A 144,179-nucleotide genomic window follows, 5' to 3' on the forward strand; every position below is an offset into this window, starting at 1 on the left:
TTTCCTCTCCGCACTTACACGGATCTGGTAATAGTGGACAACGAAAGACCGTACTTGTCATCCAACAATATTTCTGGTGGCCTACCCTTAAACAAGATGCAATATACTACATGAGTACCTGTACCACTTGTGCCAGAACAAAAGCACGAACTATGGCAGCACGGCAGCAGGTCTATTACAACCTCTACCAATCCCTTCCAGACCCTGAAGTCATAATGCCGTCGACTTCATCGTTGATCTTCCCAAATCCCATGGATATAACACCATAATGGTTATTGTCGATAGTCTGACAAGATGGGCCATTCATCCCAGTAAAGGGATTTCTCCACTGCCAAAAAGACAACTACTTTTTTTCATGACCATGTCTTCAGGTTGCATGGAATCCCTGACTCTATCTTCTCCAACAGGTGAACCCAATTCACATCCCACTTCTGGAAAGCCTTCTGTCAATCCCTCAATATGTCAGTGGACCTTTCCACTGCCTTACCCCCACATACAAATGGGCAAAGCGAACTAACAAATCAAACCTTGGAGACGTATATTCAGTGTTCCATAACACATCTGCAAATGGATTGGAAAGAACTCCTTACTACTGCGGAATTTGCCTATGATAAGCATATCCACGACTGTACGCATGCCTCTCCCTTCATGCTCAATTACGGATTCCAACCCTCATCCCTACCAGGATTGTCTATTTATTCCACTGTTCCAGATGCCTCCACTTACGTTAACCAACTAAAACAAGGATTTCTTCGTACTCAAAAGACACAAGAGAGTCAAAGCCCCTATAAATCATATGCAGACCATGACAGAAGAACATCTCCTTCATACCAAGTTGATCAACTCGTCTGGTTTTCCACCAGATATCTAAATCTATCCTGTCCTTCCAAGAAGTTGAGGCCTAAATACATCGGTCCATTCTGTATTAAGAAGATCAACTCTCCTGTCATAGTTCAATTGGATTTGCCTCCTCACTACCGTTTCCATTCATCCTTCCATGTATCACTCCTCAAACCTTTTAAGGAAAGGTTCCCAGATCAGGTCATCCCTCTTCCAGCTCCCGTGATTGTCGCTGGGGAACCTGAATTTGAAGTACAGGACATCCTTGACTCCCACATTCGAAGGGGGAAATCTTGAATATCTGATACATGAGAGGATATGATCCATGGGAACCTGTAAATAACATCAATGCTTATCGTCTACTCCAAAGGTTCCATCTCCAACATCTTTCTCGTCCAGTCTCTGGAGGCAACTGCTTAGACAGGGGGTACTATCAGGTCCTTGTCCCATCACTCACCTACCTCGAGCTCCCACGCCATGTATCTCACTCACTCCACGAGGACGCTGTGTCGGAGGGCGACCCCCCAGGCAACATGGTCGTTTCAATCACCCACACCGACCCCTCATGTTCTTGCGAACAGCACCTGTTTGCACGAACGCCACTTACCAGATATAGAAGGAAGAACTCCATGCGTACAAACACCACCTCTGCTCATGCGAACGTTACTCACCTATACTGCAGAGAGAACTCCATTCTTACGGACGCCAGCTCCTGAATACAGCAAGAACAAAAGTCTGTTTGTGAGAACGCTGCTGCTTTCAAGTGCGACCACACAGAAGGAAGAATTTAAGGAGAATGAAAAGGCGCGCACGCGCCGACACAGAACCTTTTAAATGTACAGGAGATGGAGACCAGGGTGAAACCTCAATTAACAAGACCACCCACTTTCCCTATTTAAGTTGCAAACACCCTTCACTCTTCGCTTAGTTGGACTGTGTTCCTGATTGTGTAAAGACCTACAGAGACTATGCTGTTCCTGATTTTGACCCTTGCCTTTATCATCGCTTTGAACCTGTGCTGCCTGTCCTGACCTTTGGCTTCCCCGACTACTCTCTGCATCTAATCCTTTGGTACTGCGAACTTGGCTCTTGGCTCCGTCCACTAAACTGTGTTCCCGACAGATGGGTTTGCGGAGTCCTTTTTTTGTATTGTTTTGTTGTTTTTGGGGAACCATATCCCATCCTGGGTTTTATTTGCCTTATCCTTTTTCTGATTGGTTGTTTTTTTCCCCCCTAATTTTGTTAACTGTTTATTTGCTGCTGGAGGTGTCAATAATTAGTGCAAATATTTGCCTACATTTTAGATTATTTCTTCACCAAGACTAGAATAATCCACAATTATCAAGTTTATGAGGTGGATGAACAAAGGGTTGTTTACCTGTCCCAAAGTTGCAAATGATCTGTTAAGTCCCTGGAGTAAGAAGCTGCCCTATTATTGTCCAATCCTTACGCCCAAAAGACATATTGACAATTTGCAGTAGAATGTCCTGATCACTAGATGTTTTCCCAATTGCTTGAATTAAGTGTGATGTCATGTCACCATGGAGACACTGAGCAGAGACAGCAAATCTATGTAGATCTCATCAGAATAGTCTTATGACTTAAAGGGACACTCCAGGTACCCAGACCACTTCTGCTCATTGGAGTGGTCTGGGTGCCAACTCCCACTACTCCTAACCCTGCAAGTGTAATTATTGCAGTTTTTTTATAAACTGCAATAATTACTTTGCAGGGTTAACTCCATCTCTAGTGGCTGTCTATCAGACAGCCACTAGAGGGAACTTCCTGCTCTATAGCACAGGAAACCTGTGCTAGAGCGTCGCTGGACGTCCTCACGCTGTGTGAGGACCTCCAGCGTCACTCAAATCCCCATAGGAAAGCATTGAAACTCGTTTTCAATGCTTTCCTATGGGGAGCGCTAATACGCATGCGCGGCAATGCATTAGGTCTCCTCGGCCGGTGGGCAGGATCAGTCTCGCCCACCGGCCGACGGAAGCACAGGGAGGAGCGGCGCAGAGGAGGAGGCAGCGATGAGGGACATCGCCGCTGCCTCAGGTAAGTGACTGAAGGGGTTTTCACCCCTTCAGTAACTGGGGATTGGTGGGTGGGAGGGAGAGGGACCTTCCAGTGCCAGGAAAACGGATTGTTTTCCTGGCACTGGAGTTTCCCTTTAAGCCCACGTGAACAGGACCTCTCTAGCAATAAATCGAGGGACCCGCCTCCCCATGGCACAGGTGTGCTCCATGACAAACCAATAAGTAATTTATGATCTTTGGTTATATACAGCACTGCACACCTTGGATACATGACTTTATAAAAGGTCACAATGTGTGGTGGAAACATTGTCACTGTACTTGGTTATTCATATTAAAAACTGCACATTTCAAGTAAACTACTAAGTGACAATAGAAAAGTGAATTTCAACCATAAGTCGAAAAGTGCTCAACTTAAAAGACTGTCCAACTTTTTTATTTTGGATAATCTGTACTAAAAATGTTAATTCCCCAAAAGTCACATTTTAATGAATAACCACGTATCTATTTGGTGCTAAATTTGTTTTCTAAAATGAATGATATCTTCAAAAAGAAAAACAGACATAGTTATCATTAATACATTATGGAAGTTATTTAATACAATTAGGTTTGAAGTCACAGTTAAAAAAAGAAAACCCACAACATTTCTTTAGCATTAACATTTGGCTAAAGTATGTGTCTTCTGAAACTTCCAAGAAAGCTCTATCTTTAGCATCTATTGATAAAAGGACAGGATGGAGAAAAAAAAAACATGCAAGAGAAGTAATTATCATATATCTTGTCATGTGTGGAATTTCCAATAGAATTGTGTTTGGCCATTTATTGTAGGTTTGGAGCTAGTCTGTGTATATAGTGCACCCTCATGGCCACTGTACACTGCATCTGTTCTGAAAAGCAGCATCCTAAACCAGTTCCTGGTTACAGCCTAAAACCTAGGTTTCAATCAAACAATAAATACAATGCATTCATAACATATCAGGAGCTTGCTCTGTTAAAAACTAACACGGTCTGTTTTTTTCCCCCCCACTGGATAGAGACTTGATCATAACAGCTAACATGACACATTTCAGCTTGTAGATGTGTTTGCTTGAAGACGTTCAATGAGCTGATCTGCCTGCAGAAACAAATAGAAACACAATTAGACTTGCAGTTGCAAAGCCATATTAATGTTGAAATGGGTAACTTGTTAAATCATATATGAACCTTTGTAACTTTTTTTAAAAACAAAGTTTAATCATTAATCACTTAAAGGAACACTATAGTGCCAGGAATACAATCTTATTCCTGGCATTATAGTGCTGAAGTGACTGTTTAGGTGAATCGATGCATCTCTACAGGGAATGTTCAGTGTCTCGGAGCGGAAGCACCTCTAGTGGCATCTAAATGACTGCTACTAGAGGTGTTACAAGGCCGCAATATAAAACAGTCTTTTCTCTGATCATAGGTAGGATTAGGGATAAAGGTCATCATTGTACCCAAGTAGCAGAATACAAATATGTTTTTTTTGCAGTAGTGGGACATGCATGGTCCCCAAAATAAAAACATGTGACAGGGAAACACACACACATCAAACTAATTTGACACTTTTAATTTAACAATTTTATCACAAACTCAAAGTGCTCTTCATTACATAGCCTGGGGGGTGTACTTTTGTGTAATCTGCAATCTCGTATGCCAAATGTCACAGTTTCAGCTTTCAAACCATAATTCACTCCTTGCAGTATTTGTTTTATGACTTATTAAAAATGTATTGAAATCCTATACATATTGTGCATTTTAACAATCAGGACTAATTAGTGAGTTAGTTTTCTTTAGTTGCATTTGATGTATAGAAATGGAAAAATAAATAAATACATTTTCTTTCTAATGGTACATAACAAAATTAACCATTAAAATGTACCTGAAAAGTTATTAGTCTTAAAATGAAATCTTCATCTGTTGCAAAACAGCAAGAAGGAGTCTAAATATTAAAAAAAAAAATTTTATTTAATCTTATTGGCTAGTGATTTAAATGGACTGAATTTAAATCAAATCTCTCCTGAAGCCAATTAAACCGTTGCTATTATTAGTGGTTAGGCTTCAGTTGCCATCTTTTCAAACAGCAGATTCCTGGCTGGATCAACTCTAATTCATTTTTCTCAGTTTAAAGGAACACTATAGGGTCAGGAACCACACATAAATCATGCTTTCCCTACCCTTCAGACTTTCTCCCCAGCTACTGAACAAGAGGTGGCTGCACTTCTCCGTTCCTCTCGCCCCACCACTTGCCCACTTGATCCTGTCCCATCTCACCTTATCAGATCTCTCTCCCCTTGTCTTGTGCCTATCCTAACACACATCTTTAACTGCTCTCTCTCTTCTGGCACTGTTCCTGCTGACCTTAAACATGCCACTGTAATACCTATCCTGAAAAAAACATCTCTTGACCCGTCCTCCCCCTCTAACTATCGTCCCATATCCCTGCTCCCTTACTCATCAAAGCTTTTGGAAAGACTTGTCTTTACCCGTGTGTCTCACTTCCTTAATTCCAACTCTCTCCTTGACCCTCTTCAGTCTGGCTTCCGCCCACTCCACTCTACTGAGACCGCTCTTATCAAAGTGACTAATGACCTAATCTCTGCTAAATCCAAAGGTCACTACTCCATATTAATTCTCCTTGACCTCTCTGCTGCCTTTGACACAGTTGATCATGCTCTCCTCCTTCAAACTCTTCAATCACTCGGTCTCTGTGACTCTGTCCTCTCTTGGTTTTCCTCCTATCTCTCCCAACGCTCATTTAGTGTCTCCTTTTCCAAGGATACCTCCTCCCCTCGCCCTGTCTCGGTTGGAGTTCCCCAAGGCTCTGTCCTTGGTCCCCTTCTATTTTCTCTTTATACTGCCTCTCTTGGAAAACGTATTGCCTCTTTTGGATTCAACTACCACCTGTACGCTGATGACACCCAGATATACCTCTCCTCACCGGACCTCTCCCCGGCCGTCCTGCAACGTGTCACTGCTTGCCTCTCTTCCATCTCTGACTGGATGTCGTCACGCTTTCTCAAACTTAACCTCTCTAAAACTGAACTCCTTGTCTTTCATCCTCCTAATACTGATCCTCCTCTCTCACTCTCCCTTCAAGTCAGTGATATCCACATAAGTCCATCCCTACAAGCGCGCTGTCTTGGCGTCATACTTGACTCTGGTCTCACCTTTGAGTCTCACATCCAGTTTGTTGCCAAGTCCTGTAGGTTCCAACTCAAAAACATAGCCCGCATCCGCCCCTTTCTTACGCAAGATGCTACCAAGGAGTTTGTCCATGCTCTAGTAATTTCCCGCATGGATTACTGTAACTCTCTCCTGACTGGTCTCCCCAAAAGCCGTACTGCCCCGCTACAGTCTGTAATGAATGCTGCAGCTAGACTGATTTTCCTATCCAGTCGGTCCTCTCACACCTCGCCCCTCTGCCAGTCCTTACATTGGCTCCCTGTATCCTATCGGAGTCAATTCAAAGTGCTAACCCATACATTTAAAGCACTGAACAATTCCAGCCCCTCTTATATCTCTTCACTGATCCAGAGGTATGCCCCTCCTCGTACCCTCCGCTCTGCCCGCGACCACCTCCTGACCGCTGCTCGCACCCGTACGGCCAACTCGCGCTTGCAGGACCTCTCACGGGCGGCTCCTCTCCTTTGGAATAACTTGCCTACTGCCATCAGACTCTCCCCTAGTCTTCAATCATTTAAGAAGGGCCTTAAAACCCATCTCTTCAGGAAAGCGTATGGCCTCCCAGAGTAATCTCTCCCTTACATACCTGTCTCTTGCTCTCTCCTATGGGATAGTGCTTTGCTCTCTTCTCCAGCTCTGCTTCACTCCTACCTGATATTTCTTATCCTAATGTTTCTAATACCCCACCTCCTATAGACTGTAAGCTCATTTGAGCAGGGTTCTCTTCAACCTATTGTTCCTGTAAGTTTTCTTGTAATTGTCTTATTTATTGTTACATCCCCCCTCTCAAAATATTGTAAAGCGCTACGGAATCTGTTGGCGCTATATAAATGGCAATAATAATAATAATAATAATAATAATAATAGGAACACAAACATGTATTCCAGACCCTATAGTGCTAAAAAACAAAACAAAAATAAAAAACACAATTTAACCTCCCTGGCGACCCTAAATATAGATACATTTTACCTTTATTCAAGTAGTCTGCTGCTGCTGGATCAGCCTGCTTGATTGACATCATCAGAAGTGGCGATCTGAGCCAATCACAATGCTTTCCCATAGGAAAGCATTGTATTGGCTGAGCTGGTCAAAGAGGCAGATCAGGGGCAGAGCCAGCACAAGCCAAACACAGCCCTGGCCAATCAGCTTCTCCTTAGAGAGATGCATTGAATCAATGCATCTCTATAAGAAAAGTTCAGTGTCTCCATGCAGTGGGTTTGGCACTGCCTCTAGTGGCTTTCTGAGGAGTGGCCAGTGGAGGTATCCCCAGGGCGTAATGTAAATATTGCCTTTTCTCAGAAAAAAAAAAAAGTGTAAACTGTAAATATCCTGAAGGGACTGTTTAGACTCACTAAAACAAATACAATAAGCTGTTATTGTTCTGGTGACTATAGTGTCCCTTTAATTGAATAACAGTACTTTTTAAACTGCAGTCTTTTTTTCTGATTACTTACAGCAATGCAATAATTCTGCCACACAGATAAGGCAAGTACACAATAATTAAAAAATACAGTATTTCACAGAAATTAGAATGTTGCCTACATGGAAACAATAATCACAATTGAAAGCAATTTATACATTGGTACTTACTGTAATAAACCAGTAGGAATTTACTCTATAGATCATACGAGAGAGAAATCCTAGTTGGCTGGCTGGTGCCAGTACATGAAGATGCAAGTGGGCTATTGAGCAGAAAGGAGGCCAGTGGAATCCCAACCTATGTTAAAATAGTAAATGAACATTTGTGATTAGGTTTATAACAGCAAGGATTAAACCGCTAAATATGTTTACAGCTACTACTAACTATTTTAATCTAATTCCCTGGTACCCAAAGGACAAGTAGTAATGTGTAAAACTCAAACTTCAATTTACAGAGAAGGTTCCATCTTGTCTGCAATGACCACTTGCCACTTAATAATGTAAAGCCCACTAACATTTTAAAATGTACCATCTAGCAAAAATTACTGTTCATTTACAATTTCTTGTAACCAACACTTTTATTCTAAAAAAAAAAAAAAAAAAAAAAAAAAAAAAAAAAAGGAGTTTGAATAAATAGTGGCTACTGTGTCAGGAGATGGTACGTAGTCATTAAATTTGAGATTCGGTTCTGCCTGAACTGAAATTCTGCATATTTCAAATTAGTGTATTTTTGAATATCAAATCGAGGTATTGCAAATTTTGAAAATCTGTATGAATAAAAAAAATCTCTAATAATTTTGTACTGCACAAGTCTAGTAGCCACTTGGCACCAACTTTGCATCACAAATTGATAGTTTTTTTGTTAAAAAGGGACACTACAGGCATCATTCTCTCTGGTAATTTTTGAATTGATCCAAAATTTTTCAAAATGACCTGTAATATCGAATCAAAAAATGTAGTACTAAAATTCTTCAAAGCCAAATAATTTAGAAAAATCGGAATGCTGTGCACACATCAAGTGTCCATATAGTTTTGAATGGTTTAATATCTAGCAGAAACCATGGAAGCCTACAGTCTGGCCCCCTCTTCAGATACTGCTAAATGTGTAAGTTCCCATCCGTATTAGATCAATTTTGCCCCTATTTGAACAGGACTTATTGGCTGAAAGCATCAGCTGATGCTCTCCGCCAATAAATACCATCCCAAATCAAGTGGAACTGTTGTCAATATTGTGCAAGAGGGAATTCCTGCTTTAGTGACATGAGAGGTGAGGCTTGACCACAGACAGTGGTGGAGGTTAACGAAGTGTGAAACTGTGTAAAAAAACAAAACAAAACCAAAAAAAACACAAACAAACAATGCACTATATACATAATTCATAGAGTGCCCCTTTAAGCTACAGGAACATCAACTGTGAAAATTCTATGCAACACTACATTATACATTTTAAAAAAATTAAAAAGAAAATGAGCTTATTTTAAGCCATTACCGAATATCTTCCAAATCAGATACATTGTTTTTCTGCAGGACACTCTTTCCAACAGACACCATATTCTTTACTGACAGAAAAACAAATAAAATAAATACCACAGGGAAGGCAAAAATCATTAACAGCAAAATATGCAAAACACAATAAAACCATTATTAAAATAGTGGGGCCCCACTTGGGCTGCAAAATCAGAGTGTAAATATCCAGGATGTGCTCTCACAAAATGATGCAAAGCCGGGTATTACAGTTTTAAAAAGGCAGCATAAATAAAGCTTTAAAAATATGTTTTTAATGGATTTGGACTAATGCATTCAAGTGTTTATCTGTTTGGGAGCGGTTATATCTTTAGATGAACAAGGCATTACAGAAATATAGACAATTCATGTTCTGCTTGCTGTTCCATTACAGGTTATTTTCCCTCTTCCACTTTTACTCGTTCACTTGCCTCTCTGATGTTACATTTATCATCTTGCTCACATTACCTAAAGAAATCAATTGGACCTGCTGGCAGGGTAAATGCAATAATTGGATTTCATCACTTTATATAAATAATCATAATATTTTACTGGAATGGTTCCCATACAATTCAATAGGGAAAGGCATTTTTAACATTATTGTCAAGGGGAGTAAATATATAAATGTCGCATAACTTAAAGCGGCATGCCGAACTTACCTTGTTCCTGCGAAGCCTCATTTCACTTTTCAAGAACGTCCTGACACTTAGACATTACGCCGGTGAAACTACCAAAGATGCAGGCACGAATAGGATCAGAGTTTCATTCATTCGATGTAATTCCGATCCGAACAAAGTCCCGAATTGCATCCTAACACGAATGGAGAAACTGTTCTCATTCTGTTGGGACGAAATTCGGTAGTTTCGCCAGTGTTCTGTTTAAGTGACAGGACATTCGGGAAAAGTGAAAGGAGGCTTTGCAGGAACACAGAGGAGAGGTGAGAATTGTGGGAAAATTGCTCTGACCACCAGAAATGAAGCACACTTTGCTCCTCCGCTGGTCAAGCGTAGGAAACCTCCATGAGACAAAGTAGTCCCTACTTTGTCTTATGTTTTAAAGGTAACTAGAGCAGACAGGAAGAAATGAAAAACAGATCCTGACAGAGAGAGGAGGAATCGATTAAAGAAAGGCAAGTTTGGCATGACAGTGCCGCTTTAAGGGGTTATTCCCTACCTGTCAAAACAACAACACACCCTTTTACAAATTTCTCATTTCATGTATCCTGCACCTTGCAATGATTCAAGTACTTAAGATTCCCAGAATGCTTGTTAGATGGGAATCCAAATTTTAAATGCAAAAAAAAAAAAAAAAAAAAAAAAAAACATACAAAACAAAGTTTAAGGTGGGTTTAAGGGATTCTCTAGTGCCAGGAAAACAAACCCGTTTTCCTGGCATTGTAGAATCCTGGAGTGACCCCCTCCCTCCCGCGTCGCTGAAGGGGTTAAAACCCATTCAGTCACTTACCTGAATCCAGCGTCGCGCACAGCAGTGATGCTGGAGCCGGAATATGACGTCACTCAGGCATCACTAAGACATCTTAGTGATGCCGGAGTGGCGTCATATTCCGGCTCCAGCATCACTGCTCCCTCACTGCCCCACAGGGACTCCATGCCAGCACTCCTAAAGGTAGGAGGGCTGGGTGGATTGAAAAAAAAAAATGAAAAAAAATTGTATGTGTGTCTGTTAGGTAGTTTGTATGTGTTTGTCAGTGGGAGTGAATGTGGTCTTGTCAGTGAGTGTATGTGTTCTTGTCAGTGAGAGTGTATATGTGTTTGTATGGGAGTCTGTGTGTATCTGTGTGTAAAGGTTTGTGTATGTGTCACTGTGTGTATCCAAGTGTGTGTTTATCAGCATGCGTGTGTGTTGTGTATTTGTGAGTCAAGATGTGTGAGTCAGTGTGTATATCGGTGTGTGTCTGTGTCATACAAACACAGATACACACAAATACACACTGTGTGTTAAGGTCTGTGTATCTGTGTGCTATAAACACAGATACACACTGTGTGTCAAGGTGTATACATAAACACACAAGCACAGATACACACCTTGACGTACAAAAAACTGCGCAATTTATTATTTCTTTAATTGGGAAACCCTGATCTACAGAATACCTCATGCTTGTTGTGAAACATTAACAGACAGATCTTAACTTTTCATAGCATGCTCAATATGTATAAATAAGATGCTAGATAAATAGACTGAGAGTTATTCTCTAAACCAGGATCTTTTCAAATACTTTAATTTTACCCTCACATTTGTAAATCCCTTTTCATTTTCTAAAGTACACAAAATAGTGAATAAACTCCATTACATTATACATCATTTGTCTTTATGTAAATTCAACACATTAGACATAGTCTTACATAATTGTACGTGATCTTTTGAAAGAGTCTTGCAGTTACCCACATGCGTTTTGGGCACTACCAGATAATGATGTGGTGCTCCAGGCCTTATGTCTCTAAAGCAGACCAAGTCATCCTATGAAAAAACATATAAAAGTCAATTACATGATCAAACATTTTTCCTATTATCGAATTTAAGGCCAAAATCATGTCCCCTAAAACTATACAGAAATAGCAAAGCACTAAACTAGACGGCATGAAAAGGAACACACTAGTGCACCGGAGTCACAGTGAAAAGAGACAGTTCAATAATAAAAATGGAGAGAAGAAACACAGAAACAAAAGAGAGAGGTGTGACAGACAGTCAAAGCAGGACAAAAGACAATGAGAAACCAGAAAGTTGGAGAGCTTTCATAGTATCTCTGAATATAAAAATGGTGATTGGCTGACAAAGGAGAAAGTACTTTTTTAAATGTGTGTCCCATTGGTATACTAGTACTAAGTTCCTCCACACCACACAGAATACATAAGCAAATACTAGTATAAATTTCGAGTGGCCATCTTTTTCATGGCCACAGAGAGATACATGTATGTCACATTCACCATTAAATTGTAGAGAATTATATGTAGCTAACTGTCATTCACATGCTTTATGGAATAAATTGTATTTTTGGTCCAGGTGGTACAGATCGACATGTACTTTTAACCCCATAGTGACCAGACCGTTTTTCAATTTTCTTACCGTTAAGAACCAGGGCTGTTTTTACATTTCTGCGGTGTTTGTGTTTAGCTGTAATTTTCCTCTTGCTCATTTACTGTACCCACTTATTACTTGGTCTTTCTAAAGATACAATTATTTTCATCACATCATATAATTTACTATAGAAAAAAAAAAAAATATGATAAAATATGATTTAAAAAAAAAAAAAAAAAAAAGAAGAAAAAAACAAACAAACAAACAAACAACCACACACACGTTTTCGAACTTTGACACCCAAAACCTGTTACGCATCTACAACCGCCAAAAAACACCCATGGCTAAATAGTTTCTAAATTTTGTCCTGAGTTTAGAAATACTTGGAAAGTTATAGGGCTATAAGTACAAGTAGCCATTTCCAAACCATTTTTTTCAAAATTAACACAAGTTACATTGTAACACTGGTATCTGTCAGGAATCTCTGAATAACCCTTCGCCTGTATATATATATTTAATATAGGTATTAAACTTGGGGTATTTTGACTCTTTTTCATGCAACCATTTTATCACCAATCTATGCCAATTTAAAAATAAAAATAATTGATTATTTTGACACACACATAGCAATTTAAGAATACATGTACTTAGACCTTTAAGGGTTAGTGCCAAAGAACACCCCAATATGTGTTCAGCAACATCTCCTGAGTACAGTGATACCCCCCATGTATAGGTGTGTCGGGTTCTCTGGGGGCTAAAATACCTTATTTGGAGGGTGCGCATTCCAGTTTTCAACTTGGGATGTTCACAGCTGGTCATAATGCACCCGTGTCCTATTTGGGACATTTTTGAAGTTGGCCAACGTAATGTACCCCCATCAAACCATATATTTCTGAAAAGTAGACACCCTAGGGTATTTCAAATGGTGGTATTTTAACACTTGCCATGCACTAATTCTTCCACATGTCTTTGTCAAACTTTTGGGAAATCATATTTTTTTTGTTATTTCTCTCTCACATTGTACTTTAGGCATGGATTCTGAGTTCCTGTTATGTGTTACTGACAAAGAACAACATCTCCCGAGTACAACAGTGCCCCCAATGTACAGGTTTTATGTGTTTTTACAAACTTACAGGGGTCAAATGTAGGGCTTTCCCCTTTTCCATGTTTGCAATTTGCCAGATTGGTTTGCTGGGCCCATGTTGCCTTTGAGACCGTATAGCAGCCCAAGAATTAAAAATAACCCCATCATGGCATATAATTTGTAAAAGTACTGTATATACTCGAGTATAAGTCAAGACCCCTAATTTTACCCCCCAAAACTGGGAAAACTTAATGACTCGAGTATAAGACTAGGGTGGGAAATGCAGCAGCTACTGGTAAATTTCTAAATAAAATTATATCCCCCAAAAATATGAATTGAAAATTTATTTACAGTGTGTGTATATAATGAATGCAATGTGTGTGTGTGTATATATAATGAAGTGTGTTTGTATGAATGCGATGTGTGTATATGAGTGCAGTGTGTGTGTATGATGCAGAGCCTTGGTGGGGAATGGGCATTTTTATTATTTTTTTTTTAAATATATATATATATATATATATATATATATATATTTATTTATTTTTTAATATTATTAAAGGACCACTATAGTGCCAGGAAAACACTCGTTTTCCTGGCACTATAGTGCCCTGAGGGTGCCCCCACCCTCAGGGTCCCCCTCCCGCCCGGCTCTGGAAAGGGGAAAAGGGGTAAAACTTACCTTTTTCCAGCGCTGGGCGGGGAGCTCTCTGCCTCCGATCCTCCTCCGTTCCGCCCCGTCGGCTGAATGCGCACGCGCGGCAAGAGCTGTGCGCGCATTCAGCCGGTCGCATAGGAAAGCATTTACAATGCTTTCCTATGGACGCTTGCGTGCTCTCACTGCGATTTTCACAGTGAGAATCACGCAAGCGCCTCTAGCGGCTGTCAGTGAGACAGCCACTAGAGGATTTGAGGGCCGGATTAACCCATTTTTAAACATAGCAGTTTCTCTGAAACTGCTATGTTTATATAAAAAAGGGTTAAACCTAGCTGGACCTGGCACCCAGACCACTTCATTAAGCTGAAGTGGTCTGGGTGCCTAGAGTGGTCCTTTAACCCCTTAAGGACACATGACATGTGTGACATGTCATGATTCCATTTTATTCCAGAAGTTTGGTCCTTAAGGGGTTAATATATTATTTTTATTTTATTATTTCCATTTTTATTTATATTTTTTCGTCCCCTCAAATCCTCTAGTGGCTGTCTCACTGACAGCCGCTAGAGGCGCTTGCGTGATTCTCACTGTGAAAAATCACAGTGAGAGCACGCAAGCATCCATAGGAAAGCATTGACAATGCTTTCCCATGAGACCGGCTGAATGCGCGCGAAGCTCTTGCCGCGCGTGTGCATTCAGCCGAATGGGAGGAGAGGAGAAGGAGAGCTCCCCGCCCGGCGCTGGAGAAAGGTAAGTTTTAACCCCTTTCCTCTCCCCAGAGCCCAGCGGGAGGGGGTCCCTGAGGGTGGGGGTACCATAGTGCCAGGAAAACAAGTATGTTTTCCTGGCACTATAGTGGTCCTTTAATACTTGTGTAAGGGGCAAATAGCCGTATATGGAGTAAGGATCCAACATAAGCATACACATACACATATACACACACACACACACACGTGTATATATGTATAATATGATATATTAGAATTAAAGTATTTTATAATATATTATACATATATATGATTTCATTATATATGTGTATATATCTCAAAGTACACTTAGAATGAATTCATATATATGTATAATGGATTATAAAATGGTTTCAATATTTTATAATATATTATACACACAGGGCCGGAGCTGCTGCAGGGGGACTGCTGGGGTCTCTGGTCCAGGTAAGGCTCCTATTTGCAGTGGTTGTACTAGGCACGTCCGGGGTCCTTAAAGGGACACTATAGTCACCTGAACAACTTCAGCTTAATGAGGTTGTTCAGGTGAGTGCTACAGCTACCCGGAGCCTTTTTCTTGTAAGCACTGTATTTTCTGAGAAAATGCAGTGTTTACATTGGAAGCTTGGAACACCTCTTGTTGCAGTCAATCAGACGGCCACCAGAGGGACTTCCGAGTTCAGAGGCCCTAAAAAGGCCTCTCGTCCGATGCATTCTGGGTGAATGCATCAGACGCGCTATCAGCACACAAAGCACTGTGAACGCGCTTTGTGTGCTGATAGCCTGTCAGCACTGCTGTGGGCGTGGCTTCAGCTGACAGCTTCAGCTGACAGCTGAAGCCCGAACCCACAGGGACGCTTACGGTCCACAATAGTGGTTGAAGGGGGGGGGGGAGAGACCTACTCTCCTCCCCCCCCCCCGGACCCCACCGCTGTGCGGCGGGTGGGGGCCCTAAAATTATCAATAAGGGGGGGACCTATTGTCCCCCTCCGGCCCCCACCCCTGAGCGGTGGGTGGGGGCCCTAAAATTATCGATAAGGGGGGGGACCTACTGTCCCCCCCCGGCCCCCACCCCTGTGCGGCGGGTGGGGGCCCTAAAATTATCAATAAGGGGGGGGACCTACTGTCCCCCCCCCGGCCCCCACCCCTGTGCGGCGGGTGGGGGCCCTAAAATTATCAATGAGGGGGGGGGACTTACTGCCCCCCCCGGCCCCCACCCCTGAGCGGCGGGTGGGGGCCCTAAAATTATCAATAAGGGGGGGGACCTACTGTCCCCCCCCCCGGCCCCCACCCCTGTGCGGCGGGTGGGGGCCCTAAAATTATCAATAAGGGGGGGACCTATTGTCCCCCCCCGGCCCCCACCCCTGAGCGGTGGGTGGGGGCCCTAAAATTATCGATAAGGGGGGGGACCTACTGTCCCCCCCCCGGCCCCCACCCCTGAGCGGTGGGTGGGGGCCCTAAAATTATCGATAAGGGGGGGGACCTACTGTCCCCCCCCCGGCCCCCACCCCTGAGCGGTGGGTGGGGGCCCTAAAATTATCGATAAGGGGGGGGACCTACTGTCCCCCCCCTGAGCGGTGGGTGGGGGCCCTAAAATTATCGATAAGGGGGGGGACCTACTGTCCCCCCCCCGGCCCCCACCCCTGTGCGGCGGGTGGGGGCCCTAAAATTATCAATGAGGGGGGGGACTTACTGTCCCCCCCCCCGGCCCCCACCCCTGAGCGGCGGGTGGGGGCCCTAAATACAAAGGGGGGGGGACCCTAGTTAACCCTCCCCCCCCCCCAAAAAAAAATTTATCTCCCTACCTACCCCCCTCACCCTAACAATAATGAGGGGGGGAACATTAACTAAAAACCTGTAAAAAAGAAAAAATGAGATAAAATCAACTTACCATTCGATGTTTTCTTTCTTCTAAAATCTTCTTTCTTCAGCCCAAAAAAGGCCAAATAAAAATCCATAATAACCGACGCAATTAAAAAAAAAAAAAAAAAAAAACGAGCGCAAAAAAAATAATCCGTCTTCACCCATGGAGGGCTCCGCGCAGACTGAGCTCCGCAGGGTGGGGAAGGCTTATAAAGCCTTGCCCCGCCCTGCAATTAGGCTAAGAACACTCTGATTGGTGGGTTTAAACCAATCAGAGTGCTCTGTCATTTTACAAGCGTGGGAAAGTTCTTTGGAATTTTCCCACGCTTGTAAAATGACACAGAGCACTGTGATTGGATGGATTTCAAGCCATCTAATCACAGTGCTCTGTGTCATTTTACAAGCGTGGGAAAATTCCAAAGAACTTTCCCACGCTTGTAAAATGACAAAGAGCACTGTGATTGGATGGCTTGAAATCCATCCAATCACAGTGCTCTGTGTCATTTTACAAGCGTGGGAAAATTCCAAAGAACTTTCCCACGCTTGTAAAATGACACAGAGCACTGTGATTGGATGGCTTGAAATCCATCCAATCACAGTGCTCTGTGTCATTTTACAAGCGTGGGAAAGTTCTTTGGAATTTTCCCACGCTTGTAAAATGACACAGAGCACTGTGATTGGATGGATTTCAAGCCATCCAATCACAGTGCTCTGTGTCATTTTACAAGCGTGGGAAAATTCCAAAGAACTTTCCCACGCTTGTAAAATGACAAAGAGCACTGTGATTGGATGGCTTGAAATCCATCCAATCACAGTGCTCTGTGTCATTTTACAAGCGTGGGAAAATTCCAAAGAACTTTCCCACGCTTGTAAAATGACACAGAGCACTGTGATTGGATGGCTTGAAATCCATCCAATCACAGTGCTCTGTGTCATTTTACAAGCGTGGGAAAATTCCAAAGAACTTTCCCACGCTTGTAAAATGACACAGAGCACTGTGATTGGATGGATTTCAAGCCATCCAATCACAGTGCTCTGTGTCATTTTACAAGCGTGGGAAAATTCCAAAGAACTTTCCCACGCTTGTAAAATGACAAAGAGCACTCTGATTGGCTTAAACCCACCAATCAGAGTGTTCTTAGCATAATTGCAGGGCGGGGCAAGGCTTTATAAGCCTTCCCCCGCCCTGCGGAGCTCAGTCTGCGCGGAGCCCTCCATGGGTGAAGATGGATTATTTTTTTTTGCGCTCGTTTTTTTTTTTTTTTTTTTTTTTTAATTGCGTCGGTTATTATGGATTTTTATTTGGCCTTTTTTGGGGCTGAAGAAAGAAGATTTTAGAAGAAAGAAAACATCGAATGGTAAGTTGATTTTATCTCATTTTTTCTTTTTTACAGGTTTTTAGTTAATGGTCCCCCCTCATTATTTTTAGGGTGAGGGGGGTAGGCAGGGAGATATTTTTTTTTTGGGGGGGGGGGGGGAGGGTTAACTAGGGTCCCCCCCCTTTGTATTTAGGGCCCCCACCCACCACTCAGGGGTGGGGGCCGGGGGGGACAGTAGGTCCCCCCCTTATTGATAATTGTAGGGCCCCCACCCGCCGCTCAGGGGTGGGGGCCGGGGGGGGACAGTAGGTCCCCCCCTTATTGATAATTGTAGGGCCCCCACCCGCCGCTCAGGGGTGGGGGCCGGGGGGGGACAGTAGGTCCCCCCCCTCATTCATCATTTTAGGGCCCCCACCCGCCGCTCAGGGGTGGGGGCCGGGGGGGGCAGTAAGTCCCCCCCCTCATTGATAATTTTAGGGCCCCCACCCGCCGCACAGGGGTGGGGGCCGGGGGGGACAGTAGGTCCCCCCTTATTGATAATTGTAGGGCCCCCACCCGCCGCTCAGGGGTGGGGGCCGGGGGGGACAGTAGGTCCCCCCCTCATTGATAATTTTAGGGCCCCCACCCGCCGCACAGGGGTGGGGGCCGGGGGGGGGGACAGTAGGTCCCCCCTTATTGATAATTTTAGGGCCCCCACCCGCCGCACAGGGGTGGGGGCCGGGGGGGACAGTAGGTCCCCCCCCTATTGATAATTTTAGAAAGCGAGCTGAGCTGTCAGTCAGACAGCTCAGCTCGCGAACGCGCATTCCGCGCACATGCACGGTAAAGCGCTCAGGTTCTTCATAGGGCGGCATTCAATGCCGCTCTATGAAGAACGCGATTGGTGGAACGGAGGTAAGTTTTTAATATAAAAACACCTCGAAATTTATTTTTAATAAATGAAAGTACATATAAAAGCAAGAAGGAAGGCTGGGGACCTGTCTTTCTTGCTTTTATATGGTGACTATAGAGTCCCTTTAACTACCGTTTTTTTTGTCCATGGTCTTTAAGGGTATATATCTCAAAATACAGTTAGAATAAAATTACATATATATTTTGTATCTATATCACACACACGTGTAATTTTACATTAATATTTGTATATATATTAATAAAAATACACTTAGTATATACAAGAGATTATATATATATATATATATATATATATAAATAAATTGTTTATTTCTTTCAAGTTTTTCAACTTTATTTTAACTTGTTTTCACCAGCAAGGGGAATGTCTGTCAGTACAGGCAGAACTGAGTGGTCACATGGCCCTTGGGGTGTCCTAAATTGCACAGGGGGGGGACGACTATCTGGGCTCAGTCCAGAGATTCCCCCAAAGAGAAGACCGATTGCCGGCGGGGGAACGGCAGCAATCGTCAAGTGCATGGGGAGAGAGAGTAGAGGGTTAATTTAAAAAAAAAAATCATGAGTGCCTTGACCCCTCGGTAGAGACAGAGCATCAAAAGCCTGCCTGAAGGCTTCCGATGCTCTGTCTTACAGCCGGAAGATATTCCTCCGGGGGGAGCGATCACCCAGTGGCCCCCGGCAGTGAGGGGGGTATTACAGCGATGCCTCAACATTGAGGTATTGCTGTAATACCATTAGAGCTGCTGGAAGCGATCATGGTCGCTTCCAGAGCTCTAATTACCCCAGGACGTATCAGGTACGTCCGCGGTCCTTAAGGACCATTTTTTTGTCGGACGTACAGATACGTCAGCGGTCCCTAAGGGGTTAAGGAGCTTAAAATTGACACTCCAAGCACCACAACAACTTTGCAATCAAGTTGTTATAGTGCGAGGAGATCCTGAGCGCTAACTTACCTGAAGGTGTTAAATCGTTAACAAATGGTTTAACCCAGTGGCTCCTAAATCAGTCCTCAAGGCATCCCTACCAGTCCAGGATATAGGGATCACCCAGTTGTGTCCAAGGTGTCTTTAGAAAACTAAGTATCTTGAGGACTGGTTTGGGAATCACTGGTTTAACCCTAAAGTCTTCAAACTGGCCCCCAATTGCTCTGTCCCTGCACTGCTCAATTTCTGAGGAGGATGCTGCTGATATGCTGAGACAATGAGATAACTTGCTTGTCCTTTCAATAGCTCTTAATTGAGAAAAAAGAGAGTGAAAAGCATGCATATCTTTTTCACTCACAATTCTCAATGAGGAGAAACTCATCTCAGGCTATCAACACCAGCTGTTTCAAGGCTTTCTTACTGAAACCTCAGATATTGGGCAGAGGTGTAGAGCAGAGCAGAGTAGTGAAGTGCTAGCTTGAAGACTTTTGGGTTAAACCATTCATTAACAGTTTAATCCCATCAGCTAATCAGACCCCTGGAAACTGAAATTCTTATGGTGCCTTTAAAGGAACACTCCAGTGTTATAAATAAATACATTGATTTAATCTATAGTGTTTGGTTAGGCTCAAGTGCATCTTTTCTAAAAAAAAAAAATAAAAAAAAAAAAATTCATATTAAAGGATAAACTTACCTCTAATTCAGAGGCCAATGGGTCTCCTCCCAGCACCTCAGATTGAAGCATTGGCAAGCAGGGTGCATGTGCAGCAATTTCTGTGCTGAGCCAGCAATGCTTCACTTGAAAAAGCATTAAATCCATTTCTCTAAATTACAAATTAAATCGGCAGTATTATTATTAGTGAGAGGACTTTCTGATAACATCTAAATCACTTTAACAAGCTGAAGTGCTTTATGGGTCGGGGTGTTTCATTAAAGCAGAGAGAAGAAGAATATACTTTATCTTTCTTCATCTTCCGGGTTAGCTACATGTACTCTTGTCCATGCACGTCAGTATGGAATGGGATTCCTTCACTGGTCCTCCAAGGGTCTATGGAGGATGCCCATTTTGTGCTCTTGTGCTTTTCCCCATTGGCCTCCATAAATCGTTTTGCGCTTTCCAATGAGATGCATGGGGTGATGCCAGAAATTAAAGTCCTAGCAGAATGCATCAAGATAACTGTGAGGCAAGGTATTTTTCGTTAAACCTGTGAAAGAAGCATTATAACAACTTCCTGGTGCCATTACAGCCCACTGAAGTAGTTATGGCGCCAGGGTACTCCTAGCACCATATCCCATATATCTGTAAATCACTGCAACGGTTTGCCATTCTACATGGTCCTGTCGGGTGCTAGAATTCCTATATGGCTGGTTGTGATGCGTATTTGGATTCTGGTTGTCGATCATGCTGATCATTGGCTGAGAGCTTCAGCTAACTGCTCTCAGGAAATGGTTGCAAATCTGTACATAGAAATATGGACAAGAATGACAGTCAACCTCGAACTTTAGGTGGCTGATTATGACCTAGTGGTGCTGCTGGAGGCGTAGTGACACCTCCGGCAGCTGACGGGTTAATCTTACTCAAATGTGCAGCATTTGACAGAGAAAAGTTGCACATACAGACTCCATGACCACTTCAAACCACTGAAGTTCATTTGGAGAAACCCTTAAAGGGGCACTATAGGCCCCCAGACCACTTTAGCTCATTGAAGTGGTCTGGGTGCAGTATCTTTATTGCACTTGGTGCTGCAATGTTAAACATTGCAGTTCCAGAGAAACTGGAACTGCAATGTTTACATAGTAGCACTAAGTCTGCCTCCATTGGCTGTCTCCCAGAAAGCCACTGGGGGCGCTTCCTGGAACCTAACTGACCCTTGGTCTGGTAACTGATATGCTGGACACCTTCACGCTCTGCATGAGGACATCCAGCATCACATTTTTTTTTCCCCATAGGAAAGCATTGATTCAATGCTTTCCAATGAAGAGGTCTAATGCACGCATGTTACGTGGGATGGAGGACGAGGCAGACCCGTGACCCAGCATCTAGGGACATCAGCGCTGAGATAGATAAGTAAATAAATAAAAGGCTTTTTAACCCTTTATTGACCGCGGTGAAGGGAGCTGTGGTGCCAGGAATACAGCTTTGTATTCCTGGCACTTATAGTATACCTTAAAATATTAATATGCTAAAATCTGCTTCTGCTCTTATCAAAAGCTTATGCTTTAAGAAAGTGAGGCTGTAGAGTAGATGTGGTTTTCTGTAAAAGGTTTAATAATAGCTTGTTACCATCACTGACCCATTATTTAATGAGAGCTTTAAATATGTTGGTGCCAGATGTGTACATTTCAAAGCCTTAGCCATCTGCTATTGCCTTATGGAATCAATAATCTAGAATATCTTAAGTGCATACAAATTGCTTGTTTCCTAGATATTTAAAGAGACACTCTCAACCCCTAGAGCACTTCAGCACTGAATGTGAAAGAGCAGGGAGGCAGATCAGAAGCCCCCGCAGCACATGTGCTAGCTCTGACAGCTATCACAGCTGCAGGGACATCGCGAATACCGCGGCAGACCGGAGGAGCGTTAACCCCGCAATCGCGGCGATCTGGGGTTAGTTTTAGCGCATGACGGAGCCAGTCCGTCATGCGTCGTTAAGTGCTTAAAGTGGCCCAGTATTCTAAAAGAATCCAGTTCTGTCTTGGCACATCCAGCGCACACACTGCAAAGATAGGTAGAATACAGAAACATTGGAGAAGATTGATCAGAGTAATTCTGTTGTAAAAAGTGGTGCAATATGTAAACTGGTAGATGTTACCAATGAAATGCGTCAGACGGCTCAATTAGTAAGTTTAGTACTTTTCATTTTTTTTTTTTTAGAACTGAACTTTTTGATAAATCTCCTCCATTGTTTTTGCCTCAACTAAGTTCAATAGTGTGAAAAGGGAAGCAGTTCTAATAAGGATTAAACCAAAACTGTTAGTATTACAAACATGTATTTCTTAAATTCAGGGTTACCCCCAGAAATAATAAATACATTTTACTCACCTTCTACACCTGGCGAACCTGTGTCCATGTGCTCAGTACTTCCTTGACTAAGACCATCATTAGTGGTGATCTCTAATCCAAAGCTTCTATGTGGTGGCGGCGGTAAATATATCGCACATGCGTGGCAATCACTGAGCTGCCAACCAGCATATTCTCATATAAATGCATTGACTTGCCCAAATGAAAACATACATGCTTTTATTATTCATTTTTTATTTGCAGGATATCTAAAGACAGCTTACAAAACCTGCAGTTCTCTTGTCTGCTGCCTTTGCAAGCCCTCCCCTTCTAACTTAGACTAGACTTTCTGTAGATGTCCAATCACAGACTTCCCAATGCAACTAAATGAGAAGTCTTTGCAAGGCAGATGCTGCCTGTTTAGCTCAGCTGAGCTAACCAAACCAGGAAGTAACAGGACCTCTTGTCTGATTAACCGCCAGGAGAGTGTACCAAGGTTAAGTTACAAAATGTAAATTTGTATTGAAATATTTACTTTTTGTAAAATGAAGAGGACACACTCTTCCCATATAAAGCATTTCAGGAAGCTAAAGTGCTTTAGGGGTCTTGAGTATCCCTTTAAAAGGAACACAGTATCAGAAATACAAACATCTATTCCTGACACTGCAGTATTTAACTATTTAGGTGACCAGTACCTTTAAGATCACATGTTAAAGGTGAGTTTACTAACCTTTTTCCCATGCCTTGCCACAGATGGCCCTGCACTTATGGCTGAGATCATCAATCTCGACATCTCAGCCAATTCAATGCTTTTTCATCTGAAAGCATTAGGAGGCTATTGCGCATGCACAGCTAAACACCACACCGCGCCAATCAGCATCTTCTCATCATAGAGATGCATTGAATCCGATGCATCTCTATGGGGAGTGTATAGTGCTTCCATGCAGAGCATGGAGACGCTGAATGTAGGGGCTGTCTGAGTGACGGTCAGTAGAAGGATTACAAGTTATTCTGGGCTAAAAGCAGAAGGTAGTTTCTATGAAAAGGCAGTGTTTACATTAAAAAGCCTGCATGAACATGCTATAGACACCAGACATTAACCCCTTAAGTCCGGAGGGCGTACTATTACGTCCTTTTAAAAGCGGCTCTAAACGCCGCCGGACGTAATAGTACGCCCTCCGGTTTTTAGTAACTTACCCGGTCGCCGGCGGTCCCACGCCGGCGATCGCGGTTGGGGGGACTCCCAGGGAGCCCCCCCGCGGCACATCTTCCTCCTCCGGTGCCTCCCGGTCATGTGAGAGTGAGGTCCTTGCGAGGACCTCACAATCACATGGCCGGTATAGCTGGCTCAGGCATTGCCAGCAGGGGGACCAACTGTAATGACAGTTGGTCCCCCTGCTGGCTGAAAATAAAATAAAAATAATGTTAAAAGTGTAAAAAAAAAAAATTATACTTAGATCATATATATATTATATATATATGATCTAAGTATATATATACACACATATACATACACCGTCTAGGTGTATTTTAATATTAATATATATATAATTATATATTAATATCAAATTACACGTAGACTGATACTGATTAAATATATATATAATTATTGTTATATATATATTTAGAAATAATCTAAAAAAAAAAAATATGTAAATGCGTAAAAAAATAAAATAATAAATAATTAAAAATAAAATATTAAAAAATATATAGATGTGTTTTATTTCGTTCTAACTGTATTGTGATATTAATATATATATATATTTATATCAAAATACACGTAGAACGAAATAATATATATATCTATATACATAAATATATACGTATATATCACTATATATATATATATATACCTATATATAAATAAAAATATTAAAAAAAATATATATATATATATATATATATACACATATGTATATATATATATATATACACACATATATTAATTCTACACATATATTTATGTAATAATTTTACATAATTAGGTATCCTAATTAATTACAATTAGCGGGACCTGCCTGACCACCCATGCCGAAAGTATAGGGAATTTAATTTGCTAGCACTATATTTAACCCTATAACTTTCCAAGACACCATAAAACCTGTACATGGGGGGTACTGTTTTACTCGGGAGACTACGCTGAACACAAATATTAGTGTTTCAAAACAGTAAAATGTATTACAACCATGATATCGCCAGTAAAAGTGAAGTTTTTTGCATTTTTCACGCACAAACAGCACTTACAGGGACGATATTATTGCTGCAATACTTTTTACTGTTTTGAAACACAAATATTTGTGTTCAGCGAAGTCTCCTGAGTACAACAGTACCCCTCATGTACAGGTTTTATGGTGTTTTCAAAAATTACAGCGTCAAATATAAGGCTTGTGTTTAATTTTTTTCACATTAAAATTCGCCAGATTGCTTACGTTGCCTTTATGACCCTATGGTAGCCCAAGAATGAAAATTACCCCTATGATGGCATACCATTTGCAATAGTAGACAACCAAAGGTATTGCAAATGGGGTATGTCCAGTCTTTTTAGTAGCCACTTAGTCACAAACACTGGCCAAAATTGGCGCTATTTGCATTTTTCACACACAAACAAATACGAACGCTAACTTTGGCCAGTGTTTGTGACCAAATGGCTACTAAAAAAGACTGGACATCGCTTATTTGCAATACCTTGGGTCGTCTACTATTGCAAATGGTATGCCATTATGGGTGTAAATTTATTTCCTGGGCTACTATACAGGCTCAAAGGCAACGTAACCAATCTGGCGAATTTCAATTTCAAATGTAACACGCTATATTTGACCCTGTAACTTCCCAAAACACCATAAAACCTGTACATAGGGGGTACTGTTTTACACGTGAGACTTTGCTGAATACAAATATGTGTATTTTATTGCAGTAAAAGCAAACAGTATTATGACATTGACAGTTAAAATGTCATGTAGAACGAAAAAAATCAAAAAAAATCTTATTTTGTCCCATTTTTTTCATATTAAATTATGTTTCATAGCTAAATATTTGATATTAAATGAAAGCCCTGTTTCCCCTGAATAAAATGATATATAATAAGGGGGGGTGCATTTAATATGAAAGAGGTGAATTACGGTTGGACAGACATATAGCGCAAATGCCAGGTTTTGTTTCGTTCACAACTTGTACATTTGGCTGCGGTGTTAAGGGGTTAAGCTGTTGTAGTTTTGGTGACTATCGTGTCCCTTTAAGTAAATATTAAAAATCCTGGTGACCGTGACAGCCCCAGTTTAAGGAGCATTATTAAACCATATTCGTTTGATCCAGTGCCATCAGTGCTGTTAGTGTTGGACCGTCACTGTATTGCTCCCCCTCTTCCCATCACCCTGCCATCACTGCCACCCATGCCATGACTGGTGGGGGACTCACATCGGCATGGAGCATCTCGGCCCCGCTCTCCTCGCTGCTGGCGATCCTGCAGAAGATGCACTTGCTGTCAAAGGCCGAGTCCTGGTGCTCGCTGTCGGCAGCCATGGCTGTGTCTCTGCCCGGCTCCCCACCTGCTGGCACTCTGGCTCCGCTCTCCAGCTTTGTCTGTCCGCCAGCTCCACCCAACACACAGCGAGCCGCACTCCCGACACTTCCTGCCCCGCCCCCTGCTGACGTCACCGGGGAAGATGGCGCTGTCCTGCAGGAGCGGTGCTGCCATGAGAAAGTACCTTCTGCTGCTAGCCCAGGATAACTGCGAGTTCCGCCTGCCGGTAAGCAGGGTGGGCTCCGGGCGACCCTGTGTTTGTGGGAGGCTGTCACTGGGAGGAGAGTTTGTACCAGCCCTTCTCTGCTCTGCTGTTGGTGTGTTTCAGGCATGGCTGGCTGAGCTTCATTGGACTTCCAGTCTACAATACCCGGGGTGTTAAGGATCAGGCTACTCATCAGGGTATTATTCAGTCACTGCAGACAATGAATCACACTGCTGCTATCATACATCAGTCTGTATTGTACCTGATGTAATAATGCAGTATAATGTGAATATGTTTTGTTATGGCAAGCTCTATGATGGGGAACAGACATGGACAGGGGACGCCTTGTGCCTATTCAATGAGCATAAGCTGTTATAACTTAAAGGGACACTCTAGGCACCCAGACCACTTCTGCTCATTGGAGTGGTCTGGGTGCCAACTCCCACTACTCTTAACCCTGCAATGTAATTATTGCAGTTTTTTATAAACTGCAATAATTACATTGCAGGGTTAACTCCACCTCTAGTGGCTGTCTATTAGACAGCCACTAGAGGTCACTTCCTGGGTTCTAGCACAGGAAACCTGTGCTAGAGCATCGCTGGACGTCCTCACGCTGTGTGAGGACCTCCAGCGTCGCTCAAAACCCCATAGGAAAGCATTGAAATGATTTTTCAATGCTTTCCTTGGGGAGACGTAATGCGCAATGTGGGCGAGATGAAGAGGAGGAGCGTCGTGGAGGCGGAGACAGCGGCGAGGGATATCGCCGCTGCCTCAGGTAAGTCACTGAAGGGGTTTTCACCCCTTCAGTAACCGGGGATTGGGGGGTGGGAGGGAGAGGGACCCTCCAGTGCCAGGAAAACGGATCGTTTTCCTGGCACTGGAGTTTCCCTTTAATACAGGGATCTCAAAATATGACCCCCTCCCAAATGGCCTAGAGCCCCCTTAAAGGGACACTATAGTCACCTGAACAACTACAGCTTAATGTAGTTGTTCAGGTATGATCTATAGCTCCCTGCAGGCAATCTAATGTAAACACTGTATTTTCAGAGAAAATACAGTGTTTACATTGATTGGTAGGAATACCTCCAGTGGCCGTCACTCAGACGGCCATCAGAGGGACGTCCTATCATGCAGGGCCCTAAAAAGGCCCTGTACACGTCAGACGTATTAAAATACGTCTGACGTGTGCAGGAGAGAGAAGGCACTGTGTGCGCGCCTTCTCTCTCCAGCCTGTCAGCAGAGGAGGGGGGCGGGCAAAGACCGCAAGCTGAGCTGTCAGTCAGCTCAGCTCGTGGCCGCGCACACCGCGCGCATGCGCGGTAGTGCACTCAGCACTTCAGAGGGCGGCATGAATGCCGCCCTCTGAAGTATGTGCGCATGTGTGGCGAAGCCGAGCATGCGCACAAGGGAGCAATGACGCTTTCAAATGGAAGTGTCTGATTGCTCCCTGCTCGCGCCCGCCTATTTTGTCATTTTGACGAAATAGGGGGCGTGGCTTCACGAGGCTCCCGGTGCTAGAACGAGGTGAGTAAAAGACTCTGCCTGGCGAGTCCCTTTAATTCTTTGAATGCAGTGGATAGCCAGATAATTATGGGAGTTGTAGTTCAGCAACATCTAGTGGCCGAGAGTTTTAGATGCCACAGTACATGCACGGGGGTAGAGTTACCATAATGCTTAAAAAGCCAAACAACCAACCCCATATACCGGTATTTACATTATATAGATAACAGAGAGAAACATTACAATCTTGGTGTTTTAGTAAAAACCAATGTATGTTACTCCGATACCCATTTCTTTCCCTGTCTGTAAAGAAAATAATTTTAAGTTAAGTAAAAAATTTAATTTTCATTGACAATTCAACAGGAAATCAAGTCATTACTAACCCTTTTTGGTGGCCATTTCAACAATATTCAAGATGCACAAGCAAAGGTAAGTGGAAAACCATACGCAATATGCTATAGTAGATATTTGTCATTCTTTTTTTTTTTTTTTTTTTTTTTTGTGAAACGTTACAGCTTGCCCAGGAGACAAAATGGCCTCTTCTAAGGAGGTCATACCTAAGACAAATAACACCTTATGATTGAACTAATATACCAAAGGCATTCCAACATAGTCTTTGAGCTTTTTGTAAACATTCTGTGTTTATGAAACACTCAAATGACAGTGCCATTTTAACCCCTTAAGGACCAAACTTCTGGAATAAAAGGGAATCATGACATGTCCCACATGTCATGTGTCCTTAAGGGGTTAATTAAATAATTGCGTAAAGACAAAGATACCAAGAGAAAGGCAGTGTTTACTGTACAGCCTTGGGATACCTCCACTAGCCAATCTTTAGATGCTTCCTGGGGCAGTCACTGCCATTCAGTGTCTCCACCTTCTGCATGGAGACACTGAACTTCCTCATAGAGATGTATTGATTCAATGTATCTCTATGAAGACATGCTGATTGACCAGGCCTGTGTTTGGCCTGTGCTGGTTCTGCCCCTGATCCCCCTCCTTGAAAAGCTCAGCCAATCCAATGCTTTCCTATGAGAAAGCATTATGATTGGCTTTGAATTACACTTCTGATTATGCCAGCCAAGCAGGCAGATCAAGGGCAGAGCTAGCAGCAGCAGACTGGAATAAGAAATTAGAATTTACTATATTGTTGGGGGGGCGGAAAACAGTATAGATTCTTCTGCTACTTTAGACTTTGAGTCAACAATTACAACATAGGGATGAGAAATACAATTTGACTTCTAGGTGGTGAATCAAAAGTAACAGAGATTCTAGACCCACTATTTAAGTCTTATTACTGCTACTTATAGTCTTTGTATTCAAAATTAAAATCCAAAATAGCTAAATTGAGAAATAATTTCTGTCATTTATGTTTCCAGTTACGCTACTTTGGCCTAAAATTTGAAGATCACTATAGTGAATAGTCTGTTTCATTTAAATGGGATTATGACTCTACATCTTCCTTTTGATAAAAGTTTTAACATTTAACCCCTTAATGACATTAGGGTGTACCATGCCGACCTGTACAATGTGTGCCTAAACGTCATTAGGGTGGGATGGCATACCCTAACGGTTTCCAGCCCTTCCGACCGATTGCACTGACCTACCCTAGAAATGCAATAAAAAACAAATATGAACACTAACTTTGGTCAAGGCTACTAAAAAAGATAAGACATACTCCATTTTAAATACCCTGGGTTCTCTACCTTTGCAAATGGTATACCATGATGGGGTTAATTTTCATACCTGGGCTGCCATATGGTCTCAAAGACAACATAGGCTGAGCAAGCCAATCTGCAAATTTCAATGTGCAAAAACAGAAAAGGATAAAGAAAAAAAGAAAAAAATGCCATTCTACCTGTGTATGATTTGCTGAGAAGATTATAGGCTTAAAAAATAACTTTTAATAAATAAATCTAAAATAAAAATATATTAAAGAAAAATCATATGAACAACAGGAGTGGGTGGAGACTATACAGTGAGTAAAACTCTGACTACTTATACAAGCTGTAAAAGTGTATGCATAATAACACTAATGCCGAAGCAGTACTGTTTTGCTACAATATAACATCGGTGTATTCCCAAGTAATAGAAGTGATACTATATTATATATCACTAATAGCTGTAACAAGAGGGGGGAGATAAGACGACTGCTAAACCAGTGCTGTCGATAGTCCAAAGATTTATGGATAAGTAAATCCCTACATGATAGTACAACTAACGACATGGGTTAGCTCCACATACAATAATTGATAATGTTCTATGGTGCTTAACCTCAGAAAGATCCAAGATAATGGTTCAGCCAAGACAGATTTCTGACAGACGGCGATTAGCCAGTTAAATATCACAAAAGCTGCCTAGATCACAGCAGCGTATTGATAATAAATAAAGGTTGCTGTCAAGCAGTAAAGTGTGAAATAAGGGGTTGCTGACCTGGCTCAGTTTTTTCTGCAAGATACCTAGCAGTATATTCTAGTGTAACAACGGCTGCCTGCACTGAGTTATCTTATGCTTGAGCACAAAGTAGTAGCTCACCTGTGAAGGACTGCTGACAGGCAGCAGTTAACCGGTTAAAAGTCACACAAGTTGCCTACGTGCTAGCTGCATCTAAATAATAGGTCAAAGTATAAAGAGAGGGTTTGCAAACAGTTTTGAACAGGTTGCCTAGGTAGTAGAAAATATACAAACAGTGACAGAGGAAGGCGTATAGAATAAAGATTCCTGAGTCTTGTGCCTTCGTGGGCACCCCTTAATAGAATGCCTGGTCTTATCAATCTCCCCCCCATGAAGATAATAAAGGAAAAAGAGAAATAAAGTATGTACAGAGCACATAAAATTAGTGTTAAGAGTCTCCAATATGTACTCCTGAGATGCTGGACATGAAAGAACTTGATGTCGGTAATTTAGCAATTGATAAGCAGAGAGTTAGGTGCCGACACCAATAATGTGTCAGTATGTGTCCAGAGCCCCTGACGTGCACGTTTCGCCAGTGAAGCTCATCAGAGGGGAGATTCCCTCTATATAATATAGTATCAATTATATTACTTGGGAATACACTGATGTTATATTGTAGCAAAACAGTACTGCTTCAGCATTAGTGTTATTATGCATACACTTTTACAGCTTGTATAAGTAGTCAGAGTTTTACTCACTGTATAGTCTCCACCCACTCCTGTTGTTCATATGATTTTTCTTTAATATATTTTTATTTTAGATTTATTTATTAAAAGTTATTTTTTAAGCCTATAATCTTCTCAGTAAATTTAGGGGTTACCCCCCTTTTTTGTGCCCTCTACCTTGTGATATCTAAATTTTGGCCCTAGGTTAATTCTTTTCATTTTCTTCGTATAAAAACAGAAAAGGAGAAATATTTGACCCTGTACCTTTTCAAAACCCTATAAAACCTGTACTTGCGGGGCATCACTGAGGACAAATATGTCTATTTTATCGTAGTGAAAACTAACCATATTATGACCTTAACTGTTACAATGCCATAGAGAACTAAGAAAATAACAAAATGTCACGCTTTGTTAGATTTTATTCATAATAAATTATGTTTCATAAATGAATATTTGATGGGAAATGAAAGCCTTGCTTCTCTTGAACAAAGTAATATATAAGAAGTGTGGGTGCACTTAATATGAAAGAGGTAAATTATGATTGAACAGACAAATAGCTCAAATTCTAGGGTTTGATTCCTCTTTTTTTATAACCAATGCTTATTTAAACATTATTTGTATAATACACAGGACTTAGAGCAAATATATAGAGTATACAATAGGAAAAGTAATGTTTGCAAGGCAGGTACAATATAAAATCTCAGGTTTAGTAGGAGCATATTTATGGAGCGATCACCACAGTTGAAAAAACAAACAAACATAAAAGTTGTATACATAAGCAGAGACATGAATTGTCACTGTGTGTGCCATAATGCCAGAAAGTATGTACAGCAGTACCAAAAATCGTAAGTGAAAGCACTTGGCCAAACCCAAAGGGATCGGTAGAGAGCAGCTGATATAAAAGCAATGTAAAGGAACAATAAAGCGTGTGCATGAGTGTCTGGTTAATCTAAACTAAAACTGAAGTCACCTTTTGTGACTCCCATCCTTATGCATCAACCTAGAGTTTGCTCAGTTCAGGCACTTCTCTCCAGCATATCAGGACCACAGAGTCCTAGTGAGTACCGAATCAAAATGTATAAAGATAATAAAGGAGGATAAGTAAGAGTAGGATGAGAGAAAAAGAAAAGTGAAGAGAAAGATAGGTAGATAGATAGAGTTGAGAGACAGAGAGAGAAGAAAAATAAAAACACGTACACAGAAATGAAAAGGGAAGAGGGAGGAGAAGGAAAAGTGGTGGTTAGGGTATGGGTGAACCAGATAGACCGCAACAGCACATTCTCTTGTGCTGCAATTCAGAATTGCAACTCCTCTGTCATCGACAATAGGCTGATAGACGTCTCATGGGCTGAGTACCTAGTCATTGGAACTCAGAACACCCAGGTCCTCCAGATCTCTTCATGCTACTCTAGCCTCTCTCCAGATGCAGCCACCCGCTCCTTCATTTGATGAATCTCCTCCACCTTTCCCAACCAATAATGAAACATCAGCGGATCTTTCTGTAACCAAAAGGACAGGAATTGTTTAGCGTGTTGCCATCCACATTTGCAGAGAGATTGTTTTTTTGTATTTCTAGACAGGGAAAGCCTAACAGCTGAGGCGCATAGCATAGCGGTGTGTATTTGCTGTCAGTATGGAACTATCCGCAGCCATTCCCAGTAAATGTGCAATAGGGATCAAGTGCCACCTCTGTTTCCAGTGATTTGATCAAGCTTTCAGTGATTGGATGCATCAAGCCCTCTAAAGTGGTGAGGGAGAATCTAAAACAAATTCAATGCCAAATCTGCATAGAGGCTCCTGTGAAGGGTTGTTCCCAGATAATTTTTTAGAATCGGCATCTAGCAACCATACCGCAGCTGGAATCCGGCCCATTGATATCTCCCTCTTGAGGTGACACCGGATCTTCTGAGAGTTTGCATTATGCTTTTCCACCAGCCTCGTCAAGTGGACAGCTCTATAATAATAATCCTGAAATGAGGGCAGATCCAAGCTCCCTCCTGCTTCGGTCTCATCAGTTGCACCAGGCGAAGTCTAGTCCTACGCCCTCTTCAGATAAATTGTAACTACACTGAATTTAATGACTTAAAAATGCAGTTGGAAACATCACAGGGATGTTCTGAAACAGATAAAGGTTCCTGTGTGGAATGTTCATCCTTATTGAGTTAACGCGTCCAGTCCAGGAGAAGTGAGGCACTGTCCAGGTTTTCGTATCTGCTAAAATACAGTTTAGGAGGGGTTGGAAATTAATTTGCTATAAGGCCTTCAGATCCCACAGAACCCATAACCCCGAATACTTAATCAGTACACCAGCGAAAGTGAAAAGCGGATAATCTTGTCTGGTCCTGTTCACAATCCACATTGAGTCCATTAATGCAGACTTTGGCCGTGTGTGTCGAGTACAATGCTCTTATACATTTGCAAAATGTCTGTCCATAACCCGTGGACTTTAAAGAGCAACTTAAAATGCCAATCCACCCAGTCAAAAGCCTTTACATTTTGTTCAGAACATGTACATTGCCTCTGTCCTTAAGGGGTAAAAGGACCTCTAAAGTCACCCAGGCTACTTCATCTCAATGATGTCATCTGGGTGTAGTGGTCCTGCAGGTTTAACCCTGCAATGTAAAACATTGTGTTTTTTTTTTTGTTTGTTGTTTTAAAAACTGCACTTGCTTACATTCCAGGTTTAAATCCACCTCTAGTGGCTGTCTTCCTGAAAGTCACTAGAGGTGCCTCCAAGGCACTGACTCACGTAAGGCAGAAGCCCACATAGAAAATCATTGGTTTATTTGATTAAGATGCATTATTATTTACAAGGGGAGGGGTCTCTATTACTAAAGACAGGGACACTGAAGGATTAGGAATGCAGACCTATGTTCCGAACGTTAAGTGTTTCTTTAATAGTACGAATGCTTTGTTTACTAGAAGGTCTAGATAAGTTAAGGAAGCTGTATACCTTTTTGGAATAGGTTACTCCTCATTTTCTGTAGTTTGTAAGCGGTTATAAGCGGGGCTGTCTATTGTTTTGCCAGTACATCTTTATTTTGTAATATCACCGTTTTATATGCCTGCATATTGGTGAAATATGTTAGAGCTTTTAAATACAGATTTATTTATTTTTTACTTGCGTTTACAGTCTCCATTCTGTGTACTTCACCTTCCGTCTGAAGAAATGGCAAGAAAGCTTATGAAGCGGACTGTGTGTGCAAAGTAAGGCTGGATAAGTGATGTGCCCAAAGCAATGTACAATTGAATTCCAGTTATAAAAATGAACATACATGCAGTACATTAAGGTGTTTATTTTCTAGATGAAAACGGAAAATTCTCCAATTCTAGTCAGTGTGGCTTTTTGAGCTTAAAGGGACACTAAAGTCACCAGAACAACTACAGCTTAATGTACTTGTTCTGGTAAGTATAGTCAGTCCCTGCAGGCTTTTTGCAATAAACACTCCGTGGTCACTCCTCCGATGGCTACTAGAGGTGCTTCTTGGGTCCGTGTTGCACAGTGTGCAGCATTGGCATTCATTGTCTCCACCCTCTGCATGGAGACGCTAAACTTTCTTCAAAGAGATTAATTGATTTAATGCATGTCTATGAGGAAATGCTAATTTTCCAGGGCAGCATTTGGCTCCGCTCCCAGCCCGCCTCCTTGGTTGAGATAATCCGAATTGACAATCTCAGCCAATCCAATGCTTTCCTATAAGAAACCATTGTGATTGGCAGAGATCATCACTTCTAATGATGATAGCCAAGGAGGCAGATCAGGGCAGAGCCAGCACCAGCAGACATAAATAAATGTAAAATTTTACTATATTTAGGGGAGTAAGGGTGGTCCAGGAGACTAGGTAAGAAGAGTTTTTGACAATATAATGTCAGGAATACATGTTTGTGTTCCTGACCCTTAGTGTTCCTTTAATTTTTTTTTCCTTCCCCTGCAGTTATATTTTTACTGAATATACCACTAATAATAGCGCAACGTTTTTATTTACTGCTCATTTTAGCTTTCTACTGATTACAGCCTTGAATTCATTGAAGTGGCTTAGGCAACACTGGTTGAAAAATCTTGAAAACCAGATATAAATAAAAGTGTCTGTAGTATTAAAATGAAATAAAATAAGCAATTTTATTTGTTGAAGCAGCTAGATAACCACAACCTTTTTGTCACTGAGCGGATCTGGTCATTGTGTGAAGTACAATCCATCACACTGCAGCGGTATTTTCATATGGGCCAGTGGAGAGAGCTCTCTGGTGTCCATTTGTTGATCTCTTAGCAATTAACTGAGCAATTTTGCTCCACTGATCCTGCTAGGGTTCCGACGATTGGTTTGGGTGTAGATGCAGTTTATGTACTCTCTCTGGTGATTCATGCTGCTAACTCCTGCCTACAATATCATACTGTTGCTGCTTATTTAAAGGGACAATGTAGGCACCCAGACCACTTCAGCTCATTAAAGTGGTCTGGGTGCCAACCTCCATCACCCTTAACTCTAGAGTGGCAATTATTGCAGTTTTTATAAACTGCAATAATTACCTGCTAGGGTTAACTCATCCTCTAGTGGCTGGGTTGAGAACCCCTGCACTAGAGGGTCTTCCGGCTTTTGGTCATCTAAACGACATTGGACTTCCTCACACTATGTATAATGCTTTCCTATGGGGAGTTCCTAATGTGATCGCGGCCACTAAGTACCATGCCCACTGCTTATTTGTGTGTTTTTCCCTTTGTATTATGTGTTCCCACTTGTATTTCATGTATTGTGCGTGTTTCCCCGCTCGGGAGCGCTCCTACGAACGGAACCAGTTCGTCTCCCGAACACGTACCAACCCTTTACCCCATTAGAATGTTCACAACAATCATTCAGAACTTTCGAACCTGCAATGTAAGCGTGAAACCACAAGGGAAGTAATTAATGGGTGGCCGCCATTTTGTATAGGCGAACACCACCCAGGGGGAGCATTTGTATCCCGAAAGGAGACGCTTCGCTCCATGAACGGGTCCCTGAGGTTGGAGGGGACACTTGTGGGGTACTGGCGGTTCGGATCCCCCTTACAGAGCTATAATCTCTGTTCTCCTTACCCGGGAGCTATGAGACCAGGCTCTTAGCTGCCCAGAGAGCGCTCTCCTTGGGATTACCTAATTGGAGATAGCCTCCGGAGAGAGGCAGTGAGTCAGCTTCACAGCCACAGAGTCCCGCTGACCACCTGGAAGTCCGTGCCGACCAATTGGAAAAGGAGCTCCCATTCAAACTGGGTTTGCTCCATTTTCCTGATGGGTCAGCACGAGTGAGAGCTGATTGGTAGCTGCAGGGCGCAGGTGACCAATCGGAGAAGAAGCGCCCATTCAATTGGGTTTCGCGCTCTTCCTCCTAATTGTGCGACGAAACCCCTCTCCTCTCTGAGCGCTGATTGGCGCGATTTGGTTTGCACCCTTTTTCTGGATTGGCTGTTGCTTGGTATAGCCGCGAAGTTTGAATTCACCGGACTAAACCAAGCAACGCTATGGAACTAATTTCGGGGATGTAAAGAGCCTCGAGCCCAGGCTTTGTATGATGGTTTCTCGGGCTCTGTACATCCGATAGCCCCACTATTTGATATTCATTATTATTGGGGGGAAGAAAGGGTTAATCCCTGAGTTAGCTGTTCCAGCGTGTAGAGGATGCAGCGGGGAAAGTCCTTGTAAGGACTGAGTAGCTCCCAGGACCGTGTGCCGTCCAGCTCCTGGGAGCGAACAGAGCTAGTTACCCTATCCAGCCACAGCTAGGAAGTGGACCCTTGGAGGTACCCGACCGGGGTACAGGGAGCTTCACCACAGTTACATTTTGATTGCTTTAACAGGGGTTTTGCTTTCCATGCAGTAAATATGTATTGTTAATATTTAATCTTTATTTATTCTCCTTTTTATCCTTTTCAGGTCTGTGTTTGAGCTGTGGGCTCATGGAAAATCCTTGGAAGAGCTTAAAGAATCTCTTGAACGCCATCCTTTAGAAAACATGGTACAAAATGTTTTAATTAAATTTTCTATTTTTATTGCTTATTATTGTGTAACTTACTGTGTGTTCTTTTTTTTTTTTTTTTTCCTCAGGTCAACTATCTTCAGTCTAACTCTACATACAAAATAAACATCCATACTTTTAACAAAACCTTGTCACAGAAAGAAAAGCTAAGTAAGATAGATGTAAGTATTTTGTAAGCATTATTTTGTTAAATAAGTCTGTGCAGCACTAACTGTTGAAGCTCTTCTTTTGTTAAATAAGTCTGTGTATCACTAACTCCTATTGCCCTCCCATTGTAAGTTGCCAAGCTGTCTGCAAATGGTTTGACAACTTACCAAGAGTTCGGGCACCGGTTCCTTCTCTAGGAGGGTTCAGTAGTTGGCAGTGAGACTGCCGGGCATAATTTATACACCGAAACTGCTTAATTAAGCTAGTATTGATTTGATGCCTTTTTTTTTTTTTTTTTTTTTTTTTTTTTTAAGAACTAGATCTTTTTAGATTGACAATTTTGTAATTTAATATATTTTTATTGCATTTTAAAATACAGGACTTGGAATTTGTGCCATTTAAAGGAAAAGTGAATTTACAAAATGCTGAGCACATATTTTACTTGCTTGAAGATTATGGTCCAGAACCCAATAATACTCGCTTAGAGCCCCTTCAAATCTTCTTTGGCCGGTGGGTGAGTACAATATGACAATGTTAATACATTTAAGGAGAAATACAAGAGAAAACAATAAAAAAAGAATGGAATGAGTCATAGGAGTCAAATGTTAGTAATATGTGTTTTCTGAGTATATGGAATGCATTGTTGGGCTGCTGATGGTACAGACATCTGCTTGCTCTTGGTCATTTTCCTTTGATACTTTTTCTACGCACTAGGTAGTAATAATTATTTGACGACTTCTGCTGTACAAAATAAGAGAAACCACTGACATAACCTGACTTCCTATTTTTCATAATATACTGAAATTGAAATGTTACTCCAAGCACTATGACCACTTCATTGATTTGAAGTGGACTTGGTGTCTGGCGTCAGTATGTGCATCATTTCTCTACGAAATGCTGCACATACTGATAACCCCATAGTTGTCAGAGGCAGTGTCATTAGCCTAATATCAATTCTGTGCAAAATTACTGTCTGATACCACCACACACAGCATGCTGGAGACAGGCAGCCAATGGTAGCATGATGCCACCTATGTACTGCCTGTGTCCATCCCTCAGTCTGTTCTCCCTGACCTACCTCCCCTTTGGAGAGTGGAAGAAGTTGCACACGGCAATGGAACAGAGGTGAGTTTCAACGTTTATTTTTTTTGTTTTTAGTTTTTAACGTGGTTTGACCACCTCAGAAACGTTACTCTAACCAAAAACAATGCTTTATTAAAAACGCTAACTTTTGGTTGGAGTAACCCTTTAAGCAGAATTAAAATAAAGATTACGATTCAGCGTAACTAATCAAATGAGAGAGCCTATCCACAGCTAAATGACCATCTCTCCCTGAGCAGAAAGAAGCTCCACCAATAAGAAATGTCTAATTTTGGCCTTGATTTCCCCAAAAATTGCTGCCTCTGCAAAGTGCGGCAAGCATTGTTCCTCTCACCTCCAGGGGAAAAAATGTAGTAAATACCAAGAGAATGGGAGCTTCTCCGGTGAACGTATAAACTGCGCAAATATATGTACTCCCAGTAATGGAATGATAATACAGAATAGTATGATTCAATAGAGAATAAATTTCACTTAATACAGTGTGTGTCTGTAACCAACGTGAGAGAGGTGCTTTAGATGCTGCTCCTTTAACCCCTTAAGGACACATGACATGTGTGGCATGTCATAATCCCCTTTTATTCCAGAAGTTTGGTCCTTAAGGGGTTAAGAGAAAGTATCCCTACACTTTCTTTACAAAGCAAAACATATATAATAGAAATATCTAAGAAGCGCAAAAAATACAATCTAGTCACATGTAGTTCATAAACATATTAAACATTTATTTAATCTTATTGAAATCTAAAAATATATAAAATCACAATGGCAAAAAAACACTATTTGGATAATACTGGTGCTATATTGAGTGTGCACACTACTAAATGATATAGCAGAAGAACAAATATAAAAATATATAGTTGATAAAAATGCAGCATACAAAATAGTATTAAAAAGTGAAAAAATAAAATAGCAAAAAGAGTCCATATAGTAGCTGATAGCTCACTGTTGTTGATTTGTTAACAAAAGAAAAGAATGAGTCCTAGGACGTATGATGGATTTTTAATCACTGGGGTTGTTATAGTTTGATGGGGAATTTTCAGTTATAATTTTTTCAATGTAAACTAGGAAGGGCTCGGACCTGTTTCAAGTTTCCTTAGCAAGATCAATGACTAGCAGTGGGTAGCTCTAGGTAATGCAGCTTAAAGACATAGCTGGTCAACAGGTATTATAGGACCAGAGGGATTTGTTTCCTATATAGCTGCTTTTTGGCATGTATTTATATTCTGCTACTCTTTGAGCTAGGTTACTTATGGGATTCTAGGGTGCTTTATATTTTCATATAAGATAGCAACCCTTTAGGTCTTTGCTTCTAATAAACTCTAGACTCCTCATATAGGTGTTAATACCTCCAATAAAGTTGCTGAGCAACTAACCTTGCTTCATCCCATTTTATTCTGGGTTCCCTTCTTAGTAAGATGTCATATATTTTTTCCCCTATTTTTGGAATTATGGTTGTGTGAGTTTTTTTATTATTTTTCTGTTGATGTCTAGGATGTATAAATAAAATTATGGTTTTTATCAGCATTAGTTCACACTGAGATATCCTACCTATGTATCCTGGACATTCTGTCCTAGGACTCATTCTTTTCTTTTGTTAGTTCGTATATATAGGGTTATCCCCTACTATTGGATATTCTCAGGACACACTACACTGTTCCTGTTCTACAGGACCTTTTTGTTGTTGTTGATTTGTTGTAGCGGTTATCTTCCTGTGGCTGTATATGTAGAGAGCTAGATAAAAGGTCTACTGGAACACTGTATATTGGAGCCATTACTGCTCCTAGCTGTGCAAATATAAGTGCTGCTGGCTTGCTGCCAAGGGATCCCGTTGTGGAGCTGAGCAGGGGAGTATAAATATTGTCCTTCTCCCCCTCCGTCTTCTGTGCTGTGTGTGGGGTCTCCCTTGTTAGGTGCAGTCGGAGCTGAGCGCGCTCTGATAGTAGAATAGGATGCGGCTGCTCACATAGAGGTTGAAAGTAGATGCAGCCGCTCAAAGGGAATGAAAATAGATGCGGTCGCTCTCAATGAGCCTGTTTGTGGTCTGGTTCCGATCTCTCCATCAATCCTACGCGTTTCGTGAGCCTGCGCTCACTTCATCAAGGAAAATAGTGGAGTATGGAGTGTCTGGGAGAATCTGTTTTTATAGGCATACAATCCTAATTTCTTAAAAGTTTTTTCAGAAGATTTGGGATTTATAGAACATATTTGATTTATATAATGCTACAGTACATTTTATGAAATAAGTTAAACACATATTGCAAGAAGATAATGAAATAAACTAAAAATTACACATACATTTGTTTAATCTAAATAGCAATCCAGACTATCTATGGTTAAAGGAACACTATAGTCACCTAAATGACTTTAGCTAAATAAAGCAGTTTTAGTGTATAGATCATTCCCCTGCAATTTCACTGCTCAATTCACTGTCATTTAGGAGTTAAATCACTTTGTTTCTGTTTATGCAACCCTAGCCACACCTCCCCTGGCTATGATTGACAGAGCCTGCATGAAAAAAAATGGTTTCACTTTCAAACAGATGTAATTTACCTTAAATAATTAGGGATTATTCTAGCTTACAGTGAACGAATAATCTAAATTTTATTAAAGACAGGAGGCGAATATTTGCTTATCTTTCTTTACTGTAACTCCCAGCAGCAAATAGCAGCAACTAGAAATAGTTAACAAGTTGTAAATAAAAATTCAACCAATCATAACATATCATACAACAATATAGTGCTATCAGACTCCTCCCACTTCCTCTTTCTTGATGGTGCCGATCAGTGATAGAAGTAGTCAACCATGTAAACTTGAGATTGTGGAACTTGAATTCTGGTGTACGAGCAATCAACCATGTAAACGATTAGCCAACAGGTACAAATGAACTTCACACTAGGAGAGAAGAAGAAAAAGTTCGTGAAAGTATGGAAAAAACATAAACACGCACCTAGGTGGTAGTTCTGGTTACTTGATAAGTTAAACCATGGGTCGTCAACCTGGTCCCTACCGCCCACTAGTGGGCGTTTCAGGATTCCAGGTGGGCGGTAGGGATTTTCAATTTTTTTTTTTATAAATTGGGCAGGCGGGCGGGCGGGCGCGAGCCGGCGGTACCACTGTGACTGGGTACCGCCATCACCACTTGCGGCCCCGGCGGCAAACCGCCGGGGCCGCATATGGAGGGGTCCATCGGGTGGCCCATGCTGTCAGGTGGCCCATGCTGTCAGGGCCACCCGATGGATGTGGATTGTGAGGGGGCCCGGTCAGCGCTGGGCGCTTTAACAGCGCGACCGGGCCCCCTGTGATGACATCAAATCTGCTGGGAGGAAGTGATTCCCCGGTCACTCCTCCCAGCATACAGAGAGCCGCGCGGGAGGAAGGAGGAGGAGGGAGTCAGAGTTGGAACTCTGACTCCCATGCACCTGAGCCACCACTGGACCCCAGGGAAAGTCACCCTCCTGCACCTTAAAGGTAGGAAACAGGAGGGTGACTTAAATATAATGTGTGTTTGTTTGTGTATGTGTCTTTGTATGTATGTCTTGTGTGTGTCTTATGTAAGTGTCTTGTGTGTGTATGTCTGTATACATGTGTCTTGTCTTTGTATGTATGTCTTGTGTGTGTCTTATGTGTGTGTGTATGTCTGTATATATGTGTGTCTTGTCTCTGTATGTATGTCTTGTGTGTGTCTTATGTATGTGTCTTGTGTGTATGTCTGTATACATGTGTCTTGTGTTTGTATGTATGTCTTGTGTGTGTGTGTCTGTATGTGTGTCTTATGTATGTGTCTTGTGTGTGTGTGTATGTCTGTATATATGTGTGTCTTGTCTTTGTATGTATGTCCTGTGTGTGTCTTATGTATGTGTCTTGTGTGTGTGTGTGTGTATGTCTGTATACATGTGTCTTGTCTTTGTATGTATGTCTTGTTTGTGTCTGTGTGTATGTCTGTATATATGTGTGTCTTGTCTTTGTATGTATGTTGTGTGTGTGTCTTTGTATGCATGTCTTGTGTGTGTGTTTGTATGTATGTTTTGTGTGTGTGTGTGTGTTTGTATGTATGTTTTGTGTGTGTGTGTGTGTCTTTGTATGTATGTCTTGTGTGTGTGTGTGTCTTTGTATGTATGTCTTGTGTGTGTGTGTGTCTTTATATGTATGTCTTTGTGTGTGTGTGTCTTTGTATGTATGTCTTTGTATGTGTCGTGTGTGTGTGTCTGTCTGTATATATGTGTGTATGTATGTGTCGTGTGTGTGTCTGTCTGTATATATGTGTGTATGTATGTGTGTCTGTTTCTTGTGTCTGTCTGTATGTGTCTTTGTATGTATGTCTTTGTGTGTGTGTGTGTGTGTGTGCCTGTCTGTCTGTATGTGTGTCTGTATGTATGTGTGCCAGTCTGTTATAGTGGGATACCTAGCTCAGCCTTCCTACTGGGCATTGCTATAAGGAAGGTTAAAAAAAAGGGGGAAAAAAGGTGGGGAGGGGAATTGAGGAGGGAGAAGAGGGGAGCTGACGCACAGATGAGAAATCATATTATGCGCAAACAGAGAAGTCGTCTGAATATCACCGAAAGAGGAGACCTTCGTTTGTTCCTTACAACCTCAAGGATCTCATTAATCACTAGTAAAGGTAATTTCAATTTACTTTATTGTTTTCTCATTAAACTTTTTATAAAGTTAAAAACATTATAAACATGCATTAATTGCAAATAAAAAGATAAATGTACGTACATTTATTTTTTTTAAAACACCCTCCTTTCGAAAAAAATATTCCGCACTTGCGCGAAAACTGGTGGGCGGTAAGGAAATTTTTTCAACCAAAAAGATGCATTAGTGGGCGGTAGTTAGAAAAAGGTTGACTACCACTGAGTTAAACCTTAGTGACAAGTGTGGTACAGTGTTACAAGCCAGAGTAACATTAAACTAAGTGTGCTAGTATTACAAAAAACCAGAGTAACATTAAACTTATACTTACATGAACCATTGTGAGAGTATATTCGTGCAATAGCAATAGGAAAAACTTACCCAAAGAGACTTACCCTGGGATGGGTTCCATAATGAACGAAGGGAGGGAAAATATTCGCCTCCTGTCTTTAATAAAATTTAGATTATTCGTTCACTGTAAGCTAGAATAATCCCTAATTTTATGGCAAGACAGGAGGCTTCATATTTGCTGTTTTAACGCTCTTGAATGAAAGAAGAGGCCGCGTGTGACGTAGGTTTAAAATAAAAAGTTCGAAAAGTTGATTCTCTTGACCAATCTGCGGCGGATAGAATATCTGCCAGCGAGCTGCCCGACTGGAAGGCAGAGGATGCGGCTGCTCCTCTAACGGAGTGAGCACCAAACGTTTGGTCGATCCCTGCTTGGGTAAGTAGCCATCTTATCCAGCGTGCGATCGTGGGTGAAGAGACCGGTTTGTGGGGTCTAACGTAGGAGACAAACAGAGGTCCAGTAGAAGCACGCAGTGAGGCCGTGCTCTCCATGTAACAGCGGGTACACCGTGCTATACAGAGGGACGGTCTGTCTGGAAAGTAGGGGTAAAAGACTGAGGAGGAGTTAGTCTTAGTACGTCTAGTAATAGTAAATTTGACACCGTCCGGTGCGAAGGTCACAGCATGAAAGTCAAAGGCCCGAACGTCCGAAACTCTGCGGAAGGACACCAGGCACAGGAGCAGGGCCAATTTCGCAGAGAGTTGGCGTAGGGATAGAGCTTCGTTAGACGGCCAGGAATCCAACAGCTGAAAGACTTTAGAAATATCCCAAAAGTTGGAGTATTTAGCCGCAGGTGGCCTCGTCAATCGTATGCCCCGTAGGAGTCTGCATACGGATGGGTGTTTCCCAACCAGGGAATGATCAACAGTGTCGTGGGCCGCCGAAATGGCAGAACGAAAAATGTTAATCGTCCGATATGATTTACCCTGGTCGAAAAGGGATGATAAAAAATTTAAAATTGGTGAAAGAGGTGCTGAAACGGGATCAAGGTCCCTCTCCAAACACCAGCTGACCCAAACTCGCCATGCGGCGAGGTATGTCCGTCTGGTTCCTGGAGCCCACGAATCCCAAAGGAGCGTCTGAGCAGTGCGTGAAAGTCCCGCGACATGCCAGGCTCCCCGGAAACTGTCCAAGCTACCAATTGGAGGTGGCCCTGTAGGGCGAGCGGGTGATAGTTGCCCGTTGGGTTCCTGAGAACCCGGGGAGAGCGAGGCAGTAGGATTGGATAGTCTACCGATAGTTCCAGGAGGGTCGGGAACCAAGTCTGAGCCCTCCATAGAGGAGTGATTACTACTATCTTGGCCATTTGCGCCTTGACCCGGTGAAGGGTCCGCTGGATCATCGAGAAGGGAGGGAAAGCGTAGGCTCCTCTCCGCGGCCAAGGTTGTAGAAACGCGTCGACAGCTAGAGACAGAGGATCTGGTAGCCAGCTGAAGAAATCGACTGTCTGACGGTTCAGACGGGATGCAAACAGGTAGAGTGTGAGGGGTCCCCGTAATAGATGAATATGGTGGAACAGGGAAGTGTCTAATTGCCAATCGCTGGCATCTCTCCAGTGACGCGAAAACCAGTCTGCGACTAGGTTGTCGGGTCCTGGGAGATATTCCGCTCGGATGGACAGGTTCCTGTCCAGGCAAAATTGATATAGATCTTTGGTGAGATCGGACAATAGTTTGGATTTGGAGCCTCCGAGGCGGTTTACATACCGCACTGCAGAGATGTTGTCCATCCGAAGCACTAGGGAACAGTTGGACGCGTTCTTGGCAAAGCTGCGGATCGCGAAGGATCCAGCAATGAGCTCGAGACAATTTATATGGAGTGCTTGTTCCGAAGGGGACCAGAGACCCCCTGTGGAGGTTCGGGCGCATGTGGCACCCCAACCCAGAAGGCTTGCATCGGATTCCAGGATAAAATCCGGTTGAGATCCGAAGATCGCTTTCCCATTCCAGGCTTCCATGTTGCGGAGCCACCATTGGAGTTCGATGAGAACTTCGTCTGTCAGGGATATGGCTTGGTCGTAAGAGATTGAGCGATGCAAGTAGGAGGTTTTCAACTGTTGCATTGCCCCGTAGTGTAAAGGCCCGGGAAATATAGCCTGAATTGATGCGGACAGGAGTCCAAGAATGTGAGCAAGGTCTCGGAGCCGAGGCCGTTGCGAAGAGAGTAACTTTCGTATTTCTCTCTTTATGTTTTTGATTTTTTGGTAAGGCAGCTGCAAAGTCGCCTGAACTGAGTCTATCTGAAACCCCAGAAATTGGACTATTTGAGAGGGTTCCAGATCTGATTTCTGGAAATTTATAACAAACCCGAGGTTTTGAAGGAGAGCAGAGGTCATGTCTGTGTGTTTGCGGAGCAAATGTCGGTCTTGGGCCATAATCAGGATATCGTCTAGATATATGATGGAGTGTACTCCTTGGGAACGGAGTAGAGCTATGACCGGTTTCCTTAACTTGGTGAAACACCAAGGAGCTGAGCAAAGTCCGAAGGGAAGGCAGGTGAACTGCCAAACTTCGCCTTGCCAGAGAAATTGCAGAAAGGCACGATGACTCTGTGCGATAGGGACCGTGAGGTAAGCGTCCTTCAGATCGAATCGGGAGAACCAATCTCCCACGCAGAGTAGGTCTCTGAGAAGATGGATACCCTCCATCTTGAAATGGCGGTATGTGATAAATTGGTTCAATTGTTTTAGGTTGATAATAGGACGGTGTTCTCCCGTCTTTTTTTGTACTAGGAAAATATTGCTGATGAAAGTTTGTGGGAAGGGCGAAGGCTCGATCGCCCTTTTTTCTTGAAGTTTGTGTAACTCCGAATTCAAAATTTGTTTGTCTACTCGCGACATCTCGAGAGGTGTCGGATGACCGTATTGAATGGGGTGTGTAAGGAAATCTAACTTGAAACCCCTGACTGTATGAAGGATCCAGTGATCCTGAGAGAGCAGTTTCCACTGTTGGACAAAAAGGGTTAGTCGACCAGCAATTGGTACATTTTTGAAATAAGTAAGGTCCATTACCTGAAGCAGTGCGTCCGCGCAGGGATGCAGAACCACGTCCTCGGAAGGAGCCTCTTGCATTGAAGAGTTGTCTGTGGTATGGTCGGGTGGGTCCTGAAGACCAATAGTCTGTGGGGCGGGGTCTGTAGCCTTGAAAGGCTGCCCTACTGGTAGCTCGACCCCGAAAGCGACCAGCTCTCCCATAAAAACGGCTAGATTGGGACCTAAAAACCCTTCGTAATGAGGATTGGGCTTTATTTAGGGTTGTAAAAACCGAGACATGCTTAGAGAGGTCTCGCATAAACTTATCGCCGAACAAAAGACCATCGTCTTCTGGCCCCAATTCCTTTGAACTTAAGTCCACCAATTTGGCATCAATCTTATAGAGTGCTGCTTTCCGTCTCTCTACCGACATTGCCACATTGGCGTTACCCAACAGGCAAAGAGCTCGTTGAGCCCATTCCCTGACTGTGTGTGGGTCAAATTTTCCGCTAGTGAGTGCCTCATCTGCCAGAATTATATTATCATAAAATTTATTATCATAAATTTAGTGAAGCAAGGTGCCCTTAAAGCAACAAGCATTTATTAAAGAAAAGTATTAATATACAAAATCTTTTGTTTAGAATCAAAAATAAAAGACAATATAATAAAACAATGAATTAGAGTAAGCAGTGTTATTGGAATAGACTCACCTGGGAGGCAAGCAGCAAAGAAAGAGGAAGTGGGAGGAGTCTGATAGCACTATATTGTTGTATGATATGTTATGATTGGTTGAATTTTTATTTACAACTTGTTAACTATTTCTTTGCTGCTGGGAGTTACAGTAAAGAAAGATAAGCAAATATGAAGCCTCCTGTCTTGCCATAAAATTGTATCTCAATCTCTAAATTGAACTTTAACCACATACAGGAGGCTCTTGCAGGGTCTAGCAAGCTATTAACATAGCAGGGGATAAGAAAATCTTAATTAAACAGAACTTGCAATAAAGAAAGCCTAAATAGGGCTCTCTTTACAGGAAGTGTTTATGGAAGGCTGTGCAAGTCACATGCCGGGATAAACAAAGGGATTTAACTCCTAAATGGCAGAGGATTGAGCAGTGAGGATTCAGGGGCATGTTCTATACACCAAAACTGCTTCATTAAGCTAAAGTTGTTCAGGTGACTATAGTGTCCCTTTAATATTTGTATGCATTTATAAAGCTACTAATTGCATAAGATGTCTTCACTTAGTATAATGCAGATATTTATATGCTATATAGTTTCTTATACATAGTGCGATTTGCACACATAATTATTGTTATTAAATTGAATCCTTGTGAGGAAAGCAAGTTTTATTCTGAAGTGTAGCTGACTTAGAAAATGTTTTCAGTTTGGCTATTTGTTTACCTTGAATTTAAAATTGACTTTGATTTCCCACTTTCTTGAATAACACTATATGTTTATCAAGTCTTGCCTTGTCGAAATCTTGTAATCTGAGCTATGAAATGAATACAAGCCTGTTGATTATTTAATGGGAACAACTGTTTTAATAAGATTGCAGATGGACAAAGAGACCTGATCAATTCCTACAGTGTCAAGAAGAGGCATTTCATTGGCAACACAAGCATGGACGCTGGGCTTGCTTTTCTTATGGCAAACCATTTACGAGTGAAACCAAACGATTTAGTATTTGATCCTTTTGTTGGAACTGGTAAGTACCAGGAGACATTTCTCGCATGTTGCCATTCCAATGACAAGCGAATTATAACAGGCCTAGCTGGGCTAGCTTCCATTTATGAACTCATTATATCTGTTAGGGGTGAATCAGCATTATTGCCAGGTACAAGGCCACTACTGATAAAATGATAACAAAAAATTGTGAATGTTAGCAATGGGATATGTAGTTAAACATTGAAAGGAAATTGTTTCAAACTTTTATTGCTGATTTGAGTGATCTGTAGACGTGTACATTAGCATTTCACTAGTTGTAAGTTATCTTTGTTTGGCTAAGAAAATTATCATAAAGGACATTTATAATTGTGAAATATATCATTTTTAGTTGGGGGCATTTGTTGACTGTTTCACCAGTTTCCTGTATAAATTAAAATATACCGTTGTTTACAGTTGATTCTGTTCAGGGGGTTGAATAATTTCGAGACTAGAGAAGTCATAATAAGTTGCATTTTCAGTTGAATTCGGGGAAAACACTTGAAGCATTAGTTGTGTAGGGCTATTTCAATTGCTTGTGTTTGGTTTCTCAATTCAAACAGCTAAAAGGCTAAAAGTCTGCATCACCCCATGTTAAGTAGTTATATTGTTTCTGGGTGACTGGGCCAATGCAAGAAGTGAAAAGTTGCACAAAATGTATGAATGAGAACTTGACAATAAAACTGATTTTCATTGGTGGTTGAATATTTTCAAAAGGTACGGCCTTTCAGCTGTATGCAATGAACAAATCAGACAAAGCAATTGAAATAGCTCGGCACAATGAACGCTTAAAGTTGTTTCCCCAAATTCAACTGAAAATGCAACGTTATTCAAGTTGTTTATGCAAATTATTCAACTCCCTGAATATTCCCTTAAAGGACCACTATAGTGCCAGGAAAACATACTCGTTTTCCTGGCACTATAGGGTCTCAAGGTCCCCCCCTCCCTTAGGGTCCCCCTCCCGCCGGGCTCAAGGGGGAGGAAGGGGTTAATCCCTTACCTTTTCTCTCCGCCTCCTTTCCCCGTCATCGGCTGAATGCGCATGCACGACAAGAGCCGCGCATGCATTCAGCCAGTCTCGTAGGAAAGCATTCTCAATGCTTTCCTATGGACGCTGTCGTTTTCTCACTGTGATTTTCACAGTGAGAAGCGCGGAAGCGCCTCTAGCGGCTGTCAATGAGACAGCCACTAGAGGCTGGATTAACCCTATTATAAATAGCAGTTTCTCTGAAACTGCTATGTTTACAGCAGAAAGGGTTAATCCTAGATGGACCAGGCACCCAGACCACTTCATTAAGCTGAAGTGGTCTGGGTGCCTATAGTGGTCCTTTAAGGACACAACTTCCATCGTCATCTAAAGGAAGTCCATGCTGGTAACCCACAGGGACTTCGTTTCTGTGGATTAGAATTGGTCCGGAAGGATAGACGTAGGGGTAACTATGACCGCTTTCTGAGACAACGGGAAAGTTTTTGGATTTTTCAACTTAAAACACTACACCCAAAAGGTCTCAATGAAGGATTTTCTTTTGCCCCCTTTATCTAAATATCCTAATTCATGTATCCTGTCAAGTTATTTTGCAAACTCTACACTGTTCACACTATGTAAATACCCTGCATATATATCTATAAGTTCATTAGTTTGGTTTAAAATTCCCTTTTTCTTATTTTATTTCATCTAAGGTTAATCTTTATTAACCCTCTAACAACAACTGTCAACACAACACGTCCATTCAAACAATTTCTCCTAGTTTCTCTGCATGTTAGAATGCTTATTACTTCTTTTCCATTTATAATGAACATTTATTTATGCCTCTTTTGAACTTCCAGTTCGATCCCTAATCATGGCAACTGTATGCCTATTATAGAATAATATCGTCCTGTATACTAATTGGATGTACTTTGGTTTACATATTGTAAATTCTTTACAGCCCTTTTTAAGTACTTAATCCATCCGTTCGTTTATGTTGGACGACTTTTATATCTCTATAAACTTACAACAGGGTCCCAATATTGCTATCTGTACTTAGTGTTTGAATCAGTGTCTGATTCATTCCAGCACTTGTTTTCCCGTTTAGGGTTAACTGCAATCTAGACCATGTATCAATTGAAGGGATTACCCCGCCCCCTCCCGTCCGTACGGACTTTCCGATTAGACAGGGAGTTCAACGTCATACTGGGGGGAAGTCCTAAGACTCATTTAAAAAGAGGCGCCATCCACTCTGTAAACGGCTCTTGACAAAGGCGACTGGTATCGCCGAAACGCGCGTTGAGCAGCTCACCATGAGCGGATTCATCTTTACCTTTTAAAACTTCTTTGTTTGGACAATTCTGGGGCTGTGTCATCTCTATGATCCTGAGCACGTTCAAGACCATTTGAATATATATGAATATATATGTATGCGATATGTACAAGATGCTAGGGACTCCTACCCCCAATCACATTTAGCTGTTTAGGCATCTAAGTACATATTGTTACATCTTTCATTTTTATGCTTTCCTATATGATTGAACATGGATTTGCATATACCTTCTGCCTTAACAATTAAGATTTGCTTTTTGCACTGAATTTTATTTATGGCATTTAAAGGTATATTAACAGTTTGAACTGCACTTGTAACCCAACAGCTCTTAAATTATCTCCAGATATTTTCACATCGTGATATATATCGATTGTATATTCTAACGAGATATTTAGAGCCTGTTTTCACATCTTTGCAAGGGATAAAAAGTTTTATGGCAATTTAAGGTACAACTATATTGTAATCTACAGCCTTTAAGCCATCTACAGTTTTATACCCTTCACAACTGTACCCTTGTCTCATACAACAAGTAATATCTAAAACAATCTACCTAAATATATACTAAAGTATTATTGTATATATCTTTGGTGTTTTCTGGGTATTCTATCGTATTTATATTTTGCATTTTTGGGTATACATTTTTGCAGTTTCCACCACTTTGATACAAAATATAATCAGACGCTCTAGCAACTGTTGCTGCACACTCTGTAATCTTGGTCTTTTCGACACAATTATTCTAATGGAGTATTCGGCATATGTTTGAAGCCACACTTATATCTCCTTAGCCCTTGTGTCCGCTATAAGCAACAGCCAGGCATAGCTATGACCCGTACCCCACTAGGTCCTCTATTTTAACTTCACATCTGTACATATAATCACGTTTTTGCTTTCTTCCTCAAGAGGGACTATTAAAGAGTTTTTTGTTTTGGCTAACTGCATGCAAAGACTCCCTCTAGTGGGTACCTGCAGCACAAGCCTTTTTGTAAATTTAAGGATATAAGGTCTATTTGGAGGGCAATCCGTGTTTCGAGTTGCCGACCAGTAGCCTCTTTCTTTCTATAGTTGTAAGTTATCTTTGTTTGGCTAAGAAAATTATCATAAAGGACATTTATAATTGTGAAATATATCATTTTTAGTTGGGGGCATTTGTTGACTGTTTCACCAGTTTCCTGTATAAATTAAAATATACCGTTGTTTACAGTTGATTCTGTTCAGGGGGTTGAATAATTTCGAGACTAGAGAAGTCATAATAAGTTGCATTTTCAGTTGAATTCGGGGAAAACACTTGAAGCATTAGTTGTGTAGGGCTATTTCAATTGCTTGTGTTTGGTTTTTCAATTCAAACAGCTAAAAGGCTAAAAGTCTGCATCACCCCATGTTAAGTAGTTATATTGTTTCTGGGTGACTGGGCCAATGCAAGAAGTGAAAAGTTGCACAAAATGTATGAATGAGAACTTGACAATAAAACTGATTTTCATTGGTGGTTGAATATTTTCAAAAGGTACGGCCTTTCAGCTGTATGCAATGAACAAATCAGACAAAGCAATTGAAATAGCTCGGCACAATGAACGCTTAAAGTTGTTTCCCCAAATTCAACTGAAAATGCAACGTTATTCAAGTTGTTTATGCAAATTATTCAACTCCCTGAATATTCCCTTAAAGGACCACTATAGTGCCAGGAAAACATACTCGTTTTCCTGGCACTATAGGGTCTCAAGGTCCCCCCCTCCCTTAGGGTCCCCCTCCCGCCGGGCTCAAGGGGGAGGAAGGGGTTAATCCCTTACCTTTTCTCTCCGCCTCCTTTCCCCGTCATCGGCTGAATGCGCATGCACGACAAGAGCCGCGCATGCATTCAGCCAGTCTCGTAGGAAAGCATTCTCAATGCTTTCCTATGGACGCTGTCGTTTTCTCACTGTGATTTTCACAGTGAGAAGCGCGGAAGCGCCTCTAGCGGCTGTCAATGAGACAGCCACTAGAGGCTGGATTAACCCTATTATAAATAGCAGTTTCTCTGAAACTGCTATGTTTACAGCAGAAAGGGTTAATCCTAGATGGACCAGGCACCCAGACCACTTCATTAAGCTGAAGTGGTCTGGGTGCCTATAGTGGTCCTTTAAGGACACAACTTCTGAAATAAAAGGGAATCATGACTGAATATTTCCGTCATGTGTCCTTAAGGGGTTAAAATCCCTCACAAAATATGCAAAACAGGTGTCTCAAGCACACATGATGCAACTAAGCAAGGGCTTCATTATTTGCACCGGGTGTGCTTGAGCTGGAACACTTGAAATACCTGAATTGGCACTCACTGTACGTTATGCTCACTGTTGTGACTATACCCAGCCATTATTCTTGCAAAGGGGTAAGCAAATAAACGGGTATTCTAAGCTCCGTAGCCACTACATCAAGCTGTAGCGGACATGGTTCCAGGAGTCCCCTTGCATCATACCATGTTAAGTTTTCATTCGGTTTCTGGTTCACTGGGCCAATGCAAAAAGTGAAAAGTTGCACAAAATTTACAACTTAAGCAATTTTGAGTGGTTGGACTAGTGACAGTGGGTGGGACAGTGCTAGGGGGCGTTTGTCACTGTAACCACTACAGTACTTGATGTGTTCCTTTTAATAAAAAAAAAAAAAAATCAGTTTTTATAATTCTACATCATTTTAAATGTCATAGGCATGGCTTAAGTCTGTAGTTGCTGTATTGTCACTTTTAATTCCCCATGCATCTTTTATTGTAAATTGTGTGTTTTAAAAAGAATCCAGTAGTGAAGGAGAAAAAAAAATAATGCAGTGGCACAATGCAGTTTTTTTTTGGTTTTTTTACAGCCTCTAGGTGGCATTGTTGTATTACTGTTGTCATACTTGTCTACGACCATGCCAAAGTAAAAAGGTGAAACACTGCAAAATATTATAGGCAGAAAGAATTATTACCTACTGTTGTATATGTCTCCTTGAAAATAAAACATTTAGGCATGCCAAAATCTATTTTATTATTAGTTCTAATCAGTTAAATTGGAAAACCGAACGTGCAGAATATTCTTGGAGGAGATCATTTCACTGCAGCTGAGCAAAACAACCGTTTTACAATCTTTTCTCCAATCCATTCCACTGTTACTAGGGAAAGCAATCAAGCTGAGTGGGGCCAAAATACTATCCCTCCCTTTTTAGTGTTGGTTCTAATATCTAGAAATCCTTTCAATTTGTGGTAACATATATAAAACATACATCTAGGATTACAGTGAAGTCAGCAGTTTATTTAATATATGTTTATGCTTTCCATTTGGCCAATAAATTATATCCCAGATAACCAATAATAAGCTTATTTTATGAAAATTCTAAAATATATTACCTACTAGTTTTTTGTTTTGTTTTTGTGTGTGTTTAGGGGTTATTTTACTAGTGATTCAATACTGGCTCAACACTAAAAGCATTCCTTTAATTGGCTTAGACAGGTGTAATGGAGATAATTGTAAGTTGCAGAATGCGGAGAGCCCCTTTCTCGACTGTGTTAATGCTGGACAGCTCTTATATATGAAACCTATGATCACTTTAAGAACTGGTTGTATTCTGACTTCATAATAATGTGGTCATTAAAACCATGTTTCCAAAATGGAAGACCCACTTATTTAACAGTAGCTCGGTTGATCCCAAATAACAGTCATTATCTGCTCACACATTGTGTGACTGGACTAGACTGTGATTTCTGCAGAAAGATTTGGTGGTCATGAAATTATGAAATAAATAATGGAATATATTCCTTGGGGAACGCATCAATGAAGTAGCCGTCGGGTAGTGCATTATGTTTTTATTCATAAGTCTCCAAATCTGCTTCCTATAGGTGGTCTTTTGGTGCCATGTGCTCACTTTGGGGCTTATGTATGTGGCTCTGAAATTGATTACAACACAGCCCATGGTTTAGGTAAGTTTTAGAGTCCTTTAATATTTAAATCAGACCTGTCACCTGAAACCGCCATTTGTTATTGAGTCCTTTCTAGAAAGGTAAAAAGAAGAGAGAATGGTGTTTATTACTCAAATGTTGTACTTACTCGTACACAGAACACACATGCCATACAACCTACCTATACCCATAACTCCTTCACACAATGCACATGCTGCTTATCCACATAACATGAACAGAGATGTTTCAATCATTCCTTTTGGGGAATAGTATGAGCAATTACTGGTGCACTGAACTTAAAGGGATACTCTAAGCGTCAAAAAAACTTTAGTTTAATGATGCAATTTTGGTGTATAGTACAGGCTATTTCAGTGTGTTTACTTTGCAAATTCATTTCTCCTTCTCTGTTAATTGAACTTCAATCACACACCAGAGGCTGCAGGTAGTTGACATGAACTTCTAAAATAAACACACTATGTAATCAGACCTCTTTCTCAGGGAGGTTATGTGAGCCTCAGCCGCCAATATAGGCGTGACTAGGGCTGCATAAAAAAGTAATGTAACTCCTAAATGGCAGATAATTGAGCAATGCGATTGCAGGGGTATGCTCTATATACCAAAACCAATTCATTAAGATTAAGTTGTTTTGGTGTTTATAGTGTTCCTTTAAATAACATATCTAGAAATGGTAGAATGTGATTTTGAGGTTAAGGAGATGTCCATTTATATCACTGATAGGCACTGCCTTAAATTTAATTCAGAATTTCCTTACAATACAAAAACATTGGTACCATGTAGTTATCTCCTACTCCGAAAGGATGGAAACCACTGGAATGGATGTTAATGTATTATTTTAGATTAACAATGTAAATCATAGTGGAGTCTCTATTAGACGAGCTTTTAAGACAGGACAATGTTAAGGATACACTAGCTTGAGTACAGGTAGAGAGAATAATGATGGATAAATGATTGATTATTTTCACACGCTTCATTAGGTAAAGCCAGTAGAATGAACCAGAAGTGGAGAGGGCCTGATGAAAATATCCGGGCCAACTTACGGCAGTATGGTCTAGAGAAATATTACGTGGATGTCCTGCTTTCTGATGCATCAAAACCAATATGGAGAAAAGGGCCATTATTTGATGCTATCATCACAGATCGTATGTTTCCGTTTTCTCTTTTTGTTTCAATGTATTGCCCTGTTACTGTACTGTTTTACAATTTCATATCAAAAACACCATTTTAAGACAGGGAACTGATAAACGTTCCTTCCCATTATTATAATCATATCACAAAAATTGTGTAAAGTAGGGCTGCACCAAAATTTCCGCTCCGCCCGGTGTGAGCTGCAGACTGTGCTGTATCTCGCGATCTCTGGCCAATCAGAGCATTAAGGTGGGTTACCACGGCAACATTTTGACTTCTGGATATCGCAAGATACAGCACAGCGTGCAGCTCACACCGGGCAAAGCTGCAGACTGGAGAGACAGTCCATCGGACCACCAGGGAGCCAGGACACTGGACCACCAGAAAAAAAAAAGGTAGTTCTAACACCCTCACTCTGTCACCAGTCACTCCCTTCCTCCATCATTGTCCCCAGTCCTTCCTCCCTCAGTCACTCTGTCGCCACCTCCCTCAGTCACTCTGTCGCCACCTCCCTCAGTCACTCTGTCGCCACCTCCCTCAGTCACTCTGTTGCCACCTCCCTTAGTCACTCGGTCACCCCCATCCTCTGTCACTCTGTCACCCCTCCCTTGGTAACTGTCACTCTGTCACCCTCTCCCTCTGTCACCATTTGCCCCCTTCCTCAGTCACTGTCACCAATCACCCCCTTCCTCAGTCACTCTGTCACCCCCTTCCTCAGTCACTCTGTCACCCCTTTCCTCAGTCACTGTCACCAGTCAATCACCCCCTCCCTCACTCTCCCACCAGAATGATATGCACTTAAAAAAACACAAAAAAACATATATATATCCTGTCATAGCAAAAGATTTAATGAATAATTTCCCAGAACCGTTATACTTCAATAATACAAATACATTGTATTAAACACTACTAGCAGTATTTGATTATTTGAAAAGTGTAAAATGCTATATTTGTGAAATATGTTTTACTGACTTTTTTTTCCATTTACAGCACCATATGGAATTAGAGAGTCCACTCGAAAAACAGGCACACAGAAAGAGATCATAAAAACAGAACTATTGTAAGTGAATTAACAAGAACAATGTGTGTGTGTGTGTGTGTGTGTATGTATGTATGTATGTATGTATGTATGTGTGTGTATATATATATATATATATATATATATATATATATATATATATATATATAATGTTCACAGACACACAAACATAATATAAATTGGGTTACTGTTTAATCATGGTCTGATTTAGTAATCATGTCATATTCAAATGTTCCTCAGAAAATTATTAAATAGGAAATTTTCACTAATGGGTTTAAATATATTAAAGGAACACATTTTTGTAAATGTCCTATTTATAGTTACATCCCCCCTCTCATAATATTGTAAAGCGCTACGGAATCTGTTGGCGCTATATAAATGGCAATAATAATAATAACAATACAGATACCTTGACAATATAGATTTTTAGTCTTGGTATACTTCTCTCTATAGCTCATCCCCTACACCTGAGGGCAAAGCCCTTCAACTGAAGCAGGTGCAGATATCGAACTATTTCGGGCGACATCTGCAGTGATCCCTTTCAATAGATACAGCGAGGTTGCTAGACTCTCTGATATCCTTGGATGATCTACAGACTACACTTAAACTAACACACACAGGCAAAGTGCATGGTCCCGATGGCCTCACGTTACAGTATTATGTTATTTTCGGCAACCTATTCGTCCCTAAACTTTTGGATGCTTGAACGACCAAGCGATGTTGATGTCTTTCCAAGAAACTCATTGTTGGCCAGCATTAACAGTACTGTGCAAGGTGGGCAAGAATCTGTGTGCGTGCTCTCCTACAGACCCATTTTGCTGTTGATTGCAGACCTAAACATTTTGCAAAGGTCCTGGCTGAAAGGATTAAGCAGCTACTGCCTTATCAGGTTGGCTTCATATTTAGAAGGGAGGTATAGGACAATACAGACATTTAACATGATGCATAGGGTGTATCAATCAGGTACCACTCTCCTTTTTCTCTATTAACCGACTCAGAGAAGGTGTTGGACTGGGTGGACTGGACTTTTACTCTCCACCCTCAGAGAGATGGGCTTTGGCATTTTGGCAACCACAAATGGATACTCTTATTCATCGGGCCAGGTGTGGCTTAATGGGTCCTTGTTCCCTCGTTCCCTATCCATAAGAGTACACGACAGGGCTGCCCTCTATCTCCTCTTCATTCTCTCTATTAAAGCGGCACTGTCATGCCGAACTTACCTCTCCTCAATCTCTTCCTCTTCTCCCCCTCTCTCAGGATCTGTTATTCTTTTCTTCCTGTCTTCTTTAGTTTTCTTTAAAATCATAAGACAAAGTAGGGACTCTCTGCCTTATGAAGGATTCCTCCGCTTGACCAGCTCTGACCAGCGGAGGAGCAAAGTGTGCTTCATTTCTGCTGGTCAGAGCAATTTTCCCATAATTCTTACCGTTCCCGCGGTGCTTCCTGTCATTTTAGACGAAACTGCCGAATTGCGTTCTAACTGAAATGAGAACAGTATGTTCGTTTCTTTTAGAACGCAATTTGGCACTTTGTTCGGATCGCAATTTCATTCTAATGAATGAAACTCTGATCCTATTCATACCGATAGCACGGTGTCAGGGAGCTATCTACTAAAAGGCTGAAAGACCTAAATTGGTCTTTCAGCCACATTTACTAACACTAAGTAAAGATTACTTGGTATTAGTAAATAATATGCCCCTACTCGCTATACTGCGAGTAGGGGCATGTCTAGTAAGCAGTGCGCAGCCTGTGGCTGCTCACTGAAAAACAAAAAACAAAACCCTAATAACCTCTCCCCCCCCCCCTTGCGCGGCTGATGGGGCCCCCTAAATAACAATAAGGGGGGGGGGGAGGACCTACTGTCCTCCCCCCCCCCCCTGGCCCCCACCCCTGAGCGGTGGGTGGGTGCTCTAAATAAAGATATGGGGGGGACCTACTGTCCTCCCCCCGGCCCCCACCCCTGAGCGGTGGGTGGGGGCCCTAGATAAGAATGGTGGGGAGGGACCATGGCTTGAAACCATCCAATCACAGTGCTCTGTGTCATTTTACACAGCGTGGGAAAATTCCAAAGAACTTTCCCACGCTGTGTAAAATGACACAGAGCACTGTGATTGGATGGTTTTCAAGCCATCCAATCACAGTGCTCTGTGTCATTTTACACAGCGTGGGAAAATATCAAAGAACTTTCCCACGCTGTGTAAAATGACAAAGAGCACTCTGATTGGCTTAGACCCACCAATCAGAGTGTTCTTAGCCTAATTGCAAAGCCTTCCCCCGCCCTGCGTAGCTCAGTCTGCGCCCATGGGTGAAGATGGATTATTTTTTTGTGCTCGGGTTTTTTCTTTTCGTCAGGGTTTTTTTTGCGCTCGGGTTTTTTATTTTATTTGAAGTTCGACGGGTATGATGGCTTTTTATTTGCCTTTTTTGAGGCTGAAAAATGAAAATTTTAGAAAAAAGAAGACGTCAAATAGTAAGTTTAATTTTTTTTTTTTACAGGTTAGTTATTTTATTCCCCCCTCACTATTTTTAGGGTGAGGGGGGTAGGTAGGGGATAGTTTGATTTGGGTGGGGGGAGGGGTGACTAGGGGCTTGGGACAGTAGGTCGTCCCCCCCCCCCTTATTGTTTTTTTTTAGGGCCCCCACCCGCCGCTCAGGGGGGGGGGGACGGTAGGTCCCCCCCCACCCCCACCATTCTTATATTCTTATCTAGGGCCCCCACCCACCGCTCAGGGGTGGGGGCCAGGGGGAGGACAGTAGGTGCCCCCCCCCCTTTTTATTTAGGGCCCCCACCCAGCGCTCAGGGGTGGGGGCCAGGGGGGGACAGTAGGTGTCCCCCCCTTTATTTAGGGCCCCCGCCCACCTCTCAGGGGACAGTAGCCCCCCCCCCCCCCCTTATTGTTTTTTGAGGGCCTCCACCCGCCGCTCAGGGGTGGGGGCCCGGGGGGGACAGTAGGTCTCCCCTCTTATTGTTTTTTTAGGGCCCCCACCCACCGCTCAGGGGTGGGGGCCGGGGGGGGAGGATGGTAGGTAGGTCCCCCCCACCATTCTTATATTCTTATCTAGGGCCCCCACCCACTTCTCAGGGGTGGGGGCCGGGGGGAGGACAGTAGGTGCCCCCCCCCTCTTTATTTAGGGCCCCCACCCACCGCTCAGGGGTGGGGGCCAGGGGGGGGAGGACAGTAGCCCCCCCCCTTATTGTTTTTTGAGGGCCTCCACCCGCCGCTCAGGGGTGGGGGCCGGGGGGGACAGTAGGTCCCCCCACCTTATTGTTTTTTTTTTTAGGGCCCCCACCCGCCGCTCAGGGGTGGGGGCCGGGGGGGGGACAGTAGGTCCCCCCTCTTATGGTTTTTTTAGGGCTTCCACCCACCGCTCAGGGGTGGGGCCGGGGGGGGGAGGACGGTAGGTCCCCCCCCCCACCATTCTTATATTCTTATCTAGGGCCCCCACCCACCGCTCAGGGTTGGGGGCCGGGGGGAGGACAGTAGCCTCCCCCCCCCTTATTGTTTTTTGAGGGCCTCCACCCGCCGCTCAGGGGTGGGGGCCGGGGGGGACAGTAGGTGCCCCCCCCCTTTTTATTTAGGGCCCCCACCCAGCGCTCAGGGGTGGGGGCCGGGGGGAGGACAGTAGGTCCACTCCCCCCTCTCTTTATTTAGGGCCCCCACCCACCGCTCAGGGGTGGGGGCCAGGGTGGGCAGACAGTAGGTCACCCCCCCTTATTGTTTTTTTAGGGCCCCCACCCACTGCCCAGGGGTAGGGGCATGGGGGGGAGGACAGTAGCCCCCCCCCCATTATCTTCATGGCCCCCACCCGCTGCTCGGGGGCAGGGGCCTTGGGGGGAGGACAGTAGCCCCCCCCCTCATTATCTTCATGGCCCCCACCCGCCGCTCAGGGTGGGGGAGGGGGGAGGACAATAGGTCCGCCCCCCCTTATTGTAATTTATGTAATTTTTTTTCTACAGTGAGCAGCCACGGGCTGCTCACTGTTTAGTAGACATGCCCCTACTCGCGGTATAGCGAGTAGGGGCGTTCGGGAGATTTTAATCTCCCTTGTGCTATTATGGGGGTCATATTGACCCCCATAGAGTGAGAGGGGGACATGGGGGGCTTATGAAGTGGTGGGGAGCCTCCCTCCTTGTAATAAACCAAACGAACACTGATACACAGTGTTAGTTTGTTCGTCTGATTTTTTTTTTCTATTTATTCATTCGTCTGTCTGACTAATGAATGAATAGATGAAATTCCCATTCGCATGTCCAGGTGTTTCACTAGGCATGTGCGGGAATCTCAGTGCTATCTAGTGTGGGCAGATGACGTGTCCCACAGGGACTTCATCTACCCACACAAAGATGGCGGCGCCCTGAATAAAGATCGGGGCAGAAGATAAAGATTAAAAAACAGGTAATCTGGGGGGCTTAGGGGCATTTGGGCGTGACTAGGGGGTCAATTGGATGTAGTGGAGGCGGGTTAAAAAAACAAACAACGGGATTCGGCATGACAGTGCCGCTTTAAGCCTTTTCTGGATGCAGTATGGCCGAGCAAGGGATGGAGGTGGGTGGCATAGAGCACAAGGTTGCGACTACGCCGACGACCTCCTGATCTTTGTTCACTTCCCAGAAGTGTCCCTGCCTAATATCATTGTCAGATTCAAGGAATATAGCTCACTAGCTAACTTGAAAATAAACAAAGACAAGTTTGAAATCCTGAAGATTATGGTCCAATCTTAGGAGGCAGATATACTGAAGGGTAATTTCCTTTTTAAATAGTGCAGAGAGGGTATAAAATACTTGGGTGTCTGCATGGACTAAACTTCTCTTCGCCTGGAGCACTTATGCCCACCCGAAGCATCAAGAAGGAACTGATCTGCGTTCCCCTTGTAAATATTACAAGGCAGTCCACCTTTCGAGACTAGTGAACTGGCAGATCCACCTACAACGGCCCTGCTGTATTAGCCTGGATTTAGAAGACTCTGGCTGCTAATTTCAAGCTACAACCTGGCTGGACGGAACCAATATCCCACAAACCTTTCTGTAACAACCCTTTATCGGTTCCATTCTGTCTTTCTTAAATGCTAACTTTACTACCATCCCAAACACCATGCTCCCCTTGTCCCACAGCTTTCCTGGACAAAGGCCCTTTGGTACACCTACTACATGGTACTACTAACTCGCAACTACTTCCCCTATCGGAATTGAAACCTGAAGAAGCCCTGTCAGGGATAGATAGGTTTCACTATTTTTTAATTTACCCACTTCTATAAATCACCAGCCCCCCCCCAACTCAATATCCGTTGGCAGCTTTTTTTTTTTCTTTTTTTTTTTTACAATTTAGTAGATATACCTGTAATTAAGATATGTATGCATTCAATTATTCAATTAAGCATGTTTTCATTGAGTACATATCTAAAAACAGAAGTTCTTCTTGTCCAGCTCAGACTTTCTTTAGCTGTCTAATCACCTACCCAGTGCAACTCAATGAGAAGTCTGCCTTTTGAGTTTAGCTCCACTGAATTAAACAACTATGAAGTATCTGGGCCTGTTGTCTGATTGACAGCAAGGGCATGTGTAAAGGTTCATTTATTTATTTGTTGGTTTCACAAATTGTGTTGTGTAGAGATAATGAAAAAGATACTACTTTAGTGGAGCCATGGACAAATAATCCTTATGTCAATGTGTGTACTATAGAATGTGCTGCTAAAATAGAAATACTTAAATGTGTGTTTATTCTGTTTGTAATAATTGATCATTAAGTTCTATAGTTGTTAACTTGTGATAAATGCTTAATTTTTCTTCCAGTGCAGAAAGCCATGTTCCTGTTCAGTTAAATTACCACCTAAGTGATATTTTCTCGGACCTGTTAAACTTTGCTGCAGAGTTCCTTGTCACAGGCGGGAGACTTGTGTATTGGCTCCCAGTGTACCGACCAGAGTAAGTGTTTACCGAAGTGTTTAGATTTCACACTACTGATTGTCACACACCTGATTGTGGCAGCAGTGCTATATTTGGTATGTATTTGAGTTCATGATCACTTTTCTAAACTTTTGTACATCAATTTTGTTTTAGGTGTGTGTGTTTTTGTTGCTTTAAAAAATAAAATAAAAATGTTTTATATCTACAAATGTTTTCATCCCATTAACCACATATGAGACAGACATGGATGCGTGTGTGAGGTGTTATGTCAGGACTCATTTTTAGAATTAAGAGAAGTCAGATCAGTCCAGGTGTTTTAACCAAATCAAAAATATTAAAATTTATTTTTTTAAATGAACACTATAGTGTCAGGAATACAAGCATGTATTCCTGACACTACAGCTCTAATGGCGCCGATTAGGTGGCTGGACCCACTCTCCGTGCAGGAAAAAGGTGATTTAATCACCCTTTTCCAGCTCTGCGCGGGTTTTCTCATGGCTGGCTCCACCACGTCCCCTTGACTTAAATCATCAAACTTGATGTTCTCACCAATCCAATGGTTTCCCATAGGAAAGCATTGGGAGGCTATCGCGCATGATTGGCAAAATGCCGCCCTGCGCCTATCCGCATCTGCTCCTAGAGATGCACTGAGTCAATGCATCTCTATGGGGAACATTCAGCCTTTCCCTGAAAAGACAGTTTTATAATAAAGCTTGCAGAGACAGGGCAGTAGACATCAGAACAACTGAATTAAGCTGTAGTGGTTCTGGTGACCATAGTGTCCCTTTAAATAACCATAAAATATATATATTTTTTTTTTTTACAAAAAGTCTATAAATGTGGTGTGACGATCAGTAGCAGTAGTTACCTGAGATGTGCAATATGAAGCCTATAATTTACATGGTCTGGCAGGTTTGTTTAAATTTCAATTAAAAAAAAATATTTCTAAATTTTTACCTCTTCCCCTCCAATGAGTATTCAATAAAGATAAAATCTTTATGAAATACTCACATTTACTGTATTGGAATTTCGCTGAAATTCTGTCTGTGAAGACCTACACCGTTACAGAGCCGTTTTAAAATATTTTAATGCAATGCACATTTGTATACTATGTTGCTATACCTGCAAAATCTATATATATATTTTTTATTTTATTTTTTCGTTTTATACTTTATACAAAGTTAAACAGGAGTAATTGTAAAGCGAGAGTACAACTCCGGTATTTCACAGTTTTAAACAGTACAAAACAGGTTTTACAGAACATTACATACATCAAATGGTAAAGAGTAGAAGGTTAGCTGTTCGTAATTGAGATAACATATTTTCGTGATATATTGTAAAGTTGTCTATATATGTAGATTTACTTATTTTCTAATAGGTTAAGTTTTAGCATATTTTGTATATACGGTAACAGTTCAAAAATCAATACTATAATATAATAATAGGTAGTTGAAAGAAACAATAAGCAGGTTATATATAACGTTTCATGTTGATTTTGGTACGTTTCTCATGTATATCAAAAGTTTCTACTATGTGTTGGAGAACCAAGACTCAGTAATGAGTGGCTAGGAGGTGGATGGTGGAGAAGTAGAGGCAGAGGTAGAGAAGGAGCCTATATGGTTGTTGTGGACATAGAATTATGGAGAAGAGAGTTGTTATGGCAGTGGTTATTTGCTGTATGCGTGTTTATTCCAAAGATCCCATATGGACTTAAATTTAGCATATCTCCCTTGTTTAGTTAAGGTAATTTCATCCATCAGTCTAATATCTTCAACTCTCAGTATCCATTCTCGAATTGGAGGTGGTTTAGGTTGTTTCCAATATTTTGGTATTAGTTAGGAAGCCACCATGGAAAGGTGACGGAACAGGGCTAACTCTTGTGCCGTGAGTTCTCGGGGGGGTAGCAGTAAGATGTAGTGTTCAGGGGCACAAGAGAAGGATTTGTGGAAAATCAGCTGTGTAACGGTGTGAATCCTCCTCCAAAATTTGTGTATCATTGGACATTGCCACCAGATGTGTGCGTGATGGGCATTTGGATTATTACATCTCCAGCATAAATCTGGCGACGTGTGGTAGAATTTGTGAAGTTTAGAGGGCATGTTGTGCCAGCGAGTTACTCGCTTAAAGTTACATTCCTGTGTATAGGTTGAGATCGAAGATTTATGTGTGGAGATGAAAATGTTCCTCCATTGTTGTGAAGTCACGTTGATTTGAAATTCGTCTGTCCATTTTAGAGTGAAGTTAGGAAGGTTTTGTGGGTATGCATCTCTGAGTATCGAGTGTAGGGTGGAAAGGGTCTTTATTTTTGGTGGGGCGAAATCTATATTTATGTTCCTTTGTGTGGCCACCAACATTGCTGCTTGCAATCTGTGGAAACCTGGTAGTGTAGTAGAGACATTGTGCACAATAGATTTAGCAAACTTTTGTACGGTTCTTTAGATTTCAGGTTTGTTAGTATTCCAGGTTTAAGAAAGGAAAATAAGGTTTTCCCAAGGTACTAGTTACTTAACATAGCACAGACCTCTGGTTTTCCCAGCACAAGTATTCATTACCTGTGGAAAGCAGCCTATGCATTGATAGCTAAAGACAGGAGGTGTTTTAACACTAAGTAATAACCATCTCCCACTAAATGATAACATCAAGCTACAAAGGAGATTATTTGTTCAAGCATACATTGACATCATTGTTGTGTCTAAATTTTTAACATTCTTTTAGAAGTTAACTCTTGTCCAGTATTTCTCTTTATATACATATATTGTTTTCAGCGTTGACTGCAGTATTCCCAAAACGTATGTTGTGTAATGTCATATAGTTCTTTAATTGTACTGTATCAGATTATAAACAAGAACATTTCCATACTTAAAAGGGCAGTAATACTTAAATTACATTACAAGTGACAGTCTCAAGCATGACAATGGTTATTGTCTAAATGTCAAATCTTAGAATTGTAAATCCAAATGGCAAAATTCATGCTGAAATAACGAAATTGTAACTTAAGCACAGTTGGGGATTTTTTACAGATCCACTATTTCAGCCTCAATTTTGTCTTTACAATTGTGTTGTGTTTAGTAGACTTGTGCAGGGTGAGATTTTATTCCCAAAACTAAAATTTTGTTTGGGACATCTGACATTTGTCTATGTGATTGTTTTGCTCAGCTGAAATTAATTTACAGAAAAATATTCGGGGAAACATTCGGACAGACAAAAAAGCGGTAATGGTGCAAAGCAAAAATGGGTACAATATTGTCTAGCCTGATGGCTGTGCAATATTAGTCATTTTTGTTGTGCCAATTCTGATTTTTTCATTTAACTTTAATTATATCATTACACCTCTATTGAACAAAAAATAAATAAGGGGACTTTAGAATGATGTTTTATAATGATGATTATATTTTGTTTTATAATCTTGTATTAATATATAATGGGAAGCCACCACAGCAGTATTAATTTTAAGTTGAGAAAAGGGATTTTTTCCAAAAATGAATGGAAACGTTAATTAACTATTGAAGACCTAATCACCCCTCCCTCCCTGAGAAGATAAAAACTTTCCCACACATCTAGTGTCAGTGTAGTGCCAATGACTGTACTTCAGTGTGAAAAAACACGCTCTATCATCGTTTACTCTCAACTGCGTCTGCGGAGATAATTCACACTGCAAGACTCAGCCAAGCAGCGTGAAACCATTGCAAAGAAAGGCACTTGGAGGGGGAAAAAAGGGACAGAGGTAACCGCAGAGCAGCATGAGTAATTCAAGTGAAAAATACTATTTTAATTTTTTATTTTTTTTTATTCACTGCCAGAATTTAGAATAGTTTTACAAATATTGAAACAAGTTTGAAGGGAGAGGTGAATGATAAGTTGGAACTCTGCATGCAGATGATCACTCTTTGAGTATAATCTACTAAACTGCCATGCGATTTGCAAAAAAAGCACTCTCTGATTCAGAGTATTTTTGGTGTCCTGGAAGTATTTTCTTTCAGTATGCATAAATGGAAATAAAAAGAAACATCTTGGTAGGATAGAAAACCTTTAAAAAAAAAATTACAAAATAATAAAGTTACAGATATGAAAATAGTGTGTAGCCCCATGTATACATGTGGCACATAGCTACCAGGTTGACTCTTTGGAGACAAAGACTCACACACGAATACCTACGCACGCAAACACACTGATGCACAGAGAACACTTACGCACATACTGACAAACTTTCTCTGGTAGTGTGTATCAGTATTGACGTGTGTGTTTGACAATGCTTATCTGTGCATGTGCCTGAGAATGTGTATCTGGCGGTGAACGTGTGTGTGTGTATGTAAGTGTATATCTATGTGTATCTGTGAATGTGTTTGCAATTTGTTTCTGTGCTTTTATTATTATGTCTGTGTATGTGTGTGGGAGCTGGTGTCAGTGTGGGGTTGTGTAGGGTTGGCTTCTTGTGGCCTTGACATTTGTTTTTTGACACCTGGTGATTGTAGGGGGTGGGGGTGAGGCATAGGGGTGTGGTAAGGCTGTTTAAGTTTACACCACTCAAACACATTTTTTAAACATGACCCACCAGTTTATGTCTACTACTCCCTTACATTGCTCCTTGTAGTCCCCTCTCCATACATATCTGGCTCCTGTGTTAATGCCCCACTTTTCTATGCATCCTTATACCTGTAGTTTCTGCCTGCCAATCCTCCCTCCGTACATTTTTCATCAATTGCTCCTTTTTTTTTTTTTTTCTCCCTCCCCTTTTAAATTGTTCCTTACAACTGAGGATCACAGCTAGTATCAGTTCAGGCCACCAACTCATTAATGAACACTAGCTTTGAGTAGGTTTTTAGTTTACTGACCACTGCTGTTACATTAGTGTGAGGTGTGCCCCCAAGAATAACTTACTTGTTTTCCAGAAAGGCATTCATCTTGTTTATGAAGTAGTTGAACAAGGGTATGTGACCTGCCCAAAACTGACAATACTGTGGCTCAAAGTTTCTGTGACACCTCTAAATGGATTATGAACGGACACTAGCTGCCCTATTAGTATCCAATCTTTTCACCCCAATGGGTAGTCAAAGTCCATGGAATGGTTTTAAGATAGCCTACAGATTGTCCTCTTCTTTCCAGCGTGCCTAAGGTGGAGTTTAGCCTTGTGCTAAGTTCCTATGAACTGGGTTCTGCTGTTCTAATAATTGAATTAATCACACACAGACGGCTGCTGTGTGCTCTAGAAAGCAATTAACCAAGCAAGTGACAAGAATGATCAGTAGCAGTGGTTACCTGAGACGGGCAATATGAAGCTTATTAAGCCCACTAAGCTAAAGTTGTTCAGGTTCAGTGAGAAGTATTTGTAAGACAGGTGCTCTGAGCAATTGCTGCCTCTTGAGTTTAGCTCCACTAAACTGAGCAACCAGGAAGAAACAGGACCGGTTATGAAGGGATGCACCGAAATTTCAGCTGCCGATATTTTTGGCTGAAAATCTGCCGAAAATCACCAGGGATGCGCTATCGCCCGATGCCCAGGACATGCAGTTGTGGGTGCCGGGCAGGTAGTTATTTTATCTTTTCAGCCCTGCTGTGGGCTAGTTGCATGGTGCCTAGGGGCAGAGTGACTTGTCAGGTCCTCGGTCCATGCCCAAGGACCCGACATCAGGAGGGGGCCGGCGGCTTGCCCCGTGTGCCGCCGGGTGCAAGGCCCCTTTCGTCTGCTCGGGGAGAGTGCCAGTACAGTCTGCAGCTCCGCCGGGGATTTAAGCTACCGACTGTGCTGTATCTCGCGATCTCTGGCCACGGCAACGCTTTGACTTCTGGATATCGCGAGATAAAGCACAGTCTGCAGCTCACACCAGGCGAAGCTGCAGACTGGAGAGACAGACCACCTGACAACACCCCTCACTCTGCCACCAGTCACCCCCTCCCTCAGTCGCTGTCACCAGTCACCTCAGTCACTCTTGTCACCCTCTCCCTCAGTCACTGTCACCAGTCAATCCCTCCTTCAGTCACTCTGTCACCCTCTCCCTCCCTCACTCTGCCACTAGTCACCCCCTCACTCTTCACACATAAAACGTTTTAGCAAACTAGAGTGCTTTAGGGGTCTGGAATGTCCTTTTAAAGGAATACTTTAGTGCCAGGAGTACAAAGCTGTATTCCTGGCACTATCGTTTCCCCCCCCCCCTCGTGCCCCACTTCTGTGTTAAATAAAGGGTTAGAACCCCTGTATTTACCTACCTGTTACTTACCTGTTCCCAGTGCCAATTTCCCACGGTGCTAGGTAGACGCTCTGCTCCCTTCTTCATCCCACACCGAGCCGGCACTAGTGCTCATGCGCGGCAAATGCTGCGCACATATTAGACAACCCCATAAGAAATCATTGAATCAAGAGCATGAGGATGTCTAGCGTCAGATACCGGACCAAAGGTCTATTTGGATGCAGGAAGCACCTCCAGTGGCTGTCTGGTAGACAGCGACTCGAGGCAGACTTAGTGCTGCAATGTAAACAGCGCTAAGTGCAAAAGGGACACTGCACCCAGACCACTTCAATGAGCTTAAGTGGTCTGGGTGCCTATAGTGGCCCTTTAATTTTTTAAGTACACCGAGTGAACACTTGACATATCTCCATCTCGGATGCTGGCTAAGCGCCCATTTTCCTTTTATTGATAAAGGTATTTATATGTCCATATATCTCAAACACCAGAAATGCCCGTATCTTAATATATACAGAACATTTTACATACACTTGGTTTTATGATAGAAAAATGTTCATACATTTTTAGATTTATTACACATAGAAAACACCCCCAGTTTTTTACCTTCTCAGACTGTGTACCCGTGCAAACTCCAATGTTTAAACAGCAATTGGATAAATACTTGCAAAAACATAACATATAGGAATATCATTTCTAATTAGTGGGGTAATAGCTACTTGATCCAAGTAGATATCTGACTGCTATTTTGGGGTCAATAAGGAATGTTTTCCTAGTTTGTGGCAAAATTGGAAGCGCTTCAGACTGGGTTTTTTGCCTTCTTTTGGATCAACAGCAAAAACATATGTGAGGAAGGCTGAACTTGATGGACACACATCTCTTTTCAGCGATGTAACTATGTATCCGTTTTAAATGCAATAATGAGGCGAAAGGATGATTCTTTATTGACCTAATTTGCATACGCATACCCAGAATCCCATGCAGTAGTAACATGTGAGATTCCTGTGGGAAAAGCACATGTTGTGGCTTGACTGGTCTATGCCGATCTGTATGTAATAATACATTGACTATTCCCTGTGTCATTGGCTTAGTGATTATGACTGCAAATATGACATCTGTTTTATGAATTTGTCATTGCACATTCTGCAAATTCTGTAATTAATGAGAATCCATCTTTCTATGTTAGCATTAGTCTCGTTGGGAAAGGAAGTAAACCGAGAGCTAGTCATACACTCTGGAGATAAAATATGTAGTGCTCACATGTCACATGCACTGTATGCATCCTGGTAAAGAGCACCTGAGATTGTACATCATCATAACCCCGGCATTGTGACTTTGTTATTAGAGCTTCCCAGCCAGTAGGAAACTGATGGTGACATTCTCTTATCATGCATAGATGCTTAGGCATTGTAAGTGATGATCCCATACCTATAACTTAAGCATTTTGTGTTTAGTTATACTCAGGTCAGCTAATCAGGAATGTTGTAAAAAGGTCATGTAGCTTTAAACAATTTCTTCCTTTTTTTTTTCCTTTTCTTTTCTATATACTGAAATAGTAATATTTTCATGATCATTTAAACACTATAGTCACCAGAACAACTGCAGCTTATTGTATTTGTTGAGTATAATTATTCCCTTCAGGCTTTTTGCAGTAAACACTGTCTTTTCAGAGAAAAGGACATGTTTACATTCCAGCATAGGGATACCTCCAGTGGCCACTCCTCAGATTACTAGTAAAGGTGCTTCCTGGGGCAGTGCTGCACAGTGTGCAGCACTGCCATTCAGTGTCTCCATCGTCTGCATTGACACACTTTCCTCATCAGAGATGCTGATTGTCCAAAGCTATGTTTGGCTTGTGCTGGCTCTCCCCCTGATCTGCCTCCTTGACAGTCTCAGACAATTCTATAGAAAAGCTTTGCGATTGGCTCAGAGATTTACTTCTGATGATGTCAGCCAAGGAGGCAGATCAGGGGCAGAGCCAGCAGCAGCAGACCAAAATAAAGGTAAGATTTTACTATATATAGGTGGGACCAGGGGGAGCTAGATGGTGTTTTTAACACTATAGGGTCGGGAATACATGTTGTGTTCCTGACCCTATATTGTTCCTTTAATTTATCCACAGTGATCTGCTTGAAGAAGGCTGTGTACATATGCCCTCATCATGTTTTTTTTAAACACGCCTGCTTTAGTTTTTAGATTGCCTCAGGCTGGATGAAGGAAGTGGGAGTTGTAGTACAACTCTTAAATAGCCTGTGCTAGTAGGAGGTAGCTGTGACATTTCTGTACATTATGATCTTTACAATTTTACCAGCAAGCACTCTTTTTTTTATTTTTTTATTATTACTTCCAGATATACAGAAGAGGTTATACCCCGGCACCCATGCCTGAAACTTATTAGCAACTGTGAACAGACGCTGTCCAGCCACACGTCTCGTCGACTGATAACAATGGAAAAGGTGAAGGAGTTTGAGGTAAGAGTGTTTTTTGAGGGCAGGGGCCAGTTAAGGGACACTTTTGCCTGTGCACCTGTAAAAATAAGTAAATGTCAGCAGTTGTGCTTGTGGTGTTTCTTTTTCCTTGTAGAAATATGTCTGCATACCTCCTAAATGGCCCTCTTTTAACAGAAATCCATGTTTTAGACCCAAGCCCATCTGCTTCTCAATTGTGTCTGAGTATAACACTGAGCTATGCAGCAATAAAACAGTAATGTCTACAGGAAAGCCACACTTACATCAACCTCCCCTGAAACAGAATGAGTTAGGATGGGTCCAGTGGTTGCGGCATTCCTGGGATGCATGGGAGATATCATGACCTATTTATGACTATTAAATACAATAATGCATGCAATTTATAGAAACATTGTTTGATTGCGATCTCTTGTCCTGCGGTGTTTTATACCCCACCTCCTATAGATTGTAAGCACATTTTCAACCTATTTTTCCTGTAAGTTTTTTGTAATTGTCTTATTTATTGTTGAATCTCTTGTCGTAGACTATTTTGACACAAGCTGTGCTATACGTTGAACATTTAAAAAAAAAATCTACTCCTATAATCTACATTCAAATTCTTGAAGAAAATACATAGTTATTATTACTGTCATTTATATAGCGCCAGCATATTCCGTAGCGCTTTACAATATTATCAGAGGGAGAGATTCAACAATAAATAAGACAATTACAAAAAAACTTACAGGAAAAATAGGTTGAAGAAGACCCTGCTCAAACGAGCTTACAATCTATAGGAGGTGGGGTATAAAACACTGCAGGACAGGAGATAGCAATCAAACAAGGTGGGAGTGCTGCCCTTTAGGAGAGAGCAAGGGACAGGTATGTGAGGTAGAGGTTACTCTGGGAGGCCGTAAGCTTTCCTAAAGAGATGGGTTTTGAGGCACTAGGAGAAAGTCTGATGGTGTTAGGCAGGCTATTCCAAAGGAAAGGAGCCACCCGCGAGAAGTCCTGCAAGCGTGAGTTGGCTGTATGGGTGCGAGCAGTTGACAGGAGAAGGTCATGGGCAGAGGCCGAGAAGGGGCATACCTATGGATCAGTTAAGAGATATAGGAGGGGCTAGAATTGTTCATTGCTTTATAGGTGTGGATTAGTACCTTGAATTGACTCAAGGACTGACAGAGGGGAGAGGTGTGAGAGGAACGCCAGGAGAGGAAAATCAGTCTAACTGAAGCATTCATTACAGACTGTAGTGGGGCAATACGACTTCTGGGAAGACCAATTAGGAGAGAGTCACAATAATCCATGCGAGAGATTACTAGAGCATGGACAAGCTCCTTAGTAGCATCTTGTGTAAGAAAGGGGCGGATGCGGCTATGTTTTTAAGATGGAATCTACAGGATTTGGTAACAGACTGGATGTTAGCCTCAAAGGTGAGGCCAGAATCAAATATAACGCCAAGACTATGCGCTTGCAAGGATTGGCTGATGTGGGTACCACCAACTTGAAGAGAGAGCGAGAGAGGACGATCATTATTAGTAGGAGGAAAGACAAAATGTTTAGTTTTAGAGAGATTGACTGGGAGGACATCCAATCAGAGATGGAAGAAAGGCGAGCAGTGACACGTTGCATAATGGCAGGGGAGAGGTCCAGGGAGGAGAGGTATATCTAGGTGTCATCATTGTACATGTGGTATCGGAATCCAAATGAGGTAATAAGTTTGCCAAGAGAGGCAGTATAAAGAGAAAATAGAAGGGGAACAAGGACAGAGCCTTGGGGGACTCCAACAGAGACAGGACGAAGCGAGGAGGTATGATTAGAAAAGGAGACACTGAATGAGTGTTGGGAGAAATAGGAGGAAAACCAAGAGAGGACAGTGTCACAGAAACCGAGTGATTGAAGAGTTTGGAGAAGGAGAAGATGGTCAACAGTGTCAAAGGCAGCAGAGACATCAAGAAGAATTAATAGGGAGTAGTGCCCTTTGGATTTAGCTGTGATCAGGTTGTTAGTAACTTTAAAAAGACCACATCACCCTGTTTCAGTAGCATATATGATATATAGATGGTCATTGCACACTAAAATACTTTGCTTCCACTGTGAATGTATTACTATAAGAGTGTGATTTTTATATTATCCAGCACTTCAGTCTAGGGCCAGATGCCTTATCTGGTTCTTTAATCTTCTGCATAACCCTGTGTGTCCATCTGTACAAACAACATACACAAATTGAAGCTTCCAAACAAAGTTTCTACTTGGCCTCTGCATTTTTTTCATTACAGTGCTGACTCTTACTGAAGATTTAATACACCCTAATGTACTTGATAGGATTTCATTATGTATTATTATACCTTTTGAGTTCAACTTTGAGATTCTGCCTCTATGTTCTAATGGTTAAAAAAATCAAACTCCCTAGGAAAGTTTTTTTTTTTTGTGTTCAAAGCAGATCTGGACATCTGTGGTTTCATTGCTATTTATCAAACTGTAACTGCTAGAGACATCCATTGCAGAGGGGTCTTATGGACGTCTAAGACGTAGGCAACAAGCAACCATCTCCGACAGCATCAAGATGAAACAAGCAGAAATGATAAACAGCGCTTACATTAACATAACAACTTGTGCTTGTTACTACTCAGATCAACAGTGTTGACTTTGGCACAAACAAAATTTTGCTGTGTTTTTCTCCACTTTAAAGCCTTGGCACATGTTTATTTTCTTTCTGGTTTTTGTTTGTAAGCCATGGGCAGGTTTTAGATCAATCGTCCTTACAGGATCATAGTGTGCAGTAGTTTATTCTTCATTAACCCCTTTTGTACCCCGCATCTGTTTTCACTAGTTACAAACATACTTATTCCCCTCTAATATTTTGTCGTCTGCCTGCTATTATTGTTTTGTTATTGCTTTGCTTGTTGTTTAGATGAACAGCTCTTTGTGGTTTAAGTGTTTGTATTACAGCACCTGATCTTAGCTTAGAGACAAACGACTTAGTGCTGTTTGGCAGGCGAGCAGGCAGGTGCTTCTAATTCACCCACCAGATGTTTTTCTATTTTTTTTTGCACATCAACACACAACTTTACATTGCAATGTTTAACTTTAAGGCACTTGAAGCTATGATGTGTCTTCTTCTCACTTAAGATGATCTGCGTTTATTAATTAAAAGCATTCAATGTTTTCAACATCATTAAAGGGACACTCCAGGCACCCAGACCACTTCTGCCCATTGGAGTGGTCTGGGTGCCAACTCCCACTACCCTTAACCCTGCATAAACTGCAATATTTACCTTGCAGGGTTAACTCCTCCTCTAGTGGCTGTCTGCTAGACAGCCACTAGAGGGCACTTCCGTGTTTATAGCGTCGCTGGACGTCCTCACGCTATGTCAGGACCTCATGAAATCCCAATTTGAAAGCATTTTTCAATGTTTTCCAATGGGGAGGTCTAATGCGCGTGTGCAGCATTGCCGCGCATGCGCATTGGGTCTCCCCCACGGCGGGCGCGCATGCGCAATAGGTCTTCCCTGCTGGATGACGTCGTCGGGGAGGAGCGTGGGCAGACCCTGACCCAGCGCCGAGGGACATCGGCGCTGGATACAGGTAAGTCACTGAAGGCGTTTTAACCCCTTCAGCAACTTGGGAGGTGGGTGGGAGAGGGGACCGTTTTCCTGGCACTGGGAGTGGTAACACTGAATGTGAGGACTTTCAAGTGCCTGTAATGACTGAGTGATGCCACTTGAAGCATACCGACAGACAAATATAAACACAGCTGTTTCTTAGAAATGTCAATGCTTAAATTATTCAGCCTTCTGGGATTGGATAGGTGCACCAAAGCCACTACATTAAAGGGATACTATAGCGTCAAGAAAACAAATCCATTTTCCTGGCACTATAGGTGCCTACAGTGCACCCTTCCCTCACGCCGCACCTCCAGCGCTGAAGGGGTTAAAACCCTTTCAGTCACTTACCTGACTTCAGCAGGTGGGGGGAAGCCTAATGTGTATGTGCGGCAAACTCAGCGCTCGCATTAGGATTCCCTATAGGAAAGCATTGTTTAAATGTTTTCCTATGAGGATTTGATTGACGCTGGATGTCCTCACGCACAGTGTGAAGATGTCCAGCGTCATTTAGGCGACTTTTGGTCACCTAACCACCCGGAAGTCCCTCTAGTAGCAAGGTTTTTTAATGTGAATTTTGTAAATACACATTATATGATATGTGCTACTACTGTTCAAAGCCCCCTATTGTGTTGATCAACTTTTTCTGAGTACAATAGACCCCAAGTATCCCTTGTTACTATCCTGTAACATGCCATTTAAGAGACCAGACAGTTTGACTGTTGAAATTACCCCACAAAAGCCTACAATTTGTGAAAGTAGACACTCCATGGTAATTTGTTTTGCATTTTGTAACATGCACATTACATTTTTGCTAAACTTTTGCAAATCTTATGTTCCACTGTAATCCCAACCCCCCTCCCCACCAAAAAAAAGTTTGAAGTTTATAATATTATTTAATTTTCACATTTTTGTTTAAATACACATTTAAATTTAGAAGTTTCATTTGTAAACTTGATATATGCTACTGTGGTAAGAATCATAAAATTTTTGTTCTCAGTTATATCTCCCGAGTACAGAATGACTCTTTGTGTATTTACATTACTTTATAAATACCATTTACCATACAAATACCATTTGCAGGTATGCGGTGAGAGGCAGGTGCCGGTGTGATTGACAGCCGGGGGCGTATTTAATTTTTATACAGATATCAGCTCTTTTATGAAGTTTGAAATGGTATACTGCTTACCCATAAAGCAGTTCAGCAAGTGGGTGTGTAGGGGTCCTTTATGGTGGAACAATCAAACAGCACAAATTGCATTTTTTGTTTTAATTCAGCACTTGAAAAGTAAAGGAAAATAGACATATAGAGAAACATTAACGTTCGGAATACATTTGTATTACTAATGTTATTGTTCCTTTAATTGAAATTCAGAAGAAAATAATAGCAGAAGTTAGCTACTTTAATTTGTTAGTTTTAATATGCCCATATCACAAACATATGATACCTGACTCGGATCAGAACAGAAAATTGGTATGATTCATTGATTAAAGAGACATATTAGATTAATTCACCACAATGGATTTTTCCATGTTACTACCGGCATGGATATGAAAGTTTGTATAAACGATGACTTAGCTTTTTTACAGACAGTGTGTTACAACCCGTGTACAATCTCTCAGGAGGTCAATTTTGCATGGCTCAGTGGGAGGTATGGTATGTGGTCTAATGCCGAGATCATTTTCTACAAGACAGAGCATTGTTAGAACAACTTTGCTGCTGCTGTTAAATACAAACCATAATAATGAACTACTGTGTATTGGAGTTGAATATGTGCATCACTAGCCATTAACCCTCTTTCTGTTACAACCCTTCTCATAATTGACTCTACCACTTAACAAGAGTAGATTTAAACATTTATTTCAAGCTGTATGTTTGGATATCTGTTCACTTAGGCAAATAACATTTCATTGCTGCCTTGTGTCAAGATCCAAATCTTAAGATACACTTTGGAGTTGGCTCCTAGCAAGGGTCCTCCTGCACACTCTTTTATTTCTTGACTGCAGAAGAAACAATTGCGTTTTTATCTCGTGAAATAAACAATATGACTAATTATTTTCAATAATTTCTTTCCACCTAAATTGTAAGCTACACAGGTATATTCTCTTAAAATAATGAATTGCAATCGCACAGTCCACAAATGTTTATCCCAATTATGTGAAATCTGAACAGGTTATTCTGTCGTATCCTGTCATGTATGTTAATTATATACCTTCTAAAACGTGTAGTGGCATTTTGTTCCAAAGCATTCCTACTAATAGCCATTTATGTATCTGGAAAATAATGCAGAAAAAAAAGGTAATATAGACATGTAGTATAGGTTACAGGCACTGTGAGAGTTATTGCACTGTATCTCTTTTATACACACCCCAAATTCTGGGCTCATAGCCCTCTATGTCAAAATAGTAGGAAAGATGGTCGTTAAGCTAGACCACCCTAGAAATTGTACTCCAACAGATAATGACTGTATATCTCTAAAGGTGGGTAGATGTGAAATATTAAGAGAATGTATACCAGAAGTATCTACTCCATCTAAATTTGTATGATTGCTCTGTTCATTCTCAGGTGTTAATGAGAACAGGAGTGGAGGAGCAGAGTTGGAGGGAGAGTACAGAACATTGCTATTCGTCTGTGTGAGCATATTTCACAAAGTACTTCCTTGCAGTGTTCAGTGATAGGCAGCGTGCAATGATAGGCTGAGAGGAGATGTCTTCGTTGTGCCAAATGACCCTACTAAGAGTCATGCACCTTATAATTAAAATGGGAATGTGAAGCAAAATCACTAAATAATTCAGTGTACCTTAAAAGTAGTGTTAGTGGTAACTTACCTAGAGATTTACAGAATCTTTTACAAGAAAGCCTAAGGAAGCCTTTACAAACATATGAGAGAGGAATACTTTATATAGATGCTGAGAATATGGTATCTAATTATATATATTTTTTCTCTTGCCCCATACAGGAAAATGACCAACATGCTCATGAGAAAGACACACATTGTACGCCATATAAAGGTCACAACTCCTTCCGTGAAAAGTATTTCAGTGGGTTAACTAAAAGAATGGCTAGGGAAGGGAGAGTCAAAAATCAAGAAGCCAACACTGGAAATTACATTGGCACTGAAAACCGGGAAGACATCTAGCTTATGGAGAACATCTTGATGTGGGAGAATCTGAAGACTAATTCAAACTGTTTTTATTCATTTAAACTTTTTTTTTTTTTTTTTTTTAAATGCAATGAGAAATGACCATGGAGACCCAGCATTCTCCATTTTGGATTCCTAGATTCTTTATGGCATGACTGCTTACTATTAAAATAGGGTTTATAATCAGGACAATGCTGCACTGAACCAATGAGAACGTTGCCTCTTATGATACCTCGTGTAATGTTTGCGAAACACATTACCATTCGATTTTATTATAATGTGATAGTGATGGACACATAAGAAAGTAAGACCCTAACAACTTACACAATGTACTGTAAAAAGTTGTTGGGTTTTTCTTTGTTTGTTTTTTTGGTGATGGTCTTTTTTTAATCTCTCACAAGTTTTTTTTTTTTTTATTTAATTTTTTTTATTTGTGTAGCTCTTGCCCACTTTGGAACTCTCCATTAAACTCTTATCTTGCTTCCCCCCCATATAAGGCTTGGTTTTGTGCAGTTGACCACCTCCTCTTAAAAATGGAACTTTCATAGACCCTAGGTACAACAACTATCATCGGGTCAGTATACAAATGAAATTTTCTATTGTGCTGGCAGAAATATGCAGATTAAAGGATATGCTCACCTTCAGCTTAGTTCCACCTCTTTAAAAATTCCCCAAAAACCTGAATAATATACTACAGGGTTTCCAAATTAGATAATCTCGAGCGCACAAAATATACATTAAATCTGAAGGGACACTATATGCACGAAAAAACTACTTTACCTTGATAAAGCAGTTTTTGTATATAGATCATGCCCCATGCAGTTCCAATGCTCAATTATCTGCCATTCAGGATTAAAGTACTTTTGCTTCTGTTTATGCAGCCTTAGCCACACCTCCCCTGGCTGTGATTGACACAGCCTGCATGAAAAAAGAATGGTTTCATTTAGATGTTAACTTGTATTAGAAGTATATATCTCCTGCACTGTAAATTGGACCTCAATTACAGACAGGCAGCTCCTGCTGAGTCTAGAAGGCTAAGTGCAGGAGATAAGAAATTGTAAATTAAACACTAGATCTTGCTTTACAGAAAGTATTTATGAAGGCCGTGTAAGTTACATGCAGTGTGAGTAGGGTTGCATAAACAAAGTGATTTAACTCCAAAATAGCAGAAAATTCAGCTGTGAGACTGTAGGAGCATGATCTATACACCAAAACTACTTCATTAAGCCAAAAGTGTTTTGGTGCCTATAATGTCCCTTTAAGTCTCCATATAGTGCCCATAATATAATTCTTACATGGTAGACATAGTTTACCTATCCACAAGGGACATTTATTCAGACTTGGATAAAATATTTATTTTTGGTCATGAAACTGAAACAGTTCTGCTAAGCCTGAGCAGTTTTAGAATAGTATAGAATCCAAAATTACCATAGTTACTAGCATAGAATAAAAACTATTAAAGGGACACTATAGCGTGGGAGACAGCCACTAGAGGCTGGATTAGCCCTGCAGTGTAGTATGTTTTCAGCTGCAGGGTTAAAACTAGGGGGACCTGGCACCCACACCACTTCATTGAGCCAAAGTGGTCTGGGTGCCTATAGTGGTCCTTTTAAACATATATGCGCTCTGTGTTTTGCTGAGAACCCTCTCTGATGCATGTTGTACTTTTTAAAATATTTTGTAGTGCACCTTTTATGTATTCTCTTTCCTCTTTAAATGACAGGCTCTACTTGGCTGTTGACTTTCCTGTTAGTGAAAGTTTGATCTAACATGAACGTAGACCTCTTCTCCACAGCCAAACACATTAGTTGGATATTATGGCATCTATCAACTCTCACTAACTCTAATATATATGTTTAGCTCACCGTCTCCCAAACCATTTTTTATTAATCAACCAGGGAATGTAGAAATAAACATGCAGCTATAGCAAAGACGCAATTTCGCCGGTTTAATGTTTATATTGCCTTGTTTTTGTATTGTACTGTTTTACATAAAACTGAGTGTGTTCTTTATAATCCTTTTAATGGGAATTAACTCTGCTGAGCAGCCACAGAGTTCTTTTAGACTGGCTTACTGCATCTTTCACAGAAGGAAGCTGTACTGTTTGCTTTCTATTCTCTAAACCTCTGGAATCTGTTCTCTGTATGGAAGGGTGATGAAGTGTTCCTCATTAGATAGATTGCTTTCATTTGTTATTGTTTGTAATTGATACACATTAAACATACACCATCTTGCTTTGTCTTCCTACAACACTGTTGCATGCAAAGTCCCTCTGTGGTTTGTTTTTGGTCTGCCCCCGACCAGGAGTGTCCCAGAGGACTTGACTGAGGCTTTGGGAGGCCATGAAGTTTTGTTGAGCCTGTCCACATCTGAAGCTCATCTGTTTCTTTTCATTTTTGTTTTAGCATTCCTACAATTCGTCTCTTTTTAAAGACCACTGGCTATAGGGTTTTTTGTTTTGTTTTTTTATTACTCAAAACAAAACCGGTTTGGTTTTCTGTGCAAAGCCATAACAAACAGGTAAGACTTGCTCAAAGTCTGTAGTATAATGTTCTCTCTGAAATTGTTTGGATGTTTGTGCTTCTTTATTTTACTTCTGATACCTCCTCATTAGTGGTAAGATAACAGCTATGACGAGTCCGCAGATGGTCCTTGATGAGTGGCTAGAGTTAGACATTGCAGTCTTTTTGCAAAAATTGCATAAAATGTAACCATTGTGAGCTAATGGCACCAGTTTTTTTTTCTCTTTTTATTGTGTGTGTAAATATTGCAGTGTATGATGAACCATTCCTTGATAATTAATAATAAAAACAATAAATACATCTGATCTTATTGGGTGATTTCGAAACTTACATTTTGCTTTTAAGAATAATTGCATTGCTCACTCAATATTTACCATGTATTTTATTTATTAGAGAAATTCATGTTAAAATCTGAATAATAAAAGTACTTTTTTTTTTTATCTGTGTGAAGTATACTTTTTGTCTTATCTTTTAACCTGTTGTACAGCCTATGACTGTATTTTACTGTTGATCTTTTAAAAGCAGACCTTTAAAAAGTGTTTTGTACATTCTTATTTGTTTTAGCACTTGAACAAGCTTTTACTTGGGACATCTATGATCTGATTGCAAGCAAATGTCTTCTGATGCATAGGATTAAAAAAACTTTGTTTCTCCATTATGTATATGTTTTGATTCTAACAACCCCATCCTTAGTTTCACACCAAGGTGCATTGATAGAAAAGTATAACAAACCTTCCAATAACACTGCCACCTCACCTACTGGTGGAAGCTCCTGCCACAGAGCTATGCTGGGTCATGCAGGATTAAAGGACTCAGATGACTCAGGGCTACTTGCAAGAACAGAACTTTCAGAACCGGGGGAGATGGCACCAGGCACCCAGCGGGACCCACGTAAGTTGTCAAACAGTTTTTAAATGGTTTAACTACTTACTATAGTGTGGCACAAAAGCTCTCCTGGCACCATAACCAGTACAGTGGGTGGTAGTGATAAGGGGACTGTTTGTATTCCTTTAACATCTAAAAGTATATTGTCAGAGGCAAAGTCAAACAGCCATCAACATAAAAACAAAAGAAGATCTAGCGAGGTGATTGTAATTAAAAAATGTTTTTATTTATTTTTTAAATTGCTCTCTATGGGCAAAATTATATACAATCACTACTGAGGCTTTTAGTAAAATGGAATGTACCTATTTAAGCTACTGCACATCCCCTTTTAATTTAAATAAATATATAATTTTTCACAAAAAAACGATTATTCAATAAACCTCTTTCCATTGACATTTTTTGAATCTTGTTCAAATATTATTTTAAAAGATGTGTAAAGATAATCAAAATGTATTTCTCATGTTCTTAAACAATAAAACATATGATTGTAAAAACTACACCATCATGATTCATAGGATCTTACCCCACAAGATTTTCTAGGGAGCATTCATCCCACTCTCCCATCCCTCTGCTTCCTACAACCATGGTTATGGCTCCTTCTTAAAAATATATTTACACAGTCAGTTGCCGCATCATAATTCACGTTTGCTTGCACGGATTCCAGTGTTTGGTGGCTTGCCCCTTATATATCTATTGATAAATAGACACAATTTTCAGTTCTATACAATAGCAATTCTCCAAATGCCAGTGTAACAGGGATCTCCTATACTCCGGCAGAGTATATCCGATGTATTTCTCCAAAATCCCAAGTGATGCAGTGATTATAGCTCCTGGTTCCAAGCAGAGTAGTGATTTTGGTTGAGTATAGCTCTCAATTCCCCAAACATAAGCCTAGACTTCATGAAGGGGTAAAACAATCTGATTTATTGGTGGCTGTAGCATATAAGTCCTGTCTGGGTTGTCGTGGGACGAAAGCGGTCACACTCCCCGGGACCCAGCCGTGCGGTGTTCCTTGGATTCCTCTGGAGCCTCAGAGATTATTGTGGCAGTCCTAGGGTTGGTATCAGGGTCTGTGCTTTGTGCAGGTCGTGGACGATGTGTCTAGCTTCTCCCTTCAGGATCGAGAGTGCGCCAGTTTGGCTCCAGCGGTATTGTATGTTGTGTTGCTGAAGCATTGAAGTGAACGGCTTCAGTGTTCTTCGCCATGCCAGGGTGCCCCCGGACAGGTCAGCAAAGAAGGTAAGGGACATAGATTCAAATTTATGCGGTTCTTGACAGCTGCTAGCACCGCTACTTTATTTGACCGTTGCTGGAAACTGATTATGAGGTCTCTAGGCACCGTGGCTGGGGCTCTAGCTGGCTTTGGGAACCGAAAGAGGCCATCTAGGCATATTGCCTTGACTTGTCGAGGTGTCAGCAGCGCCACCAGGAGCTGGCGTTGTAACACCTGGACCTCTTGTTGCAAGGAGGCTATTCGTTTTGTGTGTTGGTCAGATGTTACCTCCAGTGATTTTGTTAGACCTGCCAGGTCTTGAACTTCGGTGTGGAGGGTGGCAATGTTGGATTGTAAGGTCTGCCAGGAGAGCTTTGAGGATTGCGGTAGTTACCGGTGCCGTATCTGGAGACGGAGGGTTTGGTGCTGCCGGTGCTCTCACCTAGGGAGAAGTCATCCGAGAGTTCGGAGTAGGCCTCCGGGTAGTCGGCCATCTTGGGCTTAGCTGTCCCATGTGCTTGTCGCAGGAGTTCCTCGATGGTCATGCCCTGCCGCGGCTTATGCGTTTTTTGCTTTTAATCTTATGATCCATGGTGCTTCTCCACTTGCAGTAGTGCCTGTATAGTCCGTGAATTTGGGTTTTTGATCCAAAAGTATCATGTATTTTTGTTCTCCCCAAGTTTAAAGGGTAATCCAGACATGGACCCTTTACTCACGGTACCTATAGGGGTATCCACTATACCTCACTGGCGAAGTCTAAAAAGGCTGAAACAATCATCTGGGGTTGCTGTATCTCTTGCACAGAGAGCCAGCCTGTATTTCAGTTTCAGAAGGCCTTTTTGGGTGGAATCAATCTGGTATGCAAATGTACCATTAAATTGTCAGGATTACTAGTTGATCCAGCATGTAGAATTGTGTTACACAGATGACTAATAGGTAATGCATTACCGGGCCTTAGAATGGCCGGACTTAACGTACCAAAGAATAGTCAGGATACTTGCCAAAGTCAGGGGACACAGAAAGAGACACACCGATAAGAGAAAGCCAGAAGTCAGGGATACAGAATTCAGGGAAGTCAAAATCAAAGTCAAAAAACAGAAGAAACTTGAATCAGGAACGCGCTCTCGGACAACCACAAGGGAAACCACGACAGGGCACTGAGCAGGATGAGAAATGGGCCTAAATACCCCTCCTCTAGATCTGATATGCTGTAACCGGCCTTTGACCCCAAAGGCAGTTACCAGGTTCCCATTTGCATAATTGCTGCTCAGCATTAACCCTTCTGTGGATTTGGTTGCTGCTCGGCACAACTTTTCCTGTGTAGACAGTAAATGCCATTAACCACATTTATATAAGCGGATGAATATGTGACATTACCCCCCACCTTAAGAACGCCCACCGGGCGGGCAGGACCAGGCTTGAGAGGAAACTTGGCGTGAAAACAGCGAATTTTGCGGCCAGCATGTAGCATGTATATCAGATGCTGGAACCAAAGAACGATCGGCTGGTCCATAACCTTTCCAATCCACCAAGTACTGTAAAGTGCCCCGAGAAAACCTGGAATTAATTATGGAAGAGACCTCATACTCTTCCTGTCCAGAAACAACTAAAGGAGGAGGAGGGATACTTGAGACAGTATATTTATTGCAAACAAGAGGTTTGAGTAGCGACACATGAAAGGTATTTGGAATACGTAATGAGGCCGGGAGGGCCAGAGAATATGACACAGGGTTAATCCTCCGAAGGATACGAAAGGGGCCCAGGAATCTGGGTGCAAACTTCATACTAGGAACTTTCAATTTGATGTTGCGCGATGATAACCATATCCTGTCACCCACTTGGTAAACGGGGTTGGCACCCCGCAGTTTATCCGCATAGAACTTGAAGTGATCAGCCGCAGTTTTGAGAGCGGAATGATCTTTGGTCCAAGTATCACGGATAGAAGGCGATCATCCAAAGCAGGGATAGTTGTCTCTGAGAGAACAGCCGGCAGGACAGTAGGATGACGACCGTTATTAACAAAGAATGGGCTGTGACCAGAAGAGTCATAGGTGGCATTGTTCCTAGCAAACTCGGCCCAGGGTAGTAATTCGGACCAATTATCTTGAGTGCCATTTACAAAACAACGCAGATATAACTCTAATGACTGGTTAGCCCTCTCAGCCGTGCCATTAATTTGGGGATGGTAAGCGGAACAAAAAGACAATTCAATGCCCAACTGTTTACTGAAAGCTCTCCAAAACCGAGACACAAACTGAGAGCCCCTATCAGACACAATATTGTGATGAATGCCATGCAGTCGGACAATCTCACGAACTAGGTCTTGAGAGGATGGCAATTTTTTAAGTGGAATAAAATGAGCCATCTTGGAGAAACGGTCAACCACCATAAGAATGGTGGTATAGCCATTGGAACTTGGAAGATCAACGATGAAGTCCATTGACAAGTGGGACCATGGAACACTAGGTACAGGAAGTGGTTGCAACAAACCACAAGGAAGCTTATGAGGGACCTTAGAAACCGCACAAACTGAAAAAGCCTGCACATAGTCCTTCACATCATTTTTAAGGGAATCCCACCAAAATGATCTTGTGATCGCAGATATGGAATTATTGATACCTGGGTGTCCAGCAGTCACATTGTCGTGAAACACCCTCAGCGCATTCTTTCTTTCACCTAATGGAACAAACAATTTATCTAGTGGTTTATTGCATGGTGCCTGAGACTGAGCCTCCATTATAGCACCAAGCAAGGGAGAAGACAGTGAAAGAACAGTAGAAGCGATGATACATTCAGGAGGCACGATAGGGGGTGTCTCGTGTTCCTGTAAAGACTCAGTATCAAACTGTCTAGACAAGGCATCAGCCTTCACATTTTTGGGACCAGGTCTGTAAGTTATAAGGAAGTTAAAGCGAGACAGAAACAAAGACCATCTAGCCTGTCTAGAAGATAGATGTTTAGCATCCCCTATATAAGCCAAATTCTTATGGTCTGTAATGATCAAAAGGGGATCCTTGGAACCTTCTAAAAGATGTCGCCACTCTTTAAGCGCTAGGACAATGGCCAACAATTCTCTGTTGCCAATATCAGAATTGCGCTCATCGGGAGACAACTTTCTGGAAAAGTAACCACAAGGATGCAAAGGTGTGTCCTGACTCTCCCTTTGAGAAAGAACCACCCCTATCCCAGTTTCGGAGGCATCTACTTCCAATATGAAGGGTTTGCTGGTGTCAGGGTGTCTCAGTTTGTCGGCAGAAGCAAACCTTTGTTTAAGAAGTTCAAAAGCCTCTCTAGCTTCCTTAGACCATAACGTACCACTAGCCCCCTTACGTGTCAAATTGGTGATGGGGGCTATTACAGAAGAAAACCCCTTGATAAATCTTCTGTAATAGTTTGCAAACCCAATAAATCTTTGGATGGCTTTTAATCCGCTACGTACTGGCCACTGTATAACATCCTCTAGTTTCTTAGGGTCCATCTGAAAACCAGAGGCAGAAATGTTATACCCCAAAAACTGTACTTCAGTCTGATCAAACAAGCATTTTTCCAATTTACAATAAAGTTTGTTTTCCAGTAAAGTCTGCAATACTTGTTTGACCTGTTTGTGGTGGGTTTGAAGGTCAGGGGAATAAATAAGGATATCATCCAAATAAACCAGGACAAAAGAATAGATATAATCCCCGAGTACATCGTTAATAAAATACTGGAATATGACCGGTGCATTGCATAGCCCAAAAGGCATAACAAGGTACTCATAGTGCTCGCATCTAGTGTTAAATGCCGTTTTCCACTCATGATTTTCCTTGATTCTTACCAAATTGTATGCACTCCTGAGATCCAGTTTGGTAAAGATCTTAGCACCCTGGAGTCTATCAAACAATTCGGAAATGAGAGGAATAGGATAGGCATTCTTAACAGTAATCTTATTTAATGCTCTGTAGTCAATGCATGGACGTAATTCTCCATCTTTATTTTCTACAAAAAAGAAGCCTGCACCAGCAGGTGAGGATGATTTCCGTATATGGCCCTTGTTTAGTGAGTCTTTGATATATTCTTCCATTATTTTACTCTCCTGTGGCGATTAGGCATATACTGCCCCTTTAGGTGGCATAGCGCCGGGTAACAGATTTATGGAGCAGTCATATGACCTGTGAAGAGGTAAGATACTGGACTGACTATTACTAAATACTTCCTTAACCTCCCGGTATTGTATGGGAACTTCGGGGGTTTGAGGTATAGTAGTGGGTAATTTAATAGTACCCACTCTCTTGGTGAGGTGTAACATACACTGCCCATTACAATCCTTGCCCCATTACAATATTTCCCCATTAGCCCAGTCAATATGAGGGTTGTGCTTACTAAGCCAAGGAAAGCCTAATATGATAGGGCAAGAAGGAGATGCAATAACTTGGAATATCATATCTTCCTTATGTAAGGCACCAATAGACATGTTAATGGGCAAGGTTTCATGGGTAAATAAGGGTTGAGAGAGTGGTCTCCCGTCAATAGCCTCAACGGCCAGAGTTGATATTCTCTCCTTGATAGGTATAGCATTCTTTTTAACAAAATGAACATCAATGAAATTTCCTGCTGCACCTGAGTCCATCAGGGCCTTGCATGAAAAGTTATTTTTGTCAACTATGATCATAATATCAAATCTATTATTGTTATTCCCAGAGGACGTATCCATTACACCTAAGACCTGTTCCCTTGAGGTTCTTAGGTGCGGTAGTTTTCCGGACCTATGGGACAAGTACTCCTCATATGTTCTTTTTCACCACAGTATATGCATAGACCCTATCTTCTCCGATGTGGTCTTTCTGCCTCGGACAGTCTAGTGACCCCCAACTGCATAGGTTTGGGTTCGGACTTTATAGAGAGGTCAGGAACAACTGGTCTGGAGAAATGAGGTGCTAATGGCAAAGCCATACGTCTAGTTTTATTTCTGGTTCTTAGTCCATTATCAATTAGCATAATAAACATAATAAACTCATTGAGTTTTTTGGGTAGTTCTTTGGCAGCAATCTCATCCAACATAGTCTCAGATAATCCCTTCTTAAATGCTGAGATCAATCCGCTGTTAGTCCAGTCTACCTCGGAAGCCAAGGTGCGAAATTCTATGGCATACTCCGAGATAGACCGGTTCCCTTGTCTAATATGCATTAGGGCAGTGGAGGCGTCATCCTCCCTGCCTAATGGTTCAAACATAAGTTTAAATTCCGCAAGGAATTCCTGGTAATTGTGTGCAATGCTCCTACTACTCTCCCATAATGGATTAGCCCAAGCAAAAGCTTTACCTTTAAGTTGGTTCATCAGGTAACCAATTTTAGCTCTGTCAGTGGGAAAAGATCCCGGTGACGCCTCAAAATGATACTTAATTTGGTTAATAAATCCCCGGCATTCTTGAATATTACCATCAAAATGCAGGGGAGGAGATAGGGAGATAGTAGGTGCCTTATGTACTACGGGAGGTACATTAGGCGGAGGTGACACAGTTGGAGAAGCCGCAGGTTGCAGATGCGCTGTTCGAGTAAGGATCGTACTGAAAGCCTGGGCAAACTGATCCATACGGTGATCATTCTCCACTAGCTTTCTCTCGCAAGCAGCTATGTGCTGACACAATTCTACAGGATCTATGGCCATGTCGTAATGTCAGGATTACTAGTTGATCCAGCACGTAGAATTGTGTCACACAGATCTCTAATAGGTAATGTATTACCGGGCCTTAGAATGGCCGGACCAAAGAATAGTCAGGATACTTGCCAAAGTCAGGGGACACAGAAAGAGACACACCGATAAGAGAAAGCCAGAAGTCAGGGATACAGAATACAGGGAAGTCAAAATCAAAGCCAAAGTCAAAAACCAGAAGAAACGAATCAGGAACGCACTCTCGGACAACCACAAGGGAAACCACAACAGGGCACTGAGCAGGATGAGAAATGGGCCTAAATACCCCTCCTCTAGATCTGATACGCTGTAACCAGCCTTTGACCCCAAAGGCAGTTACCAGGTTCCCATTTGCATAATTGCTGCTCAGCATTAACCCTTCTGTGGATTTGGTTGCTGCTCGGCACAACTTTTCCTGTGTGGACAGTAAATGCCATTAACCACATTTTTATAAGCGGATGAATATGTGACAGAAATATCACGATTCTTTTGCAATATCTCCCCTTGTTCCCTGTTATATTTCTTGAGGATTCAGACAAATCCTGGAGAATACAGTTACCCATGCAAATATAGCAAAACAAGTATACCCTTTAGATAATGGAAAACTCTATACACCAATTGGTGAATAAAAAATATAGGATAGTTTTACCTATATGTAATTCCCACAAAGTAGAAAATAAAGGACTCCTCCCAGTCCTCACAAAAATGCATACACAATAGAGATCTACAAAGGGGGAAATTAAAGACAACTCATAGGGTAATACATTCTAAATAAATGAATATCTCTAATTCAAGGTTGCACTCACACACACGTGTGTGAGTGCAACCTTGAATTAGAGATATTCATTTATTTAGATGTGTGTGAGTGCAACCTTGAATTAGAGATATTCATTTATTTAGAATGTATTACTATGAGTTGTCTTTATTTTTCCCCTTTGTAGATCTCTATTGTGTATGCAGTTACCCATGCAAGTTAAGTCCCACAAAAAGTATCTCATTTATTTTTTTTTATTTATCTAAATATGAATATTTTAAAGAAACAAAGATGCTTGGATATAAAATTGGTTATGAAGAGAAAGTTACAGATTATGTTTGTAAAGTTTAAGCAATTCTGATGTTTTATTTGCTACTTCTGTTGTTAAGGCATTGCTAAAAAAAACAATGTTTGTTTCCATAAAATTTTTCGATCATGTCCTGTTTGATTCATTAGCTGTTATCTACTGGAACTTAAAATAGTTCTGGGTAACCTAATAGAAATGACCTGCCAAAAATCAGTTGACATCACAATCAGAAAATTGTGTTCAATCTCACATAGTCCTTGTTTGATAATTTACAACTGTTCTGTTTTGTAATAAAAGAAGAGGTTTTGGCGATCAATAAAATTATAATTGTTTCTCCAATTAGCAAAGCCAGATCACAGCATATTGAATGGAATTCTGAGAAGAATATATGAGAGGTAGTCTATATAAAAGAAAATTCCACTGAATGTCTTACATTTATTATAGAGCAGCATTAAAGGAGCACTATAGCATTAGGAATACAAACCTGTAGTGTCCCTGTCCCTAGTTCAATAGGTCATCCCCCACTGTTTTACATAAAATAAAATGTTTTTACCTTTTTATTTTTAGAGCTGAGGCTCCCTCTGCAAAGCTCAAATGTCTACCTTCTGCAGAGTCCTTGAGGAGGCATGTTCTACAGCACAATGACATCAGAGGCAGGGCCAGATGTGTGTGGGGTTGCAGACTTGCACCATGCTAGGCACTGACGGTAAGAACTGACAGTGTGCTCTGTGTACAGCTTATTACCCAGCATTTCAAGCATTACCCAGAATACCATTGCAACAACATTGTGACAAACTCCCCTTTTCAAGTGAGTTTGCCACGAGTTCTTGGAGGGGCCTGCTTGCCAGCCTCCTGCCCACAGACTATGGACCCTGTAAACTGTTGACTAAAAGTCTCTGTTTGTCAATTGGAATTATATGGTTCGGTAACTGAGCAGCCACACGAACCGGAGACCACCCTGGAGCTTGTTAAGCTTAATTGATACATTGTTGCAATTTCCACCACAGTGATCTAAGTGTTCGTCTGGGTGGCCACGATTCCTTTGGACGACCACGAGGTGGTGGCCATCTTATTCGCATGGGCCAAAACCGCGAATAGACTTCATGGGGACTTATCCGCGAATACCCTGGAACTATTTTCGGCATGAAAACTTCGCGTTTCCCAGTCGGTTCTCCAGAGGCACTTAGCCGCGATTCTATGGAACTATTTTCGGCTATGGGACCATGCCTGCGGTCAGTCAAAATGTGACGTTCAAGAAATTCCCGAACCCATGAAGTGATCTGGGTGATTTTTGGATATGTTGGTCACCCAGATCAAGGCTATCAGGGGCTGTTTTGGGGTACTTTTGGGACTTTAAAGAAAAGTATGTTTTTTTCTGTGCTTGGAGATAATTGGATTAGAATTAATACAGTTACTGATCCAATTATCTCCCAGGCAGAGGGGAGGGATTAAGTGCTGTCTGTGGGAGTGTCGTGCCTTGTAACCTTATTATTATTGGTCTGTGATGTTGTAAATCAGTCCACCATCAGGTCCATGTGGGCATACCCCTTGCATGGGGATTGTCATATAAGGCCAAGTGTGGCATCATTAAAATCTATTCCAGCTTACATTTCAATATTGGAGTGAAAGAAGATTTACTCCTGTGTCTGCTGTTCCAGCTGGCATGGGGATTCAACGGGGAAAGTCTTTGTAAGGGCTAGAGCTCCCAGGACTGAGTGTCATCCAGTGCCTTGGAGTGTCTAGCGCTAATTCCCCATTTGGCTCCAGGAAGGAGCGGTTCCAGGGTCCCAGTCAAGCCACGGCGACTGTGGGCAGAAGTGCTGCGGTTTGTCCCCTGTTCCAGCTAGGAAGCGGTTCTTGGCGGAGGTACCCAGCCAGGATACAGGGAGCTCTGTTACAAACATGTTTATTTATAACCAGCATTCCCTGCAAAAACATGTAACATTTTATAATTGTCTCATCTAATGTTAAATTCCCCCATTTTCTCATATTGTAAAGTGCTGCAGAATAAGTTAGTGCTATATAAATAATAATAATAATAATCCTATGCTCCTTATAGAGGATTACTGGGAACCCAAAGCATGGTGAGTGCAATATGCGCATCTAAGCTGCCTCATAATAATACTTGTATTCAATGCTTTGCTATGGGCTTCCATGTTACATGACCAAGTTTTATGTGGTTAGTGCATTTTGGTCTGGCAACTATATATATATATATACAGTGGTGTATCCTGGTTTTGTGCTCAGGCGCTCCCCGCCCCTGCGCCACCCCCACCCAACCTTTCCCCCCGCCCCGCATTCTAAATACACACACACACATTCACTGACAGATACGCATACACTAGCTAACAGAAACACACACTCGCTAACAGAAACACACACACACACTAACAGACACACTCACACTCACTAACAGACACACATTCACTAGCAGACACACATACTCACTAACATACACACACACTCACAGGCAAACACACTAACAGACACACACACACACAGACACACACACTCACTAACAGACACACACACTCACAGGCAAACACACTAACAGAAACACACTAACAGACACACACACACTAACAGACACACACTAACAGACACAGACACACCTAGACACACACAAACACACTCACAGACACACACACTCACAGGCAAACACACTAACAGAATCACACTAACAGACACACACACAAACAGACACAGGCACACACACTAACAGACACACACACTAACAGACACACACACTAACAGACACACACACACTCACCCACCCACATTAACAATTTTTTTTTAAATTTATTTAAACACCCCCCCCAGCCTCCTTACCTTTGGGAATGCTGGGGGGGGGGGGTCTCTTCCTCCCTTGTGGTCCAGTGGCTGCTGGGCGAGTGGCACTGCCTGGTGGGCGGGCGGGCGGCAGGCGAGGGAGCACTTCCTCTGAGCTGTCTGCTCAGCTCCCTCGCGCGCCTCAGAGTGAGGCTGGGAGCCGGAATATGACGTCATATTCCGGCTCCCAGCCTCACTCTGCGGTGCGCGAGGGAGCTGAGCAGAGAGCTCAGAGGAAGTGCTCCCTCGCCGGCCGCCCACCAGCGCCGCCCGACCGCCCAGCAGCCCAAAGGCAGCCCAAAGGCAGCCCAGCATGTCTGTTAGCCGCAAGGCTAACAAGACATTTGCCTTGGGCATTTGGGGGCGGCTTTTTTTTGCCGCCCCCTGGAAAATGCCGCCCAAGGCAAATGCCTTGTTTGCCTCGCGGCTAATACGCCCCTGTATATATATATATATATATATGTATATATATATATATATATATATATATATATATATATATATATATATATATATACAGGGCCGTACTGGCCCACCGGGATACTGGGAAATTTCCCCGTGGGCCGCGGCACCTGGGGCTGGGCTGAAAGCCCTAATCAGTGATCAGGCTCCTGTATGTAGCGGTACTTACCCTTTCCAGGTGCCGGCCGGGGTCCTCTGTTCAAGCCACGTGCGGCTCTGCTGCTGCACGAGCCGCGTGCGGCTCATCCGACGGCTGTAACTGGAAGGCGGGCAGTGACCGCGAGAAGCGGTCACGTGTTCCGCCTGACTCTAAGAGTGCGCCGCGAGTCTCGGGCGCGCTCTTAAAGGGACAGTGGGAGCCTAAATTAGTAAAGGCCTCCCATTGGTTCCTGTCATGCCACACTCCCCATACAATTACCTTTTGGGGGCGTGGATATGACCAGGGCCGGCCTTAGGCATTTGGGCGCCCTGTGCGAAAAATCTTCACAGCGCCCCCCCTTCCTGTCTCCCCCTACCCCACTCCTTCCCCCTTCCCACCCACCCTGTCACACACACAGGCAGACAGCCATACACACACACACACAAACACACTCAGGCAGTCATACACAGACAGCCACACACAAACACACATACACACACACAGACCTAGAATTTGACGGCAGATAAGAACCATTCGGCCCATCTAGTCTGCCCAGACAGTCACACATAGGCAGTCACACACACACACAAACACACACACACACACACACAGGCAGACAGCCACACACACACACACAAACACACACAGGCAGACAGCCACACACACACACACAAACACACACAGGCATACAGCCACACACACAGGCAGGCAGTCACACACAGGCAAACAGCCAAACACACAGAGGCAAACAGCCAAACACACAGAGGCAAACAGCCACACACACAGTCACACACACACACACACACACACAGACAGTCACACACACAGACAAACAGTCAAACACACAGACAAACAGTCAAACACACACTGGCAGACAGCCACACACACACTGGCAGACAGCCACACACACACAGGCAGACAGCCACACACACACAGGCAGACAGCCCCACACAGAAAGTCACACACAGACAGACAGGCAAACACACACACACACACGCAGACAGTCACACACACACACACATAGGCAAACAGTCACACACACACAGTCAGACACACACTCACTAACAGACACACACTTACAGGCAAACACACTAACAGAAACACAATAACAGACACACACTAACAGACACACACTAACAGACACAGACACACTCTAACAGACACTCACACACTAACAGACACACACACACTAACAGACACACACACACACACACACACTCACCCACATTAACACATTTTTTTAAAATTAATTTAACCCCCCCCCCCCAGCCTTCTTACCTTAGGGAATGCTGGGGGGGGGTGTCTCTGCCTCCCTGGTGGTCCAGTGGCTGGCTGGCAGGCGGGCTGGCGTGGCGGGTGGCGGGCGGCTGGCGAGGGAGCACTTCCTCTGAGCTGTCTGCTCAGCTCCCTCGCGCGCCACAGAGTGAGGCTGGGAGTCGGAATATGATGTCATATTCCGGCTCCCAGCCTCACTCTGCGGCGCGCGAGGGAGCTGAGCAGACAGCTCAGAGGAAGTGCTCCCTCGCCAGCCGCCCGCCCGACCGCCCAGCAGCCCGCCGGCAGCCCAGCATGTCTGTTAGCCGCAAGGCTAACAAGACATTTGCCTTGGGCATTTGGGGGCGGCTTTTTTTGCCGCCCCCTGGAAAATGCCGCCCAAGGCAAATGCCTTGTTTGCCTAGTGGCTAATACACCCCTGCCGTGTGAGCTATGCGGCCGCAGGGCGCCCCCTGCTCCATGGCGCCCTGTGCAGCCGCACAGCTCGCACACCCCTAAGGCCGGCCCTGGATATGACAGGGACCAATCAAAATAGATGTTTAGTTATATATACTTACCTCTTTCCCTTAGTTCCTTGCCCTATCGTGGTTTCTGTTACAGTTCCCTTTAGCGCTTGTTGTGTTCAGTTGTGTTCCTTCGTATTTGACCTTGGCTTTGTATTCTGACTTCGTTTACTCTTTATCCTTACATGTTCTGTTTGCCGGCTTGCTGTTTACTGTGTACCAGACCCCGGCTAGTCCTAGTTTACGCTGTCTCTTTGTGCCCTTGACCTCGGATCGTTCCTGACTCTGTACTTCTCCTATATACATCGAGTCCGGCCATTCTAAGGTCCGGTAGACGTATCTCCCCTCTGTGTTGTCTTCTGTTTAGCTGGATCCTGCGTGTTGGGGTATATTCTCGTTACATTACGTTAGGGCCATGGACCCCGCAGATTTAGCTCAGCAGATGGCGTCCCATGAGGCTAGATTTGTAGAGTAGGATCACCGGATGGATCAGATAGCCTAGGCTCTCCAGACGCTCTTATCTAGAACCATTCCAGCAACCACACCTAACCCTCCTACACCCCTTCTTCCTGAAGTATCTACTTTATCTAATACTTCGGCCCATTTGACACCTCCTCCTAGGTATGGAGGGGACTCTAAGACATGCAGAGGTTTCATTAATCAAATAGAATTCCACTTTGAGATGTATTCACGTTCCTTTCACAGAGAGGTCTAAGGTTGGGTTCCTTATGCACCAACTTACCGATAAAGCACTTGAGTGGGCAAATCCTATTTGGGAAGCTAATGGACCTATGGTGCATGATTTCAATAGTTTTCTTACGGCTTTTCGTAGAACTTTTGACACAACGAAAAGGTCAAAAAATGCCGCAAGAGCATTAATGAGAATTAAACAGGGTTCTAGGTCTGTGGCTGATTATGCTATTCAGTTTCGTACCCTTGCTTCACAGGTAGATTGGACCAACAATGGGTTAACTACTGCCTTCATGGAAGGTTTATCAGACACTATATTGGATGAGGTAGCAGCTAAGGAGCTTCCTATTGCATTAGAGGACCTTATTGACTACCTCATTGATATAAATAATAGGATTCGTTACAGGCTCTATACTAAGAACAGGAATAGACGTTTTGTTACACCTATTAACCCCAGAGTTGATAAACCGGAGAGTGTTAAAGTATCTGAAGAGGAACCCATGCAATTAGGGGTTGGCAAACTCTCAGATACTGAAAAAATACATAGGAGAAGGGCCGGACTCTGCCTATACTGTGGTAGGAGAGACCATATGGTAAAGGAATGTTCTTTGCTTCCGGAAAACTCTCGCACCTAAGACCTTATAGGGGACTGGCCTTGGGTGTGATATCTAAGTCTCCTAAATTGTCTCCTAACCGTTTGCTTATCCCTGTTTCTTTACATATGGGAGAGAGTTGTATAGCTGAGCACATATACGCTCTGGTTGACTCCGGGGCAGCTGAAAATTTTATAGACTCTGGGTTTGTTAAGAAAAACAACATTCCCATCAGAGAGAAGGAGATACCCTTGGCCGTTGAGGCCATAGATGGTAGACCATTAAGTTCTCCAGTTGTTACTCATGAAACTGTACCGTTACACACGTATACAGGGGTTTTACACTTTGAAACCATTCGGTTCCAGGTCATCACCTCTCCCTCTTCACACTTAGTGTTAGGGTACCCATGGTTACGTGCTCACAATCCCATTTTCGATTGGGAATCAGGGCAAATAAAATCATGGAGCGAAGCCTGCCACGAGTCTTGTACTATTGAAGTCACACCTTTGAATTCCATTAATGTTCCTACCACTCCTCCTTTGTCTATAGCTATACCCCCTCAGTACTTATTTCTCAAGGCTGTCTTCGATAAAAGGGAAGCTGACAAATTACTGCCTCACAGACACTACGATTGTGCTATCGATTTATTGCCTGGCACTATACCTCCAAAGGGCAGGGTGTACCCTTTATCGGTTCAAGAAAACCGTGTCATGGAGGAATATATTAAAGAATCACTAGACAAGGGGTTTATTAGGAGATCCTCTTCTCCGGCTGGAGCGGGGTTCTTCTTTGTATCGAAGAAATAAGGTGATTTAAGACCGTGTATCGATTATAGAGGTCTAAATAAAATCACCATCAAAAATGCATATCCTATACCGTTAATCACAGAATTGTTCGACAGGCTCAAACATGCTACTGTATTCACCAAATTGGATCTTAGAGGTGCATACAATTTAATACGTATTAAGAAAGACCACGAATGGAAGACGGCATTCAACACTAGATCAGGCCATTACGAGTATACCGTTATGCCATTTGGTCTATGTAATGCCCCAGCAGTATTTCAAGAATTTATTAATGACGTCTTAAGAGACTTTATTCACACATTTGTAATTGTGTACTTGGATGACATATTAATATATTCTACAGATTTACACACTCATCACAGACATGTTACAACAGTTCTGAAGACTCTTCTTGCTAATGGTCTTTATTGTAAACTGGAAAAATGTCTATTTGACCAATCCGAAGTTTTTGGGGTATTTGATTTCTGCTAAAGGTTTTTGTATGGATCCCCAGAAGCTTTCTGCTGTCACAGAATGGCCTCTACCACAAGGTCTGAAAGCCATTCAGCGTTTTCTTGGTTTCTCTAATTATTATATACGTTTTATTAAAGGTTTTTCGTCTATTGTAGCACCTATTACCCGTATGACAAAAAAGGATGGCAATACTCGTGTCTGGTCTCCCGAGGCACTTCAGGCTTTTGAATTTCTTAAAACTACGTTTGCCTCTGCACCTATCTTACTCACTGCCCTATATTCTTGAAGTTGATGCTTCCGATATCGGGGTCGGTGCTGTCTTATCCCAAAGAGAGTCGCCTGAAAAGCCATTGCATCCTTGTGGCTTATTTTCCAAACAAATGTCCAAAGCGGAAAAGAATTATGATGTGGGTAATCGCGAACTCCTTGCTATTATTTTAGCACTTAAAGAATGGAGGCATTTGCCAGAAGGAACCAAGGATCCTATCCTCATATTTACGGATCACAAGAACCTATCCTACCTTAGTGAGGCTAAAAGATTGCCTTCTAGGCAGGCTAGGTGGTCACTGTTTTTGTCCCATTTCAATTATATTATCACCTATAGGCCGGGTGATCGCAACACTAAAGCGGACGCTCTGTCCAGACAGTTCGAAACTACTGACAAACAGGTAATTGATGTTACTCCCGTCATTCCCCCAGACAGGATAATAGCTACTACTATTTTGTCTATTTCCTCGTCCCTCTTGCAGGCCATACAAGCGAAACAAAGCATGGCTCCTAGCGAGAGGCCTACTGATAAACTATTCGTTGATGTTCCCGAGAGACGTGATATTCTGTCGTTATATCATGACACTAAGACTGCTGGACATCCTGGTATTTCAAAAACGGTGTCGGCTATTTCTCTGTATTTCTGGTGGGATTCCTTACGCAAGGATGTCACCGACTATATAGGTGCCTATACCACTTGTGCCTGTATGAAATCTTCCCGTAGGGTTCCTTGTGGGCTGTTGCCTCCGTTACCCGTTCTCGAGAGGCCTTGGTCTAACCTGTCCATGGATTTCATTGTTGAATTACCCCCTTCGAATGGTAACACTGTTATCATAATGATAGTTGATCGGTTTTCCAAGATGGCCCACTTTGTGTCTCTTCGCAAGCTGCCCACGTCTAGGGAACTGGCACTTATCTTCGCTAGAGAGGTGTTTTGGTTGCATGGCATTCCCATTTCTATTGTGTCTGATAGGGGTAGCCAATTTATTTCCAGGTTTTGGAAAGCCTTTTGTTCGGAAATGGGTATTACTCTCTCATTTTCTTCCGCATACCACCCCCAATCTAATGGAGCTGCTGAACGTGCTAATCAATCTCTGGAGCAATACCTTCGTTGTTTCGTGTCCCACCATCAGAACAATTGGTCTGACCTTCTTCCTTGGGCTGAGTTTGCTCGGAATAACGCTACTCATGATTCTTCCGGCAAAAGTCCTTTTTACGTTGTCTATGGCCAGCATCCCGTTGTTCTTCCGGCTGCTTTCTCCTCACAGGGAATGCCAGTTCTGGATGAGCATTTAGCTGGTTTGCGTAATACTTGGGAGCAGGTTCAGTGTTCTTGGGTGGATTCCGCTGCTCGCCAGAAGGTGCAGGCTGACAAGCATCGCAGGGCGGCTCCTTCTTATGTCGTGTGGGACTGGGTTTTGCTTTCCACGCGAAATATTCGCCTCCGGGTGCCTTCAATGAAATTGGCTCCCCGTTTTATTGGTCCTTATCGTATTTTGCATAAGGTTAATCCTGTCTCGTATGCCTTGAGTCTTCCTAAGAATCTGCGTATTCCTAATGTCTTTCATACTTCTTTATTGAAGCCTTACGTACGCAACCGCTATACACGGAATACTCCTCCTCCCCCTCCTGTCTCTGTGGAGGGTCATGAGGAGTTTGAAGTTTCTGCCATTCTTGACTCTCGTTTCCTTAGGGGTCAACTTCAATACCTAGTGCATTGGAAGGGCTATGGGCCTGAGGAGCACAGTTGGCTGAAGCTGTTCACGCTCCTTGCCTGGTGCGTTCCTTCCATTCTCATTTTCCTGCCAGGCCTGGCCCTCCCCGCCCGGAGGGCGTGTCCTCAGGGGGGGGTACTGTAGCGGTACTTACCCTTTCCAGGTGCCGGCCAGGGTCCCCTGTTCAAGCCACGCGCGGCTCATCCGACGGCTGGAACTGGAAGGCGGGCAGTGACCGTGAGAAGCGGTCACGTGTTCCGCCTGACTTTAAGAGCGCGCCGCGAGTCTCGGGCGCGCTCTTAAAGGGACAGTGGGAGCCTAAATTAGAAAAGGCCTCCCATTGCTCCCTGTCATGCCACACTCCCCATATAATTACCTTTTGGGGTGGTGGATATGACAGGGACCAATCAAAATAGATGTTTAGTTATATATACGTACCTCTTTCCCTTAGTTCCTTGCCCTATCGTGGTTTATTTTACAGTTCCCTTTAGCGCTTGTTGTGTTCAGTTGTGTTCCTTCGTATTTTACCTTGGCTTTGTATTCTGACTTTGTTTACTCTTTATCCTTATATGTTCTGTTTGCCGGCTTGCTGTTTACTGTGTACCAGACCCCGGCTAGTCCTAGTTTACGCTGTCTCTTTGTGCCCTTGACCTCGGATCGTTCCTGACTCTGTACTTCTCCTATATACGTCGAGTCCGGCCATTCTAAGGTCCAGTAGACGTATCTCCCCTCTGTCTTGTCTTCTGTTTAGCTTGATTCTGCGTGTTGGGGTATATTCTCGTTACACTGTAATCCCGGCCGGCCATGTGTGAGCTGTGTGGCCGCACAGGGCCCCATGGGAGCAGGGGCAGCCAGGCGGCCGGCACAGCTCACGCATGGCCGGCCAGGATCATTAAAAAAAATAATAATTTGCGGCGGGGGCGGAGCCTAGTGTGCGACGGGGGCGGAACTTATTGTGCGGCGGGGGCCTGGCTAACTGCAGCATGGGAAGCAGAAAGGAGTCCCTGCTTCCCCAACAACCAGTCTCCAGGAGCTCCAAGGCATGTGGCGGTAAGAAGCAGGTCAGTAGTGATGTACCGAACTGTTCGCTGGCGAATAGTTCCTGGCGAACATAGAATGTTCGCGTTCGCCACGGCGGGCGAACACATGCGCGGTTCGATCCACCCCCTATTCGTCATCATTGAGTAAACTTTGACCCTGTGCCTCACGGTCAGCAGACACATTCCAGCAAATTAGCAGCAGACCCTCCCTTCCAGACCCTCCCACCTCCTGTACAGCATCCATTTTAGATTCATTCTGAAGCTGCATTCTTAGATAGAGGAGGGAGAGTGTAGCTGCTGCTCATTTGATAGGGAAATTGATAGCTTGGCTAGGGTATTCAGTGTCCACTACAGTCCTGAAGGACTCATCTGATCTCTGCTGTAAGGACAGCACCCCAAAAAGCCCTTTTTAGGGCTAGAACATCAGTCTGCTTTTTTTTTTTTTGTGTGTGTAATGTAATTGCAGTTGCCTGCCTGCCAGCGTCTGTGTCAGGCTCACAGTGTATACTGTGCCCACTTGCCCAGTGCCACCACTCATATCTGGTGTCACAATAGCTTAAGCTTGCATTTAAAAACAAAAAAACGTTTTCACTGTAATAGATTGAATAGCAGTTAGTTGTCTGCCAGCTTCTGTTTCAGGCTCACAGTGGATACTGTGCCCACTTGCCCAGTGCCACTACTCATATCTGGTGTCACAATAGCTTAAGCTTGCATTTAAAAAAAATTTTTTTTCACTGTAATAGATTGAATAGCAGTTAGTTGTCTGCCAGCGTCTGTGTCAGGGTCACAATGTATACTGTGCCCACTTGCCCAGTGCCACCACTCATATATGGTGTCACAATAGCTTAAGCTTGCATTTAAAAACAAAAAAAACGTTTTCACTGTAATAGATTGAATAGCAGTTAGTTGTCTGCCAGCTTCTGTTTCAGGCTCACAGTGGATACTGTGCCCACTTGCCCAGTGCCACCACTCATATCTGGTGTCACAATAGATTAAGCTTGCATTTAAAAACAAAAAAATGTTTTCACTGTAATTGATTGAATAGCAGTTAGTTGTCTGCCAGCTTCTGTGTCAGGCTCACAGTGGATACTGTGCCCACTTGCCCAGTGCCACCACTCATATCTGGTGTCACAATAGCTTAAGCTTAAACAAAAATGTTTTTTCACTGTAATAGATTGAATAGCAGTTAGTTGTCTGCAAGCATCTGGGTGTCAGGCCTTCAGCGTGTACTCTGCCAACCTCTGCAAGTGCACTTTGCCACTATCTGGTGTCACTATAGCGTGCCTTTAAAAAGCAAAAAAGTTTTTCACTGTAAGCTAATAGCAGTCAGTGTCCTTCAAGCGGGTGTCAGGCCTTCAGCGTGCACATTGCCACTCATATCTGGTGTCACAATAGCGTGCCTTTAAAAAGCAAAAACGTTTTTCACTGTAAGCTAATAGCAGTCAGTGTACTTCAAGTGGGTGTCAGGCCTTCAGCGTGTACTCTGCCAACCTCTGCAAGTGCACTTTGCCACTCATATCTGGTGTCACTATAGCGTGCCTTTAAAAAGCAAAAACGTTTTTCACTGTAAGCTAATAGCAGTCAGTGTCCTTCAAGCCGGTGTCAGGCCTTCAGCGTGCACTTTGCCACTCATATCTGGTGTCACAATAGCGTGCCTTTAAAAAGCAAAAAAGTTTTTCACTGTAAGCTAATAGCTGTCAGTGTCCTTCAAGTGGGTGTCAGGCCTTCAGCGTGTACTCTGCCAACCTCTGCAAGTGCACTTTGCCACTTATATCTGGTGTCACTATAGCGTGCCTTTAAAAAGCAAAAAGGTTTTTCACTGTAAGCTAATAGCAGTCAGTGTCCTTCAAGTGGATGTCAGGCCTTCAGAGTGTACTCTGCCAACCTCTGCAAGTGCACTTTGCCACTCATATCTGGTGTCACAATAGCGTGCCTTTAAAAAGCAAAAAAGTTTTTCACTGTAAGCTAATAGCTGTCAGTGTCCTTCAAGTGGGTGTCAGGCCTTCAGCGTGCACTCTGCCAACCTCTACAAGTGCACTTTGCCACTCATATCTGGTGTCACTATAGCGTGCATTTAAAAAGAAAAAAAGTTTTTCACTGTTGTAGATTGAATAGCAGTTAGTTGTCTTCAAGCGGGTGTCAGGCCTACAGCGTGTACTCTGCCAACCTCTGCCAGTGCACATTGCCACTCTGGTCTCACAGTAGCTTGCACGCATAGTACCACTAACCCCCAAAAAATGACAGGCAGAGGCAGTCCACCCCGCAGGGGCCATCGTGGTCGTGGTGCTGTGATTCCCTTTGGCCCTAGAATAATGCCCAGTTTTCAGAGGCCACGTACCCTGAACTTGAAAAGTTCTGAGGACATAGTTGACTGGCTAACACAGGACACCCAATCTTCTACAGCTTCCGCTCGGAACCTTGACGCACCATCCTCCTCCAGCTTAGCTTCGGGCACCTCTCAAGATACCACTCACCTGCCTGCCGCCACCACCAACACTAGCACCACAGCCTCATCCCTTGGTATGTCAGAGGAGTTATTTACGCATCCGTTTGAAGAAATGCGTGCTGCGCAACCATTATTGCCAGAGGATGTAGATAACAGGGATATGTCTCAGGCAGGCAGCATTACACACATGGACGTATGGTGTGATGATGATGATGTTGTACCCGCTGCTGCTTCCTTTGCTGAGTTGTCAGATACAAGTGAAGCGGTTGATGATGACGATGCGTCCATGGATGTCACGTGGGTGCCCGTTCGGCAAGAAGAAGAACAGGGCGGAAGTTCAGATGGGGAGACAGAGAGGAGACGAGTTGGAAGCAGGGGGAGGTCATCGCAAGGAGCTAGTGGCACAGTCAGACAGCATGCATCGGCACCCGGGGTCAGCCCGACAGCACGCCAATCAACGCATGCTGTGTCCACCACCAGAATGCCGTCATTGCAGAGCTCAGCAGCGTGGCATTTTTGTTGTGTGTCTGCCTCTGACAACAGCGATGCCATTTGCAACCTGTGCCAAAAGAAACTGAGTCGTGGGAAGTCCAACACCCACCTAGGTACAACTGCTTTGCGTAGGCACATGATCGCACATCACAAACGCCTATGGGATCAACACATGAGTACAAGCACACAAACTCAAAGCCGCCATCCTCCTCCTGGTCCAGCATCTTCAGCCACGTCAACCACTGCTGTCCTCCTTGCCCCCTCTCAACCATCCGCCACTCCGTCTCTCGCCTTGAGCAGTTCCCGCTCATCTGCCCACAGTCAGGTGTCTGTCAAGGACATGTTTGAGCGTAAGAAGCCAATGTCAGAAATTCACCCCCTTGCCCAGCGTCTGACAGCTGGCTTGTCTGAACTATTAGCCCGCCAGCTTTTACCATACAAGCTGGTGGAGTCTGAGGCGTTCAAAAAATTTGTGGCTATTGGGATACCGCAGTGGAAGGTACCCGGACGAAATTTCTTTGCACAAAAGGCAATCCCCAACCTGTACTCAATTGTGCAAAAGGGAGTAATGGCATGTCTGGCACACAGTGTTGAGGCTAGGGTCCACCTGACCACTGATACCTGGTCTGCAAAGCATGGTCAGGGCAGGTATATCACCTACACTGCGCATTGGGTAAACCTGCTGACGGCTGCCAAGCATGGAATGCGTGGCTCTGCAGAGGAGTTGGTGACACCGCCACGACTTGCAGGCAGGCCTGCTGCCACCTCCTCTTCTCCTCCTACTCCATCCTCTTCCATAACCTCCTCGGCTGAGTCCTCTTCTGTTGCTGCTTCTTGCTCCACATCAACGGCACCCCCCCAGCTCCCCAGGTACTATTCCACATCCCGGATATGGCAGTGTCACGCCGTCTTGGGTTTGACTTGCTTGAAAGCAGAGAGTCACACCGGACAAGCACTCCTGTCCGCCCTGAACGCACAGGTGGAAAAGTGGCTGACTCCGCAGCAACTGGATATCGGCAAAGTGGTTTGTGACAACGGAACAAATTTGTTGGCGGCATTGAAGTTGGGCAAGTTGACACATGTGCCGTGCATGGCACATGTGTGTAATCTGATCGTACAACGCTTTGTGCATAAGTACACAGGCTTACAGGATGTCCTGAAGCAGGCCAGGAAGGTGTGTGTCCATTTCAGGCATTCCTACACGGCCATGGCGCACTTTGCAGATATCCAGCGGCGAAACAACATGCCAGTGAGGCGCTTGATTTGCGACAGCCCGTCACGTTGGAATTCAACACTGCTAATGTTCGACCGCCTGCTCCAACAAGAAAAAGCTGTTAATGAATATTTGTATGACCGGGGTGCTAGGACAGCCTCTGGGGAGCTGGAAATTTTTTAGCCATGTTACTGGACGCTCATGCGCAATGCCTGTAGGCTCATGCATCCTTTTGAGGAGGTGACAAACCTAGTCAGTCGCACCGAAGGCACCATCAGCGACATCATACCATTTGTTTTCTTCCTGGAGCGTGCCCTGCGAAGAGTGCTGGATCAGGCCGTAGATGAGCGTGAAGAGGAAGAGTTGTGGTCACCATCACCACCAGAAACAGCCTTATCAGCATCGCTTGCTGGACCTGCGGCAACGCTGGAAGAGGATTGTGAGGAAGAGGAGTCAGAGGAGGAATGTGGCATTGAGGAGGAGGAGGAAGACCAACCACAACAGGCATCCCAGGGTGCTCGTTGTCTCCTGGCCGTGGTGTTGTACGTGACTCGGAGGAAGAACATACCTTCATTGAGATTACTGAGGAGGAGGAACGGGAAATGAGTAGCTCGGCATCCAATCTTGTGCAAATGGGGTCTTTCATGCTGTTGTGCCTGTTGAGGTACCCTCGTATAAAAAGGCTGAAGGAGAACGACCTGTACTGGATGTCCTTGCTACTAGACCCCCGGTATAAGCAGAAAGTGGCGGAAATGTTACCGAATTACAACAAGTCGGAAAGGATGCAGCATTTGCTAAATAAATTAAAAAGTATGCTTTACACAGTGTATAAGGGTGATGTCACAGCACAACGGGAATCTAACAGGGGAAGAGGTAAAAGTCATCCTCCTCCTCCCACGACCACGCCGGCAAGGACAGGACGCTTTAAAGACGTGTTGTTGATGGAGGACATGCAGAGCTTTTTAAGTCCTACGCATCGCCACAGCCCTTCGGGATCCACCCTCAGAGAACGACTCGACTGACAGGTAGCAGACTACCTTGCCTTAACTGCAGATATCGACACTCTGAGGAGCGATGAATCCCTTGACTACTGGGTGTGCTGGCTTGACCTGTGGCCTGAGCTATCCCAATTTGCGATAGAACTTCTGGCCTGCCCCGCTTCAAGTGTCCTGTCAGAAAGGACCTTCAGTGCAGCAGGAGGTATTGTCACTGAGAAGAGAAGTCGCCTAGGTCAAAAAAGTCTAGATTACCTCACCTTTATTAAGATGAATGAGGGATGGATCCCGAAGGGACTGACACTGGGCGATACATTCGACTAAAAAAGGCCTGATGAGATGAGCTGCCTTGGGCTAAAAATGGTCCACACGCTGCTGTATTTTAGCTCTGAATGCCGGTTGACTTGCGTGACTTATCCGCCACCAACTAGGGTTCAAGCCGCAATGTTTTAGGGCACTTTCTGCCTGGGAAACAAACATCATGTGTACATGCTTAATTTTTCGGCTCTCTGGTGCTGCACTGTGGCTTCAAAAACCAAACCAAAAAAAAAAGGCACATAACAGTGATTAAACTGATAGGAATAGTACTACTTAACACACCACTCCTATCCGGTGGCACATTAAATTGCACGCGCAGTGCCCCAAATTTGAAGTAGGAGGACCGACCAAGCATCTTTTTCCATCTCCCGGTTCCTAAAATCGATGCCATATACACGTCCCCTGATAGGGCGCCAGCTCGTTATTCTCTTGGGCGCCAGCTCGTTATTCTCTTTTTCACTTCACTAGGGACACTTTACTGCACTATGGGCACTTAGACACACTCTTTGTCTTGCACACTGTTATTCCTAGCCAGCATCTGTGATGGGAAATCAGGCAGTCATCTAAACGTTTAGATTGAGCTTTAGCTTAGAACACCCTTGAAGGTGTTTAAGGAGATTAGGGCTAGTTTAGAGGATTCTTCTTAGACCTCTCTGAGTCTTTATAGCCCTTCTACCTATCCAGCATTTCTGGAAACTAGCTAAGAGAAAAGGGTGGCTGTGTGTCTGTGATACATTTAACTTTATATCACCTAATTGACACTTTATCACTCCGGTCTCCATACTCTCTGCATATACCCATCTATTTAGAAGGAATTTCCTTGCCCCTGCCAATATTATATAATAGGTAATAGTATTACCATTATTACACAATTAGGTCTCTGAGGACAGGTGTCAATCCATATCTGCCAAGTGACCCTATGTAGGGGGAACAGTCCCTATGCTGCTCTGTGTCAGTGTGCATCAGGAATCCTTAGGATAGGTGTCAATCCATACCTGCCAAGTGACCCTATGTAGGGGGAACAGTCCCTATTCTGCTCTGTGTCAGTGTGTATCAGGGGCTCTGAGGTCAGGTGTGAATCCATATCTGCCAAGTGACCCTATGTAGGGGGAACAGTCTCTATTCTGCTCTGTGTCAGTGTGTATCATGGTCTCTGAGGACAGGTGTCAATCCATATCTGCCAAGTGACCCTATGTAGTGGGAACAGTCTCTATTCTGCTCTGTGTCAGTGTGTATCATGGTCTCCGAGGACAGATGTCAATCCATATCTGCCAAGTGACCCTATGTAGGAGGAACAGTCTCTATTCTGCTCTGTGTCAGTGTGTATCATGGTCTCTGAGGACAGGTGTCAATCCATATCTGCCAAGTAACCCTATGTAGGGGGAACAGTCCCTATTCTGCACTGTGTCAGTGTGTATCAGGGATTCCTAGGATAGGTGTCAATCCATATCTGCCAAGTGACCTTATGTAGGGGGAACAGTCCCTATTCTGCTCTGTGTCAGTGTGTATCAGGGTCTCTGAGGACAGGTGTCAATCCATATGTCAAGGTGTCAATATGTCATGTCAGGTGTCAATCCATATCCATTGTGATTTAGGAATGTTAGGTGATTTATGCCCTTTATGGATTAAAACCAGACTCTGCATCAACTGTGTAATTTTCCATGGTAGTTTTGCCATGGATCCCCCTCCGGCATGCCACAGTCCAGGTGTTAGTCCCCTTGAAACAACTTTTCCATCACTTTTGTGGCCAGAAAGAGTCCCTGTGGGTTTTAAAATTCACCTGCCATTGAAGTCAATGGCGGTTCGCCCGGTTCGCCGGTTTGCGAACGTTTGCGGAAGTTCCCGTTTGCCGTTTGCGAACCGAAAATGTTGTGTTCACGACATCACTATAGGTCAGTGTGTCTGTGTGTGACTGTCTGCGTGTGTGTGTGACTGCCTGTGTGTGACTGTGTGTGACTATTTGCCTGTGTGTGTGACTGTCTGCCTGTGTGTGTGACTGTGTGTGTGTGACTGTGACTGTCTGCCTATGTGTGTGTTTATGTGTGTGACTGTCTGCCTGTGTTTGTGTGATTGTGTGTGACTGTCTGCGTGTGTGTGTGTGTGACTGTCTGCCTGTGTGTGTGACTGTCTGCCTGTGTGTGTGTGGCTGTCTGCCTGTCTATGTATGTGTGGATGTTTGCCTCGGTGTCAGTGACTGTCCGCCTCTGTGTGTGTGTGGATGTCTTTGTGTGTGTGCATCTGCTAGTGAGTAAGCGAGCTTCTGTGTGTATGTGTGTGTGCGCGCATCTGCTAGTGAGGGAGCCTCTGTGTGTGTGTGCCTGCTAGTGAGTGAGCTTGTATGTGTGTCAGTGAACTTGTCTGTAGGGAGCATGGGTGTGTCGGAGCCTATCTGTGGTGAGCCTTATCTGTAGTAAGCATGAGTGTGATCGTGAGCTTGTCTGTAGTGATCATATGTGTGTCAGTGAGCTTGTCTGTAGTGAATATGTGTGTGTCAGTGAGCTTGTCTGTAGTGAATCTGTGTGTTAGTGAGCTCTTCTGTAAGGAACATGGGTGTGTCAGAGTCTGTCTGTGGTGAGCATGTGTGTACAGTGAGCTTGTCTGTAGTAAGCAGGAGTGTGATCGTGAGCTTGTCTGTAGTGACCATATGTGTGTCAGTGAGCTTGTCTGTAGTGAATCTGTGTTAGCTCTTCTGTAGGGAGCATGTGTGTGTCAATGAGCTTGTCTGTAGTGAGCGTGTGTGTGACAGTGAGCTTGTCTGTAGTGAATCTGTGTTAGCTCTTCTGTAGGGAGCATGTGTGTGTCAATGAGCTTGTCTGTAGTGAGCATGTGTGTGTCAGTGAGCTTGTCTGTAGTGAATCTGTGTTAGCTCTTCTGTAGGGAGCATGTGTGTGTCAATGAGCTTGTCTGTAGTGAGCGTGTGTGTGACAGTGAGCTTGTCTGTAGTGAATCTGTGTGTTAGTGAGCTCTTCTGTAAGGAACATGGGTGTGTCAGAGCCTGTCTGTGGTGAGCATGTGTGTACAGTGAGCTTGTCTGTAGTAAGCATGAGTGTGATCGTGAGCTTGTCTGTAGTGACCATATGTGTGTCAGTGAGCTTGTCTGTAGTGAGCGTGTGTGTGTGACAGTGAGCTTGTGTGTATATCAGCGTTTGTCTATACTAAATTTGTGTGTGTGCCAGTAACCTTGTCTGTGTGTGTCATTGAGATTGTCTGTCAATGAGCCTATTTGTGTGCATCAGTAAGATTGTCTGTGTCTGTGTGTGAGTTTACATGCTTTACTGTATAATTTAATCACCCTGAAAGAACTAATATTTTGAATAAGAAGAAGAAATGTATCAATAAAATATATGTGTATATATATATATATATATATATATATATATAATGTTGGAAGGTCATTTGGCCTGAATTTGTGTGAGGAGTTATGATCCTATATAAACCCTAGCCCCCTACTTACCTTTGTCATGCAAACTGTGTGTCGTCTCCATAGTTACCTGCACTTCCGGTTCGTCGTTCCCGCCAAGTCCTGTCTCAAGTCCTGTCGCCAGCAGCTCCTGCCTCCGTCTTCCGTGCCCGTCCACTGGCTTCTATCCGACTCCGCCACTTGCTACCCGGCTTCCGGTCACGAGACCGGCACGTCCACGTAAGCATAAACGTGGGAAATGGCATTTGGCTATTTCCCACGTTCTGGCCTAAAAATGTGGGGATAGGCTCCCTTTATTACTTACCCATTCGTGCTTGTACACCATTCGTGTACTTCTACGTTCGTGCGGCTAACAGCCGACGGCAGAGTACACACTCCTCTAGTTTATTTTCGTATAAGCTAACTAGCGACCGTACTAAACAAACGTACGTTCGACTATTTCATTCGTTCGTTCGTATGTTCGTTCATCCGACCACAGGTACAATTGGCTTTCGTTTAAAAAATCTGTTTTGTATGCTCCATTTAGCCGAACGCAGGAGTTCTTTCTCGTTACAGTTCTCCTGTTCATTCAAGAGGCTACAGTGTTTAAATTCACTATTCTACTGTATTAGTATAGTTATGCTTTCACGTATCTAAGCACTCGCATTATTTATCCTATATGTATTTGTGTTTTTATTATGAGGCTCTTAAAGTCACCACTGGTTAAATAATATGTGTTTCTAATTTTCCGCTATGGTCACATAATTATGGGACACCTATCTTTTACAGGGTAAGTCTTCTTAAAGGCACAGTTTGTCCACTTTCTCTTATAAGTTAAGTTATAAAGTACACCTCCAGGCATTATCATACCCTGCTGAGACTAAGTCTATTGTACTTTCCCTTATGTATTAGTCTTCTACGCAACTAAGGTCTCCGGTCATAGGTTAAGCCTTACGGGCCTTTTTCACCAGACCATTAGCACGATTTAAAAAACCTCTGTTCCTTAAAAGTCCTTATATACTGGTTCCTTACACTTAGTCTGCATATGTTTTAGTTTGTTTACTGTATCAGGTAGGAAGGTTTACCAGTTCTCTTTTCCCTCAAGGCCTCATTCAGCCTCCACGGCCTCATTCAGCCTCCCCACCTCCCCACCTCCCAAAGTCGGTTCTAAACTTCAAACGGGACAGATCTGATTTCCTCACTGCGATTATTTCATCAATCACACAAACCTACACCACCTTGCTTCTACTTATACTTTTCTTCAAGCAAAGCTCCAAGAAGAGGTTCCTCGAACCCCCCATTTTACACTACGGTCCCGCGAGGTCTACACCCCCACCTCATACACGGAGGTTCAGCCCCACAACCAAATCATAGTTAGCTACCTCACTCGCCCTTCTTTAGGGCTACAGTTAGGGCTTTCCAAGTCACGGCCACACGTTTTGAATCTCTTACGGTCATCGAGAGGCCGACACCCTGCCACCAGGTTCAAGTGGCCACAAAATTCCCTTGGCCCAAATCATAGGTAGAGCCTCTCTCCGCCACTTGGCACTAGCAGTGTCAGGATCTGCTCTGCTCTGTTCTGATGTCTGACCATGGCTTCTGGTATCCAGTACTCCTTTTGCTATTCTTGTTTCAGTTTTCTGGTTTTCGAGTCTATGTCTGGTTTTCTTTATTGCTGGGATTTCTGGGTTCATTTCTGTAATCTGTCCCTGAGATTCCCAGTCTCCAGGTTTCCTTTAAATGTTTGTTTTATGTTACCACACCCGTTTGTTTTCCATCATTCCCTTTTGTTTCAGTGTTCCTGTAGGTAGCTGCTCAAGACTTCTGCCCTTTCTTGCAGGTAAGTACTATTGGTCTAGTATGGTTCTTTTAGTGAACATTAGGCAGTGTAGGACCTACCGAATATGGGGTACATTGGCGTTGTGGCAGGCTTATGCAATGTATGATCATATAATGTAACTAAATGCCCATACTTTTCATATTAGTGCTTAGTTGTCTCTTCTTGTTTTGCCTATTATATCTTGTATTGTTTTATTTTGTAATCCCAGTCCATGTACAGTCCTGTCTTCCCCCTGTTTAGTTAATGTTCCCTTACGTATTGTGTACATGTTCTGGGTTTAGCCTTCTATCCTTCTCCGGTTCTGGGTTCTATTAGTTCTGTCTTGTTTTCTTGTTTGGTGTCTATCCTAGTCTTATCTTGTTTCTAGTACTGGATACATCTCAGCAAATGTCTGCTCTGGCTTCCAATAAGCTGATTCAGGGTTCTGGTTGTGGCTGCACAAACGCTAGTGCTCAACACCAGGGGGCGTGTGGTTACCCTGCACCGGGCCCTGCAATCCACTTCCACACTGTGACTTCTACTCTGAACATCAGGCACTCAGGGGTTTCCGGACTTCCACCCGGACAAGCAGGGCCTCACCTGTCACTTGGTTCTAGAATTTTTTTTCGCTTCGGCACTAGCTAGCAGTCCAGTTCACCGAAGGTCTCATCCACACCTCTAAGACACATTACTTATCCAAATCCTTATTTCTTTTTCAGAATGTCACGAGAATCCATCCCAATAATAGGTCTGCTGTTGGACGAAATACCCAGCACGCCAGTCAGGCGTGGGTCTCCAAAGGAATCCCTCACTCCTTCTACCCTCAGTTACCTGGGTTACTGGTACATTCCAAAAATGTCAGCAGAGCTCAGTCACAGGGGTATCCTATCTCCAGCCACTGCCAGTAAGGCAGGACTACACAGGCTCATGATGGCTCAGGCCAACGTCCCCAGGCCCGGCTCTAGTTCACAAGGGCCATCAATTTACTCCTCAGATTCCAATCAGGAGACCCCGGTCGCTATCCCGGCCAGCCTCCAAATGATCAGCAGGCTGATAAGTGGAATCGGCTATAGCCACACCAGGTGTCTCATTAAGCCCGGCAGGCCCTCACCTGGCGATCTCGGTCGTACTGTCTGACTTACCTCTCATTTCCCTCCCCTTCCCCCACCATCCACTATCACTACTCCATACGTCTCACCTGCCCACTCTGTTCCAATCACACAGGCCTTATCGCCATTCCCATAGGTACACTCATATGCACAACCTATTATCTACATCCATTGACCCTCTTACGGTGGACCACCTTCTGTCCACAGTAATCATACGCTGGTTTCACGATCGCCTCTTTTCCGGTCCTCACACTTCTCATCTTGGCATACCATTCCCATCGAGGAAACCATTCACAATACCCTTTTACATGTCTGATCATAGTCCCCTTCCGCACTGCAGTCTACTTCCATTCCCAGCATCAAAACTCCTCATTCCTGTTAAGGAGTTCTCACTGCACTACGCAAATCGACCATGCCATACAAGCTATCACTTCAGCAAGTAGTAAGGCTTGGTTGAGAAAGTCAGACTTATCCAACGCCTTTAACCCCTTAAAGACACATGTCATGTGTGACATGTCATGATCCCCTTTTATTCCAGAAGTTTGGTCCTTAAGGGGTTAATCTACTACAATGGCACCTTGTCTACGTTTGGCTCTAGGAGCAGCCCTAAGTATTCAACATCTTCACACAAACCCTCTGCTGGCCGCTCCTAAAAATATTCAGGTCATCCACTATCTGGATGAATTTTTTGTTGATTTAGCAGGTTCGCAAACACCTAACAGTGTTCACACCACCACAGCCTCCTTTTCACAACACTCGGGGTCCCTCTGTCACCAGGCAACCTCGGGTTAGGGATGCCTGGCCCACTGTGATGGATGCCTTGCCGGCCTTTAGAGAGACTTCTACTTTGTCAGAGATCTACTCCAACATGGCGGCCACCCTCACATGGGGTCATCTTTGGACCGGCAAGGCAGTTAAATACTGCTCTGACAACTCCGCAGCCTGTGATTTCATTAGCAAGGGCGGTCATACTCGCCGCTACTGTGGCTGATTCGCAGGCTGATTTGGCAGGTATCAACCCCTAAGTTCTTTCTAGTCTACATTTTTATTCCTTGTGTCCACTACACAACTGCTGACACTTTGCACGCTCTCAATTAAAGGTTTTAATCACTCACGCCAGTGCCTTGTATATTGTACATATCATAATTAGAGTTTGCTTGAATCAAGACTTTTGCAGTTACAATATTTTTTTTTTTTGCCTCTTTCTCCAAACCTACAAATCAAGCATCTTACTTAAACCTCCTATACTGTCACACCGCTTTATGTCTCCAAGGTCAACCACACACTATCAGTCCTAATCTACTACTCCACGTCTAAACCTTCCATTAAGGTGGAGATACATCATGGCTTCCTTCGCTGGTCTTTCTGTCACAAAGTGCTGCATCAGCAGCTTCAAGCTCTTACACCCCAGTCTACATCACTAAGTGATGGGGCCACGGCTAATCCTCAGTGCAGTTACATATATACCTCAATCAGAGTAAAAGCTCTTTACAAGCTTTCAGTACCCACACTGTATTTAACTTGCATAAAGTGTGTTTTCTTTGAATCCTCTTTTTGCCCTCTTTCACAGGCCTACTCATACGTTGGTTTTGGCACACCTCAACCAACTTTGCTTCTCCTTCTACATTCCATTACGTATTAGATGAATTCCGAGCACAAGTTGGAAGGCCATTTGGCCTGAATTTGTGTGAGGAGTTATGATCCTATATAAACCTAACCCTCCTATACCTTTGTCGTGCAAGCTGTTTGTCCCCACCCACCTACACCCATCTATATTAACAATTCACCTTTGTGGGCCCTCTTTTACAGGCCTACTCGTACGTTGGTTTCGGCACACCTCAACTAACTTTGCTTCTCCTTCTACATTTCATTATGTATTAGATCAATTCCGAGCACAAATACATATATAGATATATAAGCTGTTGTACCTTGCACACAGGCTTCAAAGTTGTGTGACCGGGTGCATCACCAGGGCTCCAGTATCCAGGCAATTGAAAACGTTGGCTGCACTCTCAGATTTTCTTTAAAACTGAACTTTTATTAAAATATTAGAAGATAATAGAAGATCAATGTTTCATTCCCACTTGTGGACTTTCATCATGATCCTGATGCAAGTCCACAAGAGGGACTGAAACGTTGATCTTCTCTTAAATATTTTAATAAAAGTTAAGTTTTAAGGAAATCCAAGAGTGCAGCCAACTATTTCAATTGTATGTGTGTGTGTATATATATATATATATATATATATATATGTATATATATATATATATATACTCTACATATCACAATGAATTATGGGCTGGCATAGATTTTTTTCCACGGCTGTGTGTGTGTCTGTGTGTGTGTATGGACTCAGCAGTCTGTGTGTGTATATGGACTCAGCAGTCTGTGTGTGTGTGTGTATGGACTCAGCAGTCTGTATGTCTGTGTGTGTGTATGGACTCAGCAGTCTGTGTGTACGTGTATAAATCAGCCTGTGTGCATTCAGTAACGTCTGTGTGTATTCAGCAGTCTGTGTGCATTCAGAAATCTGTGTGTGTGTGTGTTCAGCAGTCTTTTGGTGTTCGTATTCAGTGTACTGTGTGTATGTACTCAGCAGTCTATCAATAATTAAACATTTTATTCCTGTGAGTTGTTGTGTAGGAAGGGCCCCGGTGCACTGCTTTGCCCGGGGGCCCTTAACGCTGTTAAGATGGTACTGCTTGTGTGTGTCAGTGAGCTTCTATTTAGTGAGCATGTGTGTGTCAGTGAGCTTGTCTTTAGTGAGCTTGTGTGTGTCCCTGAACTCCTTTGGAGTGAGCCTTGTGTTTATACAAGTGAGTTTGTCTGTAGTAAGCTTGTGTGTGAGTCAGAGAGTTTTGTCTGTCAGTAAGCCTATTTGCGCATGTCAGTGAGCTTGTGTGCTTACTGTACAATATATACATATTGTCTTGTAGAAATGGCATACATTTTTTATAGGGCTGCTTTGGATTCTCAGTTTGGCTCTGCCAGCGAGTGCGCTTTACCGCTGAATCATCTATGTGAGCTGCCGCACACTTTAGCCCTGTTACACACGTCTGGGAGCTGCTGTTGACAGGTAGAGATTGGGACATGGGGTATATGCTCAGCTATCTGTATAATACTATAGTGCTGTTCTCTGTATAATACAGATCTGTGTGTGTATAATATCCCGGGATAGTCAGTGTTCCTGTATAGTGCTGCTCTGTCTTGGGATATTATACACAAACAGACCTGTATTATACAGAGAGCAGCACTATACAGGGAGCACTGACTGTCCTGGGATATTATACACACAGCCATGTATTATACAGAGAGCAGCACTATACAGGGAGCACTGACTGTCCCAATTTATTATACACACAACCCTGTATTATACAGAGAGCAGCACTATACAGGGAGCACTGACTGTCCCAATTTATTATACACACAACCCTGTATTATACAGAGAGCAGCACTATACAGGGAGCACTGACTGTCCCAATTTATTATACACACAGCCCTGTATTATACAGAGAGCAGCACTATACAGGGAGCACTGACTGTCCCAATTTATTATACACACAACCCTGTATTATACAGAGAGCACTGACTGTCCAGGGATATTATACACAGACAGTAATTGATAGCTGTGCTGCAAAATGTCCTTGGAAATTTGTTTCAAATGTTGGCAACTATGACACTGTATCAAAGGAAATGTGTTTGGTTGTTTAATAATCCCTTGAAAAATAATGAATCCTCCACCAGGGATTATAAAAAAAAACCAACACATGCAGGTCTGTGGAGCTGCAGACCGGATATTATGGCCACCGGACCACCAGGGAGCTATACAAAGGTATCTAATTCCTTACCAGCAACCCCTCCCTCCCTCCCAACATTATCCCCCCCCCTCACTCCATCAATAGCCCCACTCCATCAATACCCCCCTCCCTCACACCATCAATACAGCCACTCCATCAATATCCCCCTCACACCATTAATACACCCCCTTCACTCCATCAATACCCCCCTCACACCATTAATACCCCCCTTTACTCCATCAATACCCCCTCCCTCACTCCGTCAATACCCTCCTCCCTCACTCCGTCAATACCCCCCTCCCTCACACCATCAATACCCACACCATCAATACCCACCCCTCCTTTACACCATCACCACCCACCCCTCCTCACTCCATCAATACTCCCCTCCCTCACACCATCAATACCCACACCATCAATACCCCCCTCCCTCACACCATCAATACAGCCACTCCATCAATACCCCCGTCACACCTATAATACCCCTCCTTCACTCCATCAATACCCCCCTCCCTCACACCATCAATACAGCCACTCCATCAATATCCCCCTCACACCATTAATACCCCCCTTTACTCCATCAATACCCCCTCCCTCACTCCGTCAATACCCTCCTCCCTCACTCCGTCAATACCCCCCTCCCTCACACCATCAATACCCACACCATCAATACCACCCCTCCTTTACACCATCACCACCCACCCCTCCTCACTCCATCAATACTCCCCTCCCTCACACCATCAATACCCACACCATCAATACCCCCTCCCTCACACCATCAATACAGCCACTCCATCAATACCCCCGTCACACCTATAATACCCCTCCTTCACTCCATCAATACCCCCCTCCCTCACACCATCAATACCCACCCCTCCTTTACTCCACCATTACCCACCCGTCCTCACTCCATCAATACCCCCCTCCTTCAGACCATCACCCCCTCCCTCAGCTAACTGACACACAAGATCATTGAAACACACATACTCACAACATACACACACTCACTACACACACTTACTACCAACACTCGCTACAGACAGACACACACTTACTATACACACTCACTACACACTCACAGTATTTAAACCCTACCTGGCACTGGAGTATTCTCTGGGAGGCCACTTTCAGGCCTGTTCCTGTAGCAAGGTTCACTGCTTGAGTGCAGGAGGCGGGGCTTATGTGCGTAGACGGGGCTTCCACACGGGGACGGAGCTGCAATGTGGGACGCAGCTTCCATGCTGGACTGGTAATATGTGCTGAGGAAGGTGCTAGGAAATAGGAATGGAGACTCAGTGCTCCCTGCGGCCGGCTTCAGCCTTAATGCTGCCGCACCACCCCCCAGCACCTGTCTCCTGAATTCCCTCTGACTGACAGAAGCTGTCACAGTCTGAGGGAATTTTTTTTTAAATTAAACATTAGGGCTTCCTGACGGCCCCAGGTGCTGCGGCCCACTGGGAAAATTCAAGTATAGTGGGTCAAGTCAAGTATAGTGGGTATGTGAATGGATACTAAGAATAATCCACACTCACATTTCCCAGAGCTCAGCTGTTGGTACACGTGGACGGAACAATCCCCGTCTAAGGATATGCAGATATCTTGACAGCCTCAGGTAGATGTATTGGTTACTGCTGCCTAACTACTATAAACTATATAGCGAGCGCCTAATCTATCCACATAGATATCATGGAGTAGTAGTGTAGTAAATCTAGTAAGGCCCTTATTAAGGCGTTTAGGATTGATGAGAGCAAGTGAAAACATTGTCAGCATATGCCTGGACAGGGCCAGAGTAAGAAGAGTGTAGAAGAAAAGGAACATGCCACAGTGTTAGAGAGACTGAAGCAGCAAGAGCATTTGCATGTGCACAAAGTCAGCTTTTCCTTGAAGGAACATGATAGTGCCAGGAAACAAACTAGTCCCCCCCCCCTCCCTCAGGGCCCCCCTCTTACTGTGCTGAAGGGGATAAAACCCCTTCAGCCACTTACCTTAATCCAACGCCGGGTTCCCTCGGCACTAGTGACCTCTCCTCCCCCGGCCGACTTCAGCTCCCAATGCGCATGCACAGCCAGAGCCACACGTGCATTCAAACCGCTTATAGGAAAGCATTACTGAATGCTTTCCTATGGACGTCAGCGTGTCCTCAATGCGATTTTTGCATTGAGGGTCACGGAAGCGGCCTCTAGTGGCTATCAGGGAAACAGCCACTAGAGGCTGGATTAACCCTCAATGTAACATTGAAATTCTCTGTTAGGGGCATTGAAAGGCTCTGTTAGGTAGGGACATTGAAAGACTCTGTCAGGGGCATTGAAATTCTCTGTTAGGGACATTAAAAGGCTCTGTAAGGGACATTAAAAGGCTCTGTCAGGGGCATTGAAAGACTATGTGAGGGGTAAAAAACTGTTAACTGTATTTTTCAAAGTGTTCAAATCTTTTTACACATAAATCCTGCTTAACCCCTTAAGGACCAAACTTCTGGAATAAAAGGGAATCATGACATGTCACACATGTCATGTGTCCTTAAGGGGTTACGTTCAGTTCTTTCTAAGAGCGTTATCAAAATCAGCATCCTTTTCAGTCAGGTTGTGAGATCTGTATTTTTCATTTTTTTTTTAACCAATAAACAACCATGAATTTATAAAGCTGGTTAAAGCAGGGAACTCTTCAGAGAAAAATGATCGCTACTTCTACCTGTTCGGCACTTATAGAAACCGAGAAAGAAGATACAACTAAAAATCCAGAAAACATGCCCTAAATAGTTGTACCTACTGTTCCTCAAATAGCAGAGACAAGTGACAAGTACAAGGAAAAAAAGAAAAGCACACACTGCTAGCCAATCTTCTTCTCAAACAAAGAAAAGAAAATATGATGGCAGCTACTTTTCATTTGGATTTACAAGTGCCAGAAATGAAGATTGTCCTGAAGCACAATGCGTACTTTGCAATAAAATATTGGCAAACAGTTCATTAGCACCTGCTAAATTATATAGTCATTTTGAGCAAAACCACGCAGAGTACAAAGATAAAGACATTGACTTTTTTTAAGCGAAAGCTAAAGGAGTATCAGAAGAGTAAACAATTTATGAGTAAAAAATTTCAAAATGCTAATGCAAAAGCCACAGAGGCTTTTTACAGAGTTAGTTACCGCATAGCACTTGCAGGAGAAACACACACAATTGGGGAATCACTAATAAAACCATGTGCAAAAGAAATATTGTCATGTATTTTATGAGAAGTTGAGTAAAAAATCGAAGCTGTGCCACTTTCCAACAACATAGTTTTGTGCCGTATTCATGATCTTGCTGATGAAATCCATATGGAACCAATTTCTCGAATGCATCAATGTGATGCGTGCTCACTGCAATTTGACGAGTCCACTGATGTTGCAGGACTTTTTGTTGTTTTTTGACAGATATAATTTTGACAAACAGATTGAAGAAGACTTGCTTCTGTGTGAAACTTTGAAAACACTGGTGATAACATCTTTAACTGTATCCAGAAGTTAATGAACACACACAGTATAAATTGGGACAAATGTGTAGATGTGTGCAGTGATGGTGCCAAAGTAATGGTTGGGAAAGTGGCAGGCGCTGTGACACGAATAAGAAATGCAGCAAAAAACAGCACCAGTTCTCACTGTGTTCTTCACAGACATACACTAGTAGCTAAAACTATTTCAATCTCACTTAAAAGTGTGCTAGTCAAATGATGATTAATTTTATAAAAAGTCGACCATTACAGTCACGACTATTTAAAATTATATGTGAAGATATGGGCAGTCACTACTCTGCTCTGCTTTTGGATTCAGAAGTCCGTTGGATATCACGAGGCAAAGTCCTTGTTAGAATGTTTGAATTGCGTCAAGAGTTGTTTGCATATTTTCAGGATCATAAATTTGGATTATTTGATGGATTAACAAACACTTTGTGTTTATCCAAAGTAGCATTTCTTGCAGACATATTCACAAAATTAAATGACATACGTTTATCAATCCAAGGAAAAAAACACAAACATTTTTAATGCAAGAGATAAAATATTTTCACTGTCTTGTAAGCTGCAGTTCTGGACCTCATCTGTTGAGCAAAATAATTTGAATTCTTTGCCAACACTTAAGGATTTTCTTGAAGAGTCAGAAATTGAACTTGAAGATAAAATTTGCAACGAAATTGTAGATCATCTTCGCCATTTAATCACATCTATTAATCAGTATTTTCCATTCTTGAATGAAAACAATAATGGCTGGATTTGAAATCCATTCATAATAGACAAGCCAGCCAATCTTTCTGATGTAGATTTTGCAAATCTAAATCGATATAACTTCTGACAGTCAACGAAGCCAAAAAATTAAAGAAATTTCTCTTATTGCTTTTTGGGGTGATTTACGCAAAGAGTATCCAGAATTGTCCAAGCCGGCCATCAAAGTTCTGTTGCCATTCGCCAGCACATACTTATGTGGAACAACTGGATACTCCGCAACAAAAACAAAGTATCGAAATCGACTTAGCACAATTGCAGACATGCGAATACAATTGTCAACAATTAAACCAGATATAAAAGGAATTTGCCAGAAAAAGAGAACATTACACTCTGCTAATTGAAAGGTTTGCATTTCTCTACTCCACAGCACACATTTTTTTTGGGGGGGGGGGGGGGGGTTCCAATGTTTTGCTATACCATTTCAATTGCAATTGTCAAGATTGGAATAGGGTTGAGCGGGCAGGTAGTGAGCTGTAAAGAAGACAGCAAAGAAGAAGAGTAGGCAGAATATTATACGTTTGTGTCAGGATGTTGCATCTTATTGTAAGAATTATTTTTAAGATGTAATCTGCAAGGCCTTTGGGCACTGAAATCAGATGATGGGTGTGCTGCAGGTGAGTAGAGGAGAGATGATGGTAAAATAAAGCTGTTTATGGTAGAAGGAACAAGCAGAGTTAAGAGAAGTGATGTATGTTTTTGATCCCCTACCTGGCACGATCCCTTATGCTGTGGCATATTATATAGTTAATGCAAAAAAATGTAGCTGCCTTGCAAACCTTTCTGTGCATCTCACGTTTTTGCTTTACCAGCAGTGTAGTTGATTTTATTAATTTAGCCTTTACGCATACGTTATTTTTCTAGCTTGGCTTTTTAAATGTTCAATTCCTTTGTCAAATCTCTACAATTCCTGATTGAATGAATACACTCCCCAGTGAGACGGGACATAAGTAATAGATTATTCGAAATAGCACTTGTCTATACTTCCAGTGTACTCAACATGCTGAAGAAGTCTGATTAGAGGTTTTTGTCTAGAGAATGAGTGAATTTGTGTAAGGCACTGGAAATCATTTTCTTGCTAGTTCAAATTGATTTTGCTATATGAATTGGTCCACAAAAAAAAAAAAAAAAAAAAACACCATCCCCTCCCTCCCCTTTTATTTGTTATTTAATTTTTGGAACCCACAATTTTTCAGTTTAAATGATATATTCTTCTTACCAAATTTAACAACATACAAGTGATGGTTGCTTAGTTCCGAATAAATATTATAGTTGCATTAAACGTGACTTCATATTTTGATAACCAATTTCTCTCTGAAGTTATTAGCAAGCTTAAATGATTAAAAAATATAATGAGCTTCATTAGTAGTTGAACTAGTTATAATGTAAATGTACCTCTTAAATAACTTAAATCTTGCTAGCAGTTTTCTGTTGAAAATGAATCCTTAACTGCACATATATCTTGGTGTTGGCTGAAGATTGGAGCCATTTTTTTTCCCTGCTGCTTTATGAGGTAACAGAACTGAAAACATCTCCAGTTTCATTGGCCGGATTCCCTTCATTCTTTACATTTGTAAAACGTTTTCTTGTGGGATTTTAATTAGCATTTATACGTTTGTCCATAGGGTTGATATATCAAAGTGAAAAGAAAAAAAAAAGACTCAACTGAAAAAGAAGTCTGCACATTTATATGAAATTATAATCCCCTTACTTGTATCAATGTTGAACCCCAGATAAACTACAAGACCTATTACACAATATAAACATGTATATAAACAAACATAGGCTCTGATCATAATACCGTGCTTTTTACATTTGATAATGTTGGTTTCTGACCTTTATCTGGTATTGCATGTTTCTTTCCAACATTATCAGAATCCAAACATTTTCTGACAGTAAACACACACAGGGGCGTACCTAGAGCATGTGGCACCCGGGGCGGATCCTGTGTTTGGCACCCCCTGCCCCCCCTCCAAAAAAAACAATATAAAGAAACACCTGCAACATTTTTAAAATGTGTTCTTTTTATTTTTTTAAATGCATTTCACACATTTGTAAGCTTTGTAAAACCCCTGTACAGCCCCTTTCCTACAAAACTGCATTTCCCTTCCACAAATCCCCTGCTCAGCCCCTCTTCTACAAGACCCCCGTCCCAATACAAAACCCTTGCCCCCTTCTACAAAATCTCTGTACCCCTCACACACAGTTACAGGCAGACAGTCACACAGTTACAAACAGACAGTAACACACATACAGGCAGTCATACACACAGTTACAGGCAGAGAGTTACACACACACACACACACACACACAGTCAGTTACAAACAGTCACACACAGTTGTAGCCAGACAGTCACGCACACAGTTACAGGCAGACAGTCACATATACAGTCACACATGCACAGTCACACACATAGTTACAGTCACATACACACAGTTACAGGCAGCATCACACAGTCACAGACAGACAGTCATACACGGTTACAGGCAACATCACACAGTCACAGGCAGACAGTCCCACACACATAGTCACATGCAGTCAGTCACGCACAGTTATAGGCAGACAGTTACACACACACACAGTCAGTTACAGGCAGTCACATATACAGTCACACTCACAGTCACAGGCAGACAGTCGCACACACACAATTACAGGCACGCAGTCACACACACACATACACACAGTTACAGGCAGACAGCTACAAACACACACAGAGTTACAGGCATGCAGTCACAAACACACATACACACAGTTACAGGCAGACAGTTACATACACACATGCACAAACAGAGTTATAAGCAGACAGTTACACACACGTACACACAGTTACAGGTAGACCATCACATATACAGTCACAGATACACAGTCACACACATAGTTACAGTCACACACGCACAGTTACAGGCAGCATCACACAGTCACAGGCAGACAGTTACACACATGGTTACAGGCAACATCACACAGTCACAGGCAGAGAGTCCCACACACATAGTCACATGCAGGCAGTCACACACAGTTATAGGCAGACAGTTACACACACACACACACACAGTGACAGCCATGCAGTCACAAACACACATACACACAGTTACAAGCAGACAGTTACACACACACACACACACACACACACACAGTTACAGGCATGCAGTCACACACACATACACACAGTTACAGGCATGCAGTTACATACACACAGTTACAGGCAGACAGTTACACACACACACACACACATATACACACAGTTACAGGCAGACAGTTACATACACACACATGCACAAACAGAGTTATAAGCAGACAGTTACACACAGACACAGAGTTACAGGCAGACAGTTAAACACACACACACACACACACACATAAACAGAGTTAAAGGCAGTTACACACATACATACTGTTACAGGCAGACAGTCACACACACACACAAACACACACATTGACAGGCATGCAGTCACACACACAGTTACAGGCAGACAGTTACATACACACACATGCACAAACAGAGTTATAAGCAGACAGTTACACACAGACACAGAGTTACAGGCAGACAGTTAAACACACACACACACACACACACACACACACACACACATAAACAGAGTTACAGGCAGTTACACACATACATACTGTTACAGGCAGACAGTTACACACACACACACACACACACACACACACACAGTGACAGGCATGCAGTCACAAACACACATACACACAGTTACAAGCAGACAGTTACACACACACACAGTTACAGGCATGCAGTCACACACACATACACACAGTTACAGGCATGCAGTTACATACACACAGTTACAGGCAGACAGTTACACACACACACACACACACACACATATACACACAGTTACAGGCAGACAGTTACATACACACACATGCACAAACAGAGTTATAAGCAGACAGTTACACACAGACACAGAGTTACAGGCAGACAGTTAAACACACACACACACACACACACACACACACACACACACACACACACACACATAAACAGAGTTACAGGCAGTTACACACATACATACTGTTACAGGCAGACAGTTACACACACACACAAACACACACATTGACAGGCATGCAGTCACATACACAGTTACAGGCAGACAGCCATACACACATATACACAGTTACAGGCATGCAGTCACACACACACACACACACATACACACTGTTACAGGCAGACAGTCACATACACACACACACACACACACACACATACACATACACACAGTTACAGGCAGACAGTTAAACACACACACAAAAACAGAGTTACAGGCAGACAGTTTCACACACATACACACAGTTACAGGCAGACAGTTACACACACATATACACACAGTTACAGGCATGTAGTCACACACACATACACACAGTTACTGGCAGACAGTTTCACACACACACACAGTTACAGGCAGACAGTTACACACACACATAAACACATAAACAGAGTTACAGGCAGACAGTTACACACACACACACACACACACACACACACAAACAGAGTTACAGGCAGACAGTTATACACACATACACACAGCTACAGGCAGGCAGTCACACACTCACTCTTACCTACAGACTAGAGCTGGAGGAGGAGTGAATTCGCTGAAGTCCTTCCTGGAGAATGTTAGTTGGAGAAGCAGGGATTCCTTCTTGCTTCACCTCCATGTGCATCAGTAACAGCAGCGGTTGAGGGACGTGTTAAGCCCGCCTGCCGGTTTGGCTCCGCCCCCGAATTTAGTAGCTACACACCCTCTTTCCTCAGTACGGCCAGTTCAGCTGGTCTCTGCGTGTGGGAGCTCTGCCGGCCGCCCGGCACCCCAACCCCCCCACCCTCACTTTAGTACGCCACTGCACACACACACACACACACACACAATTTGAATGTTTGCTTGATAATGCAAGAGGTTTGTGTAGGAAAATGGGGGAGCTTGAGTTATTAGAAATTGTTGACAACTCATGTTTATTGTTAATCACACAATCTTGAAATTGATATGCAGAGATCTCGATGCTGACAGCAAATCAAATAGTGATTTTGTTGGAAGATTTGCCTTGTGTGCCAGTCAGATGATGCTTTCAGCCTATCATTGTGCCCAATCAAAGCTTCTGGGTCAGTGTTGATAGATAGAGGAGACAGGAGGCAATTTCGCAAATTGACTCCAGGGGACAACTTTTGGGGATTAAACTGGTTAATGAACAGTTTAATCCTGTAAGGTAAGACGGTGTCCAGGTATTTCAGCCCCCATAACAATTTCCCTGAAATCAAGTTGTGATAGGGGGTGGCATGGAACTTTATTTAAGGTACAGAAATGTGTGATTGTGATTGAGCTGTGACAAACCGCCTGGCATCCCGACCAGGTACCTCCGTCAATCGATGTACCTAGTGCTCACTGAGGACTCCAAGCACTCCACCAGACACCACAAGCACCGTAGACCCCATAAACCGCCGCAGCTTGGCTGGGGTCTCGCCGTCTTCCACCCACCCTGGACCCAAGACCAGGATCCAGTTTCCAGTGGGTGAACCTCTCCTACTCCAGAGAGTATAGCAGAAACAGCTCTTATAAGAGCTAGTGACTAGAACCCAGTGTAAGGAGTATAGCAATCCCCAGAGTGAATATAGCTGTCCCCTCCACACATGAGATGAGGTACTATGTTGAGGGTGAAGAGGAACTGATTTTAATGGTGCCACACTTGGCCTTATATGACAATCGCCATGCAAGGGGTACGCCCACATGGACCTGATAGTAGACTGATTTACAAACTAATAACAAAAAGGTTACAAGGCATGACACTCCCACACACAACACATAATCCCTCACTTCTGCCTGGGTGATAATTAAGTCAGATACTGTATTAACTCAATTATCTCTTTTTATAAAACCCCAAAAGTACCCCCAAAACACATAATATCCACACATCCCCTCAGAGCCCTGATCTGGGTGACCAACATATCCAAAAATTACCCAGATCAGTTCAGGGGTTCAGGAATTCTATGGAAGTCATTTATTTGACTGACCGCAGACATGGTCCCATGCCCAAAACCGTTCCAGAGAATCAAGGCTTGTGGTCGGTCTAGTTTGGTACTTTGAAAATGAACAAACTACCAAACAGAGTCAATAGTCTTACCCTGGAGCTTGTTCCCTTCATCCAGACAAATGATCCCACCGATGAGTGCCCTTCTAACTTGTATAGAACCGAACACAGGCGATGATGGAAGTCCAGCAGTGTTGGGGAGTTTCTGTGTCCAATTTTAGTTCCATGAGATTCATGTCAAAACACCGCTGTGAACCTCGTGGTTGTCCATAGGAATTGCGGCCACCCAGACAAACAATTAGAACACTGCGGTGATAAATGTTCCAAGTTGTTAATGGGTGTTAACAAGCTCCAGGGTGGTCTCTGGTTGTGTGGTTGTTCGGGAATTCGAAGTGCTGCTTCCAACCGCTTCAGGAGTTCAAAGTGTAGCAATACATAGTAAAATAAATGCACAAACAGTATCTTTAACCAAAGTCTATTACAGGGGCCATAGTCACAGGGCAGGAGACTGGCAAACAGGTTCCTTCAAAAGTCAGTGGCGTGGTTAATTTCGCCACACTAGCTGACTTTATTAATGAGCCCAGCCCACACATCGGCATTTGCCAACATGATGTTAAGTATGAAATGATTGAGCTTGAGGCCATATTGTGAAAGTAAATTAATAACAAACTGTCCTGTCTAGTCTGCTCATTATGAAACAGTATATGTATATACAAATTTGGGATACAGCTTAGTCACTTGTTCATGACACCTCTTGCTTAGTACGAGGTTCCAGAGTCTCTGGAACCTCGTACGAAGCAAGAGGTGTCATGAACAAGTGCCTAAACTGTATCCCAAATTTGTATATAGATATGTCTGCTTATAAAGGGACACTACTGGGGAAGGCCTCTTGGGAAGCTATACCATACAAAGTTAAGTACTTTTGCTATTATCATACTCAACACTTATGTGGTATAGGGGTGTGTTATATCATTATGAAATTGTAGTTTGATCATGCTTATCAACACTTCTAATACTTTTAATTTCCCCGAAGAAATACTTTTGTTTTAAGGATGCATAATTGGAGCTCGTAGCTCTGGGATCCATTCTTGAGTTATGAAAAATTAACAAGTTAATTATACACTAACAACCTTTGTATATCCTGTACAAAGTTTGTATGTGTATAAACATCTGTAATATGTTGAAGATTAGCTAAACTAATGTTCTAATAAATACAATAAAAACAATCAATGTAATAAAAAATGATATGATTCCAGAGTCAATACAGTGATGGAATAATAGAGGTAAAATAATTGAGAAAGTGGTTGCAGCCTACAAATAAAAACAAATATCTAGCAATCTGTACAAAAAATGTAATCTTGCATCTGACATAAATATAAGCACTGAGCAGTACTTTTTTTTTTTAATTCTTTATTTTTCTGTGCAGAGGCAGTTACAGGCATTTGTCAAGTGCCACAACAGCACACATGGATTGGTCATTATCTTTCACAATGGCATTATAAAGAGCTGCACATTTTCTTTTATAGGTTGGAATAAGCTAAAAATAACATTGGTATTAATAATGCTGTTAAACGTTTGGCATATAACATTAAGTCAATATAAAGATAACAGTTTCCGGACAAGTAGCTGAAATGCAGTGTGAGTGTAGTTGGTGTGGCTGTGGGGGGCGATAGCTGTCGGCTTAGACATAATTAACAAAGTTTAGTACGGAAATATAATGTTGCGCTGTGTGTAGGTCAGCCATAAAGTATTCTACGCTGGTGGGAGTTGTGCCGTGTTGTGTTGTAGTTGGTTTTTGCTCCGTGGAGCTTTTTTGTAGTGTTTTCTATGGGTACCTGTCTGGCTTGCTTGGGAGGTAAGAGTGCCTGTAGTAGTCTCCGTAATCTGTGTGGGTGCTCCATCTCCGGTAACTTCTCTCCCATGCCTCGGATTTTAACGTTCCGACTGCAACTCCGATCCTCTAATGTTGCTATGCGCTGCTCATAGGTACAATGCTGCAATTTGATCTCCTGGACCGTTTGTTGCAGGTGTTGCGTTTGTTGTTTGGTGCACTGGCAGTCTGTGTCCAGTGTGCCCAGGCGACCCGTTAGGCCCTGTAGGTCCTTGCGCAGTTGAGCCATGTCGGCTTGTATTGTTAGGCGGAGCTCCGCTAGGAGGTCTTTCATGACCGTGACGGTCACCGGTGAGGAGTCTGGTTTCGGGGGTGACTTGCAGGGTGGTATTTCCGCGCGTGGTTGCTCCATCTCCGCCTCTGTGGTGAAGTCGTTGGATATATCCGAGCAGTAGTCGTAGTAGGCGGCCATGTTTGCACCTTGCGCTTACTTCCACATGTCACCGATACTGTGGTTTAGCCGTGGATTGTGGGGCTTAGGCTTTTTGTTTTTGCGGCCCATATCTTCAGTGGTTGCCCGCAGGTTGGTTGGTGCTGGTTTCGTTGGGCTGGGTTTGTGTTATCTGGCCCAAATTGCTCTTTTGCTGCGGAGCTCGCTTGGCGTGCGGCCATTCGGGTCGGTTGCTTGGCTCCACCCTGAGCAGTACTTTTTTAAACAAATAATCTATTTGTTAAAAGACAGAGTAATAGAATCGCTAATTGAATGGAATACGAACACAATTCTATTTTTCTAACAATAAAGTACATGTAATAGTAAGGGAAGTAGACATGCACTGAAGAACAATACTGAACATCCATGTATTTCCTTGTTTTTAATTTTAATTTTTTAACATTTTTTTTCAGTGCATTGCATAACAATCAAAATTACTTAGACACTTGTCATAAGACAGCAATGACAACAGTAAGTTGAGACATAACATGGTGTTGTGGATACTGCACTTTTTTTGTAGGAAAGACATCAAGAACACCATTCTATTTAGGCAAGATTATTAGGGAAGTAGTATATGATACAAAGTTATAACAGTGTAATATGACTAATATCTAAGGACTACCTATATTGCAGTGATGTCAATTATGACAATTAGCTTATTAATACAGTACAAGCAGTATGAGGTAAAACAACTAGTCATGTATGAGTTTAAAGGACCACTATAGTGCCAGGAAAACAAACTTGTTTTTCTGGCACTATAGTGTTAATAGGTTCCCCCCCACCCTCATGGCCCCCCTCCCGCCGGGCTCTAGGGGGAGGAAGGGTTAAAAGCTTACCTTTCTCCAGCCTCGGACTCCCTCGGCGCTGGGGACTCTCCTTCCTCTTCAGACGAATGCGAATGCGCGGCAAGAGCTGTGTGCGCATTCAATCAGTCCATAGGAAAAGCATTTCTCAATGCTTTCCTATGGATGCAAGCGTCTTCTCACTGTGAAAATCACAGTGAGAAGCGCGGAAGCGCCTCTAGTGGCTGTCAATGAGACGGCCACTAGAGGCTGGATTAACCCTAATGTAAACATAGCAGTTTCTCTGAAACTGCTATGTTTACAGCTGCAGGGTTGACCCTAGATGGACCTGGCATCATTGAGCTGAAGTGGTCTGGGTGCCTATAGTGGTCCTTTAAGTTTGGCAGAGATAGGTACAAATTTACTGAAGTTATGAGATAAGCTAAAACAGCCTCATTTTTTTTTAAACAACATAAAAAATATCAGGCTTTAGGCATTAGTATTAGTTGTTGTTGATCCAAAAGAAGGCAAAAAACCCAGTCTGAAGCGCTTTCAATTGTGCAACAAACTAGGAAAAAAATCCTTCTTGACCCCGGAATGGCAGTCAGATATCTCCTTGGATCAAGACGCTATTACCCCACTAATTAAAATTTATATCCCTGTATATTATGTTTAAGTAAGTATTTATCTAATTGCTGTTTAAACATCTGTATAGACTCTAATAAAAAACACCTCTTCAGGCAGAGAATTTCACATCCCTATTATTCTTACTGTAAAAAAAAAAAAAACCTTTCCTTTGCCTTAGACTAAATCTCCTTTCTTCCAATCTAAATGCATGACCTCTTGTCCTATGTAAAGTTATATTTATGAATAGATTTGATAGAGGCAATGGTTTGCATTGGACCTGAATATATTTGTATAATGCTATCATATCGTCTTTGAGGCATCGTTATTTCAAATGAAAGAGATTGAACTTTGTTAACCTCTCTTCATAACTAAAATGCTCCATTCCTTTTAGCAATTTTGTTGCCTGCCTCTGCACTTTTCTAGTGCCATAATACCCTTCTTTAGAACAGTGTGTTGATGTCAGGATAAATATATCACTCACTGCATACCAAAGCTCTAAATAAATCAAGGGAGTCTGTATACTTTTCAGATAACCACATACATTTTGGTTTATTATGCTGGGCTGGCCTCTCTTATATCCAGTAATACAAAATCTACCCCACTACCTCCTATCTCTAAACTATGGATGGAAGGTTAGCTTCATGTGATTTGAGTGTAGGGGGTTCTGAGTTGGAGGAACAATTTAAAGGAGTGTTTTAAGAATCAGGAAAACAGTAGTATCATTCTCTTCTACTCTTTCGTTGGCACTATGTTATTTACGAACATGGGTTTTAAAGGTCTATGTCTTTAGGTGACAATTTCTTAGATAGTATGGACCTAGCATATTGCAGGCACTTTAGAAGATAAGCCCTAATCTATCCTTCTTCATATGCTGAAGCTATGCAAACACTAGCAAACTAGATTCCCTTGTCTAAGGAGCTCATGAATACCAATTCATACATTCTTTATATTTATCCTGACACTTGTCTAGCTAAGGAACCATAATCCCAGTGAAAATCCTAACTCTTTCATACATGTTGTTTGGATGGACCAAAAATATCCAGACAGATGGCCAGCAAAAATATTTATATTTCTTCGCTGGTCATCAAGATTTTCTTTAGTAGAGCTATGCAGAAGTAGACTAATCTAGAGATATAAAAGTCGGAATCTACATTCATAAATACATAAATTGTAACTCAATAGTAGACTGCTTTTCCTGAAGCCCACTAGTTACCCCACCAGAAATGAAAGAGCAGCAAGAAAGTGAAAGCCGCTTTCAGCCTGAAATTAAGTTTTAAAATTCCCCCAAAATTAAATCTATGAGAATTTATAGTTGTATTATAAAATATGAATATAGAGAAAAAGATAAAAGAGGGAGAAGTGGCATTTTAAGCCTGCAGGTAAACTTTGGGATTGCGTTTAAGAGTACAATGATTTAAGCAAAAGGCTTGCATACGTTCTTCAAGAACCTTGTTCTAGCACGCCAATCTATGTGTATTAAGTACAAGAAAGTTAAAGTTTTAGACCAACAGATGTATTCTTTAAACAAAAACTGCAGTGAATTAACAGCTTGGAAAACTGAGGCTAAGATCACTGAGATGGTAAATCTTTGCACTGTTTAGTTTAGTAAATCTTTGCACACGCACAAAGTCACCATTAAAAGAACAAGTTTTCAAATTTTAAACTGCTTTAGGAATCAATGTGCAGAATGTAAATATGTCTAAAATACTCATATTTAAAACTGAAAATGTTTCCTTTTCATGTTTATCCAGAATAGTAATCTGAATAAATACACCAGAACTAAAATTTATGAAAAGAGACACCTTTAAGATTCTGCAAGAGCACTGTTTCTTGTATTTACTGTTACAGGGCTATTATCGGCACCATTATTTATTTATTTATTACTGGTATTTATAAAGCGCCAACAGATTCCGCAGATTCTAGTCTAGTATGTACACCTGGAGGGTAACCTATATATTTTTTTTATTTCTCATACTATATAAACTCTGCAATCCATTTTCTCTTTCCAAAATTATATATATATATAAAAAAAAATACAATATAATTTACTGAGTAGAATTAGTTTTGCTTACCCTGTAATAATTATATCGTAATGTCTCAGCTGTAGTAACCAAAGGGATATTTGGTTAGTGAATATAAATTATCCAGCAAGTGAGGAGTGGGTTTGCTTTAATAAAAGTGTTTTATTGCATCTGGGGGATGTTAAAATGGACCGCCCACGGTTTGAGTTTTCTTTTAACAAGCAGGAACCACCTGGAAATCTGTTAACTGAGGCCCAAAAAGGAACTTGGGTTTACAACGTGGAACACGGCTTATAAGTGGAGCAGCTTTACAAACCTGAGAAACCTCAAGGGTCTCTTGATGTGACTCTGTCATCGGGGCAGAAATGACTTGTTTTGACTAAAGCCAACGTTTAAGAGACCCACCATTTAAAATATTACCATAATTCCTTCACATAGTAACAAGACCACCTTCCAGCTTAGCAACATTTGCAATAAAAAAAAAAAAAGAACTCTCAAAGTCACACTTTCTAGTTGGCACACTTGCTAATTGACACCTTTGGAGACAGATTGATCACCAATGCATTGAAGATGCTTTGACAGTCCTGTGTGTTTTCTTGTTCTCCAACAGAAATGTTTTGACAATAAAACTTATGTTATTCCCTCTTTTTTCATATTTTTTTTATCTTTTATAACAATGTTATAGTCTAAATAATTAAAAACAAAGCTAGAAGCACCACACTGCCAAAAAGCAACAAGTAGGTAAAAACCGTAAAAAAAGAAATGTAGTTAAAATGCTAATACCTCAAAAACCGGGGGCTAAAATAACAAACTCCAGAAGATTGGTTTCCGAAGGTATAGATAATAATGTGACAGCTGATCAGACTGCACACCACATTGTGTTTCCCATCCAGCAGAGATGTTAGCGTTAGTAGGACAGTGAATTTCTTTCACTTGTTATTCAGTTTACTCTCCCTTTAACAACTGCATTGGAAAATAAGTCCATTTACACATTATGTGATAGTCAGCTATTGTCATTAACATATATAGCCTGTTTACTTTTTACTTCCATGTAAGCAATGAAAAAGGAACTTGAAAACACACAAACCCTTTTATTTCACCATTCTACACCCTGTTCCAAATTATTATGCAAATTGTATTTTTCACATTTACCTAAGTAATTGATGTAAAAAACAGTCAGCATAATTCTCATGTTATCAGCTATTAAGAGTACAATTCAAATTTTATTGAACAAACCTCCTAATGACAACCGTATTTTTTTTAAACATAAAAAACTTACAATGCACTGTTCCAAATTATTACGCACAGTAAGTTTCAAAACACTTTATAGGTTGTAAAGAACTGAAAATTGTCATTTGTTGTGTTTGCAGCATATTTACTGAAATCAAAAGCTATTTCAATCAAACTTATAACATTCTAACTTTTAACAGGTCACGTTACATTTTAACACGTTACATTTTAACATAGGACCCCTTATTTGATAGCAACTTCACAAGTCTTGCATCCATTGAACTTGTGAGTTTTTGGACAGTTTCTGCTTGAATTTGTTTGCAAGATGTCAGATTAGCCTCCCAGAGCTGCTGTTTGGATGTAAACTGCCTCCCACCCTCATAGATCGTTTGCTTGAGGATGCTCCAAAGCTTCTCAATAGGATTGAGGTCAGGGGAGGATGGAGGTGTGACAGACCCATCCCGCTGGACTAAACCTATTGGGTTCGTCTGATTTGCCCAGTACTTATGGTCCCTGAGAGATCCTGCGGAGAGTTGTGACTTTGCACAACTAACAGTTCGAATACAGCCAAAACCAACGAAGCGCTAAAGCTATCAAAGCCTCGTGGTGGCCGACATCGGACAAAAGGGCCACGTGGCGGCGGCCATTTTACCTTCGAATCCGCCGACCCGTACTATCGACGATACTTCGACAGTACAACGTAGTCGAAGTACCGATCCACTTCAAACAGGACGTAGACATTTTTAGGCCAACAAGTGACCGACCGTATAGCCCGAATCCAGGGAACTCTTTTGGGCACGAAACGGTAGCTGCGGTCGGTCATAAACGGACATTCGAGTAACTTTGGATTCACTGGAGGGATTGGTGTGATTTTTGAGACTGTTTATGATTTAAATATGCTGAATCTGAATATGTGCCTTTTATGTGAATATGATGGATGGATTTGGAGTTATGAAAGTTGTATAAAAATATATTCTAAACTGCCTGTATAATAAGATTATGTGTCACACCAAGGGGAGGGAATGTGTGGGATGTACCATCGATGCCAGTGGTTGTTTTATGCCTCCCCTTGGGTGTGGCCTGTGTGTGTGAAATGCAAATAAAAGGCAGGCTGGCTGTTCCAGTCCTCAGTTCATGTTTTACCCTCATAATGGAGCTTGGTCTCGTTATTGGGGGAACCGGGAATACAAGTGACTAACGACCGTGTCTGGAGCTCGGAAGGTGGTACCGTAACAACTGGTGGCAAGCGACGGGATGATCTTCAACGCCCAAAGAAACCGCTACGACCAAGAATAAAATGGAACTACAATACCAAAACCTGAGAAGAGCTACCTTAAAAGACTTATTGGAACAAAGGGGCGGACAGGCCAGTAACCTCAAGAAGAGGGACATTATTGCTTTATTGCTGGAAATGGATGGAGTACCAGCGGCAGAGGGAACCAATGGACCCAGCCCAGACGACAGAACCCCCGAGGAGGCAAGGTTTGACCGGGCGGTAAAAATTCGGCTGGCCCATTATGGCCCCAACCCCTCCGCGGAGATCGTCACCCAGGTTCAAGCCGCTGTGGAGGCCAGCCTGCTACGCCAAAACGGTACTGCAGCGGCCCCAGTCACAGCAAACCCGGGGGACAAACAGAAAGTGCCGTTTGCGGCCTTCAAAGCCTTCAGTGAGACCGAAGGAGAGATTGACGGGTACCTTGCGGATTTTGAGCGGCAATGTGCTCTGCACAAGGTACCCCCGGCAGACTGGGTTGCTATACTGTCCGGCAAGTTATCCGGCCGGGCCAACGACGCTTTTCGGGCTATTCCGGATGAGGAGATCGGGGATTATGTTACCGTCCGGGAAGCTTTACTTGCCCGGTATGCCGTTACACCCGAGGCATACCGGAGGAGGTTCCGGGACACTGCAAAAACAACTGGGGACTCATACGTGGAATGGGCCTGCAAGGTACATCGCACAGCCGCCCACTGGATGGCAGGGTGCCAGGCGGTGTCGGGAGAAGAGGTGCTGCAGATGTTTTTATTGGAACATTGTTTCGACAAATTGCCGACAGGGGTCAGAGAGTGGGTACGAGACCGTAAGCCTTCCACTCTACACGAGGCGGCTCGCTTGGCCGATGAGTACACTGACGCTCGCAGACTGGACAATTCCATCACCAAGGCCACAGCCAGAGCGGAATACCAACCAGCCGCTGCCACGTATCAGCCTCCCATAAACAGACCATCCGCACCCCCTCCGGCTGCCCAGTACCAACGTCCACCCCGGTTTAACGCCCGAGAGTACTCTGAACCCCTTCGGTGCTTCCTGTGCAATCAGCTAGGGCACAGGCGACAGGAGTGCCCGATGAACCGTGCCAACAGGAACCAGTCCTGGAGGAAACCCACGGGGGTCCCTTCCCCAGCACCTCTTCCAGCCGTCCACTGTGTAGAGGAAGAGGAATGCTGGGGCATATTACATGAGGCGGACCCTGTTCAGGCTGCCCACCAGGACAATCGACAACACCACAGACAGAGTGTAAAGGTCAACGGAAAGGAAGCCAGTGGGCTACGAGACACTGGTGCAACCCTGACTTTGCTCCAAAAGCACCTAGTGTCCGAAGCGCAACATACCGGGGATACCGTGGCAGTACGAGTAGCCGGGGGTGCAGTATTTCGTCTACCCGTGGCCCGGGTACATTTGGATTGGGGAGTGGGCGCTAGACACGTGAATGTGGGGGTCATTAAGGATTTACCCGCTGATGTTCTTCTTGGCAACGACTTGGCCCCCCTGGTTTCGGCCTTTGCTCCCATGGGCCCCGCTGCAGTGGACGCTGTTACGACCCGTGCCCAGACCCGTGCCACTGAGGCCGGCCCACCTGCTGTTGAGACCCAGGTAAGACTCTCTACCCCGACTTGTACCTTAGACCAGGCCCCGTTCGGCTGGGATACCCCAGAGATGTACGGGAAAGAAACTAGGGAGGACCCGACGTTAGCCAAGTACAGAGCCAGGGCCGACGCTGGGGAAGAAGGAGTAGGTGGGGAACACTACGAGTGGGTGGGGGATAGGCTGTACAGGATCCCGAAACCTTCCCCGAAACCGAATGCCCCTTCGCAGCAGCGACAACTAGTAGTACCTGCAAAGTATCGGCAGGAGATTCTGCGGATTGGGCATGACGTGCCCTTAGCAGGTCATCTAGGTTCCCACCGCACAGCTCATAGAATCACCCAAAACTTTTTCTGGCCCAATTTTAACCGAGATGTGCGGATGTATTGTAGCACGTGCGACACTTGTCAACGGGTAGGTAAGCGGGGAGATCATCCAAAAGCTAGGCTACAGCCGATGCCTATCATTGGAGAGCCTTTTTCCCGCATAGCCGTTGACATTGTGGGTCCACTGGCCAGGGCTAGTCCATCCGGTAAGAAATATATTCTTACTGTGGTAGACTACGCCACCCGTTACCCAGAGGCAGTAGCGCTGTCCAATATAGAGGCAGAGACGGTTGCTGATGCCCTGGTTAAAGTCTTTACTAGGGTCGGGTTCCCGCAGGAGATCCTCTCGGATCAGGGAACCCAATTTACCGCTGTGCTCACCCAGCAGCTGTGGAAGGTGTGCGGCATCAACCCGCTACTTAGTTCACCCTATCACCCACAGACTAACGGTCTCTGCGAGCGATTTAATGGCACCCTCAAACAGATGCTGAGGACCTTTACTGACACTTGCAGAGACTGGGAGCGATTCCTGCCTCATCTGCTATTTGCATACAGAGAGGTGCCCCAGGAATCAACTGGGTTCTCCCCCTTTGAGTTACTCTATGGGAGAAGGGTTCGTGGACCCCTAGATCTCATTAGAGGACACTGGGAGGGGGAGACAGAGCAAGAAGGGACCCCCATAGTACCGTATGTGCTGGAACTCCGGGACCGTATGGAGAAACTATCCCTGATGGTAAGGGAAAATCTCCGGGCGGCCCAGGGGAAACAGAAACGATGGTACGATCGGGGTGCTCGACAGCGGGTCTTCCAGGTTGGGCAGAAGGTCCTAGTGCTCAAACCTGTGAAGGCAAACAAGATGCAAGCATCTTGGCAGGGCCCGTACAAGGTGTTAGCTCAGGTATGCGATACTACCTATCTCATAGCCAGCTGTTCGGATGAAAGGGTACAACGATCCTTTCATGTGAACATGCTCAAGGAGTATCAGGAACGACCCGAAGATGTTGCAGCAGTTTGTGCCCCAGCTACCGACGACACCGAGAACTTACCTTTACCGGACCTGTTAGAAAAGGATCCCCAGACCGACCTTACTAGCCTCGTACAGTTAGGTGACCGACTAAGCCCGGCCGAGAAAACCCAGGCAAGACAGCTTCTGTGGGAGAAGCAGGCGACATTCTCCCAAGAACCAGGGTACACCCCACTAGCTATACACAAGGTCGAGACACCCGGACAGAACCCCCTACGACAACCTCCATACCGCATCCCGGAAGCAGTCCGAGAAGGAATGCGGAAGGAGATACAGGAGATGACCCGGCTGGGGGTTATTGAGCACTCCGATAGTCCGTGGGCGTCGCCCGTAGTCCTAGTACCCAAGAAAGATGGGACCACCCGGTTCTGTGTGGATTACAGGCGGCTCAACGAGCGGACTACCACGGACGCCTACCCGATGCCCCGGATAGACGAGTTATTAGACCGCATTGCCAGGGGGCGCTACCTGACCACCATTGACCTATGTAAAGGGTACTGGCAGATCCCCCTGGCCGAGGATGCTATCCCCAAGTCGGCCTTCGTCACCCCGTTTGGCCTATACCAGTTTAGGGTTATGCCATTCGGGATGAAGAACGCTCCGGCTACCTTCCAGCGTATGGTGGATAGGCTCCTAGATGGCTTCCAGGGATTTGCATGTGCATACCTGGACGACATCGCGGTTTACAGTGAGTCTTGGGAAGACCACCTAGTACACGTAGGGGTAGTGCTGGACAAGATTCGGGCCGCCGGCCTGACTCTGAAACCAGACAAGTGCCATTTAGGCATGGCAGAAGTGCAGTACTTGGGTCACCGGGTGGGTTGTGGGAGCCAGAGACCCGAACCGGCCAAGGTGGAAGCAGTAGCTAACTGGCCCACACCTATCACCAAGACCCAAGTACTTGCCTTCCTAGGGACAGCGGGTTACTATCGACGTTTTGTCCCCGACTACAGTACGATTGCCAAGCCCCTAACTGATTTGACTAAAAAGAATTTACCTAGACAGGTCCTGTGGTCTCCAGCTTGTGAAGCCGCGTTTCAAGCCCTGAAGCAGGCTCTTGTGAATGCCCCTGTCCTGGCTGCCCCAGTCCCTAACAAACGTTTTCTTGTCCACACAGACGCTTCCATGTATGGACTGGGGGCTGTGCTGAGCCAGGTCGGGGAGGATGGCGGAGAACACCCTGTCGCATATCTCAGCAGAAAGTTACTACCTCGAGAAGTGAGTTATGCGGCAGTAGAGAAAGAGTGTTTAGCCCTGGTCTGGGCACTGAAGAAACTGAGCCCCTACCTATACGGACAAGAGTTTTCCCTCGTAACAGACCACAACCCCCTCGTCTGGCTTAACCGGGTCTCTGGGGACAATGGCAGACTGCTGAGGTGGAGTTTGGCCTTGCAGCCTTATAATTTCACTATCAGCTACCGACCCGGTAAGCAGAATGGGAATGCGGATGGGTTATCCCGGCAAATAGACGTCCCTATTCTCTCTAAGTCCGGTCATCCCCAAGTTGACCCGCCACAGGGTCAAGCCGGGTCTGCCGGAGTGTTCCACAAGGAGGGAGCCATGTGACAGACCCATCCCGCTGGACTAAACCTATTGGGTTCGTCTGATTTGCCCAGTACTTATGGTCCCTGAGAGATCCTGCGGAGAGTTGTGACTTTGCACAACTAACAGTTCGAATACAGCCAAAACCAACGAAGCGCTAAAGCTATCAAAGCCTCGTGGTGGCCGACATCGGACAAAAGGGCCACGTGGCGGCGGCCATTTTACCTTCGAATCCGCCGACCCGTACTATCGACGATACTTCGACAGTACAACGTAGTCGAAGTACCGATCCACTTCAAACAGGACGTAGACATTTTTAGGCCAACAAGTGACCGACCGTATAGCCCGAATCCAGGGAACTCTTTTGGGCACGAAACGGTAGCTGCGGTCGGTCATAAACGGACATTCGAGTAACTTTGGATTCACTGGAGGGATTGGTGTGATTTTTGAGACTGTTTATGATTTAAATATGCTGAATCTGAATATGTGCCTTTTATGTGAATATGATGGATGGATTTGGAGTTATGAAAGTTGTATAAAAATATATTCTAAACTGCCTGTATAATAAGATTATGTGTCACACCAAGGGGAGGGAATGTGTGGGATGTACCATCGATGCCAGTGGTTGTTTTATGCCTCCCCTTGGGTGTGGCCTGTGTGTGTGAAATGCAAATAAAAGGCAGGCTGGCTGTTCCAGTCCTCAGTTCATGTTTTACCCTCATAATGGAGCTTGGTCTCGTTATTGGGGGAACCGGGAATACAAGTGACTAACGACCGTGTCTGGAGCTCGGAAGGTGGTACCGTAACAGGAGGCCACACCATGACTTTCTCTCCTTTTATCCCCATAGCAGCCATTGAGGCAGAGGTAGTCTTTGCAGCATGAGATGGTGTATCGTCATGCATGAAGATGATTTTATTACGGAAAGCATAGTTCTTCCTTCTGTACCAGCGAAGAAAGTGGTCAGTCAGAAACTCCACATATTTTACATACAGTATAAGGTGGAGTATCTTCTTATTATAACAGGTAGTAATGGTTATTATTCCTAGAGATAAAATAGAATAAAACACATAATAGTGCAATATTGTCTGTACAATATAGAAAGTGCAGAAAGTGGGTGGAATATCACTTACAAAGTAGGAGCATATGGGTAAGGCTCAATATTCCAGCGTTATGGGATATAGGTTCCCACTACCTTCTTTACACTGCCGGGAGATTGCAAGTAGTCAAATGTCCTCTCCAAGGTGAGTATAAGTATAAAGTTCTTTATTATAAGTGCACAAACATAACGAATAAAAGTATAAAAAACAAGACCTTACAGTTGAAGGTAAATTGTAGAGATAGTCTCTGGTGTTGCAAAACACGTTTCGCCTCATTTAGAGGCTTCCTCAGTTCCTGTTAGATTCCTTTCTGTGAATGTCCATTAAATAACTCATAATTGGTGCTTTTTTCATCTCGGGCGGTCAAAACGGCACCACCACTTCCGGGATTTGCGTTCCATCAGTGGAACGCACTGTTTTGATGACTTCGTTTTGGCCAGTCAAATGGTACTTCCGCTTCTGGGATTTGCGTTCCAACGGTGGAAAGCATATGTCACAGTTCTAATTCTTGCGTAGTGGAACGCATCTATGCTATTCCTATATTGATAAGGAGAAGGAAATAAAACAAATTATCAATAGTTTAAAAAATATATGTGATGAATAATGTAAGAAAATTTATAAAAATATCTGAATAAAATATGTGCAATACTTTTATTGATATAATAAGATGAAACTCCACATACTTTGCAGAGGTCATCTTTACACCTTCGGGGACCCTAAAGGGGCCGACCAGCTCTCTTCCCATGATTCTGGCCCAAAACATGTCTCCGCCACCGCCTTGCTGACGTCGTAGCCTCGTTTGAACAGTGTGGCCGTCCACCAACCATCCACTACTTCATCCATCTGGACCATCCAGGGTTGCACGGCACTCATCAGGACCATCCAGGGTTGCACGGCACTCAACTGTTTGAAAATTAGTCTTCATGTATTTTTCTGCCCAATGCAGCCGTTTCTGCTTGTGAGCATTGGTTAGTGGTGGCCGAATAGAAGGTTTATGCACAGTTGCAAGACTCTGGAGGACTCTACACCTTGATGTGCGTGGGACTCCAGAGGCACCAGCAGCTTCCAATATCTGTTTGCTGCTATGTAATGGTATTTTAGCAGCTGCTCTCTTGATCCGATGCATGGATCTGGCAGAAATCTTCCTCAATGTGCCTTTATCTGCATGAACCCGTCTGTGCTCTGAATCAGCAACAAATCTCTTAATAGTGCGATGATCACGCTTAAGTTTTCGTGAAATATCTAATGCTTTCATACCTCGTCCAAGGCATTACCTGGAAGTGTAGTTCTATAAACTTTTGAGTGAATATTGCTCATTTATCACTATTTTCAACAGCAGAGAGATCCTTTTTCTTCCTCATATTGCATGAAAATGGTGCTCTGCTTAAAGGGACACTCCAGCCACCCAGACCACTTCTGCTCATTGGAGTGGTCTGGGTGCCAACTCCCACTACTCCTAACCCTGCAAGTGTAATTATTGCAGTTTTTTATAAACTGCAATAATTACCTTGCAGGGTTAACTCCACCTCTAGTGGCTGTCTACTAGACAGCCACTAGAGGGAACTTCCTGCTTCATAGCACAGGAAACCTGTGCTAGAGCGTCGCTGGACGTCCTCACGCTGTGTGAGGACCTCCAGCGTCGCTCAAATCCCCATAGGAAAGCATTGAAATTCGTTGCGCATGCGCATTAGGTCTCCTCGGCCGGTGGGCGGGATCAGTCTCGCCCACTGGCCAACGGAAGCACAGGGAGGAGCGGCGCAGAAGAGGAGGCAGCGACGAGGGACAACGCCGCTGCCTCAGGTAAGTGACTGAAGGGGTTTTCACCCCTTTAGTAACTGGGGATTGGTGGGTGGGAGGGAGAGGGACCCTCCAGTGTCAGGAAAATGGATTGTTTTCCTGCCACTGGAGTTTCCCTTTAATAATGTGGAACACCCTCCTTTAGTAGTTTTTCCTTAAATTGGGCTCACCTGGCAATCTAATTATCACAGGTGCCCGAGATTGTTTTCAGTGATCAAAAGAGCCCTGATACACAATGCCATCCATGAGTTAAACTGAAAAACAAAATATTTAATCTGTGTGACACTTAACCCCTTAAGGACCGCTGACGGTTCAGGACCGTCAGCGGTAAAACGTGCGTTTGGACCGCTGACGGTCCTGAACCGTCATAACGGTTTTGGGCTACTTACCTGATCGCCGTCGGTCCCACGGCGGCGATCAGCTCTCCTTCCGGTCCAGGGGGACTGCCTGTCTGCCCGGGCAGTCCCCCCTCAGCAGATCAGGACCCCACGGCCATGTGATCACTCGATCACATGACTGCAATAGACAGGCAGTCTCCCTGCATCTGTAAAATCAAAAATAAAGTGTAAAAAAAAAATCTGTGTAAAAAAATAATAATTTGTGTATATATATATGCTATATATACATGTATTATATCTATATATACCTATATATAATATATGTATATATATCATATATATGTCACACTAAGTGTATTTTTATATTTATATTTGTGTAAGGGGCAAAGTACTTGTATAAGAAGTGAGACTTCAGTAAGAAATGGGAATAGTATAAAAGAGCAAGTCGGTTGTGGTGTGCCGATACCGACGATACGGTAGGCCTGTAAATAAAGAGGGCCCACCAAGTAGTATGAGAGTAAAGGAAAAATGGAAAGAAAAGAAAGAAAAAGTGTTGAAATGAGGAGTGGGTGGGAGGGGCATTCAGACGCTGACCTTGATCGGTAAGGAGTCAGGTAAGGGGTGTAGCTTATATAGGGGGTTGAGTTAACTTAAGCCCCTCCCACAAATACAGGCCAAACGGCCTTACTACTTGTGTAAGGGGCAAAGTACTTGTATAAGAAGTGAGACTTCAGTAAGAAATGGGAATAGTATAAAAGAGCAAGTCGGTTGTGGTGTGCCGATACCGACGATACGGTAGGCCTGTAAATAAAGAGGGCAAAAATGAATAACAAAAGATTTATTACAGTCAACAATATATACAATTATCCAGATATGGCTTTAAAAGCATTCCTTAATTCTTGTGTTGGCTTGGGGATATATGTAGTATAGGCAGATGATTTCCAACGTCCCAATGCCTTGATGACGTGTACTGGTACGTTAGCGCTGGATGCGGTGGAGGCTGCTCCTATGCGAAACGAGTGACCAGAGTAGTGGGAAGGTTTGAGACCCAGCATTGTTAGCAGGGATCGTATATATCTCATGAATGCCGTGGTGGTGAGTACTGTGTGTTGTAGTTGGAATAATGGTTGTGAGGGTAGTGCTGTGGTGTTGAGAAGATAGGAGTCTAAGGCTGCTACTGGACACCATTTGTTTAGGGTAGGATAATATGTGATTTCTACTGGGGGCGCATGTTGGCTTGTCTTTGATTGGGGTAAAGAGAGTATGTAGTGATCGCCATGTTTTATAAGGTGTTTGTGTAGCAGGCACCTCTCTTTTTGGTCAGTTGTGACAGTGGTGAACTCCCTTGGCCTGAGGAATCCGTAGAAGGCTGTATACATGGCTGTTTTAATGACTGTGTTTGCGGTAGTGTGGAAAGGTCTGGAATCTAATAGGTCGGATAATGACTGGAAAAGTTCTTTGTCAATGGGTAAGCGTTGTGGTGGTCGTGGAGGTACGGATTTCTGTATACCTCTGAGTATAATTTTTACCTGGTATGATGACATGAAGCTCTGTGTGTTAGGTTTTATGGTTAGTATGTGGTGTTGTATGCCGGTAAGATATAGTTTAATTGTGTTATATGATAAGTGTAATTTGAGGTGGCAAAAGGAAGCGAAAGCTATGACGGATGTCATGACAAAAGGTTGTGATATGTTGTGATCTGCCAGAAATCTATTATACAGTGTGAAGGCTCTGTTGTATGTCGCTTGAGTGTTGTGTGATAGTGCTAATGTGGCTAGATCCCTGCTATGCTCCATTATAATGTCTAGTCCATGATTAGTTGTGAGAACGGGGGTGCTACTGTGGCTGCTTGAGCTGCTGACGGGTGTGCTTGACGAAAGTCCTGAAATTTAAAACGAGACAGGCTGTCAGCTGCTACATTACTAATACCTGGTACATGAAAGCAAACCAAGTAGAAGTTGTGACATGCTGCCAACCACGTGAGCCTTCTAAGAAACCTCATAATTGTAAGGGATGATGAACGGCCTTTGTTTATTATGTGACATGTGGCTTGGTTATCTGAGTGACAGCGAACAGACAAGCCTGACCATTGATGTCCCCATGCCACCGCAGCTGCCACGATAGGGTAGATCTCAAAGAGGGCTGAGGTTGTGAAAAACCCTTCAACGTCACGGACTTCTTCTGGCCATGCGCCCCAAAGCCATTTGGTACCGAAGATGGCTGAAAAACCTTTGTTAGATGCTGCGTCTGACCATACGGTTGGTGACGTCTCTGATAAGGCGGGGAGGAACAGACTTTTACCGTTCCAGTTGGTCAAGAACCTCCTCCACATCTGTAGGTCTGCTGTGGCTTGTGGGTCCATGGACAGTCTGTGGTTCTCTTGTTGAAAGTGGGGAAAAAGACAAAGTAGTCTGGATATGAAGGCCCTTCCTTGAGGGATGATGCGCATGGCGAAGTTTAATGAACCTATAAGGGACTGGAGTTCCTTACGGTTGCATGTACCCAGAAAAATGTAGTGGTTTATGCTATTGATGATGTTGTCGATTTTGTCGGGTGGTAAGCTTGCTTGCATGGATGCCGAATCCAGTTGTATACCCAGAAATGTTATGATGGTGTCAGGACCTTCGGTTTTCTTGAAGGATACCGGGACACCCAAGTGGTGAAATAGATTAAGGGCTTCTTTGAGGCTGCTGGGCGGAAGTTCGTTCCCTTCTATCATTAGGAAGTCGTCGAGGTAATGGATGACCATGGGGCATCTTGAGATGTTCAGAAGTAACCAGCAAAGG

General features: G+C 43.1%; 2 protein-coding genes across 2 annotated transcripts; one reads left to right on the forward strand and one right to left on the reverse strand.

Annotated features, from left to right (window-relative positions):
* Positions 1–3,310: 3,310 nt before the first annotated feature.
* Positions 3,311–26,132, reverse strand: HINT3 (histidine triad nucleotide binding protein 3). The gene is made up of 5 exons (XM_063441165.1): positions 25,927–26,132; positions 11,364–11,478; positions 8,987–9,056; positions 7,669–7,795; positions 3,311–3,987 (listed from the first exon to the last, which is right to left on the reverse strand). Exons 1-5 carry the CDS (start codon positions 26,029–26,031, stop codon positions 3,940–3,942), a joined length of 465 nt encoding a protein of 154 aa, XP_063297235.1. The 5' UTR covers positions 26,032–26,132; the 3' UTR covers positions 3,311–3,939.
* A 34-nt stretch (positions 26,133–26,166) lies between these two features.
* Positions 26,167–77,799, forward strand: TRMT11 (tRNA methyltransferase 11 homolog). Its single transcript, XM_063441164.1, has 13 exons — positions 26,167–26,258; positions 28,101–28,166; positions 33,990–34,063; positions 36,762–36,843; positions 36,933–37,025; positions 37,391–37,525; positions 47,612–47,768; positions 53,906–53,986; positions 54,961–55,125; positions 56,102–56,171; positions 61,942–62,073; positions 70,585–70,705; positions 77,244–77,799. Exons 1-13 carry the CDS (start codon positions 26,175–26,177, stop codon positions 77,421–77,423), a joined length of 1,440 nt encoding a protein of 479 aa, XP_063297234.1. The 5' UTR covers positions 26,167–26,174; the 3' UTR covers positions 77,424–77,799.
* The last annotated feature ends 66,380 nt before the right edge of the window (positions 77,800–144,179 follow it).

Source organism: Pelobates fuscus, chromosome 2, assembly GCF_036172605.1.
Source record: "Pelobates fuscus isolate aPelFus1 chromosome 2, aPelFus1.pri, whole genome shotgun sequence".
In the NCBI taxonomy this organism is placed as follows: Eukaryota; Metazoa; Chordata; class Amphibia; order Anura; family Pelobatidae; genus Pelobates; species Pelobates fuscus.

Excerpts from the sequence above, each read along its gene's own strand:
- HINT3 (XM_063441165.1), bottom strand. The coding sequence starts at position 26,031 with ATGGCTGCCGACAGCGAGCACCAGGACTCGGCCTTTGACAGCAAGTGC. Across the intron at positions 11,479-25,926 it reads CCGAGATGCTCCATGCCGAT|GATGACTTGGTCTGCTTTAG; the intron begins GTGAGTCCCCCA and ends GTTTTTTCATAG. Across the intron at positions 3,988-7,668 it reads ATTCCTACTGGTTTATTACA|GCAGATCAGCTCATTGAACG; the intron begins GTAAGTACCAAT and ends TTGTTTCTGCAG.
- TRMT11 (XM_063441164.1), top strand. The coding sequence starts at position 26,175 with ATGGCGCTGTCCTGCAGGAGCGGTGCTGCCATGAGAAAGTACCTTCTG. Across the intron at positions 47,769-53,905 it reads TGATCCTTTTGTTGGAACTG|GTGGTCTTTTGGTGCCATGT; the intron begins GTAAGTACCAGG and ends TGCTTCCTATAG. Across the intron at positions 62,074-70,584 it reads CTCCCAGTGTACCGACCAGA|ATATACAGAAGAGGTTATAC; the intron begins GTAAGTGTTTAC and ends TATTACTTCCAG.